The sequence below is a fragment of the Rhinolophus hipposideros genome, assembly GCF_964194185.1.
Source record: "Rhinolophus hipposideros genome assembly, chromosome: 8".
Classification (NCBI taxonomy): domain Eukaryota; kingdom Metazoa; phylum Chordata; class Mammalia; order Chiroptera; family Rhinolophidae; genus Rhinolophus; species Rhinolophus hipposideros.
This window is the reverse complement of record NC_138054.1, coordinates 78,801,539-78,945,717: the sequence shown is the minus strand read 5'-3', so window position 1 is coordinate 78,945,717 and position 144,179 is coordinate 78,801,539. Positions and strand designations below refer to the sequence as shown.

Here is a 144,179-nt window from a genome sequence, read left to right as displayed (position 1 = left end):
GAATAATTTATTTTTTTATATTTAGTCTCAGAACTAGCTGTTTCCCTTGCTAGGTTATGGTTTTGTTTCCCATTTTTAAAAAGTCACTTATGTCCTTAGCTACATAAACTCAAAAGTTGGATAAATATAGCTGTATTTTCGTGTAAACTGTACATCCCTGTCAGGTCATTTTTTGTAAGTGTGCGGTTAATGAGTGTGAACACTTGATTCCACAGAAGAAGGCGTTCGTCAGCATCCTTGTCCGGGAGTAGCTCATCATCCTCTTCGTCTCGTTCCCGGTCACCGCCAAAGAAGCCTCCTAAGAGGACGTCCAGCCCGCCTCGGAAAACTCGTAGGTTGTCTCCTTCAGCAAGTCCTCCGAGGCGAAGGCATAGGCCATCACCTCCAGCAACTCCACCGCCAAAAGCTCGTCATTCCCCAACACCCCAGCAGTCAAACCGAACAAGAAAAAGTCGTGTTTCTGTCTCTCCAGGGAGAACTTCAGGTAAAGGTAAAAATCAAACGCATAAAAATGATATGTTTTTCTTCATTTGGTTACAAAGTGCTTAGTCAGTTTTTGGCAGCCCACTCCCCCTTCAAGTATGAAGTTGCTGGGTAATATTTTTTTGGTGCGTTCTTTGTAAATTGCTAATAGGCTCACCTTTTCTTTCCTGCTTTAAGTTCCTGGGACTTGTTGAAATAGTATTTACATGTAAGTGTTTTGTTTTTAGCAATGCCCTGTGGCATTGAGTAGGTTGAGAAATACATTACCAGCCAGGGGATTTTTGATTTGGGGTAACTTCCCGAAGTGAAGTTTGTGTCGTCATGATAAGAGATCATTAATGATAAGAAACCAGTTAATGTTTTTCCCCTGAAGGTTTTTTTGTTTGATATCTTATTTGAGGACTTCATATTCTGTTTTAATTCTTTTTTGGCCACATTGTGCTCCTTAGGAAAGAACATGATGTCTTAAAGCTGATTTGTCTTTTTAATTTAGCTCTAGGCAGGGTTATTCTGAATGTTGTCCTTGCTTTATTCTGTAGATTGATTTCTGAGGAATTCATGATCTGTGCCTGCCAGGCAAGTAGAATGCTGTGTTAGTCTGAGTGACGGTTGTGATGTATTGAGGTTTGTTCCTTTAGCATTATACATATATACACTATAGGATCTATTTGAATCAGGCTGGTCCTTGGGGATGGAATGATACAGAGACCCTGAAAGGTGAGTGGTGGGGGAAGGGAAAGATCTAAAAAGCTACTGTGATAACTGGATTTTAAGGAGCAACCTGCAGTTGCTCTGATCACATTTAAGTTTTTAGGTTAGAAATGAGAAAGAAAATGGGATGGGCAAAAGTTTGACGATATTTTAATGAACTTGATGCGATCAGGATTTGTAATCAGCATTCTGCTGCTGCTTCTCCCCTCCCCACCAACCCTGCAGTGTGTTCATATCTAGAAAGGCAAATTTTGCCTTACCTCTTCTACAGTGAGGTATACACACGCTATCAGAGTGAAAGGTGGACTGGCAGATAATGGTAATCTGTAACGAGTAATGTATAGATTATTTTCTGAATTTTTAACAGGTTAGTTAATTTGGTGACATGTAATTATTATGTGGTCATTTTTGTTGGATTGGCTCTAGCCCAAGACAGGCAGCTGGCTAAGAATAGAAAAACCTTTAATATAAAATGGTGAAGGTAAATAAACCAGGCGCTTCAGGATCACTGAAGACCGGCCGCAAAAAAAAAAAAGAAAAACCTTTAGTCTTCTAGGTTCAGACTTAATTTAAGTATGGGAGGGGCCTTTAGGATCACTTATTTTTTATAATTTCATATCCTTTAATTTTGTCTAAATCTGATGCTGTTGTCCTGTTCTATTTTTTTCTTTTCTATGAAGTGTTTGCACTTCTGAATATTTCTTTTCCTTTGTCTGGAGCCAGAAAGCACTCTAGTGAAAAAATATAAATGTTACTTGTTACTTTGCAAAAAAACACATTAAGGTCTGATTTTTCTATTTAAATTGCAAAAAACACATATTAAGGTTTGATTTTTCTATTTAAATTGTACAGCCAAAGGGTAATAAGTGTACTTGAACAGAAGGACTGAACCCTTGTTACAGTCAGTTGATTGTTAAGAATTAGTAGTTAACCTTTTTGAGAATCTGCATAGGTATCAACTGTGTGTTGGTATATTGTTGGGTGGAGTGGAGTGCTGCTTTTCGGAAACAAGTCACAGTGTATATATACATGAGCAAGAAATAAGTTACGGTGGAAGACAAAGGAGTAGTGCTGTTCTGTGGATTCTGGGACATCCTCCCATGTCCAAACAAAACTCAACCAAAGAGATGGCACTGTGATCAGTGTAGTCAGAGGCTGCCTTTGACCCCTGAAGCTGAATATTGGGTCTAACTACTTGGAAGTAACTTTGTAATAGTAAAATGATCCCAGCTGTCTGATGAAATTTCAGAGTTAGAAAGGACTTGAGAGATTGTTGTCAAGAAACAGGTTCTCAGGTTAAATGATTTGGTCAAGGTCAGTCAGCCAAGGCTAGAATTTGGGTTCTCATTCTCAGTTGAAAAAATGTGTACTTTGCCCAACTCTCCTACCCCAAATGCCTGATTTGATTTCTGGGGGAGGGAAATGGAGGGCAGGTTGAAATCCTTTAGCTTCTCTACCTGATAGTATGATTTGAGACATTCCTTTGTTGCAGTATCTGTGGCTAATAACAGCAGTGACATCGTTGAAATGTAATAGATTTTACTTCCGTATTTCGTTGTAGTAGTCACCAATCAGGGCTTTAAAGGTTCTGCTGCTGATAGTAGGCAAATGGAGTGGGAGGGAGGCAAGAAATGTATTTTGGGAAACTTAAGAGGTAAATTATTTGGAGTGTAATATACATTCTCATCTGAAAGAGTTCTCAGGAAGTATGTTGTAATCAATCAATGGCATATCATAGTTAAATTGGCATTAACTTAGTACATAAAATGAGTGCCTTGAAATCAGTGAGATATTTAATGACGTATGTTTAGAGGTGGTGGTGGTGGTGGTTCTGAGCAGATCAGCTTAGCCATGTAAATTGTACTTGTAGATACTCGATTATTTTTACTTAGTTCTGGTCACAGTGACTTATCTTAAAAGAGATCTTTTGGGCAAGTCTAGGAGATTAATAATTAATAGGACTGTTGAAGTAAATTTAAAATTCTGGTTTTTCAGTGGACTGAAAAGATTTGTGACTTTATGCTAGAATGATTTTGCCCTGACTACGAAAAACGAAAGCATTAACATAACAGTAACTGGATAAAATCTCATCTGACAAACCTCCATGAAACAACGTAATTTACTGTCATTCAATCAGTTACTAAACCAGAGTAGGGGTATATAATGGATACTCATGATATGAATATATTAAAATAATTAGACTATTTTAGCTAAGTCATTGAGATTGAATCAGGATTAAACTCCAAATGTGTATTTCCATGGAAAAAAGGTAAGTAATGTTATAGTTCAAATGTATTTTTTACTAAGTAGGCATTTGCCATCTTGCGAACTTAACATCTTTAATGTTTCTTAGGGGAAAATGCATTCTGATATCCAAACATACTTTGGAATCTAGTTTTCCAAATCCTCCCTTAAAAATTTGAAAGCATTTCTTTGAATTTGTTAAAATACAAATTTTAAATGCACTTATTGCTACCATATTTCATGATAATTTTGGTGTTAACCATTCTTTTCCCAATCCATTGGTTTGTCCAAAAGGCTTATTAGGGAGAATCATTAGTAAAATGCTGATGGTTTTAAAAGTAGTGGTATATTTCTCCAGTTTGACTAGCAAAAATGAGTGCTGTTTTAGATCACTAGTTTTCTAAGTGACTGCCCTGAATAAGCCTTTACAGAATTCTGAATATTGAGTGTCAAGTGTATCTACATTCCAGGTCAAACATCCCATGGTAATTGCTTTAATCAAAACAGTTGTAAAGATCTTGAGGGGAGGTCACACTGTCTTCAAGTTTAGTTCTTAGTGTTCTCAAGTGAAGTTTCAGGTTAATCTATGGTAAGATTAATGATTATATTTGTACATTCTTTTGATTTTAGTTGAAGCAATGAATGAATATTATAAATAAAGCTAGTCATCACTGGAAATTAAAGCCTATGCTCCAGAAATAGTCTTGGTTTCAGATCCTAGTTCACTTAAATTATCTGTGGTTTTGAAATTACTTTTTAAACCTCAGATATTTCCTCTTATAAAACGGGATATTAGCAACAGTGCTTGACAGTATTTAATAATACAGCAGGCAGGCAAAAGGTAGCTGCCGTAATTTGTGTGTAGTTGGAGAAAGATAAGTTGGATAATTCATAAGAAAAAGATAAGTTGGATAATTCAACTTGGTATATCTCAGATCTGCTGCTGCTGCCCTTTTTAGCTTTGGAAAGAATCCTTGAGCCTTAGTATTTAATTATATTTACCATGGTGAAGGTCTACTTTTCTATAGGGAGTTTAAATCTTAACCTCATACTACTGTGAAGGTTATGTTCTACATAAAGAGCTGACAGCCAGCCTCTCATTTGCCTAGTTCATCCTTCTTTTCCAGACTAAATATCTTTATATGAAAGTTTCAGCAGATCTAATTTCTTAATGATTTATCATCTTTATTTTCTGAACCTACCTGTAGTGGGTGTTTGGAAGCTTTTATGCTGATGAGGCCTCTGTAGAATGTGTGTTTTAAATTATGGAGTAGCACACAGGTTTACTGAGCTGAATGTTATACATAGCTTAGAGCTTGTTCTACTCATTCCTAATTTCTCTATTTTTTTCTCAGGAGAATCTCAAGGTTCAAAATCATAGAACTTTTTGAGGCTTTCACCCAACATATAAAAATTCTTGCTTCCACTTCAGTTATTGTTCATAACAAAAAGGTCTTACAGAATTTTGTAATTCTCAAGTTCTTTATGACTAGAGTCACACCTATTTTTGTACTGTCAGGACATCTTGTGACGCTCTTTTTTCCTTATGTGTAAGTGGTGTTTTGTTTTTGCCTTATTCTTTTTAGTGACAAAACATAAAGGTACTGAGAAAAGAGAGTCCCCTTCACCAGCACCCAAGCCTAGAAAAGTAGAGTTATCTGAATCAGGTAAGGGGGTGTGGGGAGCGGGAGAACACGTCTGTGTGTGTGTGTGTGTGTGTGTGTGTGTGTGTGTGTGTGTGTGTGTGTGTGTGTGTGTGTAAGCTGAATTAGATTTGTTGCACATTTGGTCATCCACTTTGGGTTGAAGATTAATTACGGGATACGGCTTAGTGGTTAAGAACTAGGATTCTAAAGTCAGACCAACCCGGTTTAAATCCTAGGCTCCACTACTTAAATCCTTTTTGCTTGCTTGCTTACTGAATTCATCTGAGCCTCATTTCTCTCATATCTGAGATGTGGATAACAATATCATTTAGGTTTTTTGTTGATTGATTGAAATAATGTTTATAAAGTGCTTGGCACCCAGCCTGACCTGTAGCAAATGCCTAAATAAGTTTATTTTGATTACATGTGGTGATGATAGTTTAAATTGGCATTTAAATTGGCATTTTAAGCTTCTCCTTTGTAAAAAAAAATACAGTAGTTGTATTGCTTGACCCAACCAGATAAAGGTTTAAGAGACCATTTTCCTTTTCAAATATGTTGCACTTTCTGTGTGCATCACTAAAGAAACACTTTCTAAATGCATCCATCTTTCAGAAGAGGATAAAGGTGGCAAAATGGCTGCAGCAGATTCTGTGCAGCAAAGACGCCAATACAGACGACAGAACCAGCAATCTTCATCTGGTATGGACACCGATTACATTTTTTCTACCTTCACTTCTTAATTTAAAAAATATTTAAGATATGTATATCTATCGCTTCTCGGCTTTTTGGCTAAGATCAAGATATGTATATCTGTCAGTATAGTGATGTACTTAGGAAAACTATGTTTGTGCCTACATAGAAATAAAGTAATAGATCTTTAGAATACAAGAGTAAAACAAAATGGGTATAAAATTAGAAAAGTATAATTTTTATTCCAAAATATTTTGTGCACATATAAACATCTATGGTTTAAAAGGAAAAAACAACAAAGAAGCCCCCACACAAGCTTGAACTGTCTGTTATGTTGCCCGCCTTTTTAATGTAAAACATCTTTCCCTGTTCTTAAAGATCTATCTTCTTTATTGTAATATGTAATATAATATAGTGAGCCAGTCACCTATTTGAACACTTAGGTTATTTCTAGTCTTTTGTGTACTGTGTAAATGTGTAAATATACCTGTAAAGTAATAATTGGAAGTGGGATTTCTGAATTAAAGTATGTACATAGAAACCTGGTTTTTAATTAAACCAGGTGTTCTGACTTTATTAGCTCAGTTGGTATTTGTGACTGAGTCTAGATACTACCTTTGCTTTGCCTTTATAAAATGGAAAGCAAAGCATCCCACAGAGGCATTGTCAGTTAAAAGTTACACAGCTTTTGCAATTCTTAAGGTGAGATCAATCATGGAAAGGTTTAAAATGTTTATATGTAGGTCTTGGGTGTTTTTTGGTACTTGGACTTTGTTTTAAATTTTAAGTTTTGATATTGGGAACCATTGTTAATTATTTTAAGTTAAGGAAACCATGTGCAAGCAATTGAAGTTTTTCTTTTTGAAGTCTTAGATATTTGCTACCAGGCCTTGTAGGAAATGGCGCACACATAGTTTTGATAAATGCTAGGGATATGGAAGTACGTTGTTCAAACTCTTAAGACTTTCCATAGCCTGAAGAGTGCTTAGAGTAACATGAATGAAGTAATTAAGATGCTTTTAAAGCTTTACTTAGTGTTTGGAAAATCACTAGATTCTTAAAAGATACTGTGTCTTACTGGGTTGTGGAAATGATTTATGTAACTTATTTATATAACGATGTATATTTATGCTTGGCTTTCAAGTCATTGAGCAGATAATTGATAACTGCCTTTGTTGGTTGCAAAGTGATGGTTTGTGCATACACGCCTGCTTACATTAGTGGACTGCTAATCTGGACACTCCATCTACTTAGATTCAGAAAACGTGGACAGATTTTTTTAAAGCACAGACCTGTAATGTGTTGTTCATTGTGTAATTATAGATTCTGGCTCCTCCTCTTCCTCAGAAGATGAGCGACCAAAGAGGTCCCATGTGAAGAATGGTGAGGTAGGCAGGCGGCGGAGACATTCCCCTTCCCGGAGTGCCTCTCCATCACCTCGAAAGCGCCAGAAAGAGACTTCCCCTCGGTAATGTCTTTTCTTCAGTAGTCTTCACTGATGTTCTGTAATGATGAAATTTCGTAACTTAAGGGATGGGCTATGGTCTTATTTTAGAATTTGGTTAGTTCCATTTCAAGGACTCACACTAGGATATGGTCAGGTGGCGGGGGGGTTCAGTTTTCTTTGCTTTGTTTGGTGGTTATTAGCTAATTAATGAGAACTTTGTGAGTTGTGTGCCATATCATGTGTGTGTGTGCATGACTAGAAGAATACCAGTTACATCATAGCATTAATTCCTGAACAATTTTGAACATTAAAAAAGTATGTATCTGCATTAGTGATACTTAACGCCATTGAAGTAAATAATTTGGTGAATGGAATTCTTGACATTTGTTTTTCTCCACTGCTCTCAGGATGCAGATGGGAAAGCGATGGCAATCGCCAATGACTAAAAGGTTGGTTAGACACTACTTGTAAACTAGGGTTATATGTCAGAGGTTTAGTGACTGAATTTACTGTCTAGGTCACCTTATCCCAATCCTAGGTATATAGTAGGTATGCTGCGGAGAAGTTCCTTGGTTGTTTTGGTTTGATTATACTTGTTTACACAAAAAATTAACGATAGAATTGTACACAATGTTCATTTTGGGACGTCACTGGAACTTAGATTTTTGTGCAGTTACAGTATTTGGATAATTTTCCAAGAGATATGATAATAATAGCTCTTTAGATTTAATGGGGAATGACTTTGTGGTGACTTTAAGGAAGGCAAGAAAAAACTATGGAGAGACTTTAACAAATGGAAAAGGAATGGAAAGCTTTGGCCCCGTTTAGTGTTTCTTACAGAGGAAGGTAGGGTTGCATATCTTCATTAAGCCATTTTGATTATCAGTGTCTTTGTGACCACAAAACATAACATTTTAGAGTTGACCATACGTAGAAATCTCTAACTTAGGCCTCTCTCAAGAGTGAAAAACAAGCCCAGAAGTAGTAGTCAAGTAAGCTTTTTAGAGTTACAAAGTGACAAAGACCCATGCCATTGACATACTAATCTGTTTTGGGGGCATTTAGCTGCCACTAAATATCTAAGTATTTATCCTTCCTGAAAGTATCACAGTGTCTTATTTTGGGCTCAGTTTTTAAAGCTATGATGTTTTAGATAGCCTCATTAATATGAGTGTTTTTCTTGGAAAGGTTTTTTGGAACCAGTCAGCAACGTTTGTAGTGAAGCAAAGCAGTCTATTTGTGCTATGGAAATAAGTATTACTTGTCAATAAAAACACCAAACAAACAAAACAAGATTAATTTAGATGCTAAGGTATTTTGTTCCCAGCTATAATTATCCCTGGCATTCTATAAAATTTGCAGTACAGCTGAAAAAAAATTTAAAAATCACCTCACAAAATTAGGTCAGTGGTAAGATTTCTTCCCTCAGCCCCCCCCCCCTTCCTTTCCATTTGGAACTATTTTATTTACTGGAAAGAGATTTCTCACTGTAATGAAACCAATGCTGATGTTTATTGCCCTACTCCAAGATATTTTTGTTTTGTTTCTCCTTGTTAAAAAGGCACTAAGTTGTACTAGTAGCCTCAAGTTTAATGATGTTAGAAATTGCAATCAGGTGTCTAGGATTTAGAGATGGAAAAATAATTATTTGAAATCATGCTTCAGTGTTTATACCGTCCTGTTTCAAGTAAGGCTTAAACATTGAAAAATGTAATAGTTTTCATGCTCTTAAACACTTGTCTTTGGGTGTTGAATACTCCTTAACTTAAAAGATACACGGTATACTGATCATATTTAGTGTAGTTGATTACTGTTGTCACATTGTAACTTATCTTCATTACCAGCATGACTAGTGAAGTGACATTTTTCTGAAGAGGTCTCTGCAGAGATAGCAAGCTGGCTCCTTACGAGACATCTGTATTCCTAAATACTTGGGGGGCTAAGGGCAACATCACATATCGAGGCATATTTAAACTGTGGTTCTCACACAATTTAAGGGGAAAACTTTTCTACTCCATTTCTATACACATTTGAAGGCTTGGCTTGGCCATTAGTCGTCAGAGTAACTAGAAAATGGTTGGGGTTTTTTTTGTTGTTTTTTTAATCACCTGAAATGTGTGCCTTATCAGATCAGTTAAGAAACTAGTCTTCAGGTCATAGAGCCATGTGGTATCACTTACAAGTGATTTTCCTTAAGTTATGCTACTTTGCTTATGGTTTTATTCTTACTCTCCTTTTGGTTATTTTCTCACATAGAAACACCGGACATTGAAGGTCATCACTAAAAGGAACCTTTTAGTTACCCTAAGCCTTTCATTTACAAATGAAACCGAGGCAAAAATATCTCAGGGTATTAGTGTATCGTAATAGATTCTAATCTGAGTCCAATTTTTAATGAGAATTTTGATTAGAGTTTTGCACACTGAAATGGGAAGAATATTTTTAAAGAGAAGTCACATAATCCACAGCAGCAGCCTCTTAACGCTATTATACCTACCGATAACATTGAGAGTTCCAGTTGATATCACCTCATCCTCAAAGTTTGCTAATGTAAACCTTTGCTTTTCTTCTTTCAAGTCAAAATCCAAATATTTTTTCCCGTTTGAAATTTTATTACCTGTTCAAACGATACTGCAGCCATCTTGCTTCTCCAGGTCCCATAATTCTGACTAACTCTGCCGGTAAAGTGCCTTCTCCTTTAATTGTCCTTTGTTGTAATTAATAGTTTGGTGTCTACATTTCATTGATCTGAAGCTTATCTGTCTTGATATATTGCCTGTAATACTTTATATTTTAAATCTGTTCAAAGTGAAGTCATAGTCCCCATACGACATAAACAAATTTAAATTGAAAAATAATTTGTCATGAGTTTTAAAGGAAACCGAGACTAATAAAATTTAGAAAAACAATTTGTAGATTCACAGGAAAAATCAGTTCTGTACTGGGCAAGAAATTAAGAATTAATTACATTATTTGACTACTTTGTATACACAAACTTACCCAAAAGGTGGCAAACTGACTTAGTGTATATTTTACTATATCTATAGGGAGATTGCTATAGGGAGTTCACTTGGTATAACTGTATATTTCAGGTGTGCTTTTTATGTTGGTTAAGTGTGTTGTTGAGCCCAGAACTAAGGTTTATTTGATCCTTATCTATATTTTAACCAAATTGTTCCCAGTGGTAGCTTTAGTGCCCAGACAACTTTAGTCTTTTGCCTTTGGGATAGTGTTTCTAGTTAATGGTATGCAACTCCTGAACAGTGGAAGTAACATTTTAAAAAATCAAGAACTTGGAGTGGTGACACCCAGATTTTGGGCCTTTAAGCCACTGTTAACTATTAAAATCGTAAATTTCTGTATTAAAACATTGAATTTTTCTAGGCTTTAATGCAGTTAGTTGTTCCTAGTAAGAAATCAGAAAATCACCTGTAGAGAGCCTTTTCAAAATACGTACAGTACAGTGGCTAGACCATAGCCCAGATCTGGTGAACGCAAGGGTCAAATAAGTTTCCCAGGTGATTCTGGTGTGTGTGTCAATTTAAAAGCAATGGTCTAAGGCAGTGTTTCCAAACTTTTTCTACATTACGTTGCGTGTTTTATATCATGACCCAGACTACAATATTTAAATACTGAAACAAAATTTTCTCAAAACAATATTTACCCTTACTACAAGTAACACGCTCTGATTTCCTGATTTTTTAAAAAATATGTTGGTTTTTACCCAGGATCTTGACTAATAATCTTGACCTGTAGTTTGAAAAACACTGCTCTGGGGAATAGAGTAACAGTTGTGCATTTCGGGTTAACAATAATTAAAACGGTGTCATTTGGATCACTTTAATTATAAATGCTATTCAGAATCACTATAATTCTGATTTGGTTTAGTGGTAGACGGAGGAGAAGTCCCTCCCCACCACCCCCCAGAAGACGACGTTCTCCTTCCCCTGCTCCTCCTCCACGCCGGCGCAGGTCTCCTACACCACCGCCACGACGAAGGTACTATATCAGATACGCTTGTTGGAGCAACTTTGAATCTTTTTGATTGAAATATTTTATTAGGGTGGCATTGCTCAGTCATTCACAAAATGCCACGTTTATATGATTCCATGTATCTGAAAAGTCCAGAACACAGAAATCTGTAGATAGAAAGTGAATTGCCTACGTAGGAATGTGGAGCAATAATGGTTGCACAGCTGTGAATATACTAAAAACTATTGAAGTATGTATACTTTAAATGGGTGACTCTTACAGTATGTGAATTTATCAATACAGATACTAAATTAAAAGGTGGAAACACTAGTGAATATAAATGGAAAAGTATTAACTTAGTGAAGAATGCCCAGCAGATACTTTTTTGGGGGGGAGGGGGAACAGCGTGTTTTTCCAGGGCCCATCAGCTCCAAGTCGTCCTTCAATTTGGTTGTGGAATGCACAGCTCACTGGCCCATGTGGGAATCAAACCAGCAACCCTGTTGTTCAAAGGTTGTACCAACTGAGCCATCCAGCCACCGCAGCAGATACCTTTTTATCTAAGGAATCAAAGTTATCCCCAGTAATACATATTGACATCACATAATTCCTAGGTACCGCTGTAGTATACTTACCAATTATGTAGAACCTCAGTCTAATTATTAGGAAATATCAGATATCCAATTTGAAGGTCATTCTGCAGAGGAACTGACCAGTACTCTTCAAAATGTCAATCATGAAAGACAGACTGAGTAACAGTTACAAATTAGCAGAAACTTAAGACACATGACAACTAAATGCAATGTGGGATTCTAATTTTTGGAACTTGGAACAGAAAAGGGACATTAGTGGAAAACTGGGGTGACACTGATGTTTTAGTTAGTATCAATTGAGGTTACTTTCAGGTTTACTTTTTTGTTTTCTTTGTTTTAGACAACACAAATTTATTATCTTATGGCTCTTGAGTTCAGAAGCCCAAAGTGGGTCTTCCTGGGCTAACAGCTAGGCATTAATATGGCTTAATTCCTTCTAGGCATACCTCGTTTTATTGTACTTTGCAAATAGTACATTTTTATCAACATTGAAGCGAGATCCTTCAAAAAAGATGGCTCAGATGATGGTTAGCATTCTTTAGTAATAAAGCATTTTTTAACTGACATATGTACACTTTTTAAAAGACATAACACTGTTGCACACTTAATAGGCTACTGTATAGTGTAAACATATACACTGGGAAAACAAAAAATTAATGTGACTTTATTGCAATATTCTCTTTTGGTGGTGATCTGAAACAGAACTTACAATGTCTGAGGAATGCGTGTATAGCCATAATTGCTGGCTAGTTTTTTTGTATACTAGTTCCTTATCTTGTCCGACCTTTCAGCTTACTGATGTATTTTTCCTAGGACTCCTTCTCCTCCCCCACGACGACGCTCACCTTCTCCAAGAAGATACTCTCCTCCAATACAAAGGAGATATTCTCCTTCCCCTCCTCCAAAGAGAAGAACGGCTTCTCCCCCACCTCCTCCTAAACGAAGGGCATCACCATCTCCACCACCAAAGCATCGGGTCTCCCATTCTCCGCCTCCCAAACAAAGAAGCTCCCCAGTCACCAAGAGACGTTCGCCTTCATTGTCATCAAAGCATAGGAAAGGGTCTTCCCCGAGCCGATCTGCCCGGGAGGCCCGGTCACCACAACCAAACAAACGGCATTCGCCCTCCCCCCGGCCTCGAGCTCCTCAGACCTCCTCAAGTCCTCCACCTGTTCGAAGAGGAGCATCATCATCACCCCAAAGAAGGCAGTCCCCATCTCCAAGTACTAGACCTATTAGGAGAGTCTCCAGGACTCCGGAACCCAAAAAGACAAAAAAGTAAAAATATCTTACGCATTCTGGTTAGGAACATTAATTTGCATAGCTCTCCTTATATTTGGAAGCTTTTTCCCCCTTTGTAGAAATTACAGAAAAGGATAAACTATGAACACGAACTTTTAAGGCAAATTCTAGGCACTATTCAGAGAACCTTTAGTATTTTCAGGATAGTTTCTTATGTCATAAACCAAATTCCATAGGATTTTACTTGGTTCTTAGGAGTATCCGGTTTATTGAGGGTGTGCTTCCAAAACTAAACTATGAAGCGATGCGTAGAGTATCTCTTGCATGTCTGTGTAAGACTGATAAAAGCAGTCTTAAACAAAATACAAGGAATTGGCATTACTAATTTCATATAGGAAGAATCATTAACAGAATGGAAAGAGGTTTCTGGAGCTTGAACTATTTTCTAGGAGACTTAGATTATACAAATTTGAATTAGTGTAATCAGTTAGCAAGCTAAATGCTGTAAAGTATTTAAGTTTGTGATTTAATTTTATAATGGTAGTTGGTTATTTTCTCTTAGGAAAGATCTCTGTTCTTGGACACTGAATGTTTTGTGTTTTTTCCCTTTGTCTAGGGCTGCCTCACCAAGCCCTCAGTCTGTAAGGAGGGTCTCATCCTCCCGGTCTGTCTCAGGGTCTCCTGAGCCAGCAGCTACAAAACCCCCTGCACCTCCATCTCCTGTCCAGTCTCAGTCACCTTCTACCAACTGGTCCCCAGCGGTACCGGTCAAAAAGGCTAAAAGCCCGACACCAAGCCCATCACCGGCAAGGGTATGTGTGCCCTGCGTTGGACGTCCTTTATAATTCTGTGTGGAAGCAGAGACAGTTTTTTGCCTTTTGTAGTTCAGAAGCATTGTTTGCTGTGGTTCAGATGGGCTTCAAGGAGGCACAAGTTAAGTGGTAGTGGCTGCGCCAGCGGTCCACTCTTAGCACTCTAGCCACCACTAATTTGCAGTATGTCCAGTAGTGTTAAATTCCACATTTTTGGTGGTTGAGATTGAGCTACATAGAAAAATCTTAAACAGAAAGAAAAAATTGCCCATGATTCTATTATGTAACATTTCTGCTGTTTTTCCTAGTGTTTGACACATTTGTGGATATTTAGTTAAGAGCACACAAATCAGTAATAAACTTTCACTCTTAGATTGTGTATTAATATGATTCGGTTTTTATAAAGGAAAAAATACATAACACAAAGAAGATACCAAAATGTTGGCAGTGTGTTACGTATTAGGGAAATGATGAATGATTGAAATTTTTCTTTGCCCTTTAATGCTCTTGCTTTTCCCTACAGTGGAAATACAGTTGACTCTTGAACTGTGCAGATCCACTTAACACGTGTTTTTGTTTGTTTCCAATAAATACAGTCAGCCATCCCCAGGTTTCGCACCTACAAATTCAACGAACTTTGGATTGAAACAAATTTTTATTTTAGTTTTTTAATTTTATTGGGGAATGTTGGGGAACAGTGCGTTTTTCCAGGGCGCAGCTCAGCTCCAAGTCCACTCGCTGTTTTCAATCTTAGTTGCAGAGGGCACAGCCCACCATCCCATGCGGGAATTGAACCGGCAACCTTGTTGAGAGCTCGCCCTCTAACCAGCTGAGCCATCTGGCCACCCCTCAAAACAGTATTTTTGATCTGTAGTTGGAATCCATAGGTGTGGGGGGGCCAGCTCTATGCATTGTTCTGTGCCATTTCATGTAAGGGACTTGAGCACCCGTGGATTTTGGATTTGGGGGAGGTCCTGGAACCAATCCCCTGCAGATACTGAGTGGTGACTGTAATTAAGGGTGGGTTTTTTTTTGTAATTAGTCAAAAGTTAATGGGTAGATTTTTTTATTTCTTGGGGGTTGGTGCCCCCAATCCGTGCATTGTTCAAGGGTCAACTGTACATTATTTCTATAATAAAAAAAGAACCTTGTAACCTGTGAAATATTAGAGGGAATGGAAAGTATTTTATTGTCCCATACAGTCTTGTCTTTGGGAAGCTACATGTGAAAATCTCGTTTTTACAGTGTCAAGTTGAAATATCATTGGTGCACTAAAGTGTTGGAGTTTAAACCTTTTCCCCCCTTTTGTACATTATTGATCTGATCTTGGACAGGTTTCTGTGTTGTGTAAAATTAGTGGTTAAATGTCCATTTAAACAGGGTTGACTGAATTGCTGTGCAAACTAACTGAATAAATTGGGGGGTTTTAAGTAATTGCTTAGAAATGTGAAATTTACGAATTACAGACTCAATTCAGTTATAGCAAAGCCTGCCTTTTGCTTAATTTGGTATATGTGCAGTGAAGAACAAACCGCCTCCGTCCTAAGGAGAGGTTAGGTGGTGATTAGAGACATGGCATTCATACAAGCATGTAATTAGAATAACTATCAATGCTTGCTACATGTTAGGCTAGTATTGTGTGAGATTTACAAGTATACCCATTTAATCATCACAATAGCTTTATCAGGGATTATCAGACACAGTTTAGGTTGACAAAAAGGGCTCAAAAAAAGTCAAGGAGATTTTTCTGAGGTCAAAAATAGTTAATAGATTCAGAAACCAGAATTTGGCTCAGGCCTACTTGAGTTCAGAGACTTCTTTTTCTGTTGCACATGCTGCTTTTTCTTAACATCTGGAGGTAGACACTGACTCAGTCCTAGAGACAGACCTGACTCACGGCTTGTGGTTAGGAAACCTGGTGTAATGTGAAATTAGTTGGGTAAAATTGTAAAAATCGGTTACCTTCAAGATCCGTTCTGACCCGTAAAATCTGTGACGAATACCTTTGCTTTCAATGTGGTTCCCATCTCCGGGAATGGTTTTCTTGGTGGAGATTGGTCTTGGGCCTTTTTTCCCCTGAAGCCTTACGAAATCTTGATGGATCCATTTAGTTATTTCCTTGAGGAAATGAAATGTTGAGTTGGACAGACTTTTAATGATTGGTTTTATTGCTGCTGTTTTTCTGGATTTCTAGAATTCGGACCAAGAAGGAGGTGGAAAGAAAAAGAAGAAGAAGAAGGACAAGAAACACAAAAAGGATAAGAAGCACAAGAAACACAAAAAACACAAGAAGGAAAAGGCTGTGGCTGTAGCTGCTGCAGCTACTGTAACCCCTGCAACCATTGCTGCCCCCACGACCACATCAGCACAGGAAGAACCGGAGACAGAGCCAGAGCCGAAGAAGGTATTTACAAACACTGGCTTGCAGTTTATGCAAGTAGCTGAATTTGCTTTTGAGGAGTAGCTAAGTGATGTTTTCTAATAATTGGCTACTTGGCTGATAACTCTCTTGATCTGTTTTTCGATGACCTACCAAGAACAGGAATTGCCAAGACTAAGGATAAGAATAGGAACGGCTGCCAAAAAAGCTTAATGTATATTTCTAAAATAACTTCTGAGATAATAGTTAACATACCACATAATTTATCCATTCAAAGTATACAATTTAGTGGTTTTTAGTATATTCAGAGTTGTACAGCCATCACCACAGTTTGATTTTGCTCTATACTCAGTACCTTCCACCGGTGTCTTATGACTTGATATGACCTTTCTGTTTTTTTTTAAGGAGACGGAAAGTGAAGCTGAAGATAACCTTGACGACTTAGAAAAGCACCTGCGTGAAAAGGCCCTGAGATCAATGCGAAAGGCTCAAGTGTCCCCACAGTCTTAGGTGGAAATGTTTGTTATGATGTAAATTTTATTTGGTTTGTACTCAATTCAATTTCAAAATTGCTAAAATGTGTTTGAGCTTTAGACTATAACATTTGTTGTAATAATTGCTAGGTTGAAGTTCACCATGTAAAAAAGGGCATGGATTTACATTGCAAAAGGTGTCCACAGTGTATTAGTGACATTCTTTCATTGACAGCTGATATCAATTCATTTAGAGTGAAATATTTTAAGCCAAAAAAAAAAAAATTCCCTTTTTAAAAAAGGGGGTTTAAATACTGTTGGCATTCTTATGGTTTCTTTAAATGCCTCTGGCTATTCCCAGAGGTTTTCCTTTTTTTTTCTTTTTTCTCCCCCCTGCCTTTTTTTTCTTTTTCTCGTTTGAGTCTTAGCACCCATTTAAGTTATGATGCTTCTAACCTTGTATGGTTTGCAAGCTTGCCCAGAAAGACCACTGTTGAACTACCACAAAAGTATAAATGAATATTTTAATGCCACAATCTTTCCTGTTGCCTGTGGAGTCACTGCTGAAATGAATCAGGATTCGAGCTCTAGGATGAAATAGAAAATGAAAGCATGTTGTTTGCCAGGACACTATGGGTTTACATTGATGTGTAACAAGTTGATTTGGAACACTGGAATTTCATTCTATTCTGTTGTGTTTTTTTGTAAAGGCAATTAACTAGTCCCAGGAAGGATCCTTGAGTTATATAAAATTTTGTTTTATGAAATGTCATGGCTCCATTCATAATTTTGTCTTATTCTTCCAATTGGTATATACAACTTTCAGAGCTCTTGTATTTGTAAGGCTGGAAGGGCCCAGACTTTGAAATAGTGTCTTGTTTTCACTGTTTTTGTTTTTTGTTTTATTTCGTTTTTTTTTAAACTAAAGCTATATAAAGCTTGTGGATTAAACAGAATAAATTTCTAAATTTAAAAATGTTGGCCACTCACTTTTACTTACTCACCTCAATACTGCAGGAAACCTGCCTTTCTTAGAAATTTTAGTGCCTACATTTTTTACCCCCGTGGCACTTTGGGCAGAGTGAGGGTTGGGCAAGGGAAATAAAAAGTGGTGAAATTGTTTTACCATCTTTATTTTAATAATTAATGTGATAAGAGCTGTAAAGTGCATGGTGTGATTGACGTGCCAAAAAAAAGTATAAGTGGACACTTTGGTCAATGTTGTTCAAGCAATAATTCACTGCAATCAGAAGTGTCTGGACGCTGATGGTAACCATTTTGAGCACCTCTTGTAATTGCAGAGTCAAACATGACTTGTATTCATCTTTTGTCAACGGTGTATGTTGAGTATTAACAATTTTAATAGTTTTTTCCTTTCTTAAAATGTGTATACATTTTTTTGGCACCCTCTGTATATGATGCGCAGGGCACAAGTCAACCAGGCATGGGTGAAGAGTGTTTCAGACAAAGCAACGGTATCTGTACATCCTGAGGCAGGAGCCTAGCACATTCCAGGAAGTGAATGAAGGCTAACGAATGACTGGAGAAACTTCCCTCTATCAGGGGTGTGTGTGTTGAATGTTTGTCCACAATTATTTTTGCATTTAAGATTTAGCAGAGCCAAATAATTTGAGGAAACTTGGAGTTGGTAATATTGCGTAAAGTAAAACAGCAACATTCATATGAAAGAAGTAAAAGGGAATTTGGGGCACCATGAATCTAAGCTGAGCAGGTTGAAACATGGGCAGTTAATTTGATTATAATTTCTGGCAGTTGAATCAAAAACGAGAGAAAATGGCTACTTGTCTTATTTTCAGGAAAACTTACGAGGTTTTTTTACCTAAAGGACATGGACAGAAAGGGGTTGTTTTACAGGTTGGTTTTTGATTTGTAACAAGGCAAAAGCTTAGTGGAACTGCTTCTGTAGGGACCGAACTAAGGTCGTCCAGAGTGACTGTCCATGGTTGATAATAGACTCTTACATGTGTGTGCAGCAGCTTATTTTTCAAGGATGTCCCGTCTGGCTTTCTTTTATAATTATGTGATGTAGGAAAAGCAAAGACTATCCCATTTTTAATATGGTTGTTGCTACCTTAATCCATTCCAGTGTGAAAAAACCAGTGAGCATCCCTTGGGTACTTGCATTTATCTAGGAAATTCACTTCATCCCATTTATTCAATAGGCTTTCATTCCTCCACTTGGCTGAACTACTCTTGTTAAGGTTAGCAGTAACTTCCATTTTGCCAAAGTATATGATTAATTCTCCATCCTTCCCGGATGAGCCCTGTTGGCAGGATTTGGCTCATGGTTCACTCCTTTCTTGAAACACTTTCACTTGGATTCTAGGAGGCAACACTGGTTTACCTTTTAGATGCAACACCAGTTTCCCTCCTACCTCACTGGCTGTTCCTTTTATCTCTAGTGGATCCTTTCATACATAAAGTGGTGGAGTATCTTTCTTTGTGCTTGGTGGCTTTCCCTACATTTAATCTCTAATTCCTTGACTTTAAATGTCTCTTTTTGTTGATGTGTCAGGTTTTTTTTCCAATCTAAACTTACCCCTGACTAGGCCTGTATTTAGCCAGCTACCTACTTGATAACTGTTTGGATGTTTAAAAGGCATACAAAATTGATCATGTCCAAAATAGAATCATGCCGTCTTATTCCTCTCTTGAAAGGATCTGTCACCATTATTTGCTCAAAATGGAGTCAGTGACAGTCTTGTCCACCCGATACCCCACATACAAGCCATTCCATTCCCAACAGCCTAAGTCAGATCATAGTATTGCTCAAAACCCTGTGATAGCTTTCTACCTCAGGGTAGAATCTGAATTCCTTACTATGGCCAGCAAGACCCTGTAGCATTGGGCCGCCTCTGCTTTGGCACCTTCATCTCTACTCATTCTGCTCAAGCCATACCTGCCACCTTGCTCTTCCTTTAACCCATCAAAAGGGATTTCTCTTTCAGGGCCTTTGTTTCCCCTGTTAGCTCCTCCTGGAAGGCACCATCTCCCAATCTTCTGGCTTGTTTTCTTCCTTGGTTTTCCTCAGACAGGCTTCCCTAACGCCTTTATTTTATTGTATAGCAATTATTATTACCTGAAATAACATTTTTGGTCCCTAGGAACTTAGCCTTGTTCTTGACTGTCCTCGGTGCCTGCTACATAGTACAAGCACACATATTTGATGAACGGGTGAATACATAAGTTTAATTGATTGTCATTGCTTCTGCGTGCCAGGTACTACTAGGGTTTGATGTCAAGAAAATGAAAAGACGTGATTGCTGCCCCCAAGGAGTTTTTGCCTACTGGGATGTAAACATGCAAACAACAATTTAGAGTGGACAGAACATAGTTTAGAGTCTGGCAGACCAGGATTTCTCCCATAGCTTTCTATTGTGTAACCTTGGTCAAGTTACTTGACCTCTAAGTGCTGCCATTTCCTCTATGGGAAATAATGGTGGAATCTACCTCAGTTTTTGAAGACTTCAATGTGTTAGTTAATACATACAAAACAATGACAGCACAAAGAGGTTCCCATTTTCTTAGCTAACGTGACATGTATTCATTCTAGTAATTGCAGCAAATTTTAGTTTAGATGTCTAAATAAAAGATTTTAATCGATTATATCCCTATTCAATATAATTCTCTTTTTTTTTTAGATATAACTCACCATATAATTCACTGTTTAAAGTGCAACTCTGGTATTTAGTATATTCACAAGGTTGTGCAACCATCACTATTCCAGTGTTTTCAAGGATAATGTGTTTGAGGTTCAACCATGGTACTTCATTGCTTTTTTTTGCTGAACTAGTCCCTTGTGTAGATAATATCACATTTTGTTGATCCATTTATCAGTTGGACGTTTAGGGTGCTTCCACTTTCTGGTTATGAATAAAACAACTATGAACATTTGCATACAAGTTTGTGTAGACATGTTTTCTCAGCTATATCTACCTAGGAGTGGAATTGCTGGGTCATGTGGTAACTCGTAACATCCAAATAGCAGCTGTACCATCTTATAGTGCCACCAGCAGTGTAGAGCGTTCCGGTTTTCCCACATCTTTACCAACACTTCGTATGTCATTTTGATTATACCATCTTAATAGGTGTGACATAGTATCTCATCGTAGTTTGACTTCCATTTCCCTGATGGCTAATGATGTTGAGCATCTTTTCATGGACTGAGACCACAATGCCATTTTAAACTGATTTGTGTCTACATGAGAATATTTCTGAAATGGGTCTGTATGTTTGGATCCGGGGTTCAGAGTCTATCTACAGTAGAGTGGCTAATGCATTCGTAAAGTGCTTTGTAGTGTCATACCCATTTGAGAGGTGGGGGACTGGCCAATCAAAAATGTGTTCCTATTTTATAAAGATGAGGAGGCTCAGGGAGACTGTGACTTAACGGACAGCTGCAGGTCTAGTTAACATCCTTCCTACCATCTGATAAGAACCCAATATTTTTTCTCAATATACCTGTCTCGTATTACACCAGTCATATAAGGTGATGAATGTAGAAACACTGCCGAAATGTGTTTGGCTAGTAGAAGAGCCTTGGGGTTTAAGATGTAGCTTATTACCTTGAGAAATCCAAGTTTAGCAGTTGAAAATTGCATGGCATTGGTATTTTGAGATTCTAACACTGCTCAATCCTGAAAGACCAGCTCCAAGAGTCCATAAGTATATTGCCTGTTGAAAGCTTATTTGCGGTATTTTTCACTGGAAAGACCCATCTTAGCTCATACTAGACATTGTCTTTTGACTCAAGAACGCAGTTATTGCTGTGCTTCTATTGATTTTTCATGCAAATCTGCTTTCAAAGGAAAGATGAATTGGTAGAATTTGAAATACAGATATTTCCAAAGCTCTTGGCAAAAACCTTCCATATTAGTCAATATGTAGTAAGTTGGCAGGGGTTTTTGCCAAGATGCTCTTCTATTTTGGATACATTGGGAGGAGGCCTTGATAGGCTGATTCCCAAGACCGCGTCATGTACAGAGAGCTATGGGTTCCTCACTGGATGGGGCAAACTTCAGCTGGAAACTACCTTAAGGAAGTGTTTTGGAGACTGCAGGTTGAGACCTAGTAGGGAACTGTAAAATTTAGTGGGTCGCCACCAGCATTAAAAGAAAAAAGTAAAATAGTAAATTTGAGTGGGAATCGCATATAGCAGGTGAAGTATTGTTTCATGAAGTGTGTGTGTGTGTGTGCGTGCGTGCGTGCGCGCACTTGTGTTCTGGGTTGAGATGTGTAGTGTATTTTAATATGATTCAGTCAACAAAATGGAAAGCTACTACCTTAGAAATCTAGTCCACCAGTTTTTAAGCTGCCCTGCAGTGCCGGAAGTGGGGAGAGTTATAGTTTCGATTTTCTCTGGAAGATGGGGCCACCGCTTTGAGGTTTATATGACACACGTACACACACTCACTCTTTAACTTTGGGTTTCCCTGTTGGATTCTGTTTGAATAAAGGGATCCATAACCCAACCACTGATGTAGCCCAGCCCTTGTCTTCTACAGAGGGGACCCGACTGCCCACACTCCTTAGTAAAGCCTCGGCTCCCCCAGGTACTTTCCCACTCCATCACCTGCCTCAAATGGAGGCTGTTAAAAGTCACCCAACTTTTGTAGTGAAAGGAAACACCGAGTAAGATTAGCCAGGAGTAGAAGTAGCTTTGAGTGGATATTGGTCATGTGGAAGGAAAATCCCCATCTAGGGAAAGGATCGTGTTTTGTCGGTCTCAAAGTCCGATGTCTATTCTTGCAAGCACTTCCCTAGTCTACCACCAGACAGGGACCCTTCTGGCATTTTAAGCATGGAGGCTTTGACCCACCCAGAGCAGTGAGACCTGCTTAAGCAGCCAGGGTTTGCATCTGCCAGATGCTCCAGGCCCATGCAGGGCTCATATCCTGTGATCCCACTTCCGTTCCTTTGCTTTCTCTTGCGGTTCTCAGCCTAGAATGTCCAAATTCTTTTTGGATTTACAAATGTATTTAAGATGTTTTCTAATTATTAAAAACAAAACAAAACCCCTAATTTTTAGAGAATTTGGAAAACAAAAATGTAGCAAAAATCGTTGGCAATCCCATCATCCACAAATAGAACCAAGGACACCTGTCTTAGGTCAAGTGCTCGACCTGACTACACCCAAACCACACCGAGTTCCCCTGTAAGATAGGAAACAAACCAGGTTTTTTTCTACATATTTATAAGTACATATGTAGCTATAAATAGCAGGGTGTTACCATGTATACATAATGTTTAATATTTTTTCATTGGGCATATGAACTAAAATTGTAGACTATATTTTAAATATTTTTGATAGGAAATTTGGAAATTAAATTATGCCAACATCAAAATACAGCTACAGTTCTCCCTTTTGTATATTTCTTACCTGGTCATTAAAAAAATGCCTGGGGCATCCAGTTATCTCAATTGGTTAGAGTGCGGTACTCTTAACAAGGTTGCTGGTTCCAGCCCTACATGGGCCACTGTGAGCTGTGCCCTCCACAACCAGATTGAAACAACTACTTGACTTGCAGCTGATGGGTCCTAGAAAAATACAAATAAAAATTTAAAAAACAGATGCCTGTCTCTAAACTTGCCTCTAGATAAAATGGTAATAACGGTACCCACCTCATAAGGTTTTCGGGGAGGATTAAATGAGGTGATGGGTTGCAACTTTGTCGGGAGCTTCCCAGGTGTAATCTGAAACGCCCCCTGTTACGGAGGGCGGGGAGAGAGCAAGAAAAAGGCAGACCACTCCAGATTGTAGGTGGCACTTTGAATAAGCAAGAAAACTTAGGAAGCTTGTCTTGGGTGGACTAAAGATGAGTAGTTTTCTGTACACGCCTGCCAAATCTTTGTTTTATGTCGCGGACTTGACTGGGTTCAGCCACATACCCAGGGGTCCTTAACGGGTCAGTCGAACCCAGTCAAGATAGTATAAACACATTTCTCTTACTGTCTGTATCCTTGGAGCAGCTGCTGGCCACAGGAAAGGCAAGCGGAACGCAACATTCCAAAGCACCGGGGAGCCTCTAACTGCCTGGGTCCAGCTCAAGGGTCAAACCAGTGGTCATGTCTTCTTGTTGACTTTCCCCAACCGGTGAACCAACAGAGTCCCTGCCTCAGTGGACCTCCTGGCATTTGGCAGGGAAGGAGGGTGGAAGCAGAGGGGCAATCAGGTAGTAATAAAACCATATAATGGGGGATATAAAGTAGGGGAGCAGTGCACTGTAGCAATGGACGAGTACAATGTCCTGCAGACAGCCTCTCCACAGACATACTGTGAGACTGGGTATTTGACTTTACCTCCCTTGGACTCAGTTTCCTCTTCTGTAAATTGGGCATGGATTCAGTAAGGCAATGCATATGGAGGGCATATAGATATGCTCGTGCCTGGCATATCATGAGGGCTCCGTCAATGGGAGTTATGACCATGTTTCATCAAATCTTGGATGCTGGCAATTGGAGGATGCACTTATATTAAAATATGTATCCCGTTCAATGTAAAGACAAACCATGATTTCAGAGAGGTTAACGTGGGGGGAAAAGTTACATTATATTTTGTAATGTATATGTCTTACATTATACATAAAGTTGTTATGCACAGGAGGGTCTGGAATGCTGAGGAATGGGTCCTGACCCAGCCAAGCGACACACGACACACGGATCTGTCAATTCCTCCATCCATGTGGGCTTCTAGCTCCTTCCTTTTGTCTCCCATTCTCTCCTGTTTCAGCAGCATTCTCACATTCTTCCACTAGGTGGCATTCTGCCCGTTGGGTTCCTGCAGCCACAGTTGATACCTTAGAAGTCAAACCTACTGCTCTCCATTTTCTTCCTCTTTTCCTTTTCCTCCACCTCTCTTTTTTTCCTGGCAGTGAGAGGCTCCCGTTGTCAAAGGCTCTCTGGAGAATTCCAGAGCTGGAAGAACAGTCATGTGGCCCTTGGAGTGCACTGGCCCTAGTCCATCCCAAGTTGGAATTCCTTCACAGCTGGCCCCCAGCTCTGGCTGGTTCTCATTTGCACACCTTCAGTGACAGAAAACTCACTACTTTATGAGAATCCTGTTCTGGAAGGAATCCATGTAATGGTCATGCACATGGACTCTGAAGACAAACCCAGCTGGGTTCTAATGTCTCAGCTTTGCTCCTTGCTCAGCAGGTGACTCAAACCCTTGTCTACTTTGTTTATGGGTGAATCCCCAGGGTCTGGCACAGGAGAGTTTCATTTACTCACTCTTTTGGTGAGTAAATGAACAAACTCAGTTGTCCTGTGCATCAGTTTTCTCACCTGTGAAACAGGGTTAATAATCGCATTTACCTCATAAGGTTGCGAGGATTAAACGGGACACGACCTGTAAACAGGCTTAGAGCCATACCTGGCACGTAGTCAGCCTTCCAAAAATATTTTTTTTTCTAGCTGCTGATAGCTCTACTCTTGTTATCTGAAAGTTCTCATTTAGAGCAAACTGAATTCTGAGTCCTAAAACTTCCATACACTGGCCTTCGTCTTAACACTGTCCCTTAGAGCCACAAAGAACTTTTATTCCCTTTTCCACATGATTCAGCTCAACTCAGCATCCATGAATTGCCCGTGTGCCAAACACTGGGGTTACCAAGACAGAGACCTTTGGGTGTCTCTTGGTCTAGTCAGGGAAAGAGATCGTGAAGCAGCTGTGAGTTCTCAGTGAATACTCTGAATGAATAATGTGACTAATGTGACTTATTTATGGAGATTTTACCTCATTCCATTCTTCCACCTGCATTCCTGGGCATTCTAACCCCATTATATAGATGAAAAACAGAAAGTTCACATAAGCTGGGGAGCAGTACCTAGAACCAAGATTTGGATCCTGTCTGACTCCACAGCCCACGCCTTAACCTGCAAGCCCTATTATTATCATTGCCTCTGGAGGACTCTCCAAGGCCCGTGGGAAATGTCTGATGCCTGACCATTCCACCACCACTACCTTTGGTATTGTGGCTACTGTGTGGCTTCCCAGCATCTGTCCCCCATCAGAGCCATGTTTCCTCAATTGGAATCCCATGCGATTGGGTAGGGGGATGGGAGCACCTCCAGCTCCAGGTGGGCTCAGATGGCTTAGGCCAAGTCATGCATCATCCCTTCTCCCCAGCCACAAAAATGGACACTTCTTCAGTCAGAGACAGTGATTTAAGTGAAGTCCACACAGCTTTTGGGGGAGAGCAGCTGCTGCTTGCTTCTGCAGGAGTGCCAGGAGAGGTACTCTGTCTCCCTGGACAGTGTGTTAAGGGGATGTGAGAGCTAGAAACGCAGCAGCTCTTATTGCCAAAAGAAGATTCCTTTTGAGGATGAAGCCAACACACAGAGGAAGGCAGAGCCCAGAGGCTTCATGGAGAAATAGAACCCAGTCTGTGGTTTTATGAGTTACCTATTGTGTAACAAATCACCCCAAACTTAACAGCTTGAAACAACACACATTTATTACCTCACAAGGTCGAGGGTTGGGAATTGGAAGAGGCCCAGGTGGGTGATTCTGGCGCAGGGTCTCTCGTGAGTTTATGAGATGTTGGTTAGGGCTGCACTCACCTGCAGGCTGGAGCAGCCACTTCCGAGCTGGCTCATGCACATGGCTGTTGGCAGGAGGTCTCAGTTCCTCACCAAGTGGGCCTCTCCAAAGCAGATGGCTTCCCGCCAGAGTGAGTGACGAGAGAGAGAGAGGAACCAGCAGTATGACCTAGTCTCTGAAGTTGCACACTCATTTCCACTTTTTTTCTATTCTCTAGAAGCAAGAGAGGTTGGCGTGGGCTACGAAGTGAGATGCTAAGTCCAGCCCACACCAAGGGGAGAATAATTAGGCTTCCTTTGAAGGGAGTGTCAAAGAATTTGTAGATTCATTTAAACCATCACTGTGAGCTGCTGGACTAGCCACACCTAAGGATCCATCTCTAAACTTTCAGATACACGGATTAGTTAATTCCCCTTATTCTTTAACCAAGTTTGAGCTGGGGTTTCTGATCCGTGTAAATCAAAGAGCCCAGTGCTTCATGGGAAGTACTTTCGTCTTCTTCATTTCCTTTCCCAAACTGTGTCCCTCTTAAGTATACTAGTAAGAGCTGGGCCCAGGATCCAGGAGGAGACGGACCGGCCCCTCACAGTCTTTGGTCAAAGTATGTGCCACGTGTGGGGACAGAGTCCCAGAGAACAGTTTCCAAGCTCTCGACCTCACGTGGAAAGGTGCTGGCTCGGGTAGTAGATGGCCATCAGCTGTGAGCAGATGGGCATCAGCTGTAACCAGTTAGCCATTGGCCACTAATATAACTGCTGTGGCTATGCTGGCAAGGGAGTGGGTCGGTTGGCAGAGAAGTAGATGGTAGATTGCAGCTAGCAAGTGCGGTTAGCAAGCAGAATGTGGATTACAGATCATGTTGATCCTACTTCCTGTGTCTTGACTGGCCGCCAACAAGACGAGTGCAGGAAGACCCCTCGTTAGGGTACTGGCAGATGTTTGCTTTTGTGTCTCGACCAGCCGCCATCAAGAGTACAGTGGTATGAACTCTCTACCTGTGGCTCCGTTAGTGTTCCTTTTTGGCCTCACCATATCCTGCGTTCTTGTGCGGGGAGCGGAGCTGAGACCTTGCATTACACCACAGTTCCGTGACCGCTGGTGAACATGGCTCTGGGAAAATCACAACATTCTGTTGACGCATGACCCATTGTACTCATCTTTCCACTGGCTGCTCCTGCTAAGACATCACTTTTCCATCCTGGACTTGCCCTTAAACAGGGACAATTTCAGGTCTCTCTGGGTCAGTCCTCTTTTGGGGGTGGGGGTGGGAGTGGGAGGAGACAGAAGAATCACATGGCCAAATGGGAAGAGTTCTGGGTCAGTCTCCACCTGCCTTGCTGTGTGATGTTGAGCAAATTCCTGCTCCTCTCTGGGCCTCAGTGTCCTCCCTCATGAAACTAGAAGGTTGGACTAACAAGTCTGAGGATGTGTTAGGAGTTTCTTAGTTTCCTCTGTCCGAAGGAGATGATGAAATTGAAGGAGTAGCCTCACTTCAGGCAATTGGGGTCTTGTGTGGCCATTCATGTCTTAGCAGAAATAAATCTTCACACTTCCTGCCCCTTGCCATCTGCCATTCATTTGATCCTCCCAGCAGCCAGTCAGGAGACAGGACAAGGCAGAGCCGCGGGATAGACATGGTCTCTCTTCCCAGGCCTGTGATAAAACAGCCACTTTCATTACTGAGTACTTTTTGCCCACTGTGTGCCAAGTACTTTATGTGTGATCAGCTTGTTTCAGTCTCACGTCAACCCTGATGGGTGGTTGCTATTATTACCCCTTTTTACAAATAAGGAAACTAAAACCCAGAGGGGTGAAGTGACTAGTCCAAGGAAAATGCAGCAAAAGAAAGCAGTGGAGCTGGGATTCAGACCCAGGGTGACTGTCTCTGAGCCTGTCTGTGATACCCAGCAAACAATATTCCCTCTTGGTAGCAACAGAAGCACAAGAGTAGGAAAAGGGTGGGGCAAAGCTAAGAGGCCAGAGACTTGGGTCCTTGAACAAACTCTGAATACTTATTCTGTGGCCAAGGTAAATCACGCATCTCTGAGCCTCTGTTTCTTTACCTGCATAATGGGGATAGTGATACTCTCCTGAATTGTGAAGACCGGGAGGAAACATTTTCAGTGAGGGCATGCATGTGAGCATTCTTTGTGCACTACAAAGAGCTGTCTAAATGTAAGAAATTGTTGTTTTTCTTAATCCCAGTGCAGGAATTGGGGCAGGAAGTGGATCGGCTGACCAGAGTGAGCCAAGCGTCCCCGAGTGGCTGTTTCCACCCTTGGCATACATAAAGTCCCCAGAAAAGGAGGGGGGAGGTCAGGAGGAAAGGTCAAAGCCCTCAGTCCTTATCTAGAATGTTCCCTGTACTCCAAGGCCCTCCAGGGGAAGAGAAACTTCTGGACTGTCACCACTGAGTTCCAAGCATTCCAGAGGGCTCAGTGGGGAGGAAATCTGTCATCACCTGACCCAGTATTAGCCAGAGAGGCCAGGATGGGTTAGCTGTCCTCCTCCCCTCTCAGCCTGTCTTTGCCCTGTCCTGGTCTCATTGTCCAGGACCTGGCCTGGCCCAGCCCCCATAGCCTGTCCTACCAAGAGGAATGCCAGACTCTAGCAGTGAAGACGAGCTGCTCAACCCTCCTGAGCAGCTGCTTTGAAGGGTGACTCAAATTTGGAGCCGGGACGCCTGGACCCTTGATCTGGTGTAGTCCCTTCCTCTCTCTGGGCCTCAGTGTCTCCACTGTGAAATAAGGACCATTAGCTGGAGAGGACTGGCATACTGCTTAAGTCTTGTCCTGGGTTTAAATAATAGCCACCTACTAACACTTGTCCCGAGTGCTGCTCCTCACTCCTTCGTCCTCCATCCTCAGCTGCTGGAGAAACAGCTTCCTTTCTCCGTTGCTGCTCTCTCAGGTGGTGGTCAACAGTACTCCTGCCCAGGGATTTCACACTCAAGCCATCGTTAAAATTGTGTGCCTCTGATTCTTCCTGAATTTTAGGTCTTTCTTGCTCCCAATTAGACTGAGAGCTCCGGGAGGACAAGAGACTGGGGCCTGCTTACTTCTGTGCCCCCCTCAGAGCCTCGTCCAAGGAAAATGCAGCACAGAATACAACCTCAGACCCATTTACCGATTGTGCTGTTGGACTTGAGGTCCTGGATGGACACCCGGTGCCTGTAGGAAAGAGTTCTGGGCACACAGAAAGGACACACGGCTTCTGTCCCTCACTCCACTCCCCTTTCTCAGAAGCATCTGCAGTTTCTCAAAATGTGCTCAGTGGGGGCCAAGCATGCAGTTAGATGTTCCTCAGTGGCAGGGAGAGGCCAAGCGCGTGACCTGGCACCCCAGCCCTTACCCCACCCCCCAGAGCTGCTCTATTCTTCACCTTTAACCTTTACACATTGGGTTTTCACATGAGGTTTTCATTTCATTTTGTTTTTACCATTTTACTGAGTGAAAACTAATATATAATAAACTGACATATTTAAAGTGCGCAACTTGATAAGTTTTGACATATGTCATGAAACCATCAACACAATCAAGACAGTGAACATATCCATCACCCTCAAAAGTTTCCTCATTCCCCTTTTTAATTCCTCCCACTACCCAGGAACCACTGATCCGCTTTCTCTTACCATACACCAGTTTGCATTTGCTAGAATTCTATGTAAATGGAATCGTACGGTGTATACTCTTTTTTGTCTGGCTTCTCTCACGCAGCATAATTATTTTGAGATTCATCTATGTTGGCACATATGTCAGTAGTTCATCCCTTTTTAATGCTGAGTGGTATTCTGCTGTATGGATACACCACAATTTGTTTATCCATTGATCTGCTGATGGACATCTAGGTTGTTCCCAGCTTTTAGCTATTACAAATGAAGCCGCTATGAATGTTCCTTCACACAAGATTTTATCTGAGGGCCCACCTGGTGGCTCAGGCGGTTAGAGCTCCATGTTCCTAACTCCGAAGGCTGCCGGTTTGATTCCCACATGGGCCAGTGGGCTCTCAACCACAAGTTGCTGGTTCAACTCCTCGAGTCCCACAAGGGATGGTGGTCTCTGCTCCCTGCAACTAAGATTAAACACAGCACCTTGAGCTAAGCTGCCTCCCAGATGGCTCAGTTGGTTGGAGAGCGTCCTCTCAACCACAAGGTTGTGGGTTCCCACAAGGGATGGTGGGCTGCGCCCCCTGCAACTAGCAACAGCAACTGGACCTGGAGCTGAGCTGCGCCTCCACAACTAAGACTGAAAGGACAACAACTTGAAGCTGAATGACACCCACCACAACTAAGATTGAAAGGACAACTTGACTTGGAAAAAAAGTCCTAGAAGTACACACTGTTCCCCAATAAAGTCCTATTTCCCTTCCCCAATAAAGTCTTTAAAAAAAAAAAAAAAGATTTTATCTGAAGAAGTTGCATTCCAAAAAAAGAAAAAGAAAAAGAAAAAGAAAAGCTGGACAAGACGATCCCTGAAGTCACAGGTTTTTAAGAACCTGGAAGCTAGGGAGTCAAGGACAAGTGGACTGCCATTTTCGAGCCCCTACTGGTACCAAGCACCTGACTGCATTCGCTCATTTAATCACAGCACGTCTGTGAAGCAGGTGCTGTTATTATTTCTAGTTTCCAGGCAAAAGAGCTGAGATAGAGAGACCTCAATGTAGCTAGCTGTCTGATGACACACATCTAGGCCGCAGCAGAGTGGTGACTCAGAACCAAGGTCTGGCTGCTTCTGAGCCCAGGCGTGTAGTCACCACACGCCTATAAAGAGAACCATCACTGGTCCCTTGGCTTTCCTTGACTCACTATGTGGTTGAGATTGATATTTGCATCACTGTCATTGTGCTGGGCCCACTGGGGACACCCAGTCAAGCCTGAGAGGCATGGTGGGGAGCTGGGGCCAAAGCAGTGGCAGGAAGTGAGTCAGCCATGTCACTGTGGCCCACCTTGTCCTGGGCAGGACAGAGGAAGACCAGAGGGAGCCCTTTGTTATATAGAGGCCGCCAGACTTTTCACACATGTTCTCTCCTGGAATGTTCACAGTATCTGTGAGATAGAAATTATCATCTCCATCTTACAGATGAGAAAACTGAGGCTCAGGAGAGTCTATCGTTAGGATTCTGTCAGCTTCAAGGAACAGAAAAGCTAACCCAAAGTGGCTTAAATGATCAAGATATTTATCTGTCAAAAAACCCAAAGTTCTAAGTTTGGCAAATTCTAGTTTCTTAATCCAGGGATGCCACAGGCCTTCACAACCCAGGCCCTCCCCTCTTTGTGGGCTCCCTCCCTTGAGCCCATCCTTCCCTCACAGTCCCAAAATGGCTGCAACGGTTTCAGGGGCCAAGAAGGGCATCCAGAGGCAAACAGAGAAATCTTTCCTCCTTTGTCCCCCTTTTAAGAGGGAAGTGACCCTTCCAGGAGCTCTCAGCACACTTCCCCTCACTTCTCATTGGCCAGATTGCCTAACGCACTCACTGGGTAAGGGAGTGAGACCTCACGCGTGGCCCAGACCCATCAGGAGCCACCTCCTGGGGTGGGGCTCTCCTGCAAGCCAGGGGTGCTGAGAAGAGGGCAAACAACATCAGGGCTCTGCCTCAGAGGAGAAGAGACTTGCTCAAGGTTGTCCAGCTTGTCAGCCGTGGAGCTGAGCCGTAAAACACGCAGAGGCGTTTTGTGTTGCCCGTTCAACTTCCACCATCTTTATTTTCCTCATTCCGTAGAGGAGTAAATTAAGGCTCCTGTTGTAAAACCCAGACCAGCCCCATTGCTCCATTAAGGAGCCTGTGTGTAACACAACAATACTTTATGTGCCTGCCATCGATTATCCCATTACCTATGAGGTAAGATGCCATTATTATCCCCATTTTACAGAGAAAAACACAGGCACAGAGAGAAGAAGCTTGTCTAAGGACACAGAGCCAGAAAGTGACGGTGCTGGTATTTGAACCGACTGGTATTCCAGGATTCTACCACACCAAAAGGTCAATGGTGGACAGTGGGGGAGGCCTGAGTAGGTGGGGCCGAGGGAGAGTGGAGCAGCCCCCAGGCCAAATAGAGAGAGCTGAGCAGTAACAGGTGATGGCCGGCTGCTTGGGAAGCCCAGTGGCTGGGAATGGGGCTGGGGCCAGGCCAGCTGGCAGGCCCAGCAGAGCCTGCAACATGAGTCTGGGAGCCATCACCACCCACCCTCCGCGCCTCTCCGGTTCCAGGTCTCCTGCCCAGCCCCCTCCAGGATCCTGAAGTACTGATTCAGGTTTTGGGCAAGAAGCACTCACAAGATAGCTCAAAGAACCACAGACCCAGAGGAACTTCAAGGAGTTTTGTGTGTGTGTCCAGTCTCCCATTTTCCAGATAAGGAAACTGAAGTCCCTGTCATACAAAGGGTTTTGTTTGTTTGTTTTTGTCTGTTTTATTCACTGCCTTATCCCCATTACCTAGAACACAGATTAGGCATTCAACAAACATTTATAGAATGAATGACTGACTCATTGAATGAACGTGGTTTTTCTGAGGCAGTTAGCATCGCCTTCCAGACAGAAAGCTGGCCTTCCAGGTGGAGCCTCCTCACCTCCAACCCCTCAGGTCACAAGTGGGAAGATCCGGGTCAGAGAAAAGGAGCTTGTCCACAGCCGAGGATGTATCCTCACAAGCCACACAGGCTCTCACACGCACATTTAATACATTTCCCCTATACCCAGACAAACACACACACATGCCTCATTGCAGTTATAAGGACAGGACCCACGCAACTCACTTAGAAATAAATGGGAAGGGGTGGTGTTACTGGCAGAATCCTTGCGCAGGAAACTGCAGCCAGAGCTCCCCAGGGGCCAGAAACAAAACCAGAAAATCAAAAATGACATTACCCACCATCACCCTTGCCCATCTGCTCTGCAGGCCCATCTTTTAATTTTTTTCCTCCCTTTTCCTGCTTTCACTAGTTTTCACATGGCTCCTGGCTGCCTTGGTCCCAGCTACACAAGTCCTCTCAGTTCAAATACTCACCAGAAACCTGTGTCTCTCAAATGCTTGATGGGCCTGCTGGGGTTGGGAGTTGCCGCCGTTCCGAGGGCCACTGCCCACGACCCAGGACTATGGAAACAGACCCTGAGAATGGGGGTGTGGGTGGCTTCTCGAAGAGGAATGTGGAGAAAGTGATGCCTCCTATCCCTGTCAGCCGGTCTAATCTCTTCCCAGACAAGAAGTCTTGAATATCTCCCATGATGGAGCTCTTACTACCCACACAGCACAATATCACCCATTGTCCCTAATTACTCATTATTGGTTGTGAAGTCATCCTTTCTTTTGAACTAGCCATTACTCATTTGTTCTTGTCTGTGGCTGCAGCATTTACGCAAGTTTAAGTCAAGACAACCCAACTGTTCCCTTATTTTGCGGGTTTGGCAGCTATAAGCAATTTTACACCTTGTAAATCCAAACGCCATCTAAGAGAGGATCTGATTGGTTCTCTCACTTGCCAACTTGTTAAGTGAGTTGGCCAGAGCATTCACACCAACTTCCCTATTGGTTGCCAGTCAACCTATAGACCCGAGGCCCACCCATCGTGGATAATAAGGGTTGGGGTCATGTTCAGCTTTGGGTTTTGCAGAAGTTTTTTCTGCTTCTCCTGATTTTTCTCTGGGCCTAGGCTAGTTCCCTGTGTTCCTACCCCCACCCCAATTCTTTGTTCATTGTTTACAGAGGCTTATTCTTCTCTTTCCTGGTGTTTCCCCACCTTTTTCCTGCCGATTGCACATTTTGGACACAGTTTGCTAATTCCAAGTATGGCTACGTATATGGCTTTGGGAAAGACCCTTCCTCTCTTTGAACCTGTTTCCCCATGTGTATCTTGGAGCTGCTAGTATATGTGCTGCGGAAGTGAGCACTATTTTGGAGCTGCTAATTCCCACCTCAACGGGTTATTGAGAAGATAAAAGGAATCTACAGTATGTACAAGTTTCTGCCACCGAGCTGAACCCTAAACAAACTCAGTCTCCTCCTTCCTTCTGGCTTCAGCCCTTGCTTAAAGCTGACAAAAGACAGGAGAAGCAGAGCTGGACTAGGCGAGAGAAGAGGCCTGAGTTCAAGCCTCAGTTGGACATCTAACTTGCTGTGTGACCTGAGGAAAATTCCTTTCCCTCCCTGGGATAAATCTCCCCATCTGTCAAACAAGATTTGGACCAGAGGAGCATTTCCCAAACTGCAAAACAAGGGTTAATAGCACAACATAAAAAACAATAATGATAATTACAAAGAGAGAGAGACAGAGAGCAAAACTTGGGCGGAACATGTTGGGGAAAGCCACTTAACACCTATTAGCGTGTTAAAGACTCTGAGTCCGTGCTGGCCAATGTGGTAGCCATTAGCTGCATGTAATTACTTAAATTAAAGTTAATTAAAATCAGCTAAAATTTAAAATTCAGTTCCTCAGTCTCACCAGCCTCATTTTAAGTGCTCGGTAGACAAAGATGGCTGGTGACCCCATACAGCGCAGACGTGATTAGAGCATTCCCGATCGCAGAAAGTGCTGGTGGATGTGCTACAGTCAGAGAAGGCCTGTTTCACTTTAACCCAGAATTTCCCACACACGTTTGACCACACTACCTCCGCAGAACATCTTTGACCAATGTAAGAAATAATACTATTTCCAGGAACATGGTCTGGAAGCTCTTGAGCTAGAGGAGCTCTCAGGAGAAGGGGAACATTCTGGCAACTGAATTCCTCTTAGGAGAGGGAATTGCTTGTGTTTAGCAGTTCTCTTAGCTAAAAAGACATTGTAACTGTGGGAAGAGAGCCCCCTTGATGCAGCTGGCATGCACTGGGAAGGAGAGGGGGCAGGGAACTTAATGGTTCAGGGTAATAAAGGAAGTGCAATATGGAGGGTGAGATGAAAGCAGAGATGAGAGTGAGTTGAAAGTGGGAGAGCGTCTAGCAATCTGGTGGGATGATGGAGCCCAAGCAGGAGAGAGAACCAGGGGTCAGGGCCGCTGAAGGGCCCTTGAGAGCAGAGAGCTCTGATGTTCAGTTTTAAGTCATCTGTACACAGCTGCATTGTAGTGCAACCCCTCTCACCCCACCCATGAGTCAGTAAAAGTTTACCACATTTTGACACATGACCTTGGTGAAAATCAAGAAAAAATGGCTGTGTGCCACCTTTGGGCTGCCAGTGGGGTAAAAAGGGTCTTCAAGGCAGTTGAGAACGGAAGGAGATGAAGAGTTCAGCAGAAGCTGTTTATATGGAAAGAAGAATTCAAGAGGTTGAGAAATGACCCCCTCCCCAAGAGTCCCGAGAGATTAGGAGGTGTGACGGTTCTAAAACATGTCCCTCAAATGCTTTGATAGTCCTCCCATTGAAATATGGGACTTTGTATGTCCTCCCCTTGAATATGGATTCTGTGACTGCTTGACCAATAGAATATGGTAGAAGTGACCCAAATCTTAAGAGACTGGCAGATTCCACTTCCTGTTTCTACGGATACTTATTCTTGGATTCCAGCTGCCATGCTGTGCCCAGGGTACATTAAGAGGCCATATATGGGTATTCTAGTCAACAGTCCAGCTGACGACCAGTGTCAACTGCCAGACATGTAAATGAGGAAGCCTCTAGATTATTCCAACTTCATTCACCATGACCGCAACCACGCAAAACACCCAGAAAGAGAACCCCTTAGCTGAGTCCAGTGAACCCATAGAACCTTGAGAAATAATAATAAAATGATATTGTTTGAAGCTATTAAGTTTTGGTTGAATCATTTTGCAATAATAGTTTAAGTAGAACAAGAGACAAACCATTAATCCCATCACAGTGGGATAAGATAGGACAGCCAATTTTTCACGAAATCTGAAAGCATGGGCGGGGGGGGGGGGTGTCTCTGCAAGGTGTTATACTTGGAGGATGACTGGAGTGACATCTGGATGAATTTGGTGTGAGACAATGTTTCTGTTGTGACCTGGAGGTGCTGACCCAGACACTGTCCAGGTGAGAGAGAGAAAGGTATCAAGAATGACTCAAAGGGGCAGCCGGTTGGCTCAGTTGGTTAGCACTCAGTGCTCATAACACCAAGGTCTTCGGTTCGATTCCCACATGGGCCAGTGAGCTGCGCCCTCCACAACTAGATTGAAAACAACGACTTGACTTTGGAGCTGATGGGAAAAACACCCTGTTCCCCAATATTCCCCAATTAAAAAAAAAAAAAGAATGACTCAAAGTTTCTCTTGGGCAACTGTCCTCGGTGACAAAATTGGGAGGAGAAGAAGAGAAGGCACAGGTTTGGAGGAAGAGGGTGAGACCAGTTTTGGACATACTATTATATTTGCAAAGTGTCTTGGGTAAATACCAGAACCTGCTGATAGATTAATGAAAAAGAAATATTCTTGTTGGAAGCTTGAGCACATGTTTCCAAAGCAAAGATTTGAGAAATCCTAACCCCAAACCTCATCCCTAAGTCCCCACATTTACTAATTCGCTCACTTAGTCAGCCATTCAGGCAGGTATAGTCTTGCTTAGGAGCACAGATCCCAGAGCCAGACTGCCTGGGTTCAAAGCCCAGCTCCACCTCTGAATAGTTGCATGGCCTTGGGCAGGTGACTTAATCTCTCTGTGCCTCAGTTTCCTTATCTCTAGATGGGGATGATTACAACAGTATTTGCAATCTTGTGAAGATCAAAAGAGTACGTACAAGGAAGAATTCTTAGAATGGTATTTGAAACATATGTAAGTACCTATTACATGTTAGCTAGCATTATTCAACAATTAATTTTTGAGTGCCTATGTGCTGGACCCCACACTACACTGAGGATATAACCATGACAAGACAGACACAGGCCCTGCCCCATGAAGCTTACATTCTAGTCCTTATTTAGCACCCGGACCCTATATTTCCTTAGGTTTTCTTTCACTATATATTTCCTTAGGTTTTCTTTCACATGTATTATCCCATTTGATTCTCAGAAAGGCCCCATGGGGTTGGTGCAACAGTGACCTTACCCCCATTTGACAGAGGTGAAAACTGAGGCCCAGAGAGGACCATTGGTGTCCTCTTTGCATAGTGCCTTAGTTTGTGGTCATAAATCTCTGTGTCTCTTCAACAAAGTCACTGTGACAAGAATGGCCCAGGGGCCCCTTGTCTCCTGTTGGCTTGCTGTACTTCCTCTGCCTGCAGCCCCTCCAGTGAATGAAATCGCAACGTGACCAACCTCTTGTCCCTGAGTGGGGATCTGCGTAGCCCTCTCACAGCAGAGGTTCTGGAGGCGTGAGGTCAGGGCACTGTGTACGTGCTGCCCCTCTCCCTGCTCCTTCTCCTAGGTGAGGTGAATGTTTTTCCACCTGTGACCAACCAAACCCCACCCAGTATCATCTTCATGGATGCCTGAAATTCCACCATTTATGGTTCATTCTTTCAGGTTGAGCAATTGCTCCCAGGAACTTCCTTTCATCTCCGAAATTCCTCTGGCATGGGTTATTAACCTCTTAGAGAGCTAAGAACTGGCTTTAAAGATGATCATCTTCCTTCTATGGATAAAGAAACTCTGGTCCAGAAGGAAAAATGACTTGCCCAAGGACATATAAACAGTCATCGGCAAAGCCAGGATGAGAAGATGGCACTGCTGACACCGCTTCCCACCCTGGGTAGGCGTGACAGAGAGACACAGGGTGCTCCATGTGTCTCGTGCTACTTTGCAGCTTGCAAAGAGCTTCCCTGGGGAGGCCCCTGAGTCAGGCCATCCCTAGGAGCAGGCCAGCCTCCTCCCTGATGTGGACAACAAGCGTTGTTTTGGGCTGCCTCACCGGCTCCCTCTTCTGATAACAGAGCCAGCTTTATTATTTAGGGAACTAGCCCAAAGGTACTGTTCAGTGGTCTACTGCTGGATCCCCTGCGTGGCCCTGGGTTCTGGCCTTTCCAAGGCCTACTTTAGCTCCTCCTTCCATTCTGTGGCAAGCCCTAGAGCCTTCCAATGCACTCCTTTTTTTGTTGTTTAAGAAGCCAACAGTTGGTTTCTGTTGTTTGTTTCTAAAGAACTCTAATTGACAGAAGCACTTTACAGATGAGGAGAATAAAGGGTGGAGAGGAAATGTAAATAAGAGGTAGAGTTAAGACTGCAACCCAGGTGACCTGCCTCCTAGCCTACCCAGGCTCTAGCTTCACACCACACTGCTGACTCCGAGCAGTTGGGTACTGAGGAAAAGGTAGAGAGGAGTGCAAGTGAACAGGCCTGAACACAGAGAGCAAAGTGGTTAATTGTGTGGTTTTGGAGTCAGACTAATCCCAGATCTATCCCTTACTAGTTATGGGGCCTTGGACAAGTTATTTCATCTTCTCAGAATTTACCTCTGTCAGCTGTAACATAAGAATAGGACTTTTTTATAGACACAGATTTGCACTGAGTGGATTTTAGCCTTTGCACACCTTCGTTGGCTGGGTCCCCTTACACAGTGAACAACCTGGACAACTGTACACAACAGCCCTACAGATGGATAATACCAGCCTTATATGGTTGTTATGAGGACAAAATGTGATAACGTATGTAAAGTTCTTGGCACCATGCCCAACACTTAGTAAATGCTCAATAAATAGTAGCTAAGTATTGTGTCACCATCACCATAGACTCAGTCTGGAAGGTCTAAGCAGCCTGTGGTGAAACTGCAAATCCTAGTTCCTCCATTTCTCACCACCCACCCTCAAACCTCATAACCTTTCCTGGATAACCTAGCCTCAGTGCCGTGCTTCTCTCTCCAGGGTTTTGCAGGTTTGGCCAGGCCATCAGGGAACAGGGTTCTGGCCTTATCTAGCACACACAACTTTCAGTTTGGCGAAGGCCCCAGATATGCCAGGGCTCAGCTGGCAAGTCCTTCTTGCTCCAAGGTTCTAAAGGTTTCAGTGGCCAACCTTGCCCTTCAGCTTCCTCCCTCAGACTCAAGGCAGATGGAAATCAGAACACAGCGTATCGTCAGGGCCCAGTTGCAGCAGGCCCAGAAGCCCCATATAGCAGCCCCAGGCCCCTCAGGCCTCCTCCCTCCTCTCTGGGCAGGCGCAAGCAGCCAGAGACAGGAAAGGCTGGACCCAGCGCCTCTGGAAGAGCCACGTGTGCCAGCCCAGTGCCTGCCAGCACTTAGGCTGATCTCACAATGGCTCCTTTCACCAGGGAGAGGAGCTGGCCCATCTGAAGCCCACAGAGTGATGTCCCAGCCCCAGGGGCACAGAGTGGGAGGTCAGAAACTAAAGAAGGGTTTGCTAAGGCTGGGAGAGGTGAAGGTACTCAGGAATCCCCCACTCTCACCCCTACCACCTGATGTCAACATGACTACCCCACAATTGGGGCCACAGAGATCAGATTCCCTGGGGCCCAGGCAGGCTAGTAAGTGTGGAAGTAGATGGAAGGAAAGAGTTAGTCATGGGGTTCTGGGGGGGAAGGGAGGCTGGGCCCTCAGCCCACACTCTTGCTGGCATCTGCAGGCCCATAGCAAGAGGGTGACGTGGTCTTGGTCCTTGAAACAGCTCTTCCAGTAACAAAGGGGCATCCCAGTCAGGCATTTTTTGCATCTCCCTCTCCTCTCCGTGCCCTCTGCCCCAGGCCTCCAGGATCTCTTAAAGGGACTTGCATATTCCTACAAGTATCTCTGCCCCTATCAGTTCCCCTTTCTCCACTCCCAAAGCCCAAATCTAATCTCAGCTGCTCAGCACCTGAATTAAAGCTCTCACAGCCTCCCCACTGCCCAAAGGAACATGACCTCAAGGTCCAGGCTGTCATTTCTATCCACTCAGCACCCATTTCTTTTCCTTCTGATCTCTAAATCCCTTTACTCCTAAGGAAGCCATCCCTCCCCACTCTCAGTGCATGAGGTTTGGATGAGACTTATGCCTAGGGATAGGCATGTGACTGCAATCTCTCCAATCAGAGAATTCCAGCCCACCCCCACTGATTGGTTCCGGCATAGTCATGTGACCCAAACCAGTCCAGGGAATTCAATTTCAGAACTTGTGTTTAAACATTTGGAGAAATGAATCATTTCTTCCACTGGGGTTGGAAGTAGGAGGGTGTCAGCCTAGAGCTGCCTCCGTTTGGAAAGGGCCTGCTCCAGAGTGACCCCAACACAGGGAGAAGCAGCAAGATGGGAGACCAAGTCCTGGTGGCATGATTGAACCCCTAGATCCAGCTGTACCTGAAGCAGATAAGCTGAATTTTTCAGTGTCTTGAATCAATAGATTTCCCGTTCACTGAAGCCTCTTCAGATGATGTTTTTTATCTCTTGCCACCCAGGAGTTCTGACGAATACAGAGGTCCTGCTACTTTGGCCTCAAACCACAACTGCAGTCCTATCTGCTTTGCTCTGGACATATGGAATTTGCTATTCCTCCAAACACGTCTGTATCCTGTGACTCCTGCTGCTTTCTCCCAGGGAGGGACTTACTTTTCCCCTTTTCCACTTGCTTAACTCTTGAAGGTCCAGTTCAAATGCCAGTTCCTCTGTAGAGCCTTCCCCAACTCCTTCCAGGGAGAATTTGCTCTTTGCTCCCATCCACTATAGAACCATTATTTGGCTGAATCATAATGATTGGCTTGTACATCCATCTCCTCCACTAGATTTCTGTGATTTCTCTTTTTTCCTTCAGTGCCCAGTACCTGGCCTGACGCATAGTAGGTGCTCAGGAAATGCTTGTGAAATGATCAAGATTGCCATCAGCTGGGAGGGCCCTGGCTGCATGTTGGCATTGTGAGGATGGGGCCCTGACTCTGGCACTACCACTAGGCAGCTCTGCGGCCCATCCCCACCTCTGTGCAAATGCTGTTTGCTCAGCCTAAAATGTCTGTCTCCCTTCAATCTAAAAACCCTGCTCATCCATCCAGGAGCTTGATGCCCTTAACATATGATGAGAGGGCTGCTTTGGAGTCGGAAGGTGTTGTCTGAGGCCACAACTAGAAGTGACAGAGCTGGGGTTGGAACTCAGGCAGCGTGGCGGTTAATACTCTACTGCCCTGCTTCTTGCAAACTGAGGACAATACTAGAACCTTCTTCATAAGGTGGTAGTGAAGTTCAGCCACTACAAAGGTGTGTGAAGTATCCAGCAGAACTGAGCGGGGCTATTCCCATTGGTGTGTTCTGAGCCCGATGGAGTCCAGTCTCCCCAGAGAATCCTGGATCTTGGGGTCAGGCCGGAGGGAGGAGGACTGTGGCTGGTCTGGGACAGCGTCCACTTGGCTTTGGCTGCATTATAGGTCTCTCTGCTTGGCAGAAGGACTCTGCTCATAATGCTCATTTGTCCAGACTGTGGATCAATGGCTTCTACATTCTCCACACGCACACCCCTCCTTCTTCCCCCCAGAAGGGATGGAAGGGGACAGTGTGAGCTCCAGCCAGGCCAGGGAAAGCTGCTGGGAATAAAGGGGGTGGCAGCATAGCCTAGTTTCTAGAAGTCCCAGCTCTGCCACTGCCTAGTTGTGAGAACTTGGGCACATCACATAATCGCGTTGGGCCTCAGTTCCTTCATCAGTGAAATAGGGAAAGTAATGATACCTACTTTATCTGCTGGTGTGAGGATGGAAGAAGATGACGTATTTTGTAGTATATGTTGTGGGTACTCCATAAATGGCAGTTAATTATTAGTCTCGTTCTGCTATTTGCTCAGCCAGGCTGCCTGGGATTCAGACCCAGCTCTACTATTTCCTAGCAGTGTGGCCTCGAGCAAGTTACTTAATCTCTGTGTATGCAGTTCCTCACTTGTAAATTGGGGACAATGACAAAACAATAACAAAACAAGTAGGTGTCTGGCACATTAAAAGTGCTCCATAAGTGTTAGCACTTGTTATTATTCTCCAGCTATACAACTGTGGGCAACAACCTGCCCCTCCCAGGCCTCAGTTTCCCATTTGTTCAGTGAAGTTTACACTTGATGGTAGGTGCCATGTGCTAGCAGATTCCCAGGCTCCACCCCGCCCTAATGTCTCGGTTTCGCCAGGGGAGAGACCACGTGCCCTTCCTTCGATAGTAGCTACTGTGTCCTTCACAGCACTGTCGCCAGAACCTGGCCTGGACCTGACACATGGCCGTCCATCACTAAATATTTACTGAATTTATGTTTTTCATGGAACAAACACTGACTTCGTGTGTTTTATATGCCAGGCACTCTTCTGAGTGCTTTACAGATATAAATGCATTTACTCCTTGCAGTCTTGGAGAGAGAAACTATTATTACCCACATTTTCTTTGTTTTTTTTTTAACCGATGAGGCAATTAAGGCAGAAAGTTCATGTCACTTGTCCAGGGAGTCCAACTCAGGCTCTCCAGCTCCAGGGCTAATCCTCTGACCTTCTCTGACCCTGTGCCCTCTGTTCAAGAATTGGGGGGCACCATGTACCCACCCATCCACTGGCATTCATTAAGTATCTCCTGGATGGGATTCTCCCACCCTCGGGGTGAGAGGTGGGGGCTGGCTGTGGGACGTGGTGAACTGAGCAATGGGCCCAGCCACTGGGGGACAGCCTGCCAACACCTTCCACTCCACCAAGTTCAAAAACAGTCTGGACGCAGCTCACATCCTACTGTGCTTCTGGAATCTGAGAAGAGACCAGGAAAGGCCAAGAGGCCTGGCTTCAGTGCTGACTCATGGAGAAGTGGGGCAGGCAGCCAGGTCGGGAAGGGCGGGGAGTGCCTCAAATTCATCCTTCCTTCTCTGGACACTCAATGGAAAAAGGCTGAGCCTCCCGAGGCAGGGGCCTGACTCCACCCCTCCCAGAGCCTGAAGATGCCCAGACTAGAAGGGGGCGGGGAAGGTGTTAGATGGAAGCCAGGTCACAGAATCCCTCTAGAAAGATGGGGATCATGGCCAAATATGTTGGTGGTGGCCTTGGGTGTGAAAGGCATGGCCCTCCCTCTGGCCATAGCCTGGAGAGCTGGAGGGCTGGAGCGAGGCCTCGGGTAAGGAAGTAAGGAGAGACTTAAGACCTGAAAGCAGAAGGAGGGATGAAAGCAGAGAAATGGCAACCTGAAAAAAAAGCAACCTGTCTCTCTAGAGTCCAAAAGTTCCTAGGGTGGAAATGTTTGCTGGACTTTTAAGAACCAGGAGAGTTAACATTCAAATTTCAATTGTTTAGGGGTAACCCCTTCCACTGTCACCACCAGCCTCCCAGCCTTGCAGCAGTGTTCAATGTGAGGGTGGGAAGAATGGGGGCGGTGTCTCAGCAGTGGGAGCGGCAGTGTGGACATCACAGGTTACAGCTGGATTTGGAAAGTGGGACACATTATATGTGTAAGCTCAGGTCGTGTCTGAGACTCTCTGTGCCTTGGTTTCACCTGCACAATGGGAAGAATAGCATAAAAACTAATTTGTTTCAACACCGATGTAAGTACCTTATGTGACGTATCCTATTTTAATCCTTACTGCAACCGTAGGAGGTAGGTACTATTTTCAGACGAGGAAAACTGAAGCAAAGCAGCTGGCTAAGTTTACACAATAAGTAGGGAGACCCAGATGGTCTCACTCCAGAAAATGTGCTGTTAAATTATGCCACAGGTGTCATTTAAGTATTAAGGTAGTTGTGAGTGTCAAATGAATATGTACATGTAAAGCTCTCAGAACAGTGCCTGGCACATAGTAAGTGCTCAATAAATAAATGTGAGCTCTTCTGCTCTGATCAGTGAAGATGTGAACGCCCAACTCAATTGACTTAAACATTAAGAGAACGTATTTCACCGACAGGAAGTTCCAGGGCATTCTTGGCCTCAGGATCGGTTGATTCAGTGGGTCAATGATGGCATAAGGACCCAGGAGCTTTCTGTCTCCTGCTCTACACATTGGCTTCAGTCCAAGGAAAGCTACCCTCTTGGTGACAAGACAGCTGCCAGCAACGCCTGGAGCATCATGCATTCTTACTCTCCCCCAGCAAGAGAAAGAGGCTGTGCCCTTAGCCAGACATTCAAGGCCTTCCCTTCATTCTGATTGGGCAAGGAATAGGGGACTGTGGATTCAACCTAAAAGAAAATCTAGCTACTCTTGTCAGCTGGAGGACCGTGGGGGACCCCTGGGTTACACAAATAATTTTAATACAATGTGCTCATCTAGTATCCGGTGGTGCCGGATCTGAAGGAGGAAGAGGTTTATTTGGACTGAGGGTGGAGGTGTGTTTGTGGGAGGATCCCTGGAGGCTTTGCCTCTGAGTCCTGAAATATGAGAAAGATTTCCTCAGCCGGGAAAGCCTGGAAGAAGGTCAGAGGGTATAGTCTGAGCAAAGATCTGTAGGCTTCAGGGAAGTCGGGGCTGGTGGGCAGAGGTGGGGGTTGGGGAGGGTGGAGACAAGGCCCTCAGAACACAGAACTCGCTCCTCTCCACCTCACCTCTGCGCTGGGAGGACCAGAATAATAGCAGCTAACCATACTGAGCGCTTGCTACATGCACGCATTTCGCGGGCATTTAATCCTCATGACAGCTCTATGACGAAGTGCTGTTATTCCCCCATTTTACAGATAGAGAAAGTGAGATACAGAGAGGTTAAGTAATTCACCTCAAGTCACACGGCTGGCAAGGGCAGTGCTGGGCTACGAATCCAGACAGTCTCACCCCGAAGCCAGTGATTTAGAACCTCCCTGTCCAAGCCCCCATCCCAGCGGGAAGGGCAGAGGGCAGAGGGCAGAGAGAAATCTCTTCAGGCAATGAGTCACTGTAGCTGGTGGTGGCCACAGCAGAAGGACCCGCATCTGGCAGACAAAGGCGGGAAGCCAGGGGTTTTGTCTCTGATGGCCAGGAGAGTGGCCCCCCTCCTCGGGCCTAAGCGACAGGGAGAAGGTGGGGAAGTTGACCTGTAAAGGGGCTCTAGAGCCAGGAGATCTTGCTTCCTAGGACTTCTCTAAGTTTCCATTTTCTCATTCAAAGTAATAATAATTCTCATTATTTCAAATATCATGCCATTAGGAGGGGGCGGCTGGAACGCAGTGAAGAATGCAAAGCTGCTTTTTACCATGTCACTCAAAGGTTATTTGTTTTTCTTATTAAAGCAAAAATCCTGGGTTGAAAATGGTAGCAGTGATTGCCTTTGCAGTTTAGCTTTTTGTTCTACTTTTCTACTCTTTGGGGTTTTGCCCCCAGTATTCTCTACAATAAACATATTTTACTTGTTAGTGGGCTCCCCCCCCCCCACACACACAAAGAATATTGAAATTCATTATTAAAATTCCTCCATGGGCTATATCTGCATAAACCTACTCATATATGCATTAAATAACTTTGGAAGGCAACCCAGGAAAATCATTAAGGGCATGGCTTTGGGGAGGGGAAATGAGCAACTGGGGTGTTGGAGAGGGGGTGCCTTTGTGCTGTAGGCTCCATGAGATTGCTTGAATTTTTTTACTTATATATCTTACATGTGCTTGCATAATCTCTCAAAAAAGTTCAGGTTCTTTTTTTTTTTTTTTTTTTTTTAAAGATTTTATTGGGGAAGGGGAACAGGACTTTATTGGGGAACAGTGTGTATTTCCAGGACTTTTTTTCCAAGTCAAGTTGTCCTTTCAACCTTAGTTGTGGAGGGTGCCGTTCAGCTTCAAGTTGTTGTCCTTTCAGTCTTAGTTGTGGAGCGCACAGCTCAGCTCCAGGTCCAGTTGCCATTTCTAGTTGCAGGGGGCGCAGCCCACCATCCCTTGAGGGAGCCGAACCAGCAACTTTGTGGTTGAGAGGACCACTCCAACCAACTGAGCCATCCAGGAGCTCAGTGGCAGCTCAGCTCAAGGTGCCGTGTTCAATCTTAGTTGCAGGGGGCGGAGCTCACCATCCCTTGTGGGACTCGAGGAGTTGAACTGGCAACCTTGTGGTTGAGAGCCCACTGGCCCATGTGGGAATTGAACTGGCAGCCTTCTGAGTTGGGAGCATGGAGCTCTAACCGCCTGAGCCACTGGGCCGGCCCCTGTTTGTTTGTTTGTTTGTTTGTTTGTTTGTTTGTTTTAAGTCAAGAAGAACAACCAGACCCAAGCCCCAAATCCCTACTGGGTCCCACAATTGTCATCCTTGGGATCCATCTCTGGGCTTCCCCCGCCCATTCTCTGTTCTGTCCCTTTTAGAGACACCTCTTTTGGAGAGACCCTGGGTCCAGCTGGAAGGCTAACTTACCAGGGAGAGTCTCCCAGCCAATTGGCTGTTTCCACAGAAGTGGGAGCCTGGCAGCTGAGGGAGCAAACCTGTGAAGATGCCTCTCTGCCTGCCCCACTTTGCACTTCCTACCCACAAAGCGTTCATATTAATAAGGTTTCTTCCCCAAGTCAACCTGGAGGACCCTGGCCGGGGACAGGCAGCTTCTCTTCAGTGGCTCCTAGGGCATCTCCGCAGTGAGGAGAGAGGCCACATTTCTCAGGGAACACAAGGTCACCCCTGACTGGCCCCTGCCCTCCGGTCTCGCTTTATCCTCCCTACACCCCCATCTCAGACTGATGGCTGGGCACCAATAGGACTTGCTTCCTCTCACCTCAGACTCGTGTACAAGCTGTTCCCTCTACCTGAACAGTCCTGCTCTCCCACCAGCCATCTAATATCTACTCATCATGCAAACTTCATGTTCGATGGGCTCTCTTCCAGGAAGCCCTCCTTGATCAGTCCCACAGGGGCACTCTTCTGGTCTCCCACAACACATTGGGATTCCCCAGTGTACAATTTTAGCTGTGCCACTTTGACACTGACTGTCAATCTGGGCTAATTACCTAACCTTTGTGTATCTCAGTTTCATTTGTGAAACAGTGCTTAGCTCAGAATTGTAAAGATTACACGACTTAATACAGATAAAATCCTCAAAATAGTGCCTGGTACATAGTAAACACTCGATAACATTTGGTTCTTATCACCCGGTATTTGGAATTGTCTGTTTATCTGTCTCACTCACTGGACTGTTATAAGCTTCTTGAACACTGTGTCTGGATCACGTCATCTTGATGTTCACTCAGGGCCTGGTACATATTAAAAAATTCTCCAAAAATTCTTGTTAAATAAGTGAAACAATCCATTCAAATCAATAAACATTTCTTGAGCATTTGCAAAGCATGTGAAGTATCTAACACTCCATGTCAGACACTGGGATACTAAGTCCTTTCTACATATACATTATTCCATTCAATCTTTGTGATGAGGAATACTCATCACATACTACGAGGAATTAGGTCCTTGTAGTATGCCCGTTTCACAGATGGGTAAACTTTTTATCTCCTTAACCTGTTTTATTTTTTCATCATAGCACATTGCCTCCTGACATATTACACATTTATTTGTTTATGTGTGATAGAGCCAGACGCCTCACTAGGATGGAAGTTCTGTGAGAGCAGAGAGTATTTTGTGTTGTTCATGGAGCCCAGAACCGTGTTCGGCACAGAACAGGTGCTCAGTTTATGTGTGTGGAACACCCTTGCCTCTGGAAAACCTTCCTTGACTCACTTCCACCCCAGACTAAGATAGATGCCCCCACTCTGTGCTTTCATAGCACGTGGCAATTATATGTACTTCCCCTAACCCAGCAGTGACCAGGTTTCATTGTATTGCTTCTTAAATTGGTAGTTTTCTTGGCCAGCTGGCCAATTCTGGGAAGTGAGGGCCTGTGGTTAATAATAATAGTAACAACAAACATTTGTGGAGTATTTAGCATGGGCCAGTTCTTTATATGAAGCATCCCCTTAGGTAGTTTCAAGGAGCCTATGAGGTAGGGTGTTGTCCCCACTTTATGGAAGAGGAAAATGAGTCTCGTGGAGGTGAGGAGGCTTGCTGCACATGAAGGGACTAGCGAGTCACTTGCTAGTGGTGCCTGACCCAGGGAGTCTGAATTTAGCATTGGGAGTCCTTAACCAATGCACACGTTGCCTCTTCAGAAAAGACAACAGTCATTTATACCATAAACTGAGTAGCGAGCACTTGACAAGTGTCTTCTGACTGTCCCCTGACAAGCAAGAAACAGAAAAGGTGGTTCCTGGTTCCAGATTCCTAGATCCGCTCAAGACAATGGGGGAAGGGGGTGCTGGACCGAAGTCTCTGCACGAATATAATAGCGCTTCTTCCTTCTTCCTTTCCACCGTGGGTCCTAGAAGTTCAGAATCCCTTGCCTTTTCACTTTGGAAAGACCAGCGGGTGAGCTGGGGCTCGCCATGTTTCCCAGCTGGCCAGCCTGGAAGGTTCCACCCTGACTGCCAGACTCTGCGGCCCCGGCGATGATGATCTAAGAAGTCTGGATTGTCTTCCTGGCTATTAGCAAAAGGGAAACCAACCAACCCACAAAAAAAAGTCCTTCAAAAGAGAGAAATCGTAGAATTGAGTCTGCCACCTCAGTCACTTAAAGAAGAGGGGGGAAAAATTTCCCGGAATTTCAGCTGGCGATCCAGCTTTTCCTCCCTCTGTACCCCTATGATGTTTATTTTCATTGAAAATACTTTCAAACTAACAGAAAAGTTGCAAGAATAACACTAAGAGCTCTTACATCCCCTTTATCTAGATTCACCACTTTTTTTTTTTTCTTTTGCATTTTGCCGTGTTTATTTTCTCTCTCTCTAGACAGATGTTAGATAAATATAGATAGGTATACAGATAGATAAATAGATACCGTTACACATATAATTATGGGATATATGTTATTGTTTCTGAACCATTTGAAAGCAGATTGCAGACATCATACCCCTGTACCCCTTAACGCTTCAGTATGTATTTCCCAAGAACAAGACCATCTTCTTACATAACCACAGTACCGCTATGAAATTCAGGAATTTAACATTGATATAATACTTTAATCTACTATCCATATTCCATTCTGTCAATTGATCCAGTAATGTTCTTTATAGTGTGATTTTCCCTCTAGTACAAGATCTAGTCCTAGAGCATGTATTGCATTTAATTGTCATGTCTTTTTACTTTCCTCTAATCTGGAACAGCCTGCCTTACGTTGCCTCTCATAACATTGACATTTTGAAGAATACAGACCAGTTGTTTTATAGAATGTTACTCAGTTGGGGTGTGTCTGATGTCTCCTCATGATTAGATTCAGCTGCAATATTTCAAATTGATATTGTGCACTTCTCAGGGTGTCGCTTCCAGACCCCCATGATGTCTGTCTGACTGAAGAGACTGATATTCAGTTTGATCACTCAGTTAAGAGGTGGTCTGGTTTGTCCACGGTGTAAGTTACAATTTTTTCCCTTGCAAGTAATAAGAACTCTGTGGGGCTTTCAGGTCATGTAAATATCCTGTTCCTGCTGATTCTTGTAGTGTTTATTTCTGATCAGCAGGAAGAGGTGCTGGGCCCCTTTCAATTTCTTTGTCTTTGTCTTCTTCCCACCCCCCACCCGTGGGACTCGGATGAGGCCACGCTCAGCATGTTATGTCAGCATTATGTGGGACTTGGAGATGCTCGCCCACTTCGAGCGCCCTGTGGGTGAACTCTGGTCCCTGGATGCAGCTGAAGGGTCTGGTTGTGTTCAGGGGAAGAAAGGACTCCTTCCAGAGACTCACCTGAAAAGGAAGAGGCAAACCAGACAGGGAGCTGGGGGTGGGGAGTGGAAGGGGGAGGCAGGAAAGGGCACAAGTATTGAGTTCAACTCTCAGGACCCTGCCCATGTCTGTGATCAGAGCAGGTATGACTGTTGTTCTTCTGTCATGGACTGTCCCGCTGTGTGTACAGTGGCCACACAATGACTGGAGGTCCTGGTTCAAATATGGGCATTGCAATAGGAAACGGAGCTCTGTGGGAAGAGATTAGCAACTGTTTCATATGGGAAACAAACAAACAAACAAAACAAGCCCGGGCCTCCAAGTATTACCACCACCCAGTGAGGGAGGTGGACCTGGCAGAGCGTGGGATGCAGCTGGGAAAACATTGACCTGCTGCTTTTCCCTTTCCCCTGTGCGTGGGTCTCTGGCTTATGAGACTCAGGGCTGGGGAATTCATTTATTCTTTTGAAGCGTGAAGGACACTGCTCAGCTTTGAAAAGAACACAGTTGCCTGCTTGAATTTCAAATAGTTTAACGCCTCCTCTGCTACCTAACTGTGATCTAAGGGGCCGATTGTTCAGGCCTCAAAGTACCAAATAAATGAACTGTGAATGCACAAGGATGGAGAAGAAATGTCTTTATTCGTATCAAACTTTATGGCTGAAAAGGATTGTCGATGCTTGCTCTGATGGTGCTGGGAAGCAGCTGGGAAGTGGACTACTACCCCTGGGTTCTCCTGGGGCAACAGCTGGCTGTCCCTGTACCTTTAGGCAGTAGGAAACAGGCACCTCTTCTGAGTCAGGGCCACACTGGTGGGGACCCTTTGTGGTGAAAGCTATTTCTCTAAGTTGTAGGTCATGTCTGTAGTCTTAGGTCAAGGAGCAAAGGGCAGAACAAGCATCTGGGCACTGCCCACGAGTGACTACAGGTGATGGATGGGAGGGGACAGGACAGTGTAGTCAAGTGCACCATCTGGAGTCAGAATAGACTTGGGTTCAAATCCCAGCTCTGCCGCTTATTATCAGTTATTTGACTTGGGCAACTGATTTCATATCTTTAAGCCTGTGTTTCCTCCTCTGCAAAATGGGAAGTAATAATACTCAACTAGGATTGCAGGTATTCAATGAGATTGTATATGCAATGTACTTAATCAGGCATATACTATGTGCAAAATAAACCTATAATAATATTAGGATGGGGCAAAAGTAATTGCAGTTTAAAAGGTTAAAAATAATTGCAAAAACCGCAATTACTTTTGCACCAACCTAATAGTTCTAATAATAATAGTGATGATAATGAAGGTCACTATTATTATTTATGAGCCTCCAGGCTGCTATGTTAGGCTTGGCTAGGAAGCTGGGATGGAGATGGGAGGGGGGACATGGGTCAAGGGAGCAGTGAGTGGCACTGAGCAGAGGCCACCAGGCACAGAATGCCATCATCCTGGTGGCCAACTCTATTAGCTTCTGTCCCCATCAGCAGCTCCATTCTCAGCAACCTTCAACATCATTTTTAATGACTGTGTATTATATAGATAAATTATGTTTTTATATAAGCAAACTATTTTTAACAACTATAGACTATTCCAATGATTGGATGGATCATATTTTGGTAGGGACGCAAAGTGGTGTGTTAGAATCAGAACAGGCTAAAGGGGATCAAATATACTTTCAGGTGATGGAAGGAGAACTGACTCTGCGTGGTGAACACACTATGGGATTTATAGATGATGTAATACAGAATTGTACACCTGAAATCCATTTAACTTTACTAACAATTGTCACCCCAATAAACTTTAATTAAAAAAAAAGAATCAGAACAGGCTTTGAAGATAGAGCTCATTAGTTATTTAGTCAACATTTTTTGAGTATTGACTTTGGGCCAGGCCCTGTGCTATGCGCCCATCATGCAAAGGTATAAAAGATAGACCTGCTCTCACAATGTTTACAGCCCAGAGAGGGAGACAGGCATATAAGTGGACATGAATTTAAACTCCTGGCTGTGTGATCTTAAATAAGACACACATCTTCCCAGAGCCAAAATTTCCTCGTGTATGGAGGAATCTCAGTGTAGAGTTACAAGCATAGTATTTGGCCAACAAACATTTGTTCTTTCTTCTAATGGTTAGTAGTGTTTTTTTTAAAACTTCTTTTGCCTTTGTGGAGAGTATAGCCATATCCTTCTAAATGTCATCTTTTTCTCTTGGGAATTGGTTATTTATCATTATGGAAAATTTTCTGTGATCCAGGTAAAGAAGTTTTTCTAAACCTGCTACTCTTCACTGTTCACTAGGCAGAGAAATGGACAAGAGCCACTGAATTGGTGGCAGGAAGTCTCAGTAAACAAGTCACCAAACTGTCCAGATCTTTGATTTCTTATCTACTTCTTTTACTGTTCTTCTAACACACCAAGGACATTTCTGCCTCCGTGCCTTTGCACTTACTGTTCTCTCTGCCTAGAGCACTATTTGCCCAGACATTTACTCACTGACATCTATTAAAAAGGTGGTTCCTACTCCCTGCCCCAATATCTCCGTCTACCCCCTTACTCTGCTTTGTTCTTCTCTGTAGCTCTTATTACTTCCTGACATAGTCATATTGGCCTGGGTATTGGTTTGTTTCTCTTCCCAAATAGATGTAAGCTTCCTGAAAGCCAAGATGCTGTCTGTCCTGAGCCTGGAACAGTGCCTGGCACATAGTAGGTCCTCAATAAAAATGTGTGACATTAGTGAATAAAGAGATCAAATGAGACTACTCACAATACTGACAGTATTTGCTAGGGTCTGGCAACAGCAAAGAGCTGTTCAAATGGAAGAGAAAATAATAATAATTGGAAAATTAATACAGTACCTTATTTGGGTGGTAGGCCATTGAAGATCTTGGCTCCGGTGTGAGTAGGAATTGGGGTGGGGGGAGGAACTATTTCCTCTCTGCCAAGCTGCAGCAAGAGGCTAATGGCCTCCACAGGGATCCAATCCAATTAAGACCCTGGCTCCAAGTCAACTCGGGTTCCCTTCCTGGCTGCAGGAGCTTCCAAGTGACAAAATGAAACCTGTAACTTTCCCAAGATGAGACAGTCTCCAGGCGAGCGGGGCCAAAAGGGCTGAGGGTAGGGTTTCTCTGCTCCCAGGGGGAAAGATCTGCATTGCGCCCAAATGGTTTTAATACTGTGTGTGTGTGTGTGTGTGTGTGTGTGTGTGTGTGTGTGTGTGTGTATGTGAGAGAGAGAGAGAGAGAGAGAGAGAGAGAGAGAGAGACAGAGAGAGAGAGAGAGAGAGAGAGAGAGAGAGAGAGAGAGAGAGAACTAGGCACAGAGGCTGTGTCACCATCCTCAACACCAGTCGTTGCAGGGAAGCAACCGGATTGAGTGGAAAGGAGCAAGATGCAAAGCAAGGAGACATGGGTTCTTCTGCTCCCACCCAACTGTGTGACAGGGCAGGAAACCAAGATGGCAGGGAGGATAAGCCCTGCTAGAGGTCACATGGCTCCCTACTACAGAACTGAAAGGCGACTGTCCACAAGTTTAGGCTTAACCACATTCAGAATTCTCTTTTAACTATTCTTTTCTTTTTTCTTTAAATTTTTTTAAATTGGGGAATATTAGGGAACAGTGTGTTTCTCCAGGGCCCATCATCTCCAAGTTGTTGTCCTTCAATCTAGCTGTGGAGGGCGCAGCTCACTGGCCCATGTGGGAATCGAACCGGCAACCCTGTTGTTCAGAGCTCATGCTCTAACCAACTGAGCCATCCAGCCACCTCCTGTTTTTTTCTTTTTAAAGTCAATTTTTGGATAGGACAAAATTTTAGTTACAAAACAAAACAATATATAGTAAATAATGTACACTTTTGCCCCCAGTGACCCAGGTAAACTCTCTGAAGGTAAATACTGTTAATCAATTTCTTGTGTATCCTTCCAGAGAGAACTGCATACATGATATACAGTTATGAAAAGATGATATACAGGCATGCAAAGATAATATAGGGTTATCACCTTAAATTATATGATAAAATAATATGAAAAGACCTAACACAATGATTTTGAGTCTGTCCAAGTATAGATTATGCTTCTACATTTATTCAAGTATTTTCAATGTCTTTTTTGAGCGTATATATATTCTGTTATATGTTTCTCAAAAGTAATAACATTTTTTCAAATGGAACTTGCACATATTATTAAGATGCTTTCCTATTTCTCAGATATTTTTATATTTTTGGTTGCTTTTCAATACATGAGCTCTTTTCTTCCATTACAATTTTTAACTGGTAAAGCTTTATATAGAGAAAGGCATTGATTTCTAAAAAAAAAAAATTAACTTTAGCTACTTTCGTGAGGTTTCTTATTGTTGGTAACGGATTTCTAGTTGTTTTTCTTTGCAACTAATGTTGAAGAGAGCCAACCCAGTAGATGCTGAGCCCATGGATATTTTGTTAATAAATTCTATTTGATGTGAATAATGACCTCTCACATCTGTATAAACTTTCCCTCTCTCCCTGACTCAACAGAAGCCTCTGATGCAGACTTATTCTTCCACTTGACAGAAGAAACTGAGGCGTGGTAAGGTAAAATGATTGCAGAGACCGTCTGTTATGCAGAATCTTTCGACCATGTGACCTTGAGGCAAAGGAGAGAAGGAGTTGGGGAGGAGTTTGTGCAGAAAAAGCAGGTGACATTTTTGGAATGCTTACACTGTGTCAAACACTTTATGCACCATCTTTTTAAACTCTCATAAGAACTTTTCGAGGCTGGCATTATGAGCAGATGGCTGGCCAGGGCCTGGGCAACAAGGACAAAGAGATCTGGGTTTGATTATTGGCTCTGCCACTTACCAGCTGTGTGACCCTAGGCAGACTGCTTAACTTCTCTGAGCCTCAGTTTTCTCCCCTGTATTCTTTTTATAAATGGTACCTGGATGGTCATCCCCTCCATGAAGGTCTATCTATTGCGGCTTGTGGCTAGAAATAACTCAGTCCTTGGACCCACAGACTGGAACTCTATTTCAAGAGCCTAGAAAAGCTGAACCAAAATGTGCCTCTTGCTCCTGTGTTTGTTGAGTGACTTTGCTTCCTCCAGGGGAGGCTTGATCTACCAGGAAGCAGGAAAGGTTGGTTCCTCTGTGGACACAGTATTCAGGCAAACACTTTAGCCAAAATTATGGCTAAGTAACAATTAGCAGGATTTCATAGAACTAATTCAGATCCTGGGGACACAGTTGAAGTTCAAAGCTGCATTGGGATTTTCCATAGCTTGGTTGACTGATATCACCAAAGATTAACTGTGCACCTATTATAGGCGCAGTGAGAGAAACAATGATATGATACTTAGGAGATGAGAGGTTTAAAGGCAATATTTGAAATTGTTTAAATTTGTTCTTTCACTCAATCTGATTATTATCTTATGTTTCAGGCATTGAGTTAGGCATAGGAGAACATAAATAACAAGTAATGTTTATTGAGCACTTAGCATGTGCCAGGCAGTGTACTAAATGCTTTATATTTAGTAACCTGTTTAATAATGACCCTATGTGATAGGTGTGGTAATTACTATCATTTTATAGGAAGGAACTAAGGTATAGAGAAAGTAACTTGCTGAAAATCATGCAGCTGGGAAGTTAAATATTTTGCTCAAGGGGGGTTAAATATTTTGCCTAAGTAAAGATGGATATGACAAGGTTCCTTGAGCTCCAAGAATCTCGCAGTATACTAAGAAGACATTGATAAGAATAGTAATAGCTGTCACGCGGGGCGTCCGGTGGGGTCTCTGGTCCCGCTCCCCACATAAGAACGCAGGACACGGTGAGGCCAAAAAGGAACACCCACGGAGCCATAAGTAGGGGAGTCATACCACTATATTCTTGCCGTCGGCATCCGCCTCTCTGCCATCTGTTCTTACTAGCTCCCATTTTTTTTGCTAGCGTAGCCACAGCAGTTATATTAGTGGCCAATGGCTCATTGGTTACAGCTGACGGCCAACTAGCCACAGCTGATGGCCATCCAATCACAGTTGATGGCCATATACTACCTGAGCCAGCACCTTTCTATGTGAGGCCGAGAGCCTGGAAACTGCTTTCTCGGGTTCTGTCCCCACACTAACACTTATTAAATGCTTATTATTATTATTATTATTATTATTTTATTTATTGGGGTGATGATTGTTAGTAAAGTTACATAGATTTCAGGTGTACAATTCTGCATTACATCATCTATAAATCCCATTGTGTGTTCACCACCCAGAGTCAGTTCTCCTTCCATCACCATATATTTGATCCCTTTTACCCTCATTTCCCACCCCCCCCACCGCCTAAATGCTTATTATTAAATGCTTTACATGGCTTATCTCATTTAATCCTCACAGTTTTATGAGTTAGAGTCTATTATATTCTTTTGTAGTCATGAGGAAACTTGTTTGAGTTAGTAACTTGCCCGACTGGGATTTGAAATCAGGCAGTTTGCTACAAAGACCACATTGAAACTCACACTGTCAACTGCACCATCACCCTGATGGTCTTGATGGGTGACTTGGAATCCAGACCAATGCACGGGCACAAAGAAGCTCCTTGGAACAGGGGGATATTTGATTGGGCATTGAAGGATGGCTAGGAGACTACCTTTTCCCATACTCACTTAGTATACAGTGTAGTGAAGAGAAAATTGTGGGTCCGAATCTCATCTCCACCATCTTCCCAGCTAAATAACTTGTGTTTATCTTCTCTGACCTTCAATTTCCTTAATTATTAAATGGGGACAATGAATACTAGTACTCTGAAACGCCATGAGGAATAAATGTGATTGGATCTGAAAACCCCCAGCTAGGTGTCTGGCAGGCAGCATGGGAGCTCAGTGATTGAAATTAGGGACAGATGGGTATAATAACAACAGCTAATTCCTACAGAGCACTTACCACACGCCAGGCACCATTCCAAGCACTTAACATAGATTTACTTATCAACAATCCTATTAAATAGGAACTATTTTTAGACCCATTTTACAGAGGAGAAACTGAAGCCCAGAGAGGTTAAATAAGTTATCTGAGCTAGCAAATGACAGGGTCAAGAGTCCATGTACATAGTACCTCACTCTACTGCTTTAATTGCACAAAGTGGGGTTGAGACAGTCAGCCAGTAGCCCCACAGAATCAGGAGTGGGAGGAGGCAAGTGTGTCATCAGGGCAAGCTTTCTGGAGGCACCATCTTGTCCTTTGGAAAACCTGACACCTTATGAAGTGGCAATCATAAACAAACACAAACCACCTGGCTTCCCAGACTGGGTGAGCAGGACCCTCCAAAGAGTACACCAGCGGTACAAGAAACCATAGCATAAACATAGCACATTCACTCACTCCGTAAGTTTTTATTGTGTACCATGAGCTGTTCTATGAGCTGGGAAAATTAGCCATAAACTACATCAAACAAAAATCCCTGCCCTCACGGAGTTTATGTTCTTGTCTGGGGGCAGATAACAGGCAAATAAATAAGTAACATATATGTCAGAGGGTGGTAAATGTTATGAAAAGAAATAAAGTGAAGGCTGGAAGGAGACAGAACAGCTTGGAATGTTGAATAGGATGGTATTTGGGGAGATCTTTCTGAGAAAATGGCATTTGAGCAAAGACCTGATGGAGGCAAGGGAGTGGGAATTGCAGACATTTTGGGGAAAGAATGTTCTCTGAAGGGAGAAGAGCAAGTGTGAGGCCCTGAGGCAAGGGTGTGTTTGGCATGTTCAGGAACTAGCAATGAGGCCACCTGGCTGGGGTGAGAGCAAAGGGAAGAGTAGTAAGAGATGAGGTCAGAAGGGTGTGGTGGGGCAGAGGGAAGAGAACACATTTCCATCCATCTTCCAGGTTAGTGTGTGTTATAAAATACATGAGTAGAGAATGCAAAATACGCATGCTTTTCAAAGTTTGAAGATGAGACTTGAAGGCAACGGGCTTATCCTCCTCTACGTGTCTCTCCCTCTGTCTATCCTGCCCCCACCCCCTCCCCACCCTCCCCAGACCAGCTCTGCCCCACATGGGGGTAGAAAGGGGGAAACGTTGGTGTGAGTGACTGTGACTAGGCTTCTAAGCAGAGGCTCTGTGTCTGACCTGGAAGATGACCATCACTGCCTCAGGGCTTTGTGGAAGACAATGCCACCCGTTTCCTCCCAGCTAAGATCTGAGTTTAGTCAACAAGGCCTAAAGAACCCTGGTCTGCTCAGTCTTCCAGGCCCTGGCTATCTTCACATCCTGGTGCTGGGAGGCCAGCGTGGGGCCTGTAACAGACACCACAGTGAATATTTGCTGATTCAAACTGACTTTGATAAACCCTCGGGTATGTCTCCGAGGACAGCCTCGAAGTAGTCCTTTGCTTCAGGATCAGGCCGAGGCCTTCTCTGAGGTTCCACCTGATCTTTTAGACCTGGATCTTTTTGGATCTGCTTTGGCCTGGTTCATCATTTTCATTTCTTTTCAGATGGGGGTGGGGGAAGGCTGGAAGGGAACTGTGATATAGCTCGTGATTCTGTGAAAAACTAACACTGGGTTCAGCTGAGATTTCAGGCAAGCAGTCAGTTTGTTTTTGGCTCATGTCCCCATTTAGGGGGCAGCCTCTTGGTGTTTCTTTTCAACAAACAAGCTGGTCATGGAGGAAGTTGAACGTGATGCCAGCCTGCAGGGGTGACCAGGGACAGTACAAGGCACAGTGCAGTGGTAACGCCCACCACTGACTGAACAGGACATGTGGAAAGACAAAGACCAGTAATTGTTCTCCTTCTCCTTCTAATGAAACTGAGGCTTAGGGGTTTAGGGACTTTGCAGTTTCATAACAATCTGACACCAGAGCATGGGCTCCTAACTTCTGAGGTCCACTGTCTCTTTATCAGAGTCCCTACAAGAATATGTGAGCAACTTACTTTGGTCTTGGAAAGGACGAAGCTGCAGGTTTCATTGTATTTTTATGCATACATTTAATTTGCTCAAACATTAAATCATCCATGAATCTTCATTGCTATGCACTAAGGATATGGAGACAAACCTCATATGTTTGGCCTTCCCTGGAATCATCAATCAAGCTAACCTGAGAAGTGGGGAGGAGTAGCTGTGAGTCAAGCATTACAAAATGTCAGAAGAGGGAACAAGTAACAGTTTCCAGAGGGGGTGACACTTGCCTAGGCATTCAACAGTAGCAAATAGGGACAGAGCGCTACTCTCTGCCTGGCTCAAAGTATCACAGCCCCAGTTCTCAGTGCAGTTTTTCTGGTTTAAGGACTTCTACATGAAAATTGTTCTGGGGCTTGTTAAAATGTGATTTTCTCTCTTCTCTAGAGGAGAAGCAGATAATTAGATAAAGCAGGTCTGGGTGTAGCACCCAGGTGAATCCGACCCACACTGAAGTTTGCCAGGCAGGAGAAACAGCATGGACAATGGTTCGGGAGTCCGTCGTAACCTGCAGACCCTGGGGTTGCAATTCAAGACTAGGCTCTGGGAGCAGAGGGATTCTGTCCCTATTGTTTATCACAGGGGGCCTGGAACACAGTAGGGCCTCGTAAATATGTGTCAATAGGCCGCCTCCCGAAATAGAAGTAACAGGAGAGTTAAGGGAAAAACGAAGATGTCAGAGGAGGACAAAAATGCTTTTTTAAGGGGATGAAAACTTTCCAAAAAGTTGTCCTGGAAAAGGAAGCTCAGTCTACCAGGGGGAGGAGGGAAAGTGGCCGCTTCGGAAAGGGCGATAAATCCTGGGAGCTGAAGCTGGGAAGAGGGCCGACAGCACCTTCCCGCCTCCCCAGGACGGCTGAAGGTGTGAGGTCACCTGGCACAACGCCAGCAGCAGCTGCGTGGCCTCGCCAGCGCTGTGGCGGGAGGCTGTGTCAGGCTCGGGTTCCGGGGGGATTTTCCCTTCCGCCCTCGGGAGGCGAGGCGAGGCTCAGAGTCCCGCAGGCTGCCCGAGCCAAGGCCACGCCCCCGAACCTGGGCCACGCCCTAGTAGCTGCCTCCAGGCGGTCGGTCCTCCCCCCGCGCCCTAGGCCACGCCCCCGAGGTCCGGTCGTCCTATTTCATCCCGAGAGTTCCGAGACGCCGGGGCTTGGCCCCGCCCGCAATGAGGCCCCGCCCCGGGCCCCGCCCCGGGCCCCGCCCCGGGGTTTGAAGCGGCTCGGGCTGCGGCCGCCTCAGAATCGCGCGCGAGGCGTGGGGTGGTGCTGAAGAGTCGCGGCTGAGGTGAGCTCGACTCCCGGACTGTCCAGGGAAGCGCAGCGCGGCGGGAGCCCGCACCCGAGCAGCCCCGGAGCAGACGCTGCCTCCGCTACCACCGTCTGTGTAGCCCAGCCGCGCTGGCCATGGCGTTGTCGATGCCGCTGAACGGGCTGAAGGAGGAGGACAAAGAGCCCATCATCGAGCTCTTCGTGAAGGTGAGCGCTCGCCGGCCGTCCCGCCCCGCCCCGCCGGGCGCCCGGCGCTCGCGGGCCGCTGGGGGCGGCGTCCCTGGGCGCGCGCGGGCCGCTCCTTAGCCCGGCGCCCCCGCGCGGCGCCCGGCACCTGGGACGGAGGGGAGAGCTGCTCCCGCGCCCCCGGCCCATTGTCTCGGGCCCGCCCGCGCCCTCCGGTCGCCGAGGCCTGTGGAGGGAGCCGGGGTGGGACCGGGACCCCCGGAAGCCAGCGCTCGGGGCGGCGGTCACCGCCTGTCGCCGCGCAGGCTCCGGCGGACGCCAGACTGTGGTCCCGCGCCGGGTTGGGAAGAGCTGTCGCGCCTCGGAGTGTCCCGGGCCCCGCGTGGGGGGGCCTGTCACCCCCGGCCCCTCCTGCCCTGTAGCCCTTCACGCGCACCCTCAGCCGGGGAGCTGCGGTCTCGAGCCGGCGGTGAAATGATGAGCCGAACTGCTTCCAGCGCTGTTTGAAAGGACGTTTCTGTCCCTGTGCGGTGACAGTGTAACTTTACTTTTCGATGCAATCGTCATTTTTTCTTTTTTCTTTTTTCTTTCTTTTTTTTTTTTTAAAAAAAGAGCAGCCATTCCTCGGCTCCCGGAAAAGCCCGAGATTCCCCACTTGGGTTTTCCTGCCTTGGGTGTTGTAGCACCATCTGGTTTTCTCGTTTCTCGAGCGCGGAGTGTCGTGTATGATGCAACGTTTTGGCTGCTCCCCGAGGCAGCAAGAGGGTGTGCGCCCTTTTGTTTAAGGAGAGGGAGCGGAGGAAAGGATTCCTCACTTGCTGGTGCCCGAGAGGCTTGGTTTCCCCCTCGGGCCTCCCCAGGCTCTATATCCGGGAACCACCGTACTTACCGCTGCTTCCCCTGCTCCTTTCCTTTTCTCTTTAACATTTGCCATTTTAGCGAAGGACAGAGAGTAGAAGCTGCGAACAGCTGCATCCGCACTGCCGCCTCCAGAACTTGTTAAACACCCTCGAGGTTCTCTTCGTCGCGGACTTCAGCGGGCGCCTTCGAAACGAGGCTCCGACGTGGGACGTTCACAGAAACCCAGAACAGCCTCGTTCGGCGGTCCCTGGGGTTTTACTTTCAAGACGGGAAGACATGGAAGGGTGTGTTTGAGGCGGGGAGGGCCGATCGGCGAGAGATGTAACCAGTGCCTGTTTTAGGGTTTCCTTTCAGTTACCGGTTTTAGAGACACTGTGGTCCACGGAACTGAAATACGAGACTCGTAGAACCCCCCAGAACCTCTTCGAAGAGTCTCAGTTCCTTTTGGCGGCAGATACAGTAACCGAGGTCCAGGGAATCGAGGAAGGAAGCTGGGATACGGGGAAGGAAGAGGAGAGGAAGGCAGCGTGGAGAAGGGCAAAGGGTGGATCGGAGGTTGGTAGTGAAAATGTTTCACTGAGGCGGGCAGAGGAAGGCACTTCCATAAACTCAGAAACAGTACAGCTACTAAAACTCTAAAAGAAACGACAACAGGATACTTAATGGTGAAACTTGAGAAGTAGCATTAAATTTAGGATCTGATAAGGATACTGTCGGTCGTGGTTTCTTTTCTGTATCGTCCTGGAGGTCCCAGCCAATACAATAAGAGAAGAAAAAATGAAGAGTGTGAATTAGGGAGGAAGAGATCTATGCTTAATGCTCTGATTACTATTAATTTAACCCTTAAATTAGGAGAGGGGGGTGGTGCCTTGTTTCCCAAGTTTGAATCACTTGCATACCCCCTCCTAGTTTTACATATTTGTGTTAGATCGATATTTTTATTTACTAATTACAACTCGCTTTTTTTTTTTAAAAACAGCTTAACTTAAGCAATATTATCTGTGAAACTATGGATTAGATATAGTGATTATACTTCTTATAATTATAACAAAAAGCAAATGTTTGTGAGCCAGCTTAAAACCTCCTGCTTACCACTAGTTGTAAGCTTTTCTAATGGGCTTTGGTGACAGAGAACCAGGGTTCAAGTCACAGTTGTTTACTCACTGGCTGGCTTACCCTGGGCAAGTTGCTTTTCCTCTCTGAGACTTAATTTCCTAGTTTGTGAAGTAAGAGGTGAAATGTTTTCTGCTGCCCTGTGATTCAGCATAGGCAGAACTTTGTTCTGATACAAACCAGGATAGTTGTTTCAAAGGGGAAAAAAAAGGGCCAGGTACATTGTGGTAAAGAGTATTTTTCATTTCTTCTCAAAGCCTGTGTGTGGGAAATGCAAATGGGGGAAAATACCCCTGTAAATACAGTTATTTTGAAAGCAGTGAGGGGGCAGAGATGGGTTGTCCAGCGTGGTGTACATTATTCTGTCAAAAGCTTTCTGTAGCAGAAAACTATTATCTGCACTTGAAGCACATGAGTGTAAAAAGATACTGCGTTTAGGTATCTTTAAATTTAAGAGAAAACGGCTAGGGCCTTTCCAACTGGTGTGACTGGACTCAAAGCTACCTTTCCTTCCTTGTCAGTATTGTTTTTGGAATTATTTGCCCAGGAGTCCAGTGACTCCCCATCACCTGTATAACAGTAGTTGTCCATTTTTGTACGTTTGTTTACCCCAACACTGAGAGGTTAGGACACCCTCCGAATAGTAAAAGAGGCTTACAAAGGCAGTTGTCCTCAACAGTGGGGATGCCCACTTCCCCCACACTGGAGACCTGGTAGATGGATATATTTTGATAACACCAGCCCCACTTGAGAACCACCAAGCAATAGGGTGAAGTTCAAATCCTTTAGCAAGGGCATGAGGTTTTGCCCTTGACCACTGCCTGGGTTTCTAATCCAATTTGTCCACTTATTAATTGTGTGTTCCAAGACACATTATTTAAACCTTTCTGTGTCTCATCTGCATAGTTGGGATATTAATAGACCAACCTCATGGGATTAAATTAGTTAATATATGATATGTGGAATGTAATAAGCTTAGAACAGTGTCTAATACACAGTAGACAAATAAATGCTAATTGTGTCATTTTGTATGTACATATTTATATGCAGATCCCCCTACTAGATAGTAAGTTCCTTGAGGGTAAGGTCTGTATTCTGAGTGCCTGGAGTATAAGAGAGTATTGGATGATTGAAATGAGATTGTTTCCTCCTCCTTTCTGAGTATTTTGGTGCCAATATATGTGTCTGCCATGTTTTGGAATTGGGAACTAGTGTACTTAGATCCTGATGATCCGAGTCTCAAACCTTGGTCCTTTGTTTAACTTTGCCTAGCTTCCAAAACTCCATGTGGTTTTGTCTACCCACCCTTCCCCCCCCCCCCATTATTTAGTACTTTTAGACTTTTCATGTGTCTTATATAATTTCTACCAATATTTCTTTTTGGTTATGTTCAGAATTTGGAAACCAAGATTTCTGTATTGGGTAAAAGTAAATATTAACTGCTGAACCACAAAATGGGAGAAGTTGAGAAGAGACTGGATTTTTGGATTTTTCTTTTGCTTGTATAAGCCCAACTCCTAGGGACACTGCTGTGTCCCCCACTCCCATTAGTAGCTTTGGTATTATGTGATGCTATTTCTGATCTTTTTTAGGAAGAGTCTTTTTGCAGAGTTTACTTTTATTGGCTGGAATTTAATCTTGTTGGTGTGCCATTGTGAGTTGAGACAATCACTGTTGGTAACAGTCACTAAGCTGCTGGGATTGGGGTGTTGGTCGTAAAAAAAATAATCTTGTCCAGAGTGGCTTAACAGATAAGAATTTTTATTTTAAAACAGATAAGCAGTTTTATTTTACTATAAGACAGGATATAATATAATGTAATATAGTATAATACCAGGTCTTATATTAATTTTTGCTCCAAAAGACACATTAGAGCTGATTGTCCAGCTAGGTCTTATTTTCAGGGAAACAGGATAGGAGGCACATCTCTCTAAAGGGCCCCAGCTTTGAAGTTTACCTGTCACTTCCTTTCATACTCCACTGTAGAGAACTTAAATCACATGGTTTCATCAAACTGCAAGGAGTACTGGGAAATGTGATCTAGCCATAATAGTGCTTGGTAATGGCTGTGTGTGAGGTCAGAGGGATAGTGGATGGAGGGAGGGGGTTGACACAGTGTGAGGGATATAAATGATAAACGTCTAACTATTACTTTGTTTTGTGCACCTAAAACTAATAAAAAGAAAAAAAGAAATAGTGCTTGGCACACAGTATTTGTTGTTGATAATAGTATATCATTCTTAAATATGGGCTTCAGTAATCAGATTCAGGGGATTCTGTAAATCCTTGAAATTACATAAAATATTGTATGTGAGTCTTTTTTTCTGCACATTCCTAATCCAAGGGTTAAGAACCACTGTTCTAACAAAGTAAATGGTGGCATTCTGATCGTCAAGCATAGTTTGTATAAGCAAGGTATAGCAGAAATGTTTGGGCCAGATGATCATTAAAGTCACTTCCATCTATTATTTGTGACTTAAAGCATTTACTGCCATGAACCAAGTGCCTAGTACTCAGTTAAGTACTATGGACAATATAGAAATTATTAAACATTTCCTATCTTTAAATTTGTAAATTTTATGGGAAAGAAAACAAGAGCATCAACAATAGGACACATGCTTAAGGAGTCAAAGTGTGGGTCACATTAAGTTGGGCTGTGAGTTACGGGGAAAGATGGAAGTAGGCTTGAACTTGATTTTGAAAAAGTGGGTGAAATAAATGGATTGGGAATAGCCAAGAATGGGAATGTTAGTTGTGACATCATTTATAAACTCCTTACACAAGAAACAATAGGTAGATTGATACTTTTGAATGAAGAGGAAACCAGGAATGATTCAAATCCATAGTGCCAGGGAGACAAGTTATTTAAAAGTAAAGCCTGAGGCTTTTAAAACCTAACTTAGGTTTTTGCTAATACACACTTTTCCTAGCTTTGTTTGTTCTCCCAACACTTCCCTGTTTTTTGGATTGCTGTCTATTCAACAGCTTCCCAGTGGCATTTGGGAAAACTCTTAGCTGTTTTGTCAGTATAAAGTGTTTTGTTTCAAGGGCAGGTTCAACCTCCTCTTTTTAAACAACACACACAAATGACATGAATTTTCTATAGGAAATGATGCTGTTCTAAATTGAACAAAAACTAACTCAATATCCAAACAGTGTTACGTTGGATGTAATTGGTTTGCCATTTATTTGAGGTTTCCAGAGGGGAAAATACAGGAGATAGAAATGAATGTAAAAATGTGGAGTTAATGGGAACTCTGTTCTTGCTGTTTTGAGCTGTTCCTCAAGATCTAACAGTGCTATTCTTGGCAAAGGCCAAGGTGATAATTTTGGTTAAATGTAAAAATCTGAGAGAAAGGGACCCAAAATGGCGAAGAAACAGACTTCTGAGCCAAGAGGACTGAACACATGAGAAGCCTAACACAGTATGAATAAGAGTAGAAAAGAGGCAATGGGGAGGACATTCCTGTCACTAAAAGTCAAGTTTGGTTTGGAAGGATGTTTACAGCGATGCCTAGAATCCAGTTAAAGGATGATGAGCAGGGCTTTCCCATTTCCTGTTTCATTAGCGCTGTGGAGCCTCAGTGTTCTGGTGTCTCCAGAATAGGAAATTAGTGAGTCCATAAAAGGGAAATGTGTTAGGCAGGATGGGAAGTGTGATTAAGACAAGAATTAAGATTTCAATCAAGTAAGGGAGTAAGTTAGGATAGGTTTGCCCACTTTAGAGGCTGTTACAGAGAATGGAAAGGGTGTTTCTGAAGGAAAATAACATTTAGGTCATGATTACAAACCATCCCAAATGTGATTTAACACAAATCTAAATTTAATTCCGGGCCTCAGTTTGTGAATTCTCTTGGAACTTTTAATCCTGTTGTCTTTGAGATGTGGCTTTTATCCTTCAGTGGTCAATACCAAGTATTGGTACAAGGAATATTAATCAGCCTTATTTGGTTTGTATTATTTTCCTTTATTTAAAATATAAAACCAGGAGACTGTGTTAATCTAAATTTATGAAAATAACAACTTAATGTTGGTAAGTGAGACTACTTTTGACAGTTATGCCAAAGATGGACTAGGAGTATCTTAAATTTTAATGTTAATATTTTGAAGAAGTAACAATATTAGAACCAGGGTCAAGTTCATCATGTATATATTTTGTTTCATAGTTTTTTGTTTTTGTTTTTTTTGCTTTTCTTGAAGCTGAATACAGTGTGATTGTAAGCAAGGGGTAGAAAAGGTTTTCTTCCTTTTCTCTGTAATAAAATTATTACTTCCAACTTTACATGTGAAATAATTCATTCCTATTTGAAAAGGATTTAGTTTTCATTATAATAGAGTTGTGAAAATGTCAATCATTTGTAATAATTTAAGTATTGAAAATTTCTACCATGCAGCATAACTACATATTGGTATGTGTAAGAGAATAAAACGGGAGTCGAGCAAACATTGGAGAATACAATATCAAACAATTAGGTGAAAGCTAAGCTAATTAAGAACTTCTAAGGATATGTAAGTTCTATGAATGTTTTCCTCTTTTATCAACCAGTTACGTTATTTTGGATGTGGAAACCAGGAGGTAGATTACTAGGGTGAAAGTTCATTAAAAACTAAAGACAACCAAATTAGTCTGTTGTGCTACTTAGGTAAATGGATAGACTAATCAAGAGAAAAAGAAGGTGGTTAGACTTAACTGAAATTTTGGCCTTGAGTGTACATATGTCCAAGACTCAATTGAAAATTTTTCAAAGACATAGACTTATGAAGAGGTGAAATTTTATATTGATGTTCTAGGTTATAGCATATTTTAGTATATGTGCTGCCGAAGCGAGCACGGTTATAGCATATTTTAATTAACCCAGGAATCTAAAATTTGGTTTAAAAAATGTTTAGGACTTGTTTATTCTTCATTAAATCATGTCACAACTGTTGCTAGCCATTAATAACAGACTTCATTTACATTTTGTAATTGTCAGCAGGACCCTTGATTGCAAATATACTTTAAAAAAAAATGACTTAGCATAAGAAGTAGCTAACCTTAGTCAGTTTTAGTTTAAATATTGGTCCTAAATTTGAAAAGTAATTTCATTTCCTTTCTGCTTCCTAGTATAGTCATTTGTATATGTTATGCTCTTTTAAAAATGTTTTTTCAATTATAAAAGCTGTACATGTTTACTGTTAAACAACTTAAAAAACAGAAAAGCACAAATAAAATAAAAATCACATATAACCCTTCCTTCTAAATAGCTGCTGTTACTATTTTGTTATATGTCCTCTTTTCTTTTATAAACTTGCATGAATTATTGATCGGAGTTTATTTGTAATAGTTAATATTCTTTATGACAACAGAATACTTGGATGAATGAAAAATGAAGCCCAATCTAATATGTAACATGTATTAAGTGAATTGGTTTAAAGAAAATTTATTTAGTTTTTATCAAAGAAACTTATATTGTATCTGGATGTATCTTCCTAAACGGCACTAAAAGAACATTTACCCTGTTTGATCTTTGCTGGAAGAAAGCAAACTTTTATGTTGTGAAATATGCCAACACCTGGAATTGCTCAGAGCATAGATATTGATTAAATGGTTTGAAGGTACACCCTCCCTTTGTGCTCAGAAAAATCTGTTTTGAAAACCAAGTTTTTTTTGGTGTTAATTTTCCCCTGGAATATCTATGTAGTAGGTAAAATATGCCCATTTTATAGTTGGAGGATAGAAGATACAATTTTTGCCTGGAACACTTGGGTGCAGTATAGGGATCATAATAGAAGCAAACCTTAATTGAATACTTCCTGTGCCCTGAGTGCTGGAGAGAGAAAGAAATAAGAACAGGTCCCTTGTCTTCAAGGAGCTCAAAATAGCCTAATGGACAGTCAGAGGTTGAGTAGATGAGCCATGGTATATGATGGCTTTTATACAGTGACTTTTTGTCTGGTGTACTTTTTAAAATCCAGTTGAATTAAGACCTTAAGAAATGATTTATGGGGCAATCTAAATTGAATAATTGACTTAGAAATGAGTGAAATGTTTACATTGTATGCTAAAAGATGAGGGGTAGTTTGTATTACTGAATTTACTACTAAGTGTTTAAAGAAACTTTTATCTTTTCCCTCAGTAATTAGTTGTGCTTTATTCTATAATTTTAATTTATCTAAAGTAAAACTGATACTTCTTGCCTCAAATTTTAAGTGGATCCTCCTTTCTCTACTTGTTTATTGAATTTTCAAGATACGAACTTCTTGATCTGGCATTCAGATCATGATCCCAGTTTGTGTTTCCAGTCTTCTTTTTTTTCAAAATTCAAGTTTATTGGGGTGACAATTGTTAATAAAGTTACATAGATTTTGTGTGTACAGTTCTGTAATACATCATCTATATATCACATTGTTTGTTCACCACCCAGAGTCAGTTCTCTTTCCATCACCATATATTGGATCCCCCTTACCCTCTGGTAACCACTAAACTATTGTCTGTGTCTGTGAGTTTTTGTTTCTTCATTTGTTTGTCTTGTTCTTTTGTTGTTTTCAGTTTTATATACCACATATCAGTAAAATCATGTAGTTCTTGACTTTTTCTATCTGACCTTATTTCGCTCAGCAGAATAATCTCAAGATCCATCCATGTTGTTGCAAATAGTGTTTCCAGTCTTATCCCCTACTGCAGCTGCAGATTTACCTCAGATTCTAGCTAGATTGGTCCTGAACATGCCCTGTACTTCTCTGAATTCGTGAAAGATTTTTGCTGGTATTTCCTTCATTTGACATATTTTTGGCTTCTTTAACCTCTCCTCCTGCCTCCAATTTCTGCCTGCCGGAATAATATTTGTTCTTCTTTCATGCAATCATTTAACAGACCTTGAGGCACTGGTCTGGTGGCTTGGATACATCAGTGAACATTATGGCATTCATCTTAGTTGGGGGAGGCAAACAATAAGTGTATGCCTACTCCTGATAAGTGCTATGGAGAAAAATGAAGTAAGGTAAGGAGCGGAGAGAATGATAGGGGTGGTTTCTATTTAACAGGGCATTCCGGTAGCTTTATAGAGAACAGCATGTAGGAAGTCAATGGCAGAAGCAGGGAGACTAAGGTTATTTAGTAATTCAGGCAAGAGATGATGGTGGTTGGACGAAGGTGAGTAGTCTGATTCTGGATATATTTCTGAGGTAGAGATAACAGGATTTCCTGACGGGTTGACGTGGAATGTGAGAGAAACAAATCAAAGGTGATTCCAAGATTTTTGTTCTAAACAACCAGAGTGGTGGATTGTCATTAACTGACATGGGAAGGCTGGGAAGAACGAGTTTTGATGGGGAGGAGATCAGAAGTTTTATTTTTACCATGTTAAATTTGAATGTGATAATAATACCTCCTGGAACCTATTGTTTAGCGGGAGAGGCTTATGTTAAAGAAATACACAAAGACAATATATAATTATATTAAGGACAAGAACAAGGCGTCTTGATAAAGAATGACAGGAAACTCAATTTAGATGGAAGCTCTGGGGGCTTCTCTGAGAAATGGCATGTAGGATGACTTGTAATTACTAGCTTGAGGAGGTAGAGCATTCCAGGATGGAGTAATCAGCACATGTAAAGGCTGGACATAAATTCAAATTGAGAGTGTGACTGGAATAGAGAGAACAAAAATGAGGTGTAGAGTGAGGAATAGGTGGGCGACAAGGAGGACATACAAAGAGGTCCTTGTATGTCATGTGAATTTTACCCTTAGTACGAAGAGTAGTTCTCAACAGGGTTTAAGCAAGTTAGTGTTTGGTTCGGTTTGCATTTTAAGGTGAGTAGTCTGGCCATTCTGGAAAATGAATTGAAGAGAGGTAAGAGTGGAAGCAAGGAAAACTAATTGGAGGCCATTGCAATTAAGAAAGATGATGGTGGCTTGGATTAGGGTGATGATGGAGAGAAGATTTGAGTTAAATTTTGGAGGTGGAGTCCCTAGGAAGATATTGAAGAAGGAGTTGTGTAAGAGAGAGGTGTGAGAAATGACTTGGGTTTCTAATTAGAATCGTTGGTTGATAAAGGTGCCTTTTATTGCTGTGGAGGGGGAGCAGACAATGTTCAGTTTTTGACGATTGTCATGTCAAGTGGAGATGCTTGTTAGAAAATTAGATATACAGATCCGATGCTCAGAAAGAAGTCTAGGTAGGGTAGAGAAATTTGGGAGTTGATCGATCGATCTTGGTATTTAAAGTGTGTGAGATCATAAGGCGGATGAGCGAAGAGTAGGGAAAATGCCCAGGACCAAGTTCTGAGGAACTTTCAACAGTTAGGGGTTGGGTAATGGAAGAGAAACTGGAAAAGGAGAACAGGGAGTAATTATAATAGAGCAATAGTGGGAAGAGGAAAACTACAAGAATGAGGTACCAACGAAGCTAGAAGAAGGTTTTAAGAAGAAGAGTGATCATTTGTGTAAAGATGAGTATCTATTTGATTTATCAGCCTGGAAGACAGTGGTAACCTTACTAGTAACAGCTTTGGTAGAGTGGTGTTGGGGAAGCAATAAAAGGGTGGGTGGAAGAGTGAATAGGAAGTCAGAGTAGAGTCAACATTTCAAGCCAACTCTAACAGGAAACTTGGCTAGTTAGAAGAGACAGGTTGGTAGCTGGAAGGGCATACATGTCAAGGGAAGGCATTTTTAAAAAACGTATGAGGCATAAGAGCTATAATGTTGGAAGGAACACTACACCATCATGTTAGAGGGGAAAATACTTCCCACAAGTCACCATAATTCACTGACTGGAGGCCTTTTTCATTACTAAGAAGATCTGGTTTGTGTATATTTAGAATTGATGCTTAGTCCTACTGACTTATTTTTTTGTTGTATTTCCCAAATGCAGAAGATAAATACATAGAAGAGTATTTCATACTTCATTGAAATAATATAAACATTTATGGGGGCTTGGTATGTGCCAGGCACTGTGGTAAACTAAACTGCATTGCTGGTATTAACTCGTTTGATTGTCTAATAAACTGTTTGCTGAAGGAGTATACAGAAGCGTTTTTTTTTTTTCTTGTACAGGGTTGATTCCAGAGGAGGCTAGTGGGAAAGAAGAAATAAAATATATACTTGGGAGAAACAAATGCTTATTAAATTCACAGAAATATTTATACAAGAAGCTAGAGAAATAGGCTGAGAGTATGATGCAAATCACTGGGCTCGGTTCATATTTGCTGTTTTGATATAGTGCCTCAAAATGACTCTTCTTGGAGGTTAAAATGAATCGATATACTTTTTTTCCCTTTGCAAAATAAAAAAGATTGAAGGGAGAGTCCACGACTGTGTTCTGGCGCTGAGTATGTGGCTTGACAGACAGTGGGATGAAGAGTTGCAGCCATTGTCCTGATGACTCAGCAAGGACCCCTGTACTAGATGGCAGTGTTGCCTGGGTATTGCTTGTAAAGGTTCTTTCTGTCCTTTGTAATATCTGAGATCCAGGATTCCACAGTCAGAGCAGCGGAGGATTGTTGACTTGAAGTATCATTTGTATTCCCTATATAAGGCACTGAATAGTCTATTTCAGAGTTGAAGATAGTTAGAATTAATATTCCAAATAGGCAATTGAGCTGTCATTTGAAAGAGTGGATCTTAGTGTTATGTTGTTGCCATAGTGTAGTGGTTCTGAAGAGCAGAGCATGCATGGTCTCTGGAGTCATGTAGACAGTGTTTCAATCCTGCTTCTGCCTTTCACTAGCTATCTTAGTGTCTCCACTGGGGTAATACTGTCTCCCTCTTGGGCTTTTGTAAAGATTAAAGGAGTTAATAAAAGAAAAGCACTTAGTGTTTGACACATAAGTAAGCATTTTCTTATTGTTCCATGGGCCTTTTGGGATGTTGCATTAAGACTGTATTGGCCCATGGTTAGTTTATATTCAATATATAGTGAGTGTTTCCTGAAAATAAGACCTAGCCAGACAATCAGCTCTAATGCATTCTTTGGAGCAAAAATTTGTATAAGACCCGGTTTTATAAGACCCAGTATATTATTATATTATATTATATTATATTTATTATATTATTATATTATACGGGTCTTATAGTAAAATAAGACCGGGTCTTATATTAATTTTTTCTCCAAAAGATGCGGTAGAGCTGATTGTCCAGCTAGGTCTTATTTTCAGGGAAACACAGTAGGTGGTTTCAATCTCCAGGATGTTACTGAGAGAAATGTCAGGCAGGCTGCCACTGCAGATAGATGGGGAACTTTCCATTCTTTATCAGAAGAGCAGGTTTAGTGCAAAAAAGTCCAAGATTAGACTTGAATTTATTCCTGAATTAACTTCAAGGAACCATGGTCCAGTTAAGACACTAAGTAACTAAAGGACAGTCAGATTGGACTCTGCCATCTTAACCCATCTGCCTTAGCAGCTCTTTCTGGACTTGTAGTTAAAGCTGAGAGTTCATTATTAAGAATGTTTTTCTTTCCCCTTTTCCTCCTCCTCTTTTGTGACAGCACAAAAGAAGTAAAGAATAATCTATGACATATCTAGTGGTTCTGCAGTTCTTTTGAATTATGGATTTTGACATATATATATTTCACTTAGCTCCCTCTGCTACTGCATTTCACTATTCCTTGATTTTTGTGGTCTCCCCTATAAAGTTGAACTGGTCATATATTAACTGGCATTTATCTAATGTTCTCTTTAGGGGAACTGCAGAGGAAATGCAGCAGAGAGTAAGTTATTTCTATTTAATTTGTAACAAGAAATTGAATTAGCGTAATTATACAGGTTTTATGCTTAGTAATTAAGGGGTAAGGGCAGAAAGAGTTGAAGTCTCCTAATTCGTAGTTTATTTGTAGACCCTAAGATATTTTTTATTTTTTAATTTTAATTTTTATTGTATCCCACAATGAGATGGTGATAAAACTGGAAATTTAGCATAGCTGTAATTGATAGGTGATACAAGAATCATAAAGTATTTTAAAATCCTTCGTTTTATAATGTTATAAACTTCTTTTTTTTTTAAGATTTTTTTTATTGGGGAAGGGGTACAGGACTTTATTGGGGAACAGTGTGTACTTCCAGGACCTTTTTTCCAAGTCAAGTTGTCCTTTCAGTCTTAGTTGTGGAGGGCGCAGCTCAGCTCCAGGTCCAGTTGCCGTTGCTAGTTGCAGGGGGCGCAGCCCATCATCACTTGCAGGAGTCGAACCGGCAACCTTGTGGTTGAGAGGACGGGCTCCAACCTACTGAGCCATCCGGGAGCTCAGCATCAGCTCAGCTCAAGGTGCTGTGTTCAATCTTAGTTGCAGGGGGCGCAGCCCACCATCCCTTGCGGGACTTGAGGAATTGAACTGGCAATTGTTGAGAGCCCACTGGTCCATGTGGGAATCGAACTGGCAGCCTTCGGAGTTAGGAGCAGGGAGCTCTAACCGCCTGAGCCACTGGGCTGGCCCTGTTATAAACTTCTTGAAACTACTTAATTCTCCTGTAAGATAGAGTACACTGATACATGATGAACAGCAAGTTTTTGTTTTTCTGTTTAATGTCAGAATTAATAGTCATAAGATAATAGGTAGCATTGAGTGCTCACTATGGTTGGGCACGGTGTGCCAAGCTCTTTACATATGTTAGCCAAGTTAATCTTCACATAAACTCTGAAATAGGTGCTGTCAATGCTATTTTCCACATGAGGCTTAGTTAGAGAGGTCATTGCTTGTGTGTGGTCGCAGGCTAGTAAGCAGCAGTACTGGGATTTGTACCAAGGTCTTTTGGATCCATAGCCCATAGCCTAACTCTTAACCACTCAGAGTTTATTTTCTATATTTAGATTCTTATTTGAAACTTGAATTTTTATTTATCAGAGTTTTATTTTCACTATTTGCTGTGTTCAGTCACCCTGAAAAATAAAAAAAAAATTATGAGAATGTTGAAGGATATTTCTAAAACATACTAACAACCAGTGAGTCTACTAGATGATTCGTTAAATGTGTTTGGTTGCTTTCAGTTCTCTTGGTTAAATTTGAAAGGAAACTGTAAAATTTCCATTACCTCACCTCTGTGCATTTTGGAGCCTGGTTAATTAATATTTTGTAAAGTACTTTAAAGAGGTTATTTATAAACTTGTTAAGGTACTTGACTCGAACATCACGTGTTTGATTTTAGGATTATTTTCCAATTTAGAAGTGTCAAAGCAGTCCAAGTTTACCACAAATAACATGCTAAATTGTTAATACCATGTTTCCTCGAAAATAAGACCTAACCAGACAATCGGCTCTAATGAGTTTTGGAGCAAAAATTAATATAAGACCCGGTCTTATTCTACTATAATATACAATATAAGACCGGGTCTTGTATTAATTTTTGCTCCAAAAGACGCGTTAGAGCTGATTTGTCCGGCTAGGTCTTATTTTCGGGGAAACACGGTATTTTTCTGTGGTTTTTCTTTTCTTTTTTTTTTTTTAAACCTCTCCCTTCAGAGGAGCCTACACTAATCTTTGCATTGTTGATAGAAAAAAAAGCAAGGAAGTTTCTTTTTGTCGAGAGAGGAAATGGCTGTTAGTTCGGGACTTTATCCATATTAGGTATAAACTAAATATAGCCCGGTAATCCAGGACTGAAGTCACATCTATAAAGTTTCTTAAGCAGAGCTAATGAGATCAGCCAGTGCTTTGGGATCTGGGTTTTTTTGTTTCTTTTCTTTTTTTTTTTTTTCTTTTTCTTTTTACTTTTGGCTCACTTAAACAGTTGCCAAATTGTTTAGTCTTATGGTCTGCTTTCCTTTGTCCCTCAAAAAACACCAAACCATTTACAAGGAATCTTTCTTTAAAACAAACACATAAGTAAAAAAATCCTGCTTTGTGTATAAAGAATAGTTGCTTATGCCTCTTTTTGCAGGAGGTTGTGCATATGTTTATTTCTTCCATTTTTTAAAAATTTTTTTATTAGGGAACAGTGTGTTTCTCCAGGGCCCATCAGCTCCAAGTCGTTGTCCTTCAGTCTAGTTGTGGAGGGTGCAGCTCAGCTCCAAGTCCAGTCGCAGTTTTCAGTCTTTAGTTGCAGGGGGCACAGCCCACCACCCCATGTGGGAATTGAACCAGCAACCTTGTTGTTGAGAGCTCGCACTCTAACCAACTGAGCCATCAGGCTGCCCCATGTTTATTTCTTTACTTTCTTGACCCAGTTGTCATTTTCCTATTACCAATTTTTAGTTTTATCCCTAAGTCTTTTTCACACATATTTTTACTGTGAGGCTAGACTCTTACTGTCTTTTGTAAGACACATATGTTTTAGTATTTCTTGGTTTATTCAGTTTTTAACCATTAAGTTAGATCTCAGTGTGGCCAAGTAAGTGGTTATAGGATTCTTGGGATTGGTTGGTTATAGATATTGTAGAACAAAATGAAGGACTCAATCTCCTGTTAATGACAAAAGCACAACTTATTCTCAAATAAGGACTTTTATTTTTTTTTATTTTTCAGAATTTTTCTTTAACTTTATTTATTTTAAGTGTTTTTTTCCAGGACCCTGTTTTTTTCCGGGACCCATCAGCTCCAAGTCAAGTAGTTGTTTCAATCTAGTTGTGGAGGGTGCGGCTCACAGTGGCTCATGTGGGGGATCGAACCGGCAACCTTGTTGTTTAAGAGCACCGTGCTCTAGCCAACTGAGCTAACCAGCTGCCCCTCAAATAACTACTTTTAAAAGCTAACATATCATTTCAGGGTTTTAATTCATGAAATCAAATGCCCTCCTAAGTTTAGGTAACTTTAGAATCCTTCCCTGACCTTGTTGCACCCTCAGCAGAGCTAATCTTTTCTACTGTCTGGAGCACTTTATGCATTTGCATGTTCTGCCACTCATCTGAATCATTTTTCATCATATCTTTGTTCTAGGCTAGGATGTGAATTCCAGGAAATCAGGGATTGGGGACTATTTGCTTCATCTTTTTTTTTTTTTTTTTTTAACCTCCCTGCTTCATCTTTTATATCTCAATCTTGTTATATGGGAGATAACTCATTAATTCAGTAAATATCTCTAATGTTTGTTTTTGGGCAAATTGGTATGCGTAATCTGGTGATGGAAACATGTAAAGAGAGTATTGTCTGTTTCTGGGGTTGTGGTCTATATTACCTCATGGTAAAATACCAGAGATAAAAATAGTATTCAGTTATTGATCTTGAGACGTGTAATTTGGGTTTTTTGAGTAGCTGCTCACTAGATAGCCACGGATCTAAATTTAACAGATTGGTATAGAGGTCTAGAATCTTCAGATGGAAAACCAGGTTCTAGTTCTCCTCATCTGTAAAGTGGGTTTGTTTCTTAGAAGTCATGTCCAGTCTCGTCTAGATTTATTTTATATACAAAAGTGGCCTTAGTCTTGGGTGTTTAGGCCCATACAGAAAGTTGAGAACTGAGGTTTCAAAGTCAGATCCAGATAATTAAATTTAATAATTAGAAACAGTTTATTAGAAAATAAATACAAATGGAGCTAATAAAAATTCTCTGATAATGGGGGCAATTTGCCAGAGAAATGAAAAATATTTCAAGAGTGAATTTATTGCCTAGAAAGAATATAGTACAGTTTCCAAATGAACTACCTGAAAGATAAACGGAAGATTTTGTTTGTAGTGTCTAAAATCAAACCAATTCAGAACTGTTCTAAGTTAGAATTTGTCTTTATCATATTTAAGGCATCTGTGTATTGAAATTATAAGTAAAAATTTCAATAATTAACAAGCTGTCTTGTACTGTTCAGATATTTGAAATTTATTTTAGGCCAGCCAAGAAGCTAGACAAGAATTCTGAATGTTAACTTTTTACAGCTCTGCAATACGTTGTTGAGTACATAATTTCAGCTCTGCAATACGTTGTTGAGTACATAATTTTAAAAGAAACTTATTTTGCAATATATTTTAATGAAAATTTTAAACATGGATAATTCAAAATGAAGTGCCAGAGAAAGATTCTTTCATATGTTTATTGAGTGCAAATATTTTATATTAAAATATTCTATAGCATTTTTACGACTGCAGTTTTTCATTGTTTATTGTTATCATTATTAATCTACTTTTCGTAGTCATTTAGAGGTACAAAATTTAGCAGCTACCTAACTTGTGGGTAAGAGCTATTTCTCTTTAGCAATTCCACCAAGAATTCAATAGTAGTCAAAAATCCAATTTCTCCCTTAGTAAAAAATCTAAATTCTCCAGAAAGTTTTCTTTTAAGACTTTAGGTAAACAAAAGGAAAATAAAGAATTCAGAGGATAAATGAGATATGTGAGGAACTTTGAGAACAGAGTTACATGATATGGTTATGCACAGAAAATTGGCTGTGAAGATACACATCACAGTATTGTTTAGTAGCTGCTATAACACTGAGGGAAGAGGAGTAACTTTTGAACTTAATTGTTTTCTTTCACTCCCAGGATTCTTGGAGTCTAGTTTATACTACTGCATGTATATTTTAAAACTACCCTTAGGGAAATTTTGACTTGCTGGATTTTGACTTGCATAAGAATTTCAACCCCTCCCCGAATGTATTTGGCTTCAGCTGATAAACAAGGGAAGACTCTGGCAGTTAGTGAATTTATCTTTGATTAGAAGATGTTGAAAGAATGAGGCTTAGACAGTGAAAACATTTGAGGTAACTTTTTTTGTATGTAACCAAAGTGAGAATCACTAATTGGAAAGGACACGTTTATTTTTTTAGTAATATAATCATGCCTTAATATGCAAACACATCTTAGTTTTCTATATTCCTGAAATTAACTCTTTTAAATGTCAAACATTTAAATTCTACAGAGTTTTATATAAAAATGTCTTGATTTCGATTTACCCCAAAATAAAATTTTGGGGTAATTTTTGTTGTTTTATTTCAGTACTTTAAAAATGTTCCATTTTTCTGGCCTCCATTATTTCTAATGAGAATTCAACTGTCATTCAAGTCATTATTCCTTTATATAGTATGTTGTTTTTTTCAAGCTACTTTAAAACTTTTATTTTTCTTTGCTTTTTATTATAGCATTTGAATTATGATATACCTAGGTGTGACTTATAGTACTCCATGGAACTGCTTGAATCTGTAAATTCTTTTTCATTTGGGAAAAGTTTGGCCATTATTTCTTAAAAAAAATTTTTTTTGCGTCATTGTCTCCTCTCCTGAGATTGAAGTTAAAAATAGAGACCTTTTGATATTTTCCAATTATCTTTGGGGCTCTGTTGAATTATTTCTATTCTTCAGATTGAGTAATTTCTTGAATCTGTCTTCACATTCATAGACCCCTTTATCTCTTTTCTTAAGACCATCTAGTGAATTTCAGAAGTTTCAAGTAGTGTTCTCTTTTAGTTCTAGAACTCACATTTTGTTCTTTTGTGGTCTCTTTTTCTCTACTGAGATTTCATATATTCCTTTATCATGAGCATATTTTCCTTTATGTCATTGAGCATAGTTATAACTACCTTAAAAATTCTTGTCTGCAAGTTGCAGCATCTGGGTCAGTTTAGGGTATGTCTCTGATTATTTTTTCTCTTGAGAATGGGTCATCTTTTCCTGTTTCTTCCTGTGGGGAATAATTTTGGATTGTATTTTGCAGTATTGCGAATGACAAGTTGTAAAAACTTTGGATTTTGTTATGTTCCTCTGAAGAGTGTTGATTGTTTCTTTTTTAAAGCAGGTAGTTAACTTCGCTGAACTCAAACTGCAAAACTGTCTCCCTTGATGTGGGTGGCAGCTTAAATTTCGGTTCAGTTCTTTTAGCTGGCCTACTTGGAGTCCATCCTGTGCATGTGTGTGTCAGGGGTTAGCCAGAGAGTTGAACGGTTTTATGCAGATCTCAGGGCTCCCCCACTCTGGCTCTCTTTCTTATGGTGTTGTGCCTTATTTTCCAGCGGTGATGATGGTTCTGCACTCTGTCTCTTGGTTCTTCAAGCCAGCAGGACTGAATTTTCCCTGGAGGTTTAGCTACCCTGCACGGCACAAGGTTAAAAGATAAAAATTGAGGAAATTTGTTCAGTGTATTTCCCTTCTTCCAAGTGTCCACTCCCCTCTAACATCTGTCTCTTTTGTTCACTCCCCAGTGCCATCAGGCGGTTGTTTTTGTCTAGAAATTATCGTTATGTGGGCAGAGGGGATCTACTTGGTCATACTAGAAACCTCAAATTGATTTTTAAAACTTAGCTGTATAATTTCAGAATAGTTTTAGATTTATAGAAAAACGGCAAAAATAGTACAGAGAGCTCTCAAATTAATCTTAAAAGAAAATATTTCCAAAACATTAATGCTTCTCTGACTTCTTACAATGCTGAATTTAACTGCCGATTAACGTCCGTTTTCTGAATACAGATTCAGCAATGGCCTTGGGAACTATTGAGCTGTATAAGATGATTTTTGCCTTTCTGCTAAATGGCCTCAGCTGTTATGTTTTTTGAACCTCGATCTCCTTTGTGTGTATGCATGCATGGGTGCATGTGTGTTTATGTGTGTGTGTGTTTTCTATTTCTCCCTTTGCCAACTTAGCTCTATTGATGCAGTCCATTTTCTTTACTTTTCTATTGTAATCTGTTGTGGTTTGCTAAGCCAGATAAACAGACTTGTAAAAATTTGTTTGAAATAAGGGTAAATAATTTCTGAGAACTTGATAGCTGACTTGATGAGTCAGGTATGTGACCTTTATTTAGTACATGGTACCATCTTGGTGATATTGATGTTGGTTATTCACATGCTTTTTCTCTAGACATATGCTATTCAGTATGATAGCCACTAGCCACATGTGGCTATTGTGTGATTGAAATGTGTCCAGTTTGAATTGAGATGTATTGTAAGTATAGAGTATACACCAGATTGCAAAGATTTTATACAAAGAAAAGAATGTAACAACTTTTTTGTTGATTACATGTTGAAATGATAATATTTTAGATATACTGAATTAAAATATTATTTAAATTAATTTCACCTGTTTCTCTTTACGTTTTTAAAAATAAGTTCACTAGAAATTTAAAATAACATTTTTGGATTACATTATAATGGCTGTAGTTCAGATAATTTATCTTGCTTGATAGATAATGTCCATATGAGTGAGATGGTGGTTGTACCATACGAATCATTAGACCAAGGAGGTGATATTGCAGCATTTCTTTCTGACCTTGGTAAAAGTGGTTAATACCACGGACCTCAGAGTTCAGACTTCAGTTCTGCTGCTCCTTAGTTGGATGACCTATGGCAAGTTAGTTTCTCTAAATCTCACTTTCCTCATCTGAAATTTGAGGAAAACAGTAACCTAACTATAGTTATAGTTAGGTTATAGTGAGACTTAATATATATAAATCACTTTCATATAGCATATTTCGAGTGAGAAATAAACCTGCTAAATTAAACAGTAACTATTAACTTGTTTCAGGGCAATTTTGGTGACACTTCCATTTATTTTAGTTGATTCTTCTTATAGGGCATAGAATCAAGGTTGATCCAGATAGGAGAAAAGTTATACCTTTGGCCATCTTTTTTTTTTTTTTTTTTAAATTTCTTGTCATTCAGTATTTTTAATTAAATGGCTTATAATTAGTTCTGAAGATATAATAAACTACCTCCTATTTTGGGCTTCTGATGAGTTGAATGCAAACATTCCAGCAGAACTTGTTTTCGTTATGGTTCTGTTGTGCTTAGATGGAAAGTCTGGTCATTGTATATGTGACACTTTGTTTTAACAAATGATTCTGGCTGAGACATTTCAGATTTGATTTTAGTACAGATGAGAGCCTTTGTTTTCATTTTCAGCCAATGCTTAGAATATGTAGCAGAACAAAAGTACTCAGAATTTTTCTCAACTGTCATTATTTGGTTAGTAGTTTTTGAGTGACTAGTTTGCATTTAGCATTTTTTCAAGCAATATGAAGGATTCAAAAGCAGTTCTGTCATATTTAAGCAGTTTAATATTTTGGCAGTGATTGGGGACAGGAATAAGATTATCATGTGTAAACATTTGGAACACTTTCTTTAAAAATTTTCTTAAATCTACAAAGAAGAAAAACAAAACAGTACAGAGGTGGATGCAGTTAATAACCCTGTCCCTTACTCTCCCTAAGTCTGTCCTGACGTGTAAACAGCGTTAATTTTGGTTTGTAGCCTTCCACACCTGAGAAATATTTTCAAGCCAAGTCTACAGCTCTATGGTTGTTATCTCTTGAAAGGATTTCCCTTTCTATTCTCCAACCAAGTATAGACACACTTACCCTCATCTTAAGGCTTTCCTCCACCCAGTTGCTCAAACCAGAAATCTAAGAGTTAGTTGATTTCTTTCCCTCACTTTTCACATCCAAACCATCCACAAGTCTTTAGGACTGTACCTTCCCGGTTCAGTGTAATCCGTGCATTTATTTCCATCTCCGTTGCCTCTACCTGATGTGCAAGTCATACCCATCGGAACCACTGCAGTAGGTCTCCAACATCCGTTCTTCATAAGCGCCACGCCCCCGCCCTGTTTTCCATATAGTAACAAAGTGTTATTTATTGTCTTAGAATGGAAAGTCGATTTTACCCTCATATGCCCCCACCCACCGCATCCCTTCAGTGGTGTCCCATTACCCTATTCTCTGCCCTCCGCCCCCGCAAGATCCGTGAAACCAGGAATATGTTCTCTACTTGGCACATACTTTCTTGCTGAGCATTTACCACATGCTGGGCAATATTTTAAGAGATTTTCATATGTTAACTCAATCTCATAATAACTATGATGTAGATTATTCCCCATTTTACATGTAAGGAAACGGAGTCCCCGGATTGGTTAAGTAACATGCTCAATATATCACACTGGTGGTTAAGTAGAGGAATGCATGGATCAAACCAGGCAGGCGCTCAGCTTCCAGAGTCCTTGCTGTTAACCATTCTATTAAATGATTTCTTTCTATACAGGTAGGTACTTGGCAAACATTTATTAAATGAATGAATAAATCGTTCCCTCTGTAAGCAGAAAATTCAAACTCCTTAATTTGATCTAGAAAGTCTTATGTGATCTGGCCCCTGCCAATACCACTTCTCTCATATAGCTGTCTAGTCACACTGGCTGTTTGCGTGGCTGCCTCCTCCTTCTTTAGGTCTAAGAAATTTTTTATGACGATCTTATCTAAAGCAGGTGCTCTTTATCTTACTTTGTTTCCCTTTAGGCGCTTATTGCAGTTAACAGTTTTTAACTAGATATATTTATTATCTATTTCGTCCCCAAACATCTTTTCACAAGGTCAGATTATCTGTCTCATTCACAGCTGTTTCCCCAGTGCCAGCACCTAGTGCTTGGGAGGTAGTAGGTCCTCAGTAAATATATGCTGCCTGTTGAGTAGATATCTGTGGGTCCTACACAAGGAAGTGTTCTGTAAGATGTTCTGTGAATGAGGAGAGAGCCCATAGCTTAAACTTCAGTGGCTAATGCTGCTCAGATCACTGAAATCCTAGAGCAAAGTCTTAATGGCAGCCTGTGGAAAATGGCTGTTATATCTCCTTTAACTTATCTTTCTTTCTTTTTTTTAACTTTTATTTATTTTAAGTGTGTTTTTCCAGGACCCATCAGCTCCAAGTCAAGTAGTCCTTTCCATCTAGTTGTGGAGGGCACAGCTCACAGTGGCCCATGTGGGGATTGAACCAGCAACCTTGTTGTCCTGCACGGCGCTCTAATCAACTGAGCTAACCAGCCGTCCCCACCTTTAACTTATCTTGAGGTTTTCTTTTTCATTTCTTACCACACTTAAGTATTTTATTCTTTCTGCTAGTCTTAATTGAAGATAAAGGGTGATGTTGGTTTGGATGCTTATGGTTGTGATTAATAGAAAAGTCCACCTCAAATTGTCTTTAACCACTAAGGAAATATATCTAATGAAGGAAGTCTAGTAGGAGGATTATTCCATGTATAGTATGTCAGGGTCTGGCTCCCTTTTTTGTGATTCTCTCAGCTCTGTCATCTTTTGGTGTTGGTTGCAGCCACACCAAAGTTGGCCACAGCAGCCATAGCTTTCACATCTGAGGGTTTCCTTTTCTGGTGTCTTTGTCTTAAGAACAAGAAACTTTTGGCAGGAGACTGTCTTGTCAATGAACTGGATTCACTGATTAAAGCTAAGTCACTGGCGAGAGAAATGGAACTATCATGACTGGCTTAGAATTAATCAGGATTTACCACTAAAGTTGGGGATTGGGTAATCATCTCCTGTGTCTCTTGCGGGAGGGAGGAATGGATGCCTGACCAAAAATAGGAGTTATGTCAGCAAAAAAGAAAGGGGGAGAATGGATGTTGGGCAGGCAATTACTAGAATTTGCTGTAGTGGCTTCTGTGGTTTGTTAGTTCTGTCCCAAGGTGATTTGGAGATCTCATTTACATTTTTGAGAAAAATTATTAGGAAGATTTGACTTAAATAAGTTTCTTTCTATACTAATAACCTGGAGCACATTCTTTGTAATTCAAAGGCTTTCATTGTTAGCAATTAATAGAAAGCTAATAGTAAAGCAACTGCAGCAGAAATCATCCTATGGAAAGATTTAAAAAAAGTGTGACATCCCATTGAGTTTAAAGTCTAGCACAGGAGATAGTATGAATAGTCGAGTAATAATACACACTAACAATTAAAAAAATCAAAAGGCAAGTCGTGATTGGTTAAATAACTGGCATAAGCTTACTATTTCCTGAGAGTTTGTAAGGGATGCAGAATCTTGGGCCTTACCCCAAACTACTGAATCAGTCAGCATTCTAACAAGATCCTCTGATAATTTTTGTCGATACCAGAATTTGAGAAGCTGGAATAGAAGTTGAGAGAACAGGTAATTGCTTTGGGCTAGAGTGATCTAGAAAGATTTCTCGGAGGTAAGGCTTTCTTGAACTTGACCTGAAGGATAGGTATGACAATGGGCGTTTCAGGTGGAGAATAATGTGATTTTAGTCACATAAGTGTCTGGATTTATGTGGCCTTACTGTACAGAATGAATGGAGAGGGGATAACGGGTCCTCAGGAACATTGGTGAAGGAGTCATCCTAGGAAAGGAGGAGACAGAACTTCTGCAAGACCTCGTTTGTAAAGACTATTGTACATGTTTACAGGCTTTTAAAAAATACTAAACTGTTGGCTACGTTAGGTCATTTCATCATAATTTAGTCATTTACTAAAGGAAACAAATGACTTTTGGAACTACTGGTAGATGAATTCTCTCTCCTATGGGTAGGTGGGTGGAAGAACATGCTTTAGAAAGGGTTACTTTACTAAGCCAGGGCATTGAGCTAAAACAGTTGGCTACACAGTGTATTTTAGCTATTACCTTCAACATTGTCCAAGTAACTTTGAATCTTGATGACTTTAGTAATAACTGTAGATTTTAGTAGATTATTTCAGGTAGGTAAGCGTGATAAACGTGATAAACGATGGCTGTTCTTTTAGTCGCTCCCTCCTTTTTAAAAAAATTTATAAACAAAATAAAGCAAAACCCATTTTTGTATAGTTTTGAGTGATTTCTCAGTTTATGGTGAATTAGACTAATGCCAGAGAACGTCAAATCTCCTGTGATAAGCTAAATCCCCAACTCGGGAGGAGTGGTGGCAAGACCATAAAACTGAAACTCATAAAATCATGAAACTCCTGAAAGTGTGACACTTTTGAGGAAGTGTTTAACAGGTATTATTTCAATTGTGATGAGGTTTGCGGTGTGTATTTTGAATTTCATTGTATCCTATATTGAAATTGTCACTTTTGCTGTGTTCTCAAAGTATTCAGATTAAACTTTGTAGACCATAGGAAACACAAAGGCAGAAGCCATGTGTTTTCTTATTCATCACTGGATCTCCAGTATTTAATGTAGGTCCTCACATGGCTGATGAATGATTAAAAATTAAAAAAAAAAATTTTTTTTTTTTTTAACTATTGGCTTTTTTATTTTTTTATTTAATTTTTTGTTTTTTGTTGAGAGCCCACTGGCCCATGTGGGAATCGAACCCGCAACCTTCGGAGTTAGGAGCACGGAGCTCTAACCGCCTGCGCCACCGGGCCGGCCCCTAAAAAAATTTTAAAAGATTGATTTTTATCTGCCCTTGGAGACAATACATGAATGGTATAATAAAGTGAGTTATAATATAATTAGAAATTATTAGGGTGGAAGTGGAAACTAGATTAATAATTTTAAAGATTTATTTGGAAATAAATCTTAGTTTGTGTGGAATAAATTAACAGACAAGTTGCAGGAGTAAGAACAGAACAAAGAACACCCTTTATACAGGTTTACCTATTGTTAACAGTTTACCCCATGTGCTTTATTAGTTCTCTTTTTCTAGTATGTTGTATACAAAGTAGCCCTTTATCTCTAAACACTTCAGTGTGTATTCCCAAAGAGTAGTGATGTGTCTTGCATAATAACATTGCAGTCATCAACTTCTGTAAATCAGTCTCCATTCTTCCTCCAAACCTCCCCTTTCCAGAATAGAAAATGAAGACCCAAAGAGGTTAAGAGACTTACCCATGGTTCTATAGTTTCTAAGTAGAAAATCCACCTTATTTTGCAAGTCAAGTATTGGTTCTTGGTCCCTAATATCACAGCAGAATCTTTTTCTTTTTTTCTCCTGACAAGTCAGTTCATTTAGTAGTATAATATAGCAATTAAAATTTGTAATTGTTCTTTTAAACCACATATAACCACCCTAACATAAAGGACTTGATCTTTAAAGGATCGTAGGTCACCATAACTGTCCTTGGCATTATATTTGGTCTTAAGACAAGCTCTGAGAAACATTAATGTTGTACTGTTTTGTGCTAAAAGGTACTTGCCTCTGCCTCTTAGTTTGTGTGGAATAATAATGTTCTTGAATTTGCGTATCCGGATTTGATGGGACTTTAAGCTGGCTTGGTTTAAGTCTAGATATGCCGGACTTTGAAGCAAAATAGTGTGGCATTCCTTTAAAGTGGGGGAGGAGGCCGTTATTTACAAATCTGACCCTAACAAATGGTGAGCAGGTTGCTGGCCTACAAAGAGCAGACTCCAAAAGGCATCATGAGGAATTCAAAGTTTAACTATGGAGTCAACTTGTTTCCAGTCCTTATTTTCATTTTTCGGCATGTTTTCCTCTATGTCAGTATTTACCAAAATAGGGTCTGCCCACCAAATAAATGCATCAGAGTTAGAATTGCTTTGAAGTGCTTGTTAAAAATTGCAGATTCCTGGACCCCACCACAGACATACTGAATCAGAGTGTCTGGAGGTGAGACCTGGTAATCTGTGTTTTAAATGCTCCTCCGTGTGGATTTTTACGTGTCCTGAGATTTGAGAATCCTGCTCCCGTATACATGTCTTTCATTTTCAGAACTTTTTTTACATTCATTCTATAACTTGTGTTTTACTTCATTTTCATCTTTTTAGGGTGGGGAGGTTTTTGATTGCTTGCACTTTTTTTTAAATGAAAGATTTATGTGCATAATACAAATATCAAAAAGTATGAAAGGGTATATATAATGAACAATCAATCCCTCCTCATCCCCTGGTTTTAGAGCATTGTGGTGTTCTAAGCCCTGTAATGTATTAACTCATTCATTTCCCCCCAACATTCCAGTGAAGCAGGTCATATTATTGTCTCCATTTTGTAGAAGAGAAAAAACAGGCTCGGAGAGGTGAAATCACTTTTTCAAAGACTCATAGCTAGGAAGTGGTGGAGGCCGTCTGGGAGACTGGCTCTTAACCAGCATCCTCTGCTGAGTGAGAATAAAAATTAACTAGATAATACATGTGAAGAGCTTGTTTGGGGAGAGTTCACCTTCAATAAGGTAAATATTTCATGTGAACTTTAACAGCCTGGCATGGAGTTTCATCTAACCCTGGTATTTGAGTTATCTTCATGAAATTGCAGACTAATCAGTTCCTCTCTAAATTGTACAGGTTCTTATCTGGAGAGTAGACTTCATGAGTTGGTAATACTGAACAAGAAAATGTTAGCAATTGAGGTCTTTGCAGTGTCCTGCCGTTGGCTACGTTTTATTTATATAGGCGGAGAGCTTGGGGTATAGTAGTTCTTCCCTTACATATAGCCTTTGACTTTATGGAATTAGTGCTTTGATGTTATGGCCAGGAAACTATGATGTATTCTTTGCATGGCCAGAGATTTTTGACATCTTTGCTTTACTCCATTTAGCGGACTATTTAAAGTTTATATAGAATATATTTCTTAAATATAGGGCTATAATATACATCATTTGGAAGAACTTAACGTGGAAGATACTTAGAGTCTTTCCCTTCTCTTTTCTGAAAGAAAGTCATCTAGGGATTCTAATGACAGGTGCTTCATCTGAAGAACAGATTGTTAGGCCTTGAGTTCTGTGCAGAGTATCTTTCAAGGTCGGTAACATTTATTTTATTAAACTCTTACATGTGCCAGGAACTGTATGTGTACCCTAACTGATTCGATCCTCATAATAACAAGGCGTAGGAAGTCAAGTTTCACAGATGTTAAATAACTTACTGAAGATCACACAGCTAATAAGTAGTACAGTCACGATTCAAATCCAGGTATGTCTGATTCTAAACCTTGTTGTTTCCCACATACTTTGCAGACCCTATAGAAAGATAACAGTTTATTAAACCTTTAGACTCTAGACCTTGGTTCCAGCATGTGTGTAGCAAAAACTGAAGAAATAGATAGCCAGGTAACTGCCCATTTATCATGTTTTGTGACTTTCAAGTTAATCTAAATCAAAGCAAGCAATTTTATGTATTCAGACAGCTAATTTAGATAGAATCCACTCTAAAAGTAAATGAGGTCTTAACGTTTTTGAGTTCATTCTTTTGGCAACACATTGTTCTATGCATTCCCTAGAAAATGTGTCAAAGGAAATGATTTCCTGGTCAGGAGCCCATTCTCACCTTCAGGGGAAGCTTCTCTTGCTCCTAGTCATCATCACCCCCAAATCCCCCCAGCCCCAACCCCCCCAGTCCCATAAACACAAAGAAATAGAGAAGAAAGAAACTCTTCTTTGGTGTTTTAAGACCTGACTTTCTATAAACTGATTAAACTAGGTTTTCTAAATGAGCAGTTCCTTAACCTCAGACTAGTAAAACATTAAAATATTCATGGCATCTACCACTGACCCCTATTCTGCAATGCAGGAGTTAATCCAGCAGTTGCTGATTAAATATACTGGTATTAGGCAATGCAAGAATTACAACAGAGGTCCGGAGGGAGGAGGGTGAGGAATAGTTGAGTGTATGAGAGGAACCCCAGATAGCAAGTTAAACAGAAATACACCTTTTATAAGAACAAAACAAATACTAACTCATCCTTTATCTGGAAATTGGTGGTTATGTCCGTGTCAGTGGAACTATCCAAGTTTTTGCTTTGATTACTTGGGTTTTCTGATTTTTAAGAAAACGTTATAGACATGTATGTTTTTATATGAAATCATAATTTTAAAACTATATATTAAATTAAAATCATGTGTCATATGTGTATATTTATACTTGTAATCTGTGTCTATATATATGAATCAGCTTTATTGAGATATAATTTATATACCATACAATGAATCCATTTAAAGCGTACAGTTCAGTGGTTTTTAGTCTATTCACGAAGTTGCACAACCATCATCACCACAGTCTAATTTTAGAACATTTTTACCATTCCAGAAAGAAACTGTACTCGTAAGCTGTTAGTCCCTAACCCTCTTTCCCTCTCTCCTCCCTACAAACCCTAGGCAACCACTAACCTCCTTTCTGTCTCTATGGATTTGTCTGTTTTGGACATTTCATATATGGAATCATATACTGTGTGGTTTTTTAATAATTGGCTTCTTTCATTTAGTATAATTCTTCACAGTTCATCCAAGTGATAGCATGTATCATTACTTCATTGCTTTTTGTAAAATCATATTCCATTGTATGTATATGCCACATTTTATACTTTTTTATTGTTTTTTAAATTTAATGCTTCTGAGAGACTTCTGCTTCTGGGCAGGGTGAGTTTCCTGTTTTTGTTTTTTTTTTTCCCCGTGAGGTTTTTTTGTCTCATACATCACAGACTTGGAGCTATCAAAGCCGACAACCTGGAAACACAACTAAGCACAGACAAAAAAAAAAAGCTCCAACCAAAGTCTGCTCTCTTCAGCCAAAGAACCAGGAAAGGGGAAGCTTAAGTAAGACAAGACTTTTAGACAATAGCTGCTCTACTCCAAACACCACAGAAAACGACCGTGACCCTATCCCCACCCATGCCAGCAAAGGCCAAATGGTTAGCTCCAACTTCCACTCTCTGGAGGTGGTCTCTAACTTGGATTCTTTACTACAGGCATTGGGGGGTCTCCAGTGTTTGGCTGTTAACAAACAATGCTTCAGTGTCCCTCCCTCTTACTTATCTTTGGGCATCTGTCTAAGTGTTTCTACAGAATAAATTTCTAGATGTGAAATTGGTGGGTTAATAGCATACAACGAAGCCTTCAAAAATCACTGTTGGATCACATCAAAATATGGCAATATATAGGAAGTCTTACATTTTCAGTATACTTTTTCTCCATTGTTCAGATTGGGTAATTACTATTGTTCTATCTTCCAGTTCAGTGATTCTTTCCTCTGTCACCTCCATTTGGTTTGTTGAGCCTGTCTTCTGAACTTTTAATTTCAATTATTGTATTTTACTAAAATTTCCATCCGGTTCTTGTTTACATCTTCTATTTCTTTGCTGAGTCTTTCGTTTTTTTCATTTGTTTGAAGCTGTTTGTAATTGCTCATTGAAGCATTTTTATCATGGCTGCTTTAAAATTTTGTCAGATAATTCTAACACCTCTGTCATCTTGATGTTGACATCGGTTGAATGCCTTTTTTCATTCAGTTTGATACAGTTTTTGGTATGACAAGTGATTTTCAATTGAAACCTGGACATTTTCATATGATGTTATGAGACTTGATCTTTTTTAAATTTTCTGTTCAAACTTCTCGACACTGAAATAAGACTTCTCTGACACTGCTTTGGAGGGGCTCGAGAGGGAAGGGCAGTGATACTGCCTTGTTTCAGCCAAGGGGAGATAGAAGTCTAGACGCCCCACATGGCCTGCATTGATACCCGAGGTGGGGAGGCTCCTCATTACCGCTGGGCGGGGTGTCAGTTCCAGCTTCCTGTGTGGTCCCCATTGACACCCAGGTTGAGGTGGTCTCATTACCTCTGGTTATGGTGACAGTCCTGACTCCTCTCTATTAGATCTCTCCTGACGCCCACCCTAGCCGTGAGGAGGAGGGGTTCCTTGTTACTGGCTGGCAGGGTGGGAAGCCCTGGCTTCCTCTTGGCCTTCCCTGACACTGTCCTGATGGGGAGCATTACAGCCTCCAGAGGGCTGATACATTGGGAATCAAATATAAATTGTAAAAAAGATATGTGGTGTAATCACATGTTCAAAAGAAAAAAGTAGTATGTCAATAGAAAAACACGAGGCAAATAAGTAACAAACTAGTGGAATGGTTCAAGGGTAGGGGAACTGACTTTTTGTAGTGTTAGAGTTTTTATTTATTTTGGAAATAATGTGTTTATATTGCTGTTAGAAGCAGTAAAAAGCAAAGGGATACTTTTTTAAAGGGATATTATTCTTAGATGCTATTGTTAGATATACCTATATGTTAATTTTTATTATTGTTATTAATAAAAAACTGGGTATAGAATAAAGGTATCCTGATTTCCAGGGGGCAGTGTTTTATATCATAATATCCTCCTCAGTCAATTGTACCAATAGGTTGTGTTCAGTGTAGTTCATACTGAAGGGAGTAATTTTGATCCTTTATCTTGAAAGGAATTTTACTGAAATGTTCAAATGGAATTTTATTAGTACAACATGGGTTAAAGGAAGAAGTTTTTGACTTGTGACTTCTGGAAATCCAAAATTTTCCCCAGTTCCATTGTACTTTACAAAAACATCATCTGGCTAGGAGCTCCCAATTTTCTAATGCCATTAAACCTTTGGAAAAACTTGTACGTCCAAAAATTATTTGAATTGTTTTGAGTTTGGGGAGTGGTTAACAAAAGGGCAGTTTTTCAGTTTTGTCTTGAAGAGTATGCATGCATTTTATTTTTGTTGCATAAAGGAAAGTAGTTTTATAAGGAATGTGGGATTTGTAACAGCTTGTGATACACCCTAAAGAGAAGTAAATTGGTAAAATTTGCTAGAAATTTATAGACAAAGGAGGTGAAAGCAAAGGAGCAGTTGTATCCTAACCCAGTACGTGAATCAGTCCATGTACCAAGATTCCTCTGTCATACTCTAGGACATGCTCTGTAGACCATTGTAGGCAATTACCACGTTTTTCATCTGTGGCCAGTCCCTTTTATCTCCAGCTTGCCTTTAGTTTAATGTGTTTCCAAAAGTGCCTACGTGTAACGTCTTTATTACATCTTTTTACCAATTTAATTACTTTAAACTACCATAACAGGCAGCATGGGACGTTATAGTTAATTTTACAGATTAAATAAATGGAATAGAATGAAGACCTTGAGTCAGACTTGTTCTTTGTCAACCAAACTTTATTCCTTTTTCAGTAAGTCTCAAATTTGGTATACTTTTTCTTGTATTTATACTTGTGCTGCTAAGCATGTTAAAACCAAGAAGGGGCGGGGGGGGGGGCGGGAGGGAAAACAACAGTGATGATAAAATTTGGGTATCTAAAGCAACAAGCGTGTGTGAAATATTAATTATCAAGCTATATAGGAAGGTAATAAGTTAACTTATCTGTAACAAATTGTATGTTACCAGTGTTTCCTCCTTGTTTGATGATGAGCATCTTCAAAAAAACAACTTTGTGTACCAGTTTGTTATATAGTAAGATGATTAGTCCTAAAAACTGGCTTGTGCTCTGAAAGAAGGAATATCATCCTAACCTTCTCACACCAGTGTTTCTCAGAGTGTCCAGCAAATGCCTGACTTTGTGATCTCCTTGGGTGCCTATAACAAATGAAATCAGGATTCCTGGGCCCCACCCCAGGAATTCTTCTGAATCAGAATCTCTGCATGTAAGACACAGAAATATTCACTTTAAATGTTTTCTGTAGGTTATTCTCAATCACTCTAAAGTTTAAGAACTAGACCTTCTTTAGGAAGGAAGTGTTTGAGCAAGTTTTACAGTATTAGAAATGAATGTGATTCATTTTTGCTACAATTCTGGGTATGTTTTCTTACTTATAAAGAATGATCAAATCCCCCCGCCCCCTCAGTTATAACTGTCCCACGCCATCTGCTTAGGATAGGGTGCTGGGATGCTCCTTATATGTCCATTTGTTTTGTTGGTTACTTTATGTCTAATCCGGTAACTGCTTTTATTTTTTTTTACCACTTCGCTGCTCCCGTCCCCTTCATCATTACTTGGAAATTAATGACTTAACTAATACAGCTTTTACAGAAATGGCTCCTGAGTTTTTTGAGTTACTTTAATATAATAAACATTACTTTTACCAGCATCTTTGAATGACTTGTTGAAAGTTATTTTTGGCTTTCTCCGTAGCTTCATGGTGAAGAGAGCTAGGTTGGTCCCTAGCAAGTGTTGGAATGTTCTTGCCTAGCATGTTGGCTCTCCCTCTCCCAGCCTCCCATTTCCTGCTTCCCCTCCCCCCTCCTTTTTAAACTTGGGACATATATGATGGAATTAAAGATTTGTTCCACTCTGATTTTTAGGAAAATCCTACCTCATTGTTGAACTCAGGGAAGTCAATTGCTGCATTCATTAAGTGGATTACAAGAAGCTTATTATAAAGATATATTCTGTTATTTTCTGTTTTCCCTGAAGGAATGTGTAAAACAGGATGTATAATTTTTATAATGAATCTTTTTTGGAATGGGAGGGGCTTGGCAATTATTTAACTCTTCGGAGACAGATACACTTACAAGTTTTCCTTTTTATGCTGCCCTATAAAGAATGTTGTCTCGTAGAACAAGAAATGACTTATATTTCATAAACTGCATCAGAGACTTTGTCTTTGCCCTGAGACAAAGATGTATGTGTCCCCTAGGGATTGATTAGATCTTTGCTGTCCTATATGGTAGCCATTAGCCATGTGTGACTATTGAAATTTAGGTTAATTAAAAGTAAATAAAATAAAAATTCAGTTCAGTTGAACTAGCTACATTTTAAGTACTCATTAGGCATATGTTACAAATGATTACCATATTGAACAGTGGTAATACAGATAATTTCTGTCATTGCAGAAAGTTCTCATGTACAGTGCTATGCTAGCCTGACCATTTTTAAGAATAGAAAGAAGCAAATGAATGAGCAAAATAATAAAGACCTGAATTTCCACCGTTCCTTCCACAATGCAACTTTCCCTGTATTCTTGTATCCTCCATTAAAATACAGACAAAGGTCTATCGTTTTGAGTGTCATCACTTTGACCTTGTTTTTTTAATGTTTCTGTTTCCCAGGCTGGCAGTGATGGTGAAAGCATAGGAAACTGCCCCTTTTCCCAGAGGCTCTTCATGATTCTTTGGCTCAAAGGAGTTGTATTTAGTGTCACAACTGTTGACCTGAAAAGGTAAGACTTGATTGCAGTTTGGGATCAACCTAAGTTTAGTATACACCTGACTGTTCAATTTAAGCCGCTCCCTAACCCTCATTTTGCTTGTATATGTTCTCTAAAGAAAATATATCGTCTTAAAAAGTTCAGCTGATTTATAGACAAATTTAACTTGTATAACAAATATTAGGGTAACTCACAATGTCAGCAAATTGCATGTGGCAACACAGTCTTTTCAGGAACTTATCGTATGTTTGCCTTAAATTTCCAGAACAGCAGCAGGAGCTAAGTTTTAGTGTGGATGCAGTGAAATCTTTGACTTTTTCCTGCGTAAACATGCAGCTATGAAGAACTTTCGAAGCAGACCATTTATTGGTCTCAAGTGTGCCAAACAGGTGGCCTAGATGATCTGGATCCTTAAAGACAAGAATGGGATTTTAGGAGAATAAATACTGCTGTCGTCTATTTCGTTTAATCAACTTTTCAGGGAATAATAGGGATTTTTAATAATATAATTTAACCATTTTTAGCTAAATATAATTGTAAAATAAGAACAGTTATCCATGACCCTCTGATTGTTTTTGCTGGTTGAAGAATTGTTTCTAACTTTCTCTCCACAGACTGCAGTAGAGAGGGCTGAGAAGAGCCCTGATAAGTAGTAAGCTTTTTTCACTCAGGAAGTTCTAGTCTTCCCTAGCAAACAGGTCTAGAAGTGAAAAACATTCATACTTTAAAAAAACACACACACAAAAACACGATTAAATCAAGGGTTAAGAACAGTTATACCAACAGAAAATCTAGGATTCAGCAGTGGAAATATATTCCTGTTGACGCAAATGCCAAAATATGGCTTGCTGCTTATTTTTTAAGCATATTAGTGACGAACAGTGTTCAAGAAAAAACCTTGACAGGCTGTCACTTGATGGGTGGTAGAATTCATTTATGTTATCCCTCTGGGCATCACAAAGTAAGAGTTGTCTGAGAGCTATAATCCCATTCCTAGTTCTAGGTTAGCATTCTCTGAGGCCTCTGTCAGTTCCTTAAAATGTATTCTTACTTACTACAAGTACACTTACTTGAGATTTTGCAGACCTAAAATTTATTTGTTGTAAATAAGCCATGAAGTCTTACAGGAACTCCTTAAGTTATGTATGTGAATGTAGAGATCAGCCTTTAGGGATAATAAGAGTTAAAAGTATCGGTTCTTTCAAAGACACACCTGGCTCATATTAGACAGAGCAATTGTAAGAATGAAATAACTCATGTAGTTATCCTTCTATTACTGTGTTTTTCCTACTTGCTTTCACAAAGGAAATTTCCCAATATAACTCCTAAAAATAGACCATGCCACCAGGCACACACCCTTACTGTGTCTTAAAATACATGATTTCTCCTTTTCCATTTTTGGGTTGGAGCAAGTGAGTTGACTGCCATGCTTCCAAAAATCCTTTGAACAGCTCAGTACAGTGCTTGATTGTGGAACATACCAGAATGATGATCTGATTCACAAAAGGAAGTGAACACATAATGGCTATTTCAAAGTTACCGGTTTCACTTTTCACTTACAACTTTTTAAGGCATTATTCCTGTAAGTTGGTTGATATTTGAGGATTTGTATTATATTTAAGAGTAATGTGCTCTGCATGTCAAAAGTGACACATGGGAAGTACAATGTAAGGTTCAGGGCCTATTAGAAAACACTACCGCTCAAAGAAAATGTACATTTATTTCCTCGCACTTTGTGTAAAATCAATAGAGAGCACTTAAAATTGGAGCCTATATTTTTTAGTTTTCTTTAGAAATCTTAGGTCTACGGTGCATTTAAAAGATGCTTCTTCAGGGCAATTAGACGTATACAAGCAGCAAGCACATGGTAATGAGTCCCCTCCACCTGAGTCCCTAGTCATCCACTTCCTCTTCTCAGATACCACTGCATTTGGTCCTCAGTCTTCCAGTCCTTTCCTGTGAGTTTGCACTCTTACAGTCTTGAGTTCAATTTCCTCAAGCAAGAAGGTACCTCAAGAAAGTGAACCTTTGTTCAAAAAGCCAGTGTAAAATAAAGTTGTCACAGAGGAATAAAACGTTTTGTGGTAAAAAGTACCTTTCATAATATGTTCTTAACTGTAAAACTTTAAATGTCACTGTTTTTAGAAAGCTGTGGGGGAGGAAATGCCCATAATGCTTATTTTCCTGCTTTCCTGATAATTGCCCAATTCCTCAGTGAAAAGTACTGATTCCAGAACAAACCTGGGGAGCAATAGAACTCTCTCCTGAGAGCTATTTAGAAGCCCACTCTGTGCTCTGAAAAAATTACTGTTACATGATATTTCATCCTTAAAACCAAGCCAGTTTCTAGTTCAGGCACTGTGTGACATGTTCTCTTTGAATCTCAGTTGGTGTTAATGATACACTGGTGCTGGTGATATTCGTGTGCCCCTTTGAAACCGGGAACAATCCCCCATTGCGTGCCTGCCAGCGCTGCCTAATGCTTCAGTGGGAGTCATTTCTAAAGCTAATCTTCTGTTCATGCTGCAATTGTATTACAGAACTTTTAGATTAAAAAAGTGCGCAGGCTGCGGGAGGAATTTAGGTTTACATCAAGCACCATTTGAACAAAAGCTTCAGATAAATATAAGTGAAAATATTAAAATTTGGGGGTGTATATTTAAAGATGTTATCACATGTCACTGAAGGGGAGCAGCTGTGGCGTGGCAGTAAGAATCAAGGGTAGAGACCTGGTTCTGTGTGGCAAGAGCCCTGGTACCAGCTTCCCTGGGACCTTACCCAAGCTGCCTCACCTTGGACGTCAGTTACCTCATTTTTAAATTCTGGAGAAAGGAAAGGAAAAATAAACGAACATTTCTGCAGTGTTTACTATGTGCTAAACACTGGTCAGGGTACTTTTATATTAACAAACCATCTTCAGACCTATTAATGAATAGAATTCATTGTTTTATCACACTGGTATTATAAGGCCTTTCTGGCTGCGATCAAAACCTTTATTTGAAGACTTCCACTATCTTCATTATGCCCAGAAGGTCCTAAATCAGAGTTCAGCATCTGTAGGGCACAGATAAGCCTGAGAGGTAGGCAAGTAAGAAAAAGAACAAAGAATGAGAACAGAGAAGGGGCGAGGGAGAAATGGAGACACTGACTTGGATCTAGCTGAGTGTGGCCGTATTTTGTCACACACTTGCTGGGATCAACTTTTCTGGTTTTAAGAAATGAGTAGAAATGATAACTTTAAGAAATTAACTTTTTATTTTAAAAGCTGCTGTATTACCAGTGAACTAAAATCCCTTTTTAATGGCATTCTCTAGAAAAAAAACAAAATAAATTGGAGAAGGCCCCTTTTTAAAAGTCTAGGAAAGGTGTGTTTCCATTTTCCCATTCCCACTGTAAACACTGAAACTATGTCCTCCTTTGCACTGCTACTCCTGATTTTCTCCTTGAAATGTGAACATACCCATACCATTTGTAATATTCTGTGTGAGGCAGCCCCACGTGTAAGGTGGCATAATAATAGATTATTCTGATAGTTTAAACTTGAACAATTTTGTAATAGTTTCAAATGTTACAGTGAAACACTAAAACGGATAGTTATGCGTATCTTAAAAGGCAGTTATAAACTTAGAGTATAATCTGATTTCCAAATAGATTCTTGAGATGGCTTGCTTTCATTATCATGTCTCTGTGGTTCCACGCTTCTGCAGACAGCCTTCAGCAAGTTGAGAGATCAGTTTGATTTCCAGGTAGGGCTTCAGTAACAGCAGTGTGAGACACGCAGAGAGACTAAATGGAACGGAACAGGCTTGTCTTTTAGAGAAATCATTTGCGGCTACTGGCCAGTGAGGAAAGTACAGACTCGATTCTTCCCTTTGCGAATGTGACTTGAGCTACATGAAGCCCTGTTGGAACAATCCTGCAATTCAAGATATGTATCTCATGAATGCGTTCTGAATCACATGTACGCTGTGCGCGCATGCGGAAGAGAAATACATTTTGTGTGTGTATGTGTCTGTGCGTCTGTGTGTCTGTGTGTAAGAGAAATACATAGAGACAGACAGACAGATGGAGAACTTTGCTGCCGTGTCTTTCTGTTCTTTTTCAAGATGATTTCAAACATGATAAATCCTGTTGAGGCCACTAAGAGCTGAATTAGAAACATGTTAATGAATATTTGCCTAAACCTGCTATCAATATAAACTACTTGTAAACTGTTAATAAAATTTATTAAGAATTCTAGAGACTGTATTTGAAACCTTTACATGGATGCTGTTTTGTTTTAAAATGATTGCTTCACGGATTGACATTAAAGTAGACGAAGATTAGCATCTACCACATTTAATAAAATCCTTTAACTGGTTGAACTGGTACAAATAGATGCTTAGTGACTGGGATTTTGTGTGTTTTGGTGAGGCCATGATTTACTGATGATTCAGTTAGTGACTTAAGCATTAGTCAGAATGTAGCAAATCTAGTGAAGAATAATTAATAGGAGTAAATTGAAATAAAAGATTTGTGGTGTTAACTTTTTTTTCCTTATTTGCTGTATAGGGTCCAATATCTTCTTGATTTGTGTAAATTAATGTTATGCCTTGAAAATCAGCATCTTTAGAAGGGAAGTTCTACCCACTTAGCATTTTTTTCTCCATTTAGTGAGTCAGCTGGTTACAACCAGGTCATCGTTAGGGACCAGCTTCAGTGTCCCATGGCTGTGCTGTTCTCATTTTATGCCAAGCAACTGGAACAGAGCCTCCAGCCCCATGTCCTCCAATTGTTGCAAGTGTACCGCATTAAATTTTAATTGAAGTTAAGCCTCTTAAGTTGCTTCAAGTATTAGCTCCTATATGGTTCCTCCTCATTTCTTTCTTCCCCCCACCAATTTATTTTTTGTTTCCGCATTTTTCAGCATTTCTTTCTTTTCCTCTCTATTTTCTTGTTTTAGTTTGTTTCTCTTTATTTCCTTTCCTTTCCTTTCCTTTGTTTCCTTTTTAAAAACTTTTATTTATTTAAGTGTGTTTTTCCAGGACCCATGAGCTCCAAGTCAAGTAGTTGTTTCAGTCTAGTTGTGGGGGTAGGGGTGATTGCAGCTCAGAGTGGCCCATGTGGGGATCTAACCGGCAACCTTGTTGTTAAGAGCACCGCATTTAGCTAACTGAGCTAACTGGCCACCCCTATTTCCTTTTCTTCCTCTGTAAACAGAAAGGGAGAGAATAGAATTTTTTTTTCATCTCAAAGACCACTACATATATAAAAAAAGGATTACTTTGATAAATAACATTAAAAATAAAAACCCCAAAACCTTGAAGAGTATTTGTTCTGTTATCTCAAGGCATGAATTCTGTGCCCTTTGCGTTTTCTAGCTGTCACTCAAGGGAAACATTTGAATGAGTTTGAATGAACCGTTGAATATTTTTTGAAGGCTTCTGAAGAGATAAACCAAAGATATTCTGAAATTTTCAGCCATTGTCTATTGGTTGTTTCATTTATCTTACACTGCAGTTCCTGAAATGTTTGTTAAGTTTCTGTGAAGCGTCTGTAAAATGAGCCTTTGTGGGTCAAACAAAACACCTGCGGCCTCAGTGCCAGGTGGACTAGAAGTTAAAGAATCTTAGATTCTGTTTGATGACTTGATACAGCTTCTAAGTGAGTTACCTTAAGCTTAACAACTTGTCCATTTATTTGAAGTCTACAAATTCATTTAGAGGCATTAAAATTTCTTTTCAAGACTACTTTCACTTGGAGTAAGGACCTAACATGATTGTCCTTCATCTCAGTAGTTAATCCTGGAAAACAGTTTCATCACCTTTGTTTTTTAAAAAATCTGGATAGCCTCTCAGCAGAAACAAGTTGGACTATTCACTAGTCACTAATAGTAATGAAAAATTGGTGATCATATGCCTGGTTTCACTTCACTTACACACCTCTATATTAATAAGAGTTCTTATTACCGACCTGTTAATGCCAGAGAACCAGTTTTGAACCATCAGACACTTCAGAGTTTAAAACTGCCAGTCTCATCTCCTGCATGATGCTTGGTTAATGAGATACTGAGAGCAATAATGGCTTTCATTTGCATACTTTGGTTTAGTTCACTTTCACATGCATTATTTGGTTGGATCATTACAGGCAAAGCAGGCCTTCTATCCGTAGTACAGAGAGGAAATCCAGAGCCAAAGAGATTGTGATGGACTCAGTCACGTAGCTTGTGAATGGCAGAACTATTCAGTTTGGGATTTTAACCAGGTCTTTTTTATTCAGTTTTTGGTTCTTCTCTACCGTGCTAACTCTTTATTTGTCCTCAATAAATATTTTTATTTGGAGAGCTTAAAAGCTGTCATAATTTATTATAGAAGTAATAGCTGTTATTTATATTTTGCTGCCCTCCCCCCAGGGGTTATTTAAAATCATTGATCCCTTTCTTCTTCTTTACCCTACTCCACCCTGTTTGTGAAAAAATTATTTTAAAAAACCATACATGTATGTTATCATTTTGTGCTTACGCATTTAATGGACTGTTGATTAGTCATAATATGTTGATGGATATGTTTTTTATAACTTTGAATAAGAAAAGTATTTTCTAGGTGATCACAATTTGCATGACCAGAGTAAAGAACACTCTTACTCATCACTGGCATCATTCATGGGAGATGTGTGTGTTCTCTTTCTCTTGTGTGTTTCATACAAATTTTATTAGCCCTGCTTGCTTTCATGAGATACGGTTCTTTTTCTTTGTGCTTCATTTTTTTAAAACTTTAAAATGTTAAGATTTGAAAATAAATATATAAACCCTAACCTATTAGGGTTTCTGGACTCTTGATTATATACAAGGTCTTCCTTCCTGAGTTGAGGAAGAAGTAAATTATAAGTGGGGACAAATGTGCATCTATGAGCGAGGATGAGTGGGTGACTTGAAGACTGAAGGTGACCACGATCTTGGACAGCGATCAAGGGACAGTTGGTCGGGATGATGAGTAACCAAAGGATGAAAAGGAGTAACCAAAGGAAACCAATGAAATGAAAACTAGCAAAGGATTAGTTCTGATTTGGAATGGAGTACTTATAAAAGTTACTGGAATCTTATAGGCACAGACCTGTTTACATTCATTCAAGAAGACTTACTCAGATTTCATGTGTCCCGATCATTTTGTACTGACTTTACCTTGTCAGACTAAAGAATGCCCAGTGACAGAATCAGAGTAGCAAATCAAATCAGATTTTGACTTTTAAAAGTCCTCTTTTAGAGCTTAGGTTCTTAAAGAAGTTGAGAGCAAACATGTCTTATTTTCTTTTGCCTTGGATAGGCTCTAGCACTTCGTAGAGGGAGGCTCTGAGTTAGAAAATTTGGACTAATTGGATAATTTATAAGTCTTAGTATCTTTGATTAGAATGTAGTCATAGAAAGATGAGGCACTCTCCTAAATTGAGAGATGGGTGGAGGTGGGGCGTGGAGAGGGAGAGAAAGTAAAGGAAAGACAATGAAATGAATAAGACCAGGGGAAATTGATAAGCTGGGCTGAGTATAGATTTTAGGGTGCCCTCTATATTAAAAATTCTCTTTAGTGACGAAGTATTTCACCTTCCCAATACACTAAAGATAGCCTTTATTTTAGTCAAATTCTGTGCATTTGTAGTAAGGAGGGCAAAGGGAGGGTGTCATAGGAGTGGGAAAAGTTCTTTGAAGCAACAGATCATATTGCTTTTTAAAAGTTAATCTTTGTAATTAGGAAAGTTTTCAAACACACAGAATAGAATAAACTTCCCCATAACCTCAATTCAGTTATCAAGATTTTGCTTATTTGCTTTGTCCCTTTTCTCCTCTTTCTGAAATGTGTTAAAGCAAATGCTGGGAATCCTGTCATTCCACCCCTACTTCAGTGTATTATCTCCAAACAATATGGACATTTTCTTACCTAACCACAATGCCAGCATCATGTCTAGACTCCAGAGTATAACTGGATTTATTCTGTTATCTCCAAAATATCTTTTTATATTTGGCTGGTTTGTTCACGTAAGGATCCAAACAAATTCTACTCATTATGTTGGGTTGTTATGTCTCTTCAACTTTTCTTAATGTATAACAGTCCTTCCCAACCCCCATTTGAGCCCCCCCCACTCCTTAGAAATCCAGTCAGTTGAAATGTAGATTATCTCAAATTCTGGATTTGTCTGATTTCGTCCTTGTGGTATTATTTAACTTTGTCCTCTAACCCCTCATGTTTCCTATAAATGAATTTTTTGATCCCAGGACCCTTTTATTCTCTTAAATTATTGAAGACCTCAAAGAGCTTTCAGTTATGTGGTTTTAGCTATCGATTTTATATTAGAAATTAAAGCTGGTAAATTAAAAAAAATACTTATTTACTAATTCATTTAAATAGAGCAATCATGAGCCCATTATCTGTTATTGCAAACATAATTTTAATTTAAAATAACTATATTTTCCGAAACAAAATTAGTGAGAGAGTGGCATTGTTTTACATTTTGCACGTCTCTCATGTCTGTCTTAATAGAAGACATTCTTATTTCTGTTTCTGTATACCTTGTGCTATTACACACCAAGTAGCCTATAGAAAACTCCACTGTACAGACATGAGAGAATGAGAGTGAAAAAGGGAAACGATGTCTTAGTATTATGAGAACGGTTTTGACCTCATGGACCACCCGGGGAAGGGGTCCCCTAGATCACACTTGGAGAGACACCTGCCCTAAGAGGCTTGATTCTAGATTCAAGTTCAGCTTTTTGGGTAAGAATACTTCCTAGGTGGTGATGTATGCTTCATGTTTTATCATGAGGATGTACACCATATCTGGTCATATTGATTCCAGGATTCACTGGTGGGCTTGGGTGAGCCATTTGGCTGGTTAGGAGGGTAGTGTCAGCATTTGTTGCTATGACTAGTAGTGGTAAACATACCTGTTTCACCATCTTTATCAGTGTCATGTATATTTTCAATTTTTCCTAATTGATAGGAAGAAAATGTACAGATTGTTTAGTTTTCAATTTGATAATTGAGGTTTTTGACGTTTTCCCGTGTACACTTATAGCTTATCAATTTCTTTTGACCAATACCTATTGATTTTTTTATGACTTTTTAAATGAATTTGGACAATTTAATATCTATTTTATTTAATATATATATTTAATATATATTTTAAGCCTTGTTCACTATGCTATTTTTTCCATTCTGTGTTGCCTCTTACCTTTGGTTATGCTGTCTTTTACATATTGAAGTAATTTCGATTGTAGATAGTCAAATCTGGTGATCTTTTTCCTAATTCTAGACTTCTGGGAAAATGGAAAAGAGGGTAGTACCTGAATTAAGAATCTTATAGTTGAAAGGGACTGTAGGAATTAGTTGCTCTTCTCCCTAATTTTACCCCAAAATACGTGCGGGGACAGCCTAGGTAAATTACGTTTTACCCATCTTTACACAATGAGTTGGTGCCAGAGTTGAGAGTAGAGACTGACTTTCCCAACTCCCAAGTCTTTTTTCCCCTTATTCTACCATCATTTCTAATATGCACCTCAGTTAAACTTGGAATGCTTACCAGAATATTATTGCAGCTGTTACTATACCTAGTAGAAAAAATACTATTATTCATTTTCACATACTTTAAAGTGTAGAACCATTCTGAGAATTGAAAGTATTGTTACCTTCTCAGAGTAAAAAATGATCCAATTTTGACCACTGTTTTGCCTAACAGGAAGCCTGTAGACCTGCAGAACTTGGCTCCCGGGACCCACCCACCATTTATAACTTTCAACAATGAAGTCAAAACGGATGTAAATAAAATTGAAGAATTTCTTGAAGAAGTCTTATGCCCTCCCAAGTGAGTATCAAAGAAAATATACATGGAAGTATTGCTATCTCTTTAAAGCTTTGTCTTATCTGGCCCTTAGAGACCTTTCTCCTGATGGTACTTGAGTTAAATTCTCAGTGTTAAGTTGGAGTGACTAGGACTTATCTTCATTCAGTAAAATTAATGCCACCCAGATTTCAGAATTGGTCATATATCAGCAGCCATACTGAGAAAGCTAGGAATCTGATTAAGCTGTAGAGTACATGGTGAAAGTAGGTTTGGGACATGTGAGATACGTCAGGAAAGACTGGCTGTTTGAGGGATATAGGTTCCAAATTGAGAGAGAAGTTTAGGGAGAAGAGATGGGGAGAGACAGGTTCAAACTGAACACAGCCAGAATGTCTAAGCAGATGTATGGTTTAGGTTGCTGAGGGATTTCCTATCAGGCCATTTTAAAGGTAGGTTTCTGAAGCTACCACCAAGGGAATTGACTTTTTAGACTGTGTCCATGGGGTTCAGTTTCTATTTATGTATTTCTTTGAGATACTCTATATCCCCAGGTCCGACCTGGTTAACAATTTTAAGTACTATTTCCTATAATGTGTGGTACAGTTGAGGAAGAGATGAACTCTAATGACAGTTACCTAAATTGCAAATATGCAGTTTTGCATTATACTGTAATATTGGCATAGATAGGTTCAAAGTGTTATTGATTTCTTTTAGGCTTTTCCAGTTTCATTATCTTGAAAACTGAGCTATTTCTTTTCTTCTGGCCCAAGACTTTCTTGCTAGTTAACTTATCCTCCATATCCAGAAAAAATTTCCCATGATTGGGTCAGAAGGTTCTAAATTAATTTCTCAACATTCATTCATTCATTTCATTTCATTCATTCTTCAAACAGTTACTGGGCAGCAAAGCCTTGTGGACACAATACACAATAAGATACAGTTTCCACAGCACAGTCAAATGTGTATGATTAGTGGTGATGGCGGTGGTGGTGTTATGGGAAAGTGAATGGAATCACTCAAGGCTTTAGAGAAGCCTTGAATTAAATGACACTTGAATTAAACTTTAATTTTTAAAAAGTGACATTTGGCAGGTGAGTGAAGGAGTTCCAGGCAGAAAAGTAATTTTGAATCAGTAGTGTTTCTTTTGGGAACCTGCAGGTAGGGCTGGAGTGTAGCACACAGGATTGGGGACGGTAGGCAGGAGGGCTGCTAGGAGAAGAGTGAACAATGATACTTCTGTCTACAACTAGCCCACCTTCTATTGTGAACAGAATTGCCCTTTGTTTAGCAATCTTGTTCTAAGCTTAAAATTTCATTTTCTTAATCCTGTGTGTATAAAAGCTTGTCCTCTGCCTACCTTCCTGTCTTTCTAAGGGCCTCAAACTTCTTTTATCCCTGTTTACCAGGAGTCCGAACTATCCTCCCATCCTCAGTAAAGTTTCTCCAGACCAATGTTAATGAAATTATATCTTGACTTTTCCTCCAGGCCTTATATAGATAGAATACCAATAAATCAATACTGGGATCTTTGTAAAATATAAATTCAAACTTTATAAACACCAGTAAGGAACTGTTATGAACATGTATTCAACTTAGTGGAAATAATTTTTGAAAGTTTGTTGCATTATAGAACCTAATAGATCCCTTTTTATTCTTAAAAGTCTGTCAGCTCTGAGGAAACTTCCATATTTTCGAACCTGTCCTCATACACTATGATCTTCCTCTCATGTAACTACAGATCATTATATCAGCATTAAATTATAAATAGTTTGGCTTGTCGTTCTCTTTAAAGAAAACTGTATTTTGTTTTAAAGCATTGTCTAAAGTATGTAATGTGTCGATTCTTCCAAAGATATTTAAATTTTTGAAATCAGTATGCTTATGACATTGTATACCATTTCAATAAAATGAGCATTTTCTCATATTCTCTTGTAGCTTTCTTCAACAACAGCAACAACAGTAACAAAAATAATTTTCATTATTCCTTCTTGTTATCTTTCTCAGAGGGAACAGACATTAACAGAAATAGTAGAGCTAATATCAAAATATTCTGGTTTCTTGATGTCTAATCCTGTAAGACATCAAAGCTTTTTGAATTGGACTTTGAAAAGAAACATTGTCACTTTGCTTTTTATATATAGAAATTTCAGCCCCATTTTGTTTGGGCATATTCATAGAGATACTCAAACCAGAGATGGTCTCTTCTTTCAGTTTAAATAATTTAACTTAAAACTTGGAGATCTTTCTGTTATAAAGAGTTCACAGTGTGCTGAATTCTTTCTAAGGGTAATTTACTTATTTTTACGATGTAGTTTTTATTCTGAAGACAGTTTCTAAGTAGTTTCGTAATTCACTTTGTTTAGAAGGGAGTATTTTTGATGTTGCTAATGCCTCTGCTGTTAATTATGTGCCATACACCGTGCATTGTGGATTATTTTGTGGATTATCTCAGTCCTCCCAAAGATTTTATGAAGAAACTGAAGATGAGTAAGCCAAATAATTTGTCTAAGGTTAATGGTGGCAGAGCTGACATACTTACTTGCAAAGCCAGGTCTGTATGACTTCAAAAACCTATGTTTCCCTGGTTCTCTTTCTGTTTCTCATTTCGTTGAGTTTGACTTTTATAAAAGAGGTGTAAAACCTGTCTTTAATCGATGGATTGTGCTTTACTGAGTACCAAATTGAAGGCTAGCTCAAGCTTAGAGGAAGGGTAGGAAAGAAATCCATGAGAGTTTACTGTTTCTGGTAGTTGATGAGCAAGTTGGACTGAAGGTGGTTGTCAAACTGAATTCAGTGGCTCCTCTTTAAATAGGAAGTGAGGTTTCAGTTCTGATGGGTTTTTACTGATACGTATTGGAACAGCACGTTTAGATTGGGAGTGCCTTCCCCTTAGCGGGCTCTGCACCCCATAATGTGAAATGCTCATCAAACGGCATCATTTCTGTCCTGCAGAAATTGTTTCTAGAGGAGGAGGGGGAAGAAGTGTTTCTGGAATATCTTTCCCTTCCTTTATTGTTCTGGAGCATTCAGGGACCATCCTGGCTCTCATTGTCTTTTCCGTCTCGGACAGGGAGGTCTTCCGTCCTTAACTATTGCTGATTCTCCCCACACTCAGATTGTAAGCCTCCTTGTTTCCAGATAGCGTGAGGAGAAAAGGCAGGAGAGTTGTATGAGCTGGTGGACTGTAACCTAGCATTTCTAATAACATCTTTCTGGCGTCTGATGATACTGAGAACAGAGTGTTTATGTGAGCACTGCTGATTTAATCACAAGAAATAAATACAGGCAACTATCTAGCCCTAGAGTTGTTTCGAATTCAGAGACAAATGAAAAATTTAAATCAAGCAACTTTTGCTGGTCTATATAATTATAGGTTTTAAAGAAGAAACTTTCTCTCTGGGGAAAGTGTTTATGTATTTTTTTTTTAGTTCCCTTTGCTTGAATGAAGGAATGACTTTGCTTCCCCCACCTTCCCCACTGTCCCCCACCCCATTTCCAAAAAGCCTTGAAACTTGGATTTTTAACTGAAGTAGACCTGTATACTTGGCTAACTTTACTGATAAAAGGATAGAAAGATAAAGGCAGCTGATTTTGGGAGAAGAGTTCTATGAAGTGTTATTAAGCCTTTTTTTTTTAAAAGAATTATGACAATGAAAGTTGAATTTACAGTGATAAAAACTATAACCAGACTTTATTCTTATATTGACACGAGAAAGGAGAAGATGTCTGAGATCTTTCCTAAAAGGATGGAAATATTCTTAGTCTACCATCAATGGTCACTGATATAATGCAAAACAAAGGACTATCTGAAAGTCTAAATACCCTGGGTGCTATGCTATGTCCATTCTGTTGTTGACACATAGCCTTTTATTAATTATTCGCCTTCCTTTTGTTAAATGTTGAATGCTCACAATAATTGGAAATTACTGCTTCATCAAGCTGTTTGCTAAAACTAATAATAATTGATGAATTATTAAAATCCAGTGTTTGGGGGTATGCAACAAGAGTTGGCAACTGATTTTGAACTTACTGGTGGTTTAGAATTTGATTTATATTTTAGAACCTGATGTATAATAAAACAAAACAACACCACCGAGGGACAAGAAATCTGTGTTTTAGTTTGGTAGTACTTTTAAGTAATCCAGTGACTTTGGAGCCAAGTATGTAAACTTTCTGGAAGATAATTTCCTTTTAGGCAAAATGAGAGATTGAAGTGAGTGGTCTCTTATAGCTACAGTATTGTATTAAATTAATAGTACAAATTTAATGGCTTGGAAGGTAAGATCAGGGCATGTTTAACCTGCTTTAGAGAACAGTGTTTTTTAAGAATTTTAATAGCAACTATTTCCGTATCAGTAAGGATGTGCTGATTGAAAGTCCTTCATCCTTACCTGTTCATTAAACTAGGTGTCTAGTAATATGCTCATCATTAGTAATATGCTCATCATTAGTAATATGCTCATCATTAGTAATATGCTCATCATTGTATCCCCAGCACTTAGTACAATGCCTGACAAACAGTAGATACTTAATTAGAATAAATGAATATATGTATGAATAATGAATATATAAATGATCTGTAATTCAAGCTTACCTTCCTGTAAATTATTATGAGAATTTTGAAGTTTACTTCATTAGAAAAAGTTGGTACAGCTAAATATTGCTTGGGGAACAGAGGACTAATTTTGGAAACTTGGATAGAAAAAGACATACCAGTATGTATTGAAGAGGCTCTTACGTTCCTTGCACTATTTTTTGTTTGGAAGGAGTCAATGAAGGTACTGTATTACCAGCGGTGAAAACATTTAAATGAGGTTGGTTGTTTTTATAGCCAAAGGAAACTCAGGGATATTGAAGCAGGGATTAACTGTCACAGTTCAGGCAGGAAAAGTAAACTTAGGTGAAATTCATTTGCTATACTCATTCACTGAAAACCTCATTGTGCAAATAATGTCATTTATAAGAGAAATCTTTAAGCTTAAAAATTGAGAGAGATTGAAAAGAAAGAGAACTTGAACATGTAGGTAAACAGATAGTTTATATTCTTCTTACCAATATTGAACTATGTCCGTTTTTTAGAAGATATATCTCTTCTTGAATTCTAAATAGTAAATGTAAAAATTAGGAATATAAAAACTAACCTGAAACTGCACCTTGCAACTGAATTAAATTTCTATAGAAAAATACCTCATTTTCATTTTTAATTTAAAAAAAAAAGTGGCAATACAACACCTTAAAACATGAATAAGTCTAAATCACTAGGTTAATGTAAGATTTTTTTCCAAAGTCTTAACTGCCCCCAAGCCCATTTTTCAGTGAAATTTTGCAGGGCCTTTTAGCTGAGGAATCTTCCCTAAAATGGTTCTAAGAGTCTGAATTCCTCTCCCTGGAGCTGATGCCAGCTCTGCTGAAGGAAAGAGTGAGGTGTTGAGTTTTTTTCACATGTATTTTCCAACTTGAGGAGGAAATATATGGGTATGTGTGTTTGAAATTTAAGTATGTAAAATACACATCTGTGTGGTTTTAAAGAAAAGGCTGTTGTGTCACAAATGTTTCTTCTCAAAGTAGGAAAACTTTTTAACAACACAGCAGAGCACTTGTTAGCAATATTCCCGACCTCTTATTTTTCTGTTGCAGAGGGCCACTCTTACAAAATGTAATACACCAGAGATTTTTGAAAATCCCAAGTGTAGGGTGGTCTGAAGTGAGCGATCTGTCTCTTGCTGTTTTGTTCCTAACCTCTTGCGGATGAACGAGGGGCTCCAGCAGCCCAGACTCTTCCTGCTGTCAGGGTTGCCTGAGGCTGCTGCACAAGGTTGGTTCTGTGCACGGCCAGCCCAGGATCTGGCTAGCATTCCTGTTTGAGAAAGCTCTCCCTCCTGTCGAAATGTGCCTAGTGCAACTGAGAAAGCAAATTTTTAACTTTATTTAATTGTGATTAATTTAAAATCATATTCAAATAGCCACATGTCACTAATGGGCTACTGTATTGGACACAACAGAGAATATTACCACCATCACAGAAAGATCTCTTAGCGCTGCCCTAGAGTTCTCTTTCTAAGACCCCCTTTGGCTTGGCACAAGTCTCGGACCAAGCGGACCGTTTCCTCAGCATTTTAGTTTATAAAATGGAGGTGGAGTGCGGATGGCTTTTAGTTGCCAAGAATATTAATATGTGAACAAAAACACTTTGCAGAGCTTTGTTTCCTAAGGAAAAAGACATCTTAAAAATATAGAAAATGGATGATAGCACTTCTTAGAATAATAACTGTTAAAAGATGTCTGGTAACTGCTAGCACATGGTTTGTTGATTGAGAGAATTTATGCTAATGTATTTTTGGAAGATCTATAACCCATTATCACCTTTTCCATTTAGGTACTTAAAGCTTTCACCAAAACACCCAGAATCAAATACTGCTGGGATGGACATCTTTGCCAAATTCTCTGCATATATTAAGAATTCAAGGCCAGAGGCTAATGAAGGTAAAAAAGAAATGATTGAATTACCACTGAAAACAACATCAAAAAACCCACCAGAAACCCTATTATGACAGTGATTATAAATGCGTACTTTGGAGTTCAGACAGTCCCATAAGTATTAAAAACTAGCTTTCAGAGTTGATCAGAGATTTGATGATCAACCAGGATAAGTCCTGTCTTTTTTTAATGTTTCTAGCTCATGGGACAGTGTCTAGCAATATAGTAGGTGTGTGATAAAATGTTTATTGAATGAATTTGTTCTCATTCTTCTGAGAAGTTACTGTGAAGGGAGCTATGCGAAGAATTAACCGTGCATCAAAAACAGTGGATTGGGTGATTTAGTTATAGATTGATATAGCTTCACTTAAACCATTACTAAATCTTTTGTTTATTGTTGGGCGCCAGCTTTTTAAAATCGGCCTCTGTAGATTTTTTTGCTAATTACCCTTAAAGAGCAATGGAGTTGCTCTAAGACAGCCTTTAGACTTACCAGCCTTCCAAATTTCTCTGCCTCCTAAGAATAGGATTTTAGTTTCAAGTCATATTTTCATGGTGAGAATTGTTTAGATAGTATGGGTGCGATTTTCTTTTTTTATTTATTAAAGGACACTTTCCTATTATTTCATTTACCAAACTTACATTTGGTATATTGAAGGCAAGTTTCTTTGAAAGAGGTCCCATTTAATGAACCTTGTCTTAACCACACCTTTCAGTAATTTCCGTTTTTCTTCCCTTTGGGATGTTAAGCATTGTTCTCTCTGGAGAAAACTGTATAGCGAGAGCATTAGTATTTAATTTAAAGTAACAACAATAACCACAAACCAGCTCCTAAAGACGCTTTAGTCCATCATCGTTTTAGACAGTGGAGTTTTTCACATGTATTTTCCAATTTGAGGAAGAAATACATACATGGGTTTGTGTGTTTGAAATTTAAATATATAAAATACACATTTGTGTGGTTTCTAAAAAAAAATAAAGCTGTTGTGTTACTAATATCTCTTCTCAAAGTAGAAAACTGTAACACAACAGAGCACTTGTTAGCAAAATTCCTGACATCTTATTTTTCTGTTGCTTAGTGCCTCCGTTGCAAAATTCAATATATGGGAGGTCTTAGAAAATCCTGAGTGTAGGGTAGTCGGAAGTGAGTAATCTGTCTCTTGCTGTTTTTGTCCCTAACCGGCTGTGGATGAGCAAGGTGCTTGACCAGCCTAGTGGGGTTCTTTTGTGTAGAAGTTTACGGCAGCAAATGAGCAAGAATACCCAAGTGGGGAAAATATCAATGAATTGGAAACACTTGCTAATTTCCTTGTTATTTCAGTAGGCAGATTTCCAAGCTCTTCAGGCTGTTATTTTTTTGATTATTAAAATTTAAAACTGCAGCATTTTATAATTTAGTATTGAATTTCAATGGGTCCTGGAATAATCTTCACTGCATGAAATGTTTTTCTGCAGTGAAGGGGGAAAAAGGAAGAACATTAGTGCTCAGGCCTGGCTTACATCTATTAAATGTGTTCCAGTAGCTGCCTTGGTTTGGGAGCAATTTTTCTTAGTAATTGGCTTTTTTCCTGACTAATGTTTCTGTCTAAGCATTTTATACACTAAGTAAAGAGTTACAGTGGAGCCTCTCCTATCCACAGACAGTACCTTTTCTCTTCTACCTTTTCCTTCATGCAGGTGACTGTTCTTTTCATAAAACTATCTTTTGCACCCAGATGCTCTTGCTGCATAGTTCTTTGAACTCTTAAAGTCATGTTTTTATTTCTTGATGAGGTTTTTGGAAGCTGGAGGGTGGTTGAATTTTTTTTTTTTTTTTTTTTTTGACACTTGGTGGGAAGAGAGGAGAATAAAATGTGCTTGCTTTTTTAAAAAACAACAATTGCTTTGGCGGATGGGTTTGAGGGGAGAGACTATGGGCGAAAGTGAGTCATTTAACTATAAGTTTGTGTTCTGTTTTTTCCTATCTATTTGTTATACTGTTTTAAGTAGCCACCAACGCTTATTGTCCTTTGAATTCTGTAACCAAATAGGAACAAACAACATAGTGGATTACACAGTGCATAACTTAGAAGGCCTTATATTAAATTACCTGTTGGTAAATAAGAATTCCAGTTGCCAAGCAACTTCCCCCCACAGGGGCCTGTCACTGCCATGAGACTTTTCTAAAGAAAACAGTGTTCGAAATCTCCCTTATGTATATTTGTTGCAGGTCTCTTATGTGTCTGTTTCATGCAATTAAATGCCTTAAATAAGTCTAGGAAATTAATGATCCATTCCCTTATTCCCCCAAACAATAAACAATTTACATAGAGATGGATTTGTCATTTTACATGGTAAATCAGAGTAGGCAGGTTTTTTATTACGAAATAATATTTCATATTCAGCCTATGAAATATTTCACAAAATCGAATAGGTTTGGACAATTTTAAGACCTAGTTCTAAACAAGGGATGAAACGCTTAGTTGCTACAGTATTGGTCTAATGAAAGTGAAACGGAAGGGCTCATACTTAGGTTGGGGTACAAAGTAAACAAAAGATTTAAAGAATAAAATAAAGGGAGACACTGATGATAGCTAGCTAGATAGACAGATAAAATATATAATTCTTGTGGTAACAGGTCCAAGTTGGTTGGGAGTAAGAGTTTGTGAAATCTTTTGAAGCATTACAAGAGAAATTAATGAGTAATTCCTTTTATGGGGATAGGTTAGGTATGACCTGTCCCAGATCTCCTAGGCTTTTTTCAGTTCTGTGATTTCATTAATTTACATAACTTATTAAGCTCCCAAATGTAACTAATAGATAATTTATTTGTCTATTTGGTATTTATAATATTCTTAAGCAACCCCTGAATTTAGCAGTGATGAACTCTGCTATTATATGCTCTGAGGCATATTCCATAATGTCCAAATCCCTGTTTTTAAAGGGAGGCAAGGAGTCTATAGGTTCTGATCAGTTCATTTTTATTCAAGATTCATTCTCCTCTATCGCTGCCTCCCTCTTTCTCTCTGGAAAAGTGTTTGGAATCAGAGGATGATTGTTCATCATTGTAGCTATGAAACTACATTTAATCATCTTTAAATACTCATTACCTCTCTCTGTTTTCTTCTTATGTGTTAAAAATGGTTTGTGTAAGATTACCCTTTATTAAAACTAGCAGTAGCTTTAAAATATAGTTTGATCCATGTAAATGCTCATAACTTTTGTTTTCTTCATTGTGAATTGTATTTTTTTCTACAACAGATACGGGCTTGTTATATTTAATGTTTTCTGCTTTGCATTTACTCATTTGAATTATACAGGTAATAGAGTAATACATACCGATTGAAAAAGTTAAAATAGTATAGAAATAAATTTAATAAAATTTCAGGGCCCCTTAATCATATCATATAACCTCTTCCCCAATATATTAGCATGTATCCTCTTTTCCTATGTAATTTTGCAAACATTGTACATATATGTGTATTTACATATATACACATTATGCAATTGTCTTTTTCACATATTATGTGATAGAAATCCTTCAAAATATAGATCTACCTCATTTTTTAGAAATACTGCTTAATATTCCATAATACAGATTTTTATTTACCCATTTCCCTGTTGGTAGACATTTAGATTGTCTCAAGTTTTTTTATTATGACAAACAGTGCTGCCAGTGAATATCTTTGTGAAACAGGTCAAAGATTTTGTTCTCCAAAAGTCTACACCAGTTAATATTCCTACTAACGTTAAAGTATTCATTTCCCCACGTTCCTGACCCTGGTGTGTGTACATGTGTGTTAATCTTTTAAATTCTGGTATGTCCTCATAGGCAAAAAAGGGTATTTTGATTTTTATAATTAATTTAAAACTGATTGTATGGCCTCTATTCCATTACTAATGTTTTTGAGAGCTTTTTGAAAGACCTTCTTAGAGATAACAGTATTACTACAGCAGGGGTATTAGAGAATAATAGTGCCGCTTATTAATTGCAGGACGAGTTACTTTCTGATGGCCTGCTACTGCCTTCTAGTGGTTAATCCTGACATTTTCTTTGTTTTAACCAACTTCAAATTCCTTTGTGATGGTTTGTCTTCAGAACTTTATTATGTTTATTGAATGATGCTCTTTAGTATTTTATTTTTTTAAAGATTTTATTGGAGAAGGGGAACAGGACTTTAATGGGGAACAGTGTGTACTCCAGGACTTTTTTCCAAGTCAAGTTGTTGTCCTTTCAATCTTAGTTGTGGAGGGTGCCATTCAGCTTCAAGTTGTCCTTTCAGTCTTAGTTGCAGAGGGCGCAGCTCAGCTCTAGGTCCAGTTGCCGTTGCTAGTTGCAGGGGGCGCAGCCCACCATCCCTTGTGCGACTAAAGGAATTGAATTGGCAACCTTTTGGTTGATAGCCCACTGGCCCATGTGGGAATCGAAGCGGCAGCCTTCGGAATTAGGAGCATGGACCTCTAACCGCCTGAGCCACCGGGCCGGCCCCTCTTTAGTATTTTTTGGTACCTCTATTTTTCTTGTTTTGTTGGCCATTCTTAATATTGATACATGAAAATTGTATCAAACTAATTCAGCATTCTTTGTTTTCACTAATACACCCTTTATTCTGACATTCTTAACTATGAAAAATCACCTAATATTCTCGCCAGGTACAGCAATTCACCTTCATTGCAAGTGCTATGCTAAGTCCAAAATTATAGAAAGAAAAATAACTGTAATGTTTTGTTAGCTTAATTTTAGTCCGTTCCTTACATATAGGATTACAAATACTGTATGCTATCAATCTTGTAAATTTAGGTTATTTTATTTTCCTATTGGATACATTTGAGAATTAATTCAGGAAAAGGATTAATTTAGAGCAGGTCGAAGATTATAAACTTGCCATACCACTGAAGTGTCATTTGAGACATTATTTCAGTTTGAATTCAGGCAATATTATCTTCCTTAGAGGCTCTGATTCTGTTCATTGTAATCAGATCAAAGAACAAGGCCTCTTATCTACCATGTTTTCCCAAAGATAAGATGTAGCCGAACAATCAGCTCTAATGCATCATTTGGAGCAAAAATTAATATAAGACCTGGTCTTATTTTACTATAAGACCAGGAACATAACGCAACACATAACACATAACATAATATATAAATATAATATAATAAATACAATATAATACCGGGTCTTATATTAATTTTTGCTCCAAAAGACGCATTAGAGCTGATTGTACAGCTAGGTCTTATTTTCAGGGAAACAGGGTAATATGTATTTATTCTGTATGCATTGTTTTTGACAGGAAGCATATTGAATGTTTAATTTTTTTCTTCAACAGTCCTGAGATTCTCCTGTCTGTTTACATTTCAGTGACTGTATGCATTATCAATAGCTAGTACATAATTAATGAAAGGTTATATTTATTGCCTTTGTATTTTACTTTTAAATGGCTTGATTTCCTGTCACTTTTCTAGTTGCAGTTGAACTCTCCTAATTCCTCAATTTCATTGTACTGGGTTCTAGTGCCCTGCTGCTGAACTATTTTCTCTAAGGAATAAACTAGCTTGATCCTGGCTGTGGCTAGAGTGACCTTTTATGAATAAAACAGGTAGTTCTTTAATCTTGATATTGTTGTCTGTCACTTGACATAATACATTCCAATTTGATATTTATCTAAATAAAAAATATTGCCAGTTTTTCTTTACATTTTAAGAATGGCTATTATTTTCTTTTTTTTTTTTATTAATTTTATTGGGGTGACAATTGTTAGTAAATTTACATAGATTTCAGGTGTACAATTCTGTATTACATCGTCTATAAATCCCATTGTGTGTTCACCACCCAGTCAGTTCTCCTTCCATCACCATGTATTTGATCCCCTTTACCCTCATCACCCACCCCCCACCCCCTTACCCTCTGGTAACCACTAAATTATTGTCTGTGTCTATGAGTTTTTGTTTCTCATTTGTTTGTCTTGTTCTTTTTGGTTTATATACCACATATCAGTGAAATCATAGGGTTCTCTGCTTTTTCTGTCTGACTTATTTCACTTAGCATTATTCTCTCGAGATCCATCCATGTTGTCACAAATGCTCCTATATCATCTTTCCTTAACGCCGAATAGTATTCCATTGTGTATATGTACCACAACTTCTTTATCCATTCATCTATCGAAGGACATTTTGGTTGTTTCCATGTCTTGGCCACCGTAAACAAAGCTGCAATGAACATTGGCGTACACGTGTCTCTATAGAGAAATGCTTTTATATTTTTGGGGTAGATACCCAGGAGAGCGATTGCTGGGTCATATGGTAATTCTATTCATAATTTCTTGAGGAACCTCCACACTACCTTCCATAGCGGCTGCACCAGTCTGCATTCCCACCAACAGTGTATGAGAGTTCCTTTTTCTCCACAGCCTCTCCAACACTTGTTACTATTTGTTTTGTTGATGAAAGCCATTCTGACTGGGGTGAGGTGATATCTCATTGTGGTTTTCATTTGCATTTCTCTGATGATTAGCGATGTTGAGCATTTTTTCATATGTCTATTTGCCATTTGTATGTCCTCTTTGGAGAAATGTCTCTTCAGGTCCTCTGTCCATTTTTCAATTGGGTTGTTTGTTTTTTTGTTGTTGAGTTTCATGAGTTCCTTGTATATTTTGGATATTAGCCCCTTATCAGAGGAACTGTTTGTGAAAATCTTCTCCCATTCAGTTGGTTGCCTCATTATTTTGTCAATAGTTTCTTTTGCTGTGCAGAAGCTTTTCAGTTTCATATAATCCCATTTGTTTATTTTAGTTTTTACTTCCATTGCCTTTGGAGTCAAATTCATAAAATGCTCTTTGAAACCAAGGTCCATAAGTTTAGTACCTATGTTTTCTTCAATGCAGTTTATTGTGTCAGGTCTTATGCTTAAGTCTTTGATCCATTTTGAATTAATTTTGGTACATGGTGACAGATAGCAGTCCAGTTTCATTCTTTTGCACGTAGCTATCCAATTCTGCCAGCACCATATATTGAAGAGGCTGTCTTTCCTCCATTGTATGTTTTTAGTTTCTTTGTCAAAAATTATCTGTCCATATTTATGTGGTTTTATTTCTGGGTTCTCAATTCTATTCCATTGGTCTATGTGTCTGTTTTTCCGCCAATACCAAGCTGTTTTGATTATTGTAGCCCTGTAGTACAAGGAAAAATCAGGGAGTGTGATACCTCCAGTATTGTTCTTTTTTTTTAATATTGCTTTGGCTATTCGGGGTCTTTTGTGGTTCCAAACAAATCTGATGATTTTTTGTTCTATTTCTTTAAAAAATGCCATTGGGATTTTAATGGGGATTGCATTAAATCTGTATATGGCTTTGGGTAATATGGCCAAGGAATGGCTATTATTTTCTATAGCAGTATTTAGTGTCTACCTCATTCTCAGCTTCCCACAAAGATATAACAGTCAAGTACAAATATCTTCACTCATCTGAATTTAAAAGTGTCTGTTTTACATTTTTACCTAATTTCTTTCTTAACCTTCTTCATACATTTAAGAAACTCAAAACTTTTCTACTTAATTTTTGTTTTATCTTACTCTGGGCTAGATGTTAACCAAGTGTCCAAATGCATTTGGGTAGAGTGCTGTGAATTTTAGAGGATAAACTTAGGAAGCACAAGATATCGACTTTACCTTCAAAGAACATACGGTATGGTAGAGGAGATAAGAATTACCCAGGAACTTCAGAACAAGAATGAGAAGGAAGAAGTTCATGATTTAGTGGACTATTCATTTAATGTAAACCAGACCCGAGTTTCAAAATTTTATAACTTCAAAAATCTAACAGTAAGTACCCATATCAAGGACTGAACATAACTAATAAATTTTTTAAAAGCATATTAAAAACTAAAAGTGGGGCCGGCCCAGTGGCTCAGGCTGTTAGAGCTCCATGCTCCTAACTCCAAAGGCTGCTGGGCCAGTGGGCTCTCAACCACAAGGTTGCCAGTTCAATTCCTCGAGTCCCACAAGGAATGGTGGGCTCCGCCCCCTGCAACTAAGATTGAACACAGCACCTTGAGCTGAGCTGCTGCTGAGCTCCTGGATGGCTCAGTTGGTTGGAGCATGTCCTCTCAACTACAAGGTTGCCGGTTCGACTCCCACAAGGGATGGTGGGCTCCGCCCCCTGCAACTAGAAAACGGCAACTGGACCTGGAGCTGAGCTTGCCCTCCACAACTAAGACTGAAAGGACAACCACTTGACTTGGAAAAAAGTCCTGGAAGTACACACTGTTCCCCAATGAAGTCCTGTTCCCCTTCCCCAATTAAATCTTTAAAAAAAAAAAGAAAAAAGAAACTAAAAGGTATTGAGTTATCAGAAACTGGCTTTTTTGTTTTTAAATTTTATGCAATCTTTATTTTTAGCCATCATGGCAATTTAGACGATTATAATCATTATCCCACTTTTTTTACTTGTGGTAAAATTGATATATAACATTATCTTACTTTCAGGTGTATAACATAATTCGATCTTTGCATGCACTATAAAGTAATCATCACAATAAGTCTAGTTACCATCTGTCACCATACAGTTGATTCCCTTCATCCATTTTGCCCACCACACCTCTTTCCCTTCCGATAACCACCAATCTATTCTCCATATCTATGAGGTTATTTTTGTTTTGATTTTTAGATTCTATGTGTAATAAGTTAATATAGTACAGGCATACCTCGGAGATACTGTGGCTTCTGTTCCAGATCTGTTCCAGATCATCGCAATAAAGTGAATATCTCAGTAAAGGGAGTCACATGAATTTTTTGGCTTCCTAGTACGTACAAAAGTTATGTTTATACTGTAGTCTATTAAGGGGGCAAATCTATTATGAGTCATAATCTTTTTGCTGGTGGAAAATCTTGCCTCGATGTTGACGGCTGCTGACTGATCAGGGTGGTGGTTGCTGAAGGTTGGGGGTAGTGTGGCAATTTAAAATAAGACAACAATGAAGTTTGCCACATTGATTGGCTCTTCCTTTCATGAATGATTTCTCTGTAGCATGCGATGCTGTTTGATAGCATTTTACCCATAGTAGAACTTCTTTCAGACTTGGAGTCAATGCTCTCAAACCCTACTGCTGTTTTATCAACTAAGTTGATGTAATATTCTAAATCCTTTGTTGTCATTTCTACTGTCTTCATAGCATCTTCACCAGGAGACGATTCCATCTCAAGAAACCATGTTGCTCATTTATTAGCAGCAACAACTCATCCATTTAAGTTTTATCATGAGGTTGCAGTGATTCAGTCACAGCTAAGGCTCCACTTCTAATTCTAGTTCTCTTACTATTTCTACCACATCTGCAGTTCCTTCCTCCACGGAAGTCTGGAACCCTCAGTCATCCATAAGGGCTGGAAGCAACATCTTCCAAACTCCTGTTAGTGTTGCTATTGTGACCTCTTCCCAGGAATCCTGAATGTTCTTAATGATGAATCCAGAGGTTTTTCATTCACTTTTTCCAGCTCCATCAGAGGAATCACAATTTATGGCAGCTATAGCTATAGGCTTATAAAATGTATTTCTTAAATAATAAGACTTGAAAGTTGAAATTACTCCTTGATCCATGGGCTGTAGAACTTGAAGAAATTTTCCTTTGCATTCACAACTTGGCTGATTGTTTGGTGCCAGAGGCCTAGCTTTTGGCCTACCTTGGCTTTCAGCATGCTTTCCTCACTAACCTTAATCAGTTCTAGCTTTTGACTTAAAGTAAGAGATGTGCAACTCTTCCTTTCACTTGAACACTTAGAAGCCATTTTAGGGTTTTTATTTGGCCTAATTTCAATATTGTTGTGTCTCGGAATAGGGAGGCCAAGGAGAGAGACAGAGATGGGGTAATGACCCATCAGTGGGGCAGTCAGAACACACACATTTATTGACTCAATTCACTGTTTGATAGGGATGCTGTTTGTGGCTCCCCTAAGCAGTTACAGTAGTAACATCAAAGATCACTGGTCACAGATCACAAATAATGAAATAATGAAAAGGCTTGAAATATGGCAAGAATTACCAAAACGTGACACAGAAACGAAGTGAGCAAGTGCTGTTGGAAAAATGGCGCTGATAGCATGATCAACACAGGGTGGCCACAAACCTTCAATTTGTAAAGAACACATTATTTGCAAAGCACAGTGAAGCGAAGTGCTATAAATGAAGTGTGCCTGTATCTGTCTTTCTCTGACTTATTTCACAGCAAAATCAAGGTTCATCCATGTTGTCACACATGGCAATATTTCCTTCCTTCTTATGGCTGGATAATGTGTTTGTGTGTATGTGTATCACATTTTCTTTATCCGTTGATAGACACTTAGGTTGTTTCAGTATCTTGGCTGTTGTAAATAATACTGCAATGAACCTGAGGGTGCACACATCTTTTTGAGTTAGTGTTTTTATTTTCTTTGGATAAATACCCAGAAGTGGAATTGCTGGATTATATGTTAGTTTTTAATGTTTTGAGGAAGCACTGTACCGTTTTCTGTAGTGGCTGTACCATTTTACATTTCCACCTACAGTGCACAAGGGTTCCGATTTCTCCCCATTCTTGCCAATACTTTTTATTTCTTGTGTTTTTGATAATAGCTATTCTAACAGGTGTGATGTAATATCTCATTCATACTCCATTTTTGAGTGTAACATGAACAGATATGCATCAAAAGATTTAAATGAGAATGTTTGTTACACAGTTAGTCATAAGCCCGTAATTGGAAACACCACCAGCTCCATTAACAGTAGAATGGATCAATAACTTATTATGGAATCATATGACGGAGTGCTATGTAACCGTGAAAATGTGTTATCTGCCTCCCACAACATCACCAATGAGGTTTCCTAGGGCTCTGCTTTAGGCTCTCTACCTCTCCTTCACTTCCATGGCTTCAACATTCATTTCTGTTCTTAAGACTTCCAAATACATTGCTCCGGGCCACGCTGTTCCAGATACTGAAACTCAGCTGTCTATTGGACACCTCTACTCAGGTGTCATGCTGACACCTTGAAGCCAGCATGTACTAAACTCATCTTCACCCCCCCCCCCCCCAATCTACTCTCTAGGAAGGTAAAGGGCTCAGCAAGTGGCCCCAGCATTCACCGTGGGGACCGTTTGTTTGTGGACCAGCTTCTCTGTACTACTTCCACTCCCCAAAATGTGAACTCTGGGAATAGGAAACTTTTATGTTTTATTCAGTAGTGAATTTAACAATGTTTAGAACAAGATTTGGCATGTAGTAGGGGCTCAATTTATATTTTGTTGAGTATATCTAGCCTCCTTTTTCCATATTCAGTTTGGTGTCTGAGCTCAGTTGGTTTTTATCTTCTAAGTACCTCTCAAATCCATTCATTTCTTTTGATGCCTACAGTCCCTTACCTAACTAAGACCATCATGTATTGTCTGGATGCTGTGAAGGTACCAAGGGATGAGTGGGTGGGAGCAATTTGGAAGACGGGGTGTGGTTAGACTACATTTATGTTACTGGTGATATAACTAATGGGCAGCATGTAAAACTCTGGCTTTTTCTGTAATGGATCCAACTTTATTCAAACTTACAACTAGTATATTGATTGTCACCTCATGATATTTAGCTTTCTTTTATGGCCAAGTACTGTAATTAACTGTGTGTGAGCTCATATATTCTGGGAGTGGGAGGTGAAAGGTGGATTGGGTAATAGAAGATATGTCTGTTATTATTCTATATTTCTTTCTAATGACGTTCCCACTCCCTCTCTGCTAAGGGTCACTAACTTGACTTCCCAGACAGACAGGGGTACTTCTCTCCCACCTCTCTCTGAATCGTAATAATTACAGCATCTTAATCTATTTGGCTCCGGGGCCTCTCAATTCAGTGTTGTAAACTGAGCTCTCTAATCTGACCTGTGTGTTTCATGTTATTACACAATAGTGCTATTCATGGCCCTTGTGTAATATAAGACAATGCAAAAACTCCAGGGTTTCTACTTGGATTATTTGTACTGAGGTTTCTTAACACATATTGTGGTGAAAAAAATCGAAATATTCTCATGGGAGCAGGACTTCAAATTGGGGGCAAATATCTCTGTCTTGGCAGGATTTTCTTCCCTGGTTTGAAATAATAGGTTTGTTTTTTCTTACCCATTTTCCAGTTTAAATATCAACTGTGCTGGCCAATAATGTGTTCATATGTGGGGTATTTAGTTATTAACAAGTTTATACTGATCCCATCTGAAACTGTCATGCTTGTTTTTATATTTATCTGAATACATTTATTTGTCTCATAACCCGCCCCATGTAAATCATCTCCAGGAGAGCAGGAACCTTGTCTGTTTTGTTCCTGGTGTGCTTAGTGTCAGATGTTTGCTGTTACTAACATGTGACGATCGGTTATTGACTGCAAGAGTAATGGAGTACTTTGGGGCTCGGGTGGTTGTCCTTCTTACAGTATTCCCATCTTTCTTTCAGCATTGGAGAGGGGTCTCTTGAAAACACTGCAGAAACTGGATGAATATCTGAATTCTCCTCTCCCTGATGAAATTGATGAGAACAGTATGGAGGACATTAAGTTTTCCACACGTAAATTTCTGGATGGCAATGAAATGACATTGGCTGATTGCAACCTGCTGCCCAAACTGCACATTGTCAAGGTAGGCCCATCGGACGTGGTGTTACATTGCCCTTGGACCCAGGATTCTGTGTACTAAGATAGTTCCCTCGTGCGTAAAGCTGTTGATCTTCTGGCAATGTGACTTGGACTCCCCCCGCCCCCAAATAGTGTAGTTTATTGCTATTTAGGCAATAGTTAAAACACCCTAGAGTTAATCAAATGGAAAATTATATCTTAAAATTGAGGCATATGAGAAGGAGGAATATTATTTATTTTTTTCTGTGATTGCATAACAATTCAAAGATGTAACAGGTACCTTTGAACTGGAGTTTGCTGCACTGACTTACTTATATCATCAAATTCTGTTCTGTGATCACCCGCCTTTTTCTATTAAGGCAAAAAAAAATATTTGAGCATTTATTGTGTGAGACAAGGTGTTGAACAGAATAGTAATAAACATTAGTTGAGCAATCACAGTCAAGAAAAACCGAGATCTAAAATAGTGTGTGTGTTTTAAAGTATTTATCCAGTGATTACACTTGGCTGTCTCTGGATGGTCAGGACAGTTATATGCAGTCTCTTACACTCCTGAAGCGATGGTGTAGTTCACAATCCTTATCATTGTTGAAATTTCTAGTTCGAACAGAGGTGACTTCTAACTTCATTCTCCACCTCTGATGAGATTAATGAGAATAGTATGGAGGACACCAAGCTTTTTTTTCCAAATAGAAGCAGTTCTCAGAGATTCACAGAATTCATTTGCCTTAAAATCAGAGGTATGTGTGGTTTACAGGACTTGGAAAATCAAATGTTAACTTTTGATCTCTTTGCATTTCAGGTGGTGGCCAAAAAATACCGCAACTTTGATATTCCAAAAGGAATGACTGGCATCTGGAGATACTTAACTAATGCTTACAGTAGGGACGAGTTCACCAATACCTGCCCCAGTGACAAGGAGGTCGAAATAGCATATAGTGACGTAGCCAAAAGACTTACTAAGTAAAATAACATTTATGAGAAAGATGTCTTCACATCTTTCCTTGATTAAGTATATGCTTTTCCTAACAGACTGCTCCTCTTCCTATAAAGTAGAAATTTTATTTTGCATGAACATGGCAGTTATTCAAAGATTAGGATAAAGGATAGACAAAGTATAGTAGCTATCTTTAAACATACACTCCTAAGCAGTATTATTTTAAAATTTTATCCTGCCTACCTCCCCTACCCCATATCCTCCTCTCCTCTAATTTGGAGACATTTCGCCAGAAACTTTTCACTTTAGAGGTAGTTTACCATCTCTCTAGAGCCATCATCATTGTGTCCATTCACTGTGGCAGGACTTTTGAGATGCAGTGTTTGACAGTTAAAATAGTAACCATGACCTCATCAGTCAGCCCCAAACTGGTGCATAATGCATGGTACAAGGAGTATTTATGTATTTTTTGGAATTTTATAATATTTAGTAAGAGTATATGAAAGGATTGCTACTGTATCAAAATACTGTTCCAACTTAGTCTATCCTAGATATGTACCAAGGGAGTTACCACCAGAGAAGAGAGCCTTCCTTCTACAGAAAGTCACTACAGATTTTGCTCTTTGACTTTGTACATGGATTTTTACTTTTCCTAAAAGCATTTATTCTTTATACCAGTTATAACATCTGACACTATGTAGAAGCTAAAAGTTTAGAGGGAGGGATGATATTCTCAAGATCTTCCTCGAGTATTTTATCCATAGAAGAGAAACCATTGGGCACCTGATACTCTGTCTAAATGTGTTTGTATGTATTTTGCCCAGTGCCATTCATTTGGAACATTATTGCTTTCTTCTTTTATTTTTAAAAGCTCCTTTTTAGGTAAGCATAGACCTTACTGTTTGTAGATATTTTGAGCAACACTACATAAACTGATATTTAGTTGATTTAGCTATAACACAGTACAAAGATTAGTAAGGTAAACATTAACACTTTACAGAAATTAACCTAAGGAATGTAGGGTAGGGTGGGTTTGTCAAAATATCAAGTAGAATTTTGTCTCTAAAGCATATTTAATGTGAGTTATCTAAAGGATGCATTATCCATCCTATATTAAAAACAAGATAAAACACACACATTACCAGCTTTCCCCATCCCACCCTCCTTTACTGTTAGACTTTGGGTGGAGGCTGGGTTGCTCCTTTTGGACTAAATTATAGTTGTTGTGGTGAGTACGGTATTACCACAGTTTTGCCTAATCTCAATCATTGTGTTTCCTTCAATTAAATTTTTCTGCAGCCACATTGAGGAATAGCACTCTGCATGTTTGTTTGTTTCTTTGAAATTGAAGTCCTAAACCAGGGATTGATTATTTGTACTCTAACAAGGGAGGATGAACTTGGTGAAAATAAAACAAAAGTTTGCTATATATTTATTATTTTTTTTTTTTTTAAATAGACTTTAAGTATGACTCCAGAGCCGGGGTTATAACTGTATTAATTTTGGGTAATTTTTTTATACCTAACTTGTTTTAAGAAGTGCTATTTCTCATAGGCTGTTTTTGGAAATTTTGAATATATTTCTTTAAAATGGCAACGATTTTCCCCCTTGATAGGCTAACATTAAGAAACACGGGCTTTATGGAAGCAATCTGGTTTTTATAAGCATACTGCGTTTTTTTAGCCGATTAGTAATTAGCTCAGTATAGAAAGATAAGAAAAGCTCCATATTGTATCCATTTGGCTCAGGGAGTTTTTTTTTTTTTTTTTTGCTTTACCTTTCTTAGAGCTCCTTATAGCTGATCAAAAAGTTTGGGCACCCACCTTTTTGTAACTAAATACTGGATGCTGATTTATCTGGTTCCAGGAAGAAGCACTATCAGGTAATCTATTGAGAAATTCTATAGCAGGAACTTCAATGAGTGAAAAATGTCACATTTGCACCAGTACACAGACAGCCATCATCACTTTTCACTTATTTTTTAAATAGTGGTAACTTGGCATTCAGGTGATATTGAACCTTTCTTCAAAGCTTCAAGTATGAAAAAGATTAAAAAGAAGGGGTGTCTATTCTTTCAAGTGAGTGGTTGGACTAAGTAGCACATGGTGTAGGGCAAGTGAGGAAAGAGCAGCATTTCTTAAAATAGAGTGATGAAAAACACACTTTGAAACTCACCTGTGGAGTATTTTCATCTTGGCTATTGTCTTTGTTTTTTAAAAAAATTTACCCCAGGATTACACTTGGCTGCCTCGATGTGCAAGGAAGGCAGGTCTACCTGTTACGATTTTGATGAAGGCAGAATTATTTTTCTCTGTAGAAAGACAGATCTTACTTATTACTTTATCAGGGAAGTTAATCAAATAGAGTTGAAATTGGCAAATGGACAAAAGCCAGTAAAAAGGATGATCTTAGAACATGCTCTTTACCCCATCTTATATTTGTGGAAAGATCACAGCTTAAAATTGGTGGAGATTTGGGACGTAAAAGTTTTCATGGCAATTCATGTAGTGTATACATTAACATGATGGAATCATCTGATATTATTTCAGCAACTACTGAATCATTTCCCCCTTCATTTAAACCAATGAAGAGATGAGAGTCTAAATGGAAGCTATCACTATTTCCCAAGGAATTCTGAAAAAATTTTGTATTCAATAGTTGGAAAGCTTTCTACCATTTAAGTTGATATGACTTCCTTTTTTTAAAAATGTAAATGCAGATTTTCTATACATTAGGCATTTTTACTTCCATTGAATTTTGAATCTCTCCAGAGTTTCATGTAGATAGCTTTTATTCTGTGCATTTAAAATATCCATTTAGAAAATATCTACAAGGTAAAAATGATAAGAAATAGAAATGTATTTTTTCATGAACATTTTGATACACATTTCATCAAGTTTATTGATTAACCAATTTCTTACACTGGTTATAATATTTGATTCAAAGAGAGGGGAGCATTCATTATTGATACACTATATGGGCCTTTTTATTCCATTCTTTACAAATTATCAAGGTTGGGGCTGTCAAAATTATATTTTTATCATGGAAAATAATTTCAACTCCCCAAGTTATAATGTTGAACAGAATTGGAGTATTTTCTTTAGAATTACTTGAAAAGGCAAATGAAAGCTTATTATAGAATGCTTGTATTTTCTTTTGTCTCTCTGGAACCAGTATATTGCTGGCAGCTATTGTATTAAAATAAAATATATTTTCACTATCATAAAAGGTTCTTTTTTCTCCCTCTCATGAAAATAAATAGCAATTTGGGGTAAAAGTTTTATTTGAGACTACCTTTTTTTTTCCCCAAATGGGTGATTCAGCATAATTAATAGATTAAAAGAGAAAAACCATATCATTTCAATAGGTGCATAAAAGAACTTTATAAAAGCTTTATGAGGGCGGCAGGATGGCTCAGTGGGTTAGAGCGTGAGCTCTAACAGCAGGTTTGATGGTTCAATTCCCACATGGCCCAGTGAGCTGCGCCCTCCACAACTAGATTGAAGATAATGAGCTGCCACTGAGCTTCTGGAGGGGTGGCTGGATGGCTCAGTTGGTTAGAGCGCGAGCTCTCAACAACAAGATTGCCGGTTCAATTCCCACATGGGATGGTGGGCTGTGCCCCCTGCAACTAACGATTGAAAACGGCAACTGGACTTGGAGCTGAGCTGCGCCCTTCACAACTAGATTGAAGGACAACGACCTGGAGCTGATGGGCCCCAGAGAAACACACTGTTCCCCAATGTTTCCCAATTAAAAAAAAATTTATAAAACCATCATACTCATTCTTAGCAAAATAGAACAAGAAGTAAAAAAAAATTTTTTTCACATGATAAACACATCTGTCAAGAACCTATTTCAAGAGCAAATTTCATATATAAATATGAAACAGAAGTCCTCTCATTAAAGTCAGGAATAAGACAGGATGGCCCTCTATCACAGCTGTTATCTAGCCATTTTCCATAGCTACTTTATTAGAGGCATCCTAGCTAATGAAGTAAAGTCCATAAAAAGAATAAGGAATGGAAAAGAACAAATGGTTGTTGCATTTTGTAGATGAATGCATGTACATAAATCCAAAAATAACCTACTATTAGAAATAAGAAAATTCAGCCAGGTTACTAGATACAAGATTGAGGAACAAAGATCAATATAACTACTATATATTAATATTCAGCATATGAAAAATTAGATTAAACTAGTAACATTGGTTTCTTCTGGAGGAAAACTGGGTGACTGAGGAAAATGGGTGGGAAATTGTCACTATAATTTTTTGAGCTTTTAAAACGTGTAACCCATATATTACCTATTCTTTTAAAAAGTAAAAGATAATCCTAAGATATTTAGGATCAAATCGAATAAAGAATGTGTAATTCTTTTATGAAGAAAAGTACAAACTATCAAAGGACCTAATAGAAATCTATTCAGTGGGTAGGTATACCATGTTCATGGTATAAGCATAAGAATTTCAATTCTGTATATTGAATATATAAATTCAATATATTTTCCAACAAAATTCCAACAGATTTTTTGAGGGGGAACTAGATAAATAGATTTTCAAAAAATCATGGAGGAATTATGTCCCCCAAATAGCCAACATATATCGGAGGGAAAAAGGAAAGAGGGAACTTGCCTGAAGATACAAAGACTTAAAAGCTTACAGTAATTGATGGGTAGGATATAGTAGGTCACAGCAACATGATACTGCTGCAACTACCAGGAAAAAAAGTGATTTAAAGTGCCAAAATATTTTTAAACATCAGAAAACTGGAAGCAATAAAGACTAAATGAATTGGAATTTCAGAGGAGGAAGTCTTTCTGAGGTGAACTGATGGTCTGGCCATTTTCTCTCCTGGGGGCATTTGTTGATTCTGGGTGTGGAACAGGTTTGGGTTTGGTCCATGCAGAAGGGTTCTACTGGAGGAAAGACAATCACAAGGTTCTTAGTTATTGGGCACATTGGAAATCTGAGATACCCCAAATACAAGACTGGTTTTCTCACAGGACACTTGCTGAATTCCAGAGCTGTACATGGCTTGCTAGAAGCTAAGCCCAGCGCTTCCAAAAGGCAGAGTGAAATCTCCCACAATCTTAACATTTAGGAGACAAAATTTTATTAAGAGATTTGTGTTCCCCAAAACACAAATCAGCCTTGTGGTTGCCTGGCACCGGGGTGGGAGTGGGAATTTACTGCAAACACGCATGAGGGATTTTTCTAGGGTGATGAAACTGTTCTAAATGTGGGTTGTAGATAAGGGTCTAGTATCCAGTTATACAAAGAATTTTTATGATTCAATAATAAAAAGACCTCCCAAGTTAAAGGGCAAAGGGGGTCGGTTGGTTAGCTCAGTTGGTTAGAGCGTGATGCTCAACAACAAGGTTGCCGGTTCGATCCCCACATGGGCCACTGTGAGCTGCGCCCTCCACAACTAGATTGAAACAACTGCTTGACTGGGAGCTGATGAGTCCTGGAAAAACACACTTAAAAAAAAATAGGCAAAGGGTTTGAATAGACGTTTCTCCGAAGAAGATATACAAAGGGCTAATAAACACATAAAAGAAGGCTAACATTATTAGTCATCAGGGAAATGTAAAACCACCACAAAAAACACCTGCTAGGATTGCTATAATGAAGAAGACGGACAATTATAAGTTGACAATGATGTGGAGAAATTAGAACTCTCATACATGGGTGGTGGCAATGTAAAGTGGTGTAGTTGATCTGAAAAACAGGTTGGCAGTTCCTCAAAAAGTTACTCAGCAATTCCTCTCCTAGGTTTTTAATTAGGAGAGTTGAAAACTTACGTCCATATATCTTACACATGGATGCTCATGGCATCATTATTCATAACAGCCAAAAATCCATTAACTGATGAATGGATAAACAAAATATATTCATAAAATGGAGTACTATTCAGCCATAAAAAAGTAGATGCAAGCTAAAATGTGAATGGATGTTGAAAACATTATGCTCCATAAAAAGAAGCCAGACATAAAAGACCACATATTGTATGATTCCATTTATGTGAAATGTCCAGAGTAGGCAAGTGTAGAGATAGTACATAAATGGTTGCCAAAAGCTGGGGGCGGAGAGAATGGGGAGTGACTGCTAATGGGTATGGGGTTTCTTTTTGGAGAAAATGTTCTGGAATTAGATAATGGTGATGGTTGTACAACTTTGTGAATATACTGAAAACCACTGAATTGTATACTTTGAAAGAGTGAACTTTACGGTGTAGAAATTATATCTCAAAAAGGGGGCAATTCTCCCTTGCTAAATCAGTGTATTGACATGTTGATTGGCAAAGTTAGTGATGTGCTTGAATTTCACTTAAATGTCATATATATATTTTAAAGATCTTATTGGGGAAGGGGAACAGGACTTTATTGGGGAACAGTGTGTACTTCCAGGACTTTTCTCCAAGTCAAGTTGTCCTTTCAATCTTAGTCGTGGAGGGTGCCGTTCAGCTTCAAGTTGTTGTCCTTTCAGTCTTAGTTGTGGAGAGCGCAGCTCAGCTCCAGGTCCAGTTGCTGTTGGTACTTGCAGGGGGCACAGCCCACCATCCCGTGTGGGAGTCGAAACCGGCAACCTTGTGGTTGAGAGGACGCGCTCCAACCAACTGAGCCATCCGGGAGCTAAGCGGCAGCTCAGCTCAAGGTGCTGTGTTCAATCTTAGTTGCAGGGGGCGGAGCCCACCATCCCTTGTGGGACTCGAGGAATTGAACTGGCAACCTTGTGGTTGAGAGCCCACTGGCCCATGTGGGAATCGAACCAGCAGCCTTCAGAGTTAGGAGCATGGAGCTCTAACCGCTTGAGCCACCAGACTGGCCCCAAAATATATTCTTAAGAGGGAAAAAGGAAAAAAAGAATTGTGCTAATGGTTGCTCAACTCTTTAAATTTACTAAAAATCATTTAGTTTTGTTCACTTAAAATGGGTGAATTCTGTAGTTTGTAAATTATACCTTGACAAAGCTTTCTTTTTAGAAAGAGCTAGACAGCACAAATCTAAAAGTAAGAATTCATTGTTTGGATTTAACAGCAGAAAGGACACAGCAGCAGGCAGGATTAGTGCTTGAAGATAGGTCGATAGAAAAAAAATCCAAACTGAAGCAATGATAGTAAAAAATGCAAAAACCGAAGAACAAATACAAGAATAGAACATAAGAGACATGGTGCACAATCTAAAGATAGGTATAATTGATGTCCCATGCAGAAAGGGTGTGGGGCAGAAGCAATAGTTGATGAAATAATGGCTAAGAACTTTTCAAAATTGTTGGCAGATATCAATGCACAGATTCACAAAACTCAGCAAACTCCATATGGAATAAAAACAAATCAAACCTAAGCAAAGTCAAATTGCTGAAAACCAGGGAAAATCCTAAAGACAATCAGAGAGAAAGGACATAAACTTGGAAGGAGTAACAATAAAACCAATGGCTGACTTTTCAGCAAAAACTTTGGAAGACAGGGGAATCTTTAAAATGCCATTATTTGGCAAGTGGCACCAGTACCAATTTACTAAAACTATAATTAATCACAGATAAATATTGTCATTTTTAGGGTAACTAGTAAGAATTATGAGAATAAATAAAATCTAAGATTCAAGGGGAAAATGGAATTAAAAAAAATAATGAATCCAAAAGAAAGCAGGGAGCAAGTACTAAAGGAATAAAGGCTAGGACAAATTCAAAAACAAAAGGTTAGCTATAAACCCTACACCATTAGTAATTATGTTAAATGTAAGTGGGCTAAACAATTGGATTAAAAGTCAGAGAATGTCAAACTGGATAAAAAAGAAAAATCAAAACCCAACATACGACATACACAAGAAACAAACTAGGACACAGAAGTGTTGAAATTAAAGGGTGGAATAGTCACTCCACGACAGGAAAAAGAAAGCAGATGTAACCATTTATCATACAAAGCAGGCTTTGAGGCAGGTATTACTAGAGATGAAGGACATTATATAGGAGATTTATAAGTCCTTTTATAACAATGAAAGTTTTATTCACTGGGAAGATACAACAGCCCTAAATTTATATGCATCTAATAACAGCCTTGACTATGTACAGCAAAAGCTAATTAAGCTAAAAGGAGAATTAGACAAACATATCATCATAATTGGAGATTTTTAACATAGCTCTCTCAGTAACTGACAGAACAAGCAGGAATCCCCCCAGTTACACCCCTCCCCCCCAGTAAGGAATAGCAGATTTGAATGACCAATTTAACCTAATGGACATTGGGACACTATATCCAACCACTGCAGAAAGCATATGCTTTGCAAGCGCACGTGGAACTTTCAGCAAGCAGACCATATGCTGGCCCAGAAAGCAAGCGTCAACAATTTTCAAAGGAATGAAATCATACAAAGTATGTTCTCTGACCACAGAGGAATTAAACGTAGAAATACATGATTGAAAGACAGCAAGAAAACCCCCAGAATAAGGAACCAGTTATAGCAAATGCAACAAGCCTACAACCTAAACTTAAATTAAAAAACTTTAATGTAACAAACCTGTGCAGAAGCCAGAAACTATTCTAAGCACTTTACATGTATTAACTCAGTCTCCCGAACAATCCTGAGATAGCGACTATCTCTGTGGATGAGGGAACTGAGGCATAGGAGGGTAAGAAACTTGCTCAAGGTCACAAGGCTAGTAAGTGACAGGGCCAAAGTAAGAGCCCAAGGAATGGAGCAATATGCAGATGGTGCTCTGCAATCTTTAGAAGTGCTTCTGCTTTTCTCATTAGGGTGGACTTGGTTCCCCCACCCGACAGCCAAGGTAACTGGGTTGTCAGGTAAACAGAGCTCTAGCTGGAGCAACCTTATCCTTGTGTTTGTTCTCTGGGGCAGATCTCTTACAAGGAACAGAAGGCAGAAGGCCCAGGCCCTCCCAAGCCCTGCGTCCCCCCAGGCCTGCTTACCACCTTCTGTCGCAGGAGTCAGTGGGCCCCTGTCCCTACAGCTCCCAGCCCGCTTTCCTTTTAACACATGGGTGTGGTCTTACAATGACCAGCAGGGGGCGCAGGTTCCCCTCATTTCGGCCTCGCGGCTGCAAACCCGACGGTGACAGCTGCACGGCCTCGTCAGTTTGGGGAGCTGTCAGCTCGGTTCCGCGGCGTCGCGGGCTTCCTTCCTCTTTATCAGATCGCTCAGGGCTGCTGCGCGTTGTGAAGGCACCTCCGGCTTCCTTCCCTCCTTCCGGTGTCGAACGGACGCCCTCCGGCGCAGCTCCGCGCCTGCCGCCGGCCGGAGGCGGGGCCAGGGCCCACGCTCGCACCCTGTCTGGGTGCGGGATCCTGCTTTGAGGTCAGGATGCCCGTGGGCTCTGGCTTCTGTCGGCCCCAGAGCCGGGCGTGCTCCGATTCGTGCAGACCTTTAGCACTTCTGCACACGCGTAGTTCTCGCCGGCAAACACAGCAGCTGGGGGAAGCAAAACTAACAGGTCTGGGTGGCAGTTGGGTCGAGGGAGAGTGAGGGGTTGTGCTGCGGTTAGTCCCGGGGGCTCCTCCCCGCTCCTCCCCTGCCCCGCGGGCGCAGAGGCCCCTTAACGCCTTTGCGACTGAAGGCTTTGTGCCCAGGGCCTGCCGTGAGCCTGCGCCCCGCGCCGGGTGCTGGGACGCGGGGCTGCTGCGGGTGGACCACGCGGACGCCCAGCACGTCCCCGCAGAGCGAGCTGGCAGCCACCTGGAAATGAGACAGGCGGGCAAGCCTCTCGGAAGAGGGGCTCTGCGCGAGAGCTGAATGGTGACACTGTCTCTAGGCAAAGGGTCGTCCTTTGCAGACTTCCCTGGGGGGGGGAGGAGCGCACCGAGTGAGGCGAGCTCGCGTTGGGGTTCCTTTGGGGAAAAACGGGAAAGCCAGTGACACATTTCTGATCGCTTTTCTTACGACACAAGAAATGGATGTACTCCCGTTTCTTCCAATGTTCCCTCTTTCTCGGATTTCCTCAACCAAATAAGAATACACCGTTTTCATTAAACATTATGTGCCAGTTACTGTCTTGTTTATGTACTTATAAATATATTTAAAAGTAAATAAATGTTTCAAGTCTTTTAATCTTGTCAACAAGCTGTTGAGGTTGGGATGACTACAAACCCCATGTTTTTTTTTAGATAAGGTAACGTAAGCCTAGAGAGGTTCAATAATTTGCCCAAGCTCGCATCGCATAGCCAGCATCTGCGAGAGGCCCTGTGGCTCCAGAGCTTAGCTGCCCCTGCCCTGGATGCTAGGCTGTCACCTCCCCTGTGTTGGGAGGGGCTCCAGTGGGGATGCAGGAAGGCTGATTTCTTGGCCCAGCAGTGGAGCAGCCCGGAGCTCCCCAAGTGGACTTTTCTAATGGGAACTTCAGGAGGTTGGTGGCTGTGCCAGCTCCAGCCTCTGAAGCACCAGCAACAGTCAAGGGGGGGCAACGCAAGCAGAGCTAGACAGTTTCACTTCTATGGGACAAGTGCACCGGCGCCCGTTTTCTGTGTAAAAGCGGGGGATCCTGTTTGGTGAGAGGGGCTTCTGGGAGGCCCGGGAAGCGGAAGGGTGTCTTCATTCACATCCTTGGCTCAGAGACCGCGGTGCAACTCCCTGCTGTCTGCAGAGGTCACTGTAAGCCAGCGAAACCGTGTGGATGGACTGGAGGATCAGGACCAAGGAAGGGGCAGGAGAAGAAGTGCCCAGGTCTCTCTCCATTCCCTGCCTTCATTGGAAACAATGATTTCAACGACGTCATCTCATTCTCTTAACTAGTTTATTGCAGAGGAATTGTTCCTAATCTCTCCCAATGCTCCAAGAATTCTACGGTGCTTGCCAGAATCTTAAGGTTGCCTATTTTAATTATTTTTAAAATTGGAGATAAAAGACAAAAAATGTAAATAAAGTGAAATGGAGCCCAACTCACTGGTGCACAGTATTGATTTGATTATCAATGGAGGTTTTTGGTGTGTGTTTTTTTTACGGAAAAATTCTGCAGTGTTCTAAAGATACCTTTCAACTTGATATTCTAAACCAACTTTCAGGATCAGAGGCGTTTTAGAAATCCTGGTGACAGCTAGCTGGAAATACTCCAGCACCTTTGGCTCATCAGTGAAGGCACAAAGGGTGAGTGACTTGCCCAGTGCCCTGCGGGTAGGTAGGTGCAGAATGGGGACTAGTTCTCAGCACGAGCCAGCAGATTTGGCCCAAACACTGAGACCATCAGGTAGGAGCGGAGTTACCACTTGATCTGCACCTTTTTTTTTTTAAATTAAAGTTTATTGGGGTGACAATTGTTAGTAAAGTTACGTAGGTTTCAGGTGTATAATTCTGTATTACATCATCTATATCTCACGTTATGTGTTCTAGACCCGTACCTCGATCTCCTCTCTTTGGCTTTCTGGGAGCTCCCTAACTTCATAAAGAATGGGTTTAACAAATAATCTTTGGCACCCAGAATCTTTATCACACTTAACTATACGAGATGCTCAATTCATTAAAGAGAAAAAACAACAACTGTTGAGCACCCCTTGGATACAAGGCACTGTCTGGATGTGGACAAATGAAGACGCGTGATTTCTGCCTTCTCAGAGCTTCCAGGATCTCAAGGGAGAAAAGACGTAAACACCAGTCACCAGGCAATACAATCAGAAGGTCAGAAACAACTCACCAAAGACTAAAAAGCGCTATGCATTCATTCACTCACAAGTATTTTTTCAGCCTACCTTGTGTTGATTTGTAAAGGGAACTTCGGCTTTTGCTTGTCACTAAGAAAACCAACAGTGTATCAAGGAGGGTGATTTCTTTTACAGTTTTTAAAACTGTTTATCAAAGTAATTCTGCTCATTGGAGAAATTTTGGAAAGTACGGAAAAGGGTAAAGAAGCACATGCACAAATTTCCCCCAAATTCACCACCCAGAGGCAACCCATTTGTGGTGTGTTCTCCAACCTATTGGCTAGGATTATTTTTTCTTTAAGAATGTTAGAGCTTACTTTCCATTACAAATCTATTATATCATAAGCTATTATATCATCATCTAGAATTCTTGTTTATTATCAGGCTATGATGTCAGTCACATGGACGTATCATAATTGACTCACCCATTCTCCGACCATAGGATGTTTAAGTTGTTTCCAACTTTTCATTATTACACATTTACATGGCAGTGGACATCTCTGTACATACACCCAAGTCATAGTTCAGCTTCTAGGTTTCAGAGGAAATAATCAGATGTGTCAGACTAAAAGTATGGACGGCTTAAGAAAATCGATAAATATCACCACGTTATTTGCCAGAAAGTTTCCAAAGAAAGAAATGGTTTTAAAAATAGGTGGACAAAAAGTAGGAACATTTTTCAGGCTTTTGGTAAATGTCACCAAGTGGCTTGTCAGAAATATTTCACCAGCACCCCCCACCTCCAGCGCCTGTGTGGACGCCATGTCTCTGTGCTTCAGCGAACACCAAGCAGTACATCTGCTGACATAATGTTACCTTATTGCTGTTTGCATTACTTTGGCCCTTAGAGAGACTGAGCACGCTTTTCTTTCCCCGAAATGTTTATTGGCCACTTATGTTTGCTTTTTATTATGTCCTTTGCCCTTTTATCCATGGACATCTTTTTAAAAACTGATTTATATGAGTTCTTGATAAATTAAGGGTTCTGACCATCTGTCTGTGGTATTAGCTGCAAATATTTTCCCCAGTTGTTTGTCTTTTAACTTTGCTTGTATTTTTTAATCACACCAGAATTTTTTGTTTTTCTGTAGCACGGATCTGTCAGACATTTCCTTTGTGGTTTCTTCCACAGCTCTGAAGCTTAGGCAGCCCTTTGCCATGTAAAGATCAATTGCTGAAGGGAGTTGCCAGGTGAGGGGTGAAATGGCCAGAAGTGTCCCAGTCTTGGGTGTGTGGATTGGACTTGTAGTTTGGGGCCAGTTCAGGGACACTTTCTAAGGCTGTGCTGTGGGATGGCAGGTGCGGGAGCCACCTGCGGATTTTGAGTTGGGAGATGGCATATGGGAGGGGCTGCAATCAGATTCTGTCTTCAGGACAATGACTGAATATTAGAATGTTTGATTTCTAGGAGAACACTGTGGAATCTGTTCTGGTAAGCTTTATGGGAAATCCGAAGTTCACAGCTCAGTGAAACTTGAGGATTCTCTCTCCACGCTCTTTGGAGTCTGCAGCCATTTTGGGGGATTTGAGGGTGATATTTCTGCTCTGATTCTGTTACTATCAGCACCGCAAATTTCCTTCTTCCTTCACAGTCAATTGATACTCACCGCTCTGTTTGCCCACCATGTCGCCAACACCTTCTCTCTCTGCTTGGCATGGCTTCCCTCCAGCCCAGCCGTACCGTGTACCTTGAGACTAGGCCTCCACTTTTCTGCCTTAATGAAAATGGTAGTTTCAATAGCCGATTCTACTAGAGAAGCCATGCTAAAACAATCTGTAAAATCTCTGGGAAGGAGTTATTCTGGGTGGCCAAATTTTTGGTGAATAAAAAGCTTACTCCTTAGAGGACTGTATTTTCATTTCTGGTTAGATGCCCTGTGGAAATGTATCATATCTCTCCACCTTTTCTCCCCCGTTCTTCTTGACAAGACAGCCTCCTACATTCTTAAATGAAATACTTCAAGATTTTAAAATGACCTATAATCCCTGCCTCCCAACGCAAAGATTTCATGTTTTCCCCCATCCTGCCTTGTACGTACGTGCCTGTGTATTTTACAGGCCTGCAAATCATTGTACGGGCTCTCCTGAGGTTCTGCCCTTGTCACGGGCCACAGCCTCATCACAGGTGTCTAGATTTTCTACAGTGCCTATAAAATGATCATTTAAAAACATGTTGTATTGAATACAGTGAACATATAGACTAGCACAAGTCATAAATGTATAATTGGATGAATTTTTGCCAACTAAACATACCCACGATCTAAATGAAACAGCCCCCAGATCAAGGAGTAGAAACATTGTACATGGAACATAAAACAGTCCTCTGTCACCTAGAAAATGGCAAACAATAGACATCAGTCACTGTTCTGGGCTCCAGCACAGTGATGCCTGGAGTGGCATCTGTATCATGAAGAATTGGTGACTCTCCTCTAAGAGGCCCTGCATAATAGGTAGGTATTCTGGATGTTTTTAAAAACTTTTTTTATTAGTTTCCGGTGTACAAAAAACAACGTAATAGTTAGACATTTATACCCCTCACACAGTGATAACCTCCCTCCCCCAATCTACTACTCCTCTGACATCGCACACAGCCATTACATTTCCACTGTCTCTATTCCTTATATTATACTCCACTTCTTGTGAATATATAGATATATAATTATAGTTGACATTCATTATTATTCAGCTTGTTTTTATTTTTTAAAAAGTACTGAAAAAGCAGTTTATTAGAAGAAAAAGTGCACTTCAAAGAAGCAGGCCCAAGCAGAAAGCAGTGGCTCGAGGGCCATTATTAGAAGAGAAAGTGCACTCCAAAGAGTTTGGAGCTGGCCCCCAAAGGCAAGGCTCAAGAGGCCCTCTGGATGTTTTTAAACAAAACTGGTTTAGAAATTGCATTTCCTGCCACCTCGTGGAAAGGCAGCATGATGAGTAGAAAGAGCAAGTCATTTTCCCCTTTATATGCCTCAGTATCCCCATCTATAAAATGGGGGGGAATCATAGCACCAAACTCCCTGGGTAGTTGTCGAAGGGATCATAGATGTAGTGTTCCTAGTACCACACTAGCACGTAAGTAAGCACCCAACAAATTGTTGGTTTCCCTCTCTCTCCCTCTCCCATTTCCTCTTCTTGGTTTAACAAGGGTCATACATTTTATGCTCATTGGATGAAATACTTCCTGTGATATGTCCTTGTTTTCTCCTGGAGAAAAAAAAAGTACTTTTTTTTCTAATTATAACAGTGATGCACATTCACCAAATAAAACTTTGGAAACTGTGGGAAAGTACAAAGAAGGAAATAAAAATTACCCGCAATTTCACGCCCCAGATCTGTCACTGCTACTATTTGGGTGTATCTCCTCGGGGGTGTTGGGCCACTTCTTATTCTCAGAATTCTAAGGTGTGGCTCTGGGGCAGGGTGACACCTCTGTCCAGGCCCCAACGATGCTGGGGATGGGTGAGCACTGGAGCCATTGGGTCCCCGCTATGACTGGGGTCCTCGAGCTGGCCCCACATGTGAAGGAGATAGGATTTTAAGATTTAGTCCTCACCATCTATAGAAAGCAGGACCAAGAACCTCATGGTGGACAAAGCTGGCCTTTATTCTTCCTGTTTCCCCCGCAAGGCGCTCGACAACCTCATCCCGACTTTGGGCACTTCCTGTCTCTGGGCCTCAATGTGATATAATAGAGTTGTTATGGCACCGTCAGTAGAGAGGGACTGCCCAGGTTCAAATACCAGCTCTGCCACTTACCGGCCCTGTGACCCTGGGCAAGTTCCTTAACTGTTCTGTGCCTCACTCATGTCTAACCTGGGAAAGATGATAATAATAATATGTGAATTAAATTACATTGATCAAATGAGTTAATATTAGTATGAAGTCTTTAGAACAGTTCTTGGCACATAGTAGGTGCTGTGTGAGTATTATTATACTGTCTGAAATGTAGTGAGTGCTCTAAGGTGTGTGCCATTTAGAACTGTAAACAGATTCCAAAAGTGCAGATGTGTTTCACATGAAAAGTAAAAGTTTCTCATCCTCCATCTACTCTCACTTTCTAGAAGTAACCACTGGGAACAGTCGATGGACCACCTTCCAGATCTTTCTCTAGAAATACACAGTGATCATATATATACCTAGTGTTTTCTTTTAAAACCACCATATTATGCATATTGCTCTGCAACTGTCTTTTTCACTCAGAATCTCATTGACATATCTTCACGTCAGAACGTGCAGATAGACAGCTGTGAAATTTATGCCTCTAATCCCCTCCTAATGGACAGTTAGGCTATTTCCAATTTTTTGATTATGTAACATACATCAAGGAAGATCCTTCTCTAGAGTTTTTCATTCCAAAAGGAGTAACTCAAAGGTGAGGGGGTAAAGGGACACAACGCTGCATCGTCACTGCTCTGGGAGGGCCGAGTCAGACAGTCCACACTTCTTAGGGCACTGAGACGTCTCTGGGTAGCTCTCATGTGTCACCCTGGGAGAATCCTCCACATACACTCCCAAAGGAGGCAGGGGTCTGCCCAGGAGATTTCCTTTTGGAGATGGAGACAGCAGTGCAGGGTGGGGAGAGGACAAAAAGAACTCAGATGACCTTGGAGCCCCTTTCTCACCAGTTCTTTTTAAATATTATTATTTAAGTGTTTTTATTATGAAAATTTTTAAACATACAAAAGGATGCAAGAATAGTCCAGCATGTATCTGTATATCAACCACCAAGATGTAATGGCTATTGACACTTGGCTGTATTTGTTTTGCTTATCTATGTTATATCTCTATCTCTATATGTTGGCTGAAACATTTCAGAGTAAGATGTAAACATCATGACCCATCTCCCTAAATAATTCATTTTCTAAGAATATGAACATTCTCTTGTATAACCCAATATCTAAGAAAATTAACAATCGTTTCCTAATGTCGTTTAATAATAATAGATTTTCAAATTTCCCAAGGTGCCCTCCAAATACACGTTTAGTTTTACAAACCAGGCTCTAGTGGGCCACTGTTCTCTTCTCTTCCTACTGAGCCTGCACCTGCAACCCCCCATCACATGACAGTGGCCGTGTGCAGACACGAAAGTATCTGCAGCTTGCGTGCACTGTGGTGGTGGAGGTGTGGGGTGGGGTTGGGGACAGGCATTTCCTGTTAGGGAGGGACCAGGAGCCAGACGTTGGCCACCACATTCTCAGGGTGGCTGAGCTGGGGATGGAGGGCAGTACTGGGCTCCGTGACAGGCAGTGGCTGGGGCAAGCTTGGCCAGGCCTCTGAAACACCAGCCGTTCCCTGTCTAGAGGTTTTGGGCAGATTAGAAAACGTGCTCCTCGTTGACACAGGTCACATACCCATGTGCCTGGCTTAGCAGTGGGGTCAGGTTGGATTTCAGCCCCAGTTCCAGCGACAGCACTTTATACAGTGCACAAGCTATGCAACCATGTGTGGCAATGCTGACTGGTGGGGGTGGGGAGGTAATGTGGCCAATAAGGCAGGGCAGAGAACGAGTCCAGCCTGATAGTGGGCAAGGTAGTGGTTAACAGCGGGCTCTCAGCCACGCAGCAACAGGAATGATGATTCTGGCGTTTATTGGGCGTGTACTCTGTACCCAGCCCTGCACTGAGAGCTGTACCAAATTCTCTTATATTTTCTCCGTGTGCCCTGTGGGATGGATGCCAGTGTTACCCTCACTTTAGGGTCGAGAACACAGACTCAGAGAGGTTCAAGTATTTGTTCAAGGCTGCACAGCTCAGAAAGGGCTGAATCAGGGCTTCGTCCTGGGTCATTTGGCTCCTGGGACTGTGCCTGAAGAATGGTGCTCCACTTGGCAGTTGTCAGAGGCCCAGGAGCCCAGTTCACGGCCAGGGCATTGGAGATTCCAGTTTTGTAGGTCCGGGGTGGGAGCTGAGCAGTCAGGTTCAAACAGGTGCACCCCAAGTGATCCTGATATGCCCCCGTCCATCCTGTTTGGCAAGAGCACGTGGAAATTCAGGGCTCCTGCCCTATCTCAGCCACTTTCATTATCGGGGGCTGTTTGTGGACATTTATATCCCCAAGGAAGACGTTGAGTCACCTGGATGTGAAGGGGGGTAAGAAAGGTATTGAGAGTTCTGTTACTTGGGTCACTCTCTTTCCCTTTGGCATCAGACAGGATAGGGTTGAAAGGAGGGAGGCAAAGTTGGGTGCACCCCAGGTGGGCACCCAGCCATCCTGGCTACGGTGGCCAGCCGAGTGACCCTGGACAGCTGGGGAACCAGACTTGCCTTGGGCTCCCTCAGAAAATGGGGTGATGTCACTGGCTCCCTCTACCATGGCGGTAAACATCAGCTTGGGCCACAGGGCTGTGGGGGTTGGAGGCCGAACATTGGGAGTGGGGAGAGGGTGTTCCTGAAGCTTCCAGCTCATATTCCCTAAAGGAGCAGGGAACATGGACTGGAGGCAGATTCTGAGGAGCCCCTCCCGCCCGCCCCCAATCATTTAGACAATGGACAGTTTACCTCACTCCTACCCACACGCTGGCTCTTGGGGCTGAGGGGCTGTGGGCTCGAACCTGAGCTCTTTTCTGGCGGAAGGTGTTGTTCAGTTTGACAGATTCACTAGAGGCCCCGCCCAGTTTGGACAGACGCTTGGGAGGGCTGGGGTGCTCCTGGAGCCATTTCAAATCTGCACGCACCAGTTTAAGATCTGCTGGATCACCTGTTCTCCAGAACAAACGTCTCTTCTCGCTGTGGCGGAATCAGAATTCTGCGCTTTCTCAATTGTCAGATAAGGTCACATTTCGTCTCTCTGGGCCTAAAAGAAATGAGGCAGGGCTTAGGGATGATCCGGCAGCAGACCAAAAAGACTTAGATTGTGACTCCTTCTGGCTGGTTTGTTTTGAAGGGAGAGGCAATTAGTAGAAACTCTTGGCTGTTGCCCCAGGTAAGGAGGCTCTAAGGTGAGGAGGGGGCAGCTGAGGGTGAAGGTAGGTACAGCGGGTAGCGGGTAGCGTCAGATTGAGCCACAGTCTTGTGGGGAGGCGGGACTCCCAGACTCTCACAGAGGAAACTGAGGCTCGGAGTGGTCAGTGGTGAGCCCAGAGTCACACAGTTCAAGGCAAAACTTCTACGCAAGACTGAGTGGACACCGGGCATCTCTCCTGGCCACACCTGCCCTCTTCCTGGTGACAGAACCAGTGTTTTTCCTCCCCCATTCTCCTTGCTCTCATCCACATCCAACTTTCCTTTCTGACCATCAGTCTGAGTGACCTGTAGTGACTTCAGGCCCCTTACCAGCTCCCTCAATTGCACGAGGTGCTCACTATAGTAGACCCTCATTCTCAGCACTTAGGGGAGGCCTGCGTCTCTACTGGGACCCTGTTCTGCTCTCCCTCCCTAAGCAATCAGCCCGTCTTCCCCCACCCCCCCATGCCCTTGACACAGGCCCTCCCAAGGTCCCTGCTATGATAATAACATGACATGAAAAATAATACCGCCCATTTATCAAGACTCTGTACCAGACACGGTGCTAAGTGCTTACAAGCATGATGGGGCCCTCCAACAACCCTGCGTGCGGGGGACACTGTCTCCCACCTCAGCCCACAGGGGTGGGGGGGGCGGACTTGCAATGTTGGGAAACATGGAGGACCTTTTGATGGTTTTCATGATTGGTCAAGATGCTCCCCCCAGAGGAAAAGAAATTAAAGTGGTGTGTGTGTGTGTCCAGGTCTTGCACGAAGCACTGCTCCCAGGCCCTGTGGGAGGGGAGAGTGGGGGACAAGGATGTGAGACCCCAATGCACCCCACAGTTGATCATCACCTTAGGGAGTTTTCTGGAGCTAAGCCAAACATCTGACTGTGGAGGCTTCTCCCTCACTGCCCATGACCTTGACCATGGAAGGTTCTATACAAAGGGACTCTTCTTGGGATGATTTCAAAGTTCTAACCTTAAAGGTTATGTTTTTCTCCCCTGACCCTTCTTTTCTCAGCACAGTCTCTCTCTCCCTCCCCCTCTCCCTCTCCCTCTCCCTCTCCCTCTCCCTCTCCCTCTCCCTCTCCCTCTCCCTCTCCCTCTCCCTCTCCCTCTCCCTCTCCCTCTCCCTCTCCCTCTCCCTCTCCCTCTCCCTCTCCCTCTCCCTCTCCCTCTCCCTCTCTCTCTTTCTCTCTCTGTGCAGGCACACGTGCATTTTTATCCACCTTTATCCGATTTCCTGCAGCTCCCCTGACGCGGTTCCCTAGACTTTCCGGAGTCTTCCTCGTTAGCGGCCGTGTGATTCATTGTGTGAGGGGATTTAGTGCCGCTCGTAAAACACCACTTCACGTTGTTTTCTTTTTTCCCCTTTCTTTCTTGGCCCCACCGCTTCATAGCCTGGGCTTCTCCCCTGCGTTTGGCCAGATATATAAAATAATACATCCCCTGTGCAGGAGGAAATGACCTTTGCGTTTGGGGGGCCTTTTTAATGGGGCCTGAGCTGCTGACAGTTCCACACTTCCCGTTTTACCATTTCACAACCTGAGACTTTGCCTGGGAGCCGGCGTCTTAGATCCAGGGGCGTTTTGGGGCCCCCTCGGAAAGCCCTCAGTCACCCAGTTTCTCATTTGGCTTTACCCCACCACTGTCTATGGACTTCTGCTGCTTTTGTGTTTTCATTTCTTTTCAGTAACAAAAGAAATGTATGCTTGTCTCTAAAACTATAAACAGTACAGACGAGAATCTCTCTCCCAACAGGAAGAAGGTAAACTGCACTGTCCTGGGAGCAGCTCTAGAGTTGTCATCCCTCTTCTAGGATGTAAATTACTTTAGGCCACTGTTGGAATCTCTCCCAAAAGGAGACCTACCTTTATGGGAAGCCCTGGGCAAAGATGGAAGGAAAGAAGGAAGAGAGGAAGGAAGGAAGGAAGGAAGGAAGGAAGGAAGGAAGGAAGGAAGGAAGGAAGAAAGGAAGGAAGGATGGAAGGAAGGATGGAAGGAAGGAAAGAAGGAAGCTGTGCCTAGCAGTCTGTCCCAGAGTGGGCAGTTCATTCCAGAAGAGACCATCTTCAGCCATTCCCAAGTCAGAAGATCCTGGTTTGGGGTGTGGCCCTACCTCTTCCTCCTGTGTGACTTTGGGCAGGTGTCATTTACTTTTTGGAACCTCAGGTTTTCCATCTGCAAAATGGGGATGTTGCCTGCCAGCTCCCATCACTGGCATCACTACTTTGCTGAAGGTCATAGTAGAAGGCAGGTGGGAAAACACTTCCATGGAAGACAACGCACAGGG

The 144,179-nt window shown here is 40.7% G+C and overlaps 2 protein-coding genes across 18 annotated transcripts in view; both read left to right on the top strand.

The window, feature by feature from the left end:
- SRRM1 (serine and arginine repetitive matrix 1) overlaps positions 1-17,664 on the top strand; it is a 28,762-nt gene extending 11,098 nt beyond the window's left edge. For 3 of the 17 annotated variants that reach the window (XM_081057414.1, XM_081057398.1, XM_081057405.1), the window contains 10 exons: positions 216-490; positions 5,025-5,105; positions 5,700-5,786; positions 7,101-7,245; positions 7,632-7,673; positions 11,113-11,223; positions 12,603-13,067; positions 13,648-13,843; positions 16,038-16,247; positions 16,629-17,664. In XM_081057414.1, coding sequence (XP_080913540.1) covers positions 216-490; positions 5,025-5,105; positions 5,700-5,786; positions 7,101-7,245; positions 7,632-7,673; positions 11,113-11,223; positions 12,603-13,067; positions 13,648-13,843; positions 16,038-16,247; positions 16,629-16,733 — 1,717 coding nt within the window. In that variant the 3' untranslated portion in view covers positions 16,734-17,664. The remainder of the gene's footprint in view (positions 1-215; positions 491-5,024; positions 5,106-5,699; positions 5,787-7,100; positions 7,246-7,631; positions 7,674-11,112; positions 11,224-12,602; positions 13,068-13,647; positions 13,844-16,037; positions 16,248-16,628) is intronic. The other 14 variants (XM_081057403.1, XM_081057411.1, XM_081057406.1 and 11 more) reach the window with 7 other exon arrangements.
- A 42,137-nt stretch (positions 17,665-59,801) lies between these two features.
- CLIC4 (chloride intracellular channel 4) lies at positions 59,802-126,582 on the top strand. The gene is made up of 6 exons (XM_081057098.1): positions 59,802-60,072; positions 93,370-93,479; positions 103,173-103,298; positions 109,654-109,760; positions 122,185-122,366; positions 123,165-126,582. Exons 1-6 carry the CDS (start codon positions 60,001-60,003, stop codon positions 123,327-123,329), a joined length of 762 nt encoding a protein of 253 aa, XP_080913224.1. The 5' UTR covers positions 59,802-60,000; the 3' UTR covers positions 123,330-126,582.
- Positions 126,583-144,179: the final 17,597 nt, after the last annotated feature.

Excerpts from the sequence above, each read along its gene's own strand:
- CLIC4 (XM_081057098.1), top strand. The coding sequence starts at position 60,001 with ATGGCGTTGTCGATGCCGCTGAACGGGCTGAAGGAGGAGGACAAAGAG. Across the intron at positions 93,480-103,172 it reads ACAACTGTTGACCTGAAAAG|GAAGCCTGTAGACCTGCAGA; the intron begins GTAAGACTTGAT and ends TTTGCCTAACAG. Across the intron at positions 122,367-123,164 it reads CCAAACTGCACATTGTCAAG|GTGGTGGCCAAAAAATACCG; the intron begins GTAGGCCCATCG and ends TTTGCATTTCAG.